General features: G+C 41.7%; 3 protein-coding genes across 3 annotated transcripts in view; 1 reads left to right on the forward strand and 2 right to left on the reverse strand.

Moving 5' to 3' along the window:
• Positions 1-15,359: 15,359 nt before the first annotated feature.
• DLEU7 (deleted in lymphocytic leukemia 7) lies at positions 15,360-23,159 on the reverse strand. The gene is made up of 2 exons (XM_088522115.1): positions 22,791-23,159; positions 15,360-15,566 (listed from the first exon to the last, which is right to left on the reverse strand). Exons 1-2 carry the CDS (start codon positions 23,157-23,159, stop codon positions 15,360-15,362), a joined length of 576 nt encoding a protein of 191 aa, XP_088378241.1.
• Positions 23,160-52,655: 29,496 nt separating this feature from the next.
• RNASEH2B (ribonuclease H2 subunit B) lies at positions 52,656-91,399 on the forward strand. Its single transcript, XM_088522303.1, has 11 exons — positions 52,656-52,766; positions 66,211-66,282; positions 69,234-69,341; positions 71,526-71,602; positions 74,136-74,253; positions 79,483-79,547; positions 80,339-80,444; positions 83,427-83,505; positions 84,441-84,483; positions 89,079-89,162; positions 91,276-91,399. The coding sequence occupies exons 1-11, from the start codon at positions 52,703-52,705 to the stop codon at positions 91,381-91,383; spliced, it is 924 nt and encodes a 307-aa protein (XP_088378429.1). The 5' UTR covers positions 52,656-52,702; the 3' UTR covers positions 91,384-91,399.
• Positions 91,400-141,955: 50,556 nt separating this feature from the next.
• Positions 141,956-144,179, reverse strand: part of CUNH13orf42 (chromosome unknown C13orf42 homolog) — a 4,902-nt gene continuing 2,678 nt past the window's right edge. The window contains exons 2-3 of the mRNA XM_088522116.1: positions 143,017-143,164; positions 141,956-142,197 (exon numbers count right to left, since the gene is read on the reverse strand). Coding sequence (XP_088378242.1) covers positions 141,956-142,197; positions 143,017-143,164 — 390 coding nt within the window. The remainder of the gene's footprint in view (positions 142,198-143,016; positions 143,165-144,179) is intronic.

Below are 144,179 nucleotides of genomic sequence, written 5' to 3' on the forward strand. Positions count from 1 at the left end.
AGAGAAGGAGCTGCTATTGGGCTGCAGGGTGAATTTAACTGCTCAGAATGTAAACTATTTATGCCATATACACAAAAGTAGAGTAAGAGTGTCGAAGGAGAAGGAGAGCTCCCTGGAAGCAATCTCATGAGTGGGACAGGCTTTCCTTGATTCCTCAAAAAAAATATACAGTTGGCTGGCTTTTATGTACATTTTGATGGTTTCTTATCTTACATTTTAATAGGAAATCTGCTGAATGTCTGAAATGCCTTCTGGCAGTCAGACCTTTTGTTGCTGATCTCTGTGATTTAAAAACAGTTTAAACTTATCACGCAGCTTTGGTGGAGACCTGGTGCAGTGGGTAGGTTCATTTGGGTTTTAAATGCTTTCTTTTGGATCATTTTTAATCATCACTTACGCTGCATACGACCATTTACGCATTGACAGGTTGATGGGGACTTCAATGTACATAAAACTTTCTCTTTCAGAACTTATGCCTCTCTGTCAGATTTTATCCTGCAGTAGAGAGAGTTCATGTATAGTTGCTGACAGATAAAATAAGCTCCTCCAGCAGCTGCAGTTCTACCTCCCACAGATTTTTTCTGCTGCGATCCTGTGTCCCCAGTTAAGTGTTCAGAAAACACAGGCGGTAGCAGATGAGGAGAAAAGCACGAGGACCTGGACGATGGTAAATCTCATAGAGGATTTTGGAAGTCACTGGGTGAAAGGGGTGCACAGACACTTTTTTGACATTTGAGGATGAGTTAGTCCCTCCAGGGCCAACTCCTGTACTCTGGCGGTCTGATACTCAGTGTCTGTCTTCAACCCCAGCCGCAGGAGAAAGGCAGTGACAAGAAAAACCTTGGGTTCTATTTTAAACAAAACTGACTTTCCAACTCTGATTCCTGCAGAGAAAACCAGAAAGGCAAGAAACCTGTTGAAAAAAAAAAGTTTTAAATCCCAAATCACAGAAAAACTGAAAAAGCTTGTAATTTTTATGTCAGTTCCCAGATTTTAAGAACTGGAATCATAAATGTGAAATGCTTGGGTTTGAGAATAGCGGGACTTGCACTGTGCGGTCTGGAGGGCAAGTGCTATGGATTTTATGTCTGGTACAATCAGCACTGAGATAGGCCGATATTATATCTAATGCTAAAAGGTGCCCAGCATCTGCCATTTCCACAGAAGCCAATGGAAACAGCAGACGCTCAGCTCATAAGGATCAGGACTTTAATCATTAATATGCTTCCAGATCTATAAAAAAAATGTTTCCTAAGATACTTTATTTCTGCAAGAAATTCCCTGTTGGCAAGGGAATTTTCATAGCTCCTTAAAGACCTATAAGGAACTGTGGAAGAAATAAAGTGGGGCTTTACTTATGGAAATCAGACCTACTGGAGAGCAACTGGAAAAGTTTTTTATGAGACTTTATAATGGAACTACAGTAGCAGCTCCATGTTGATTTTCATTCTAAGACTTTATTTTTTTTCTTCTTTTTAAGCCAATTTTTTCCCACCTGAAACTTCACGTGTGGTCTCTTGGCAAAGAGGAATATTTTTGGAAAGTTAAAGGCTGATCTGATAAGCCTTTTTTAAATAAGGAGATTTGAAAACATAGAGATATTTTGCCTTTTTTTTTAATCTTCAAACCTCTCATTTAGAAGTTGAAATCTGCTTACACAAAAAAACTTCCATTTTGCTTTTATATTTGGTCTTAATGAGATTCCGCTCATGAACGTATTTTTAGTAATTCTAGTCATACCAAAATTTGGGGCTTTGATTAAATTTTTTGCAAAGTTAACTTTAAAAAGTGGAATAAAACTGGCATTAAAAATCAGAGAGAAATACTATAGTGATAGAAAAGTAACATATTACACACAGATGTTTGAATCAGCACAAGGATATATACCAGAATCTCTCAAATGATTAAGAGGAATATTAATTTTTATTAAATGTGAGCTCTGCTCATGGCTACTTGCTCCATGCTTTCTTCTATAACCCTGGCTGTGTCTGTGCAACCCTCAGGCAAGCCAGCCTTGAGCATGCTGCATTGCTGGCTTCTCCTCTGCCTTTTCGAGATCCCTGATAGGCACTTGTTTTTCAGCCTACAGAGTTTTCAGCTCAGTTTCTGCAATGGTGACTTTCTGAGAAGTGTGCCTTTTTTGCTACTTTGTTTTGTTCGAGAAATGCTTGCCCTGATAAGAAATCTTTATTGGAGATAGAATGATCCCTTTCATCTCTGGGAAAACAGCTTTAAAACAATTTCCTTCCAGAATATAAGCAGCACCTTTTCGTTCTGCACACTCCTTTCCTTCTTCCTGCCTATACTCCCTTCCTATTCCTCCCCTCACACTGGTAAATCCATGCCTGTCCTGGTTTGCTTAATTGACTTTCTTCAGTAAAAAGTTGTTTTCTTTCTTTTGCTGATACTTTCTAATGCCTTCCCATTTTTAGAACAATTACTATCCAGAAAGGAGGGTAAAATGGAGTCAATTCTGATTCTCTATGCCAATACACCTATGATAAACACAGTAGAGGTGCATTTGGGTTTTCCTTTCATTACAGCAAAATATGAATCCACCTAATTCTTAACCGTGTACAAATACATCACGCTAAGTAGCAAAGAGCTTGCTTCAATGGTAAACCTCTGGCTAATGTGCATGCATGCTTGTGTTGGTAAGGTTTCCCTACCAGCTTTTTCATGAGTCTGATGACAGAATTTCCCTCTTCTTCTGCCTCCCTACTCTACGTTGCTCAAGGGTCAAAGGGATGTGTTTACTAAAATTTGGCTGGTAATAAATTTTGTCAGTTCCAAAATATCATTTCAGTGAGGTCTCAATGTGACTAGTGTAGGGTAAAATGCTATATCCATGATAACAGTGACTTCAGTAGTTTACATTTCTGTTCAGGGAAAGACACTATCCACCGAAAGTAGAGAATACATTAAGCAAGCAAAATATAATGTAGTCAGATGGCTTCTGATTATGGGTCAACTTGAACTCCTAATCTGAGCTGCATATGCAAACTGGACAACCATAAATGCAAAGGGGACATCCATAAATCTATGTGCTTGAATGCACCCAAGAGTGCTGAGGGAACTGGTAGGGATTATTGCTCAGTCGCTCTCCATCATCTTTGAGAAGGAGGGCAGTGGAGGTGCCGAAGGACTGGAGAAACCAGCGTCACTCCTGTCTTCAAAAACGGCAAGAGGGAGGACCCGAGAAACTACAGGCCTGTCAGCCTCACCTCTGTCCTTGGAGAGGTGATGGAGCAGCTCATCCCAGAGACCATTTCCAGGCATGTGATGGAAAAGAAGGTCATTAAGGATGGTCATGGGATGACAGGCTGGATGGATGATGGGAAAGCTGTGGATGTTGTCTACCTTGACTTCAGCAAGGCTTTCAACACTCTCTCCTATAACATCCCCATTGGGAAGCTCAGGAATTGTGCGTTAGATGAGTGGACAGTGAGGTGGATTGAGATCTGGTTGGATGGCAGAGCTCAGAGGGTCGTGATAAATATGGCCGAGTCTAGTTGGAGGCCTGTGGCCAGTAGTGTCGCTCCAGGGATCAGTACTGGGCCCGGTACTGTTCAGCTTGTTCATCAATGACTTGGACGAGGACACGGAGTGAACCCTCAGCAAGTTCGTGGACAATACCAAACCAGATGGAGTGGTTAACAACTCCCGAGGGCTGTGCTGCCATTCAGAGAGACCTAGACAGGATGGAGAGTTGGGCAGAGAGGAACCTCATGAGGTTCAACAAGGACAAGTGCAGGATCCTGCACCTGGGGAGGAATAACCCCAGGCACCAGGACAGATTAGGGGTTGACCTGCTGGAAAGCAGCTCTGCGGAGAGGGATTTGGGAGTCCTGGTTGACAAGTTAACCACGAGTCAGCAATGTGCCCTCGTGGCCAAGAAGGCCAATGGGATCCTGGCCTGCATCAGGAGAAGCGTTGTCAGCAGGTCGAGGGAGGGGATCCTGCCCCTCTGCTCAGCTTTGGTGAGGCCGCACCTGGAGTATTGGGTGCAGTTCTGGGCTCCCCAGGACAAGAAGGACATTGAGCTTCTAGAGAGGGTCCAGTGTAGAGCCACAAAGATGATCAAGGGAATGGAGCGTCTATTGTATGAGGAAAGACTAAGCGAGCTGGGCCTGTTTAGCCTAGAGAAGAGAAGACAGAGAGGAGATTTGATTTGTAAGTACCTGAGGGGAGAATGTAGTGAGGATGGGGTCAAACTCTTCTCGGTGATAGGACAAGGGGTAATGAGTACAAGCTGAAACACAGGAAGTTCCACCTCCATATGAGGAAGAACAATTTTCCTGTGGGACTGACGGAGCCCTTGAACAGGCTGCCCAGAGAGGTTGTGGAGTCTCCTTCTCTGGAGATCTTCCAAACCCTCCTGGATGCCACCCTGGGCCACATGCTCTAGGTGTCCCTGCTAGAGCAGGAGGTTGGACTGAATGATCTCGAGAGGTCCCTTCCAACTTTAACCCTCCTGTGATTCTGTGATATATTTAAATTCTTAAAAAAGTGAACATCAGGATTTCTGCCTTCTTGGGTATTTTTGAATTTCTCATTTTAATGAGTACCTGTGGCAGAAGATCCAGCATCTCATACAAAACATTTTTTTCAGCATTTCTGGTGTAACTAACAGTGAAAAGCAAGAGTAATCTCATTGAATTCTATTTATTCGGGGTTAGATGGATTGGTTACATCTCTTTATCTATCATTGTGGCTGGAACTTCACCTGCACAGCTTGTCATGGACTAAGATGGCTATTTCATGCCATAGTGGTTATGGTGAGGTAACGCCATGCAATGCATTCCACATAACATTTCTTATAATACTCTCCAAGTTCATATTGCACCGATTTCAGTGAACTTTGTATCAAATCTTGGACTGAGGATTTGGTAGGCAGCACTAAATTTACAGGTAAATTTTAGCATAAAGGGGAAAATGTTTAGTGGTTTCCTATGTGAGTTGTAGGGTGTGATGGTATTTAGTAATCAGAGATACAACATGAGTGCAAATTGTCTCTTGGCACAAGAGTAAATCAGTATGTGTTGTTTGGAAGACTCCTTTAAAAAACATGTTAGCATCCTGTCAGAGCTGCCTAATTTGCAGATCTTGTAAAAGAGGATGAATGGGAGACGTGGGCTCAGGTTGTATGCCTGTCTTTGCAGATGTTTGAAAAATAACTTGAGGTTATCTCTGAACTAAAAGGAAGATCAGTTTCTTACTTGACTTTCCTCCAGTAAGTAGCAGCAAACATTTGTCTATTGACTTTATTGCTATATGCAATTAGTAAGATTTAGGATTACTCTATCTTTTACTTAGAGTTTTGGCTGAACCATTAGTAAGCTAGATGGGAGAATCCATCAGACTGCCTTCTGTTTATGAGAAAAATAGGGATTCTGATAATAACTTTTTAGGTACGTGGAATGATGTTCATCTCTCCAACTTGAGTCATCAGAGTTTGATTTCTACCATTCCAAAACATCTGCCTAAAGCACATGGGACCTTACTTTAGTACTGCCTAAAGTAAGTGGGATCATTCCCCTACTGTGAGTGCCTGTTTCTCTCTGTTAACTCCAGAGAGAATCTAGAAAAACAGTTGGAATTGCTCTTTGAAAGAGGAAAGGGAACACCATCACGTCCTTCAGGGTATGGATATGATAAACTCTCCATTTATTGTGGTTTAGCAATTTATTCACCATCAGCTGAGCCAAAGTAACTGATTGTGTGCATGTTCCTATCCCATCCCAGTTAAGTGCTTTCTTTAATCATTCTCCTGAGACACTCATTAGGCTATGGTAACTTGATTGCTTGTGAAGGTCTATCTAGATCATAATTTCTCAAAGTGCATGGTCATATTCATCAACTTTGTTCTAGAAAGCTCATAGTTAAAACTATACATATAGATGGAGACATACAAGGTTAAAACAATGAGATAAGTAATAGGTATACAGTTTTTCTTCTTACTCCCATTAAACCTTCCAAACAAGTAACAATGGAAATATAAAAATGTAACAGTACCTAATATTCCTTTCAGTGAAAAGTTGACTTTCTTGAGAAAGAGAAACAATAAAGCTATTAATATATTTTTTTTAAATTGTAACAGTCACATTATATTTTCATTTGTTTTCAAACAGGAGCTGTGTGGCTCAGGGAAGGGATACACTGACCTTTCACTTCTGCACTCTCCAGCTCCAATGCTGCTGCAGGTCTTAAGTGAAAATGAGCCTATTGGCCTCATCCAAACCCCGGCGCATGTTAGCCCACATTACAAAACACCAGAGAATTTGGCACGATCAGCAGTTTCTGCTCAAGAGAGGCCCAGGACTGCAATAGCAGAGGTGTTAGAGATCAGGACTCAGGAACACTGGTTGAGTTATGTGGGAAAGCAAAATACTCAGTCTCTCACTTTCATTGGGACTGCATTCACTTGCACAATATAAACATACCATGTACAATGCAAGAAAATATTTATATCACACTAAATGATACTTATGAATAAGGCAAACAGCTCATTACCACCATTCATCCAAAGGTCACAGACTGCTTTTTTAAGCAAAGATTTAGCCGTGCAGCATGCTGGTGAAGCACTGTAACATCATTCTTATTTTACAGATGGAAAAACTGAGGCACACAGACACCTTCCTATCCAAGACCGCACAGGAAATCTGTGGCAAGACCAGCAAAGACTCCTGCTCACCAGGGTCTGCATCTGTCAGGGTCTGAAGAGGACAAGTGAACTCATTTCCACTTGAGGCCTGTGGCAGAATTTCAGCTGAAGAATACACAAGTGAAAGGTCAGTATATCCATTCCCTGAGCTACATAGCTCCAGTTTGAAAATAAGCATGAAAACAGTATGACTTTCATGACTTCGTTTAATTTTTGTAGTTTCATTGTTCCTTTCCCCCAGAAGTCAGCTTTACACCAAAAATAATTACATGTTAAATCATGTTATTTTCATTCTGCCTCATTTCGAAGTTGAGAATAAGAAGAAATAATGACGATAAGAAGAAAAGCTGTAGATTCCTGGAGTCGCAGACTGATGTTGTCCACTTAGCACCACATAATTACAAAATGTTCTAGTTGAAATGGCTGAATGTCCTCTTACCCCTCCTTTTCCATATTATTTTTTTCTCCCTGAACTGATATCCATGTTACTTCCTCCCTACACCCTCTGAGTTGTAAACTAAATTAGTCATGGTTCTGGGTCCTGGGCTTTTGGCTGTAAATCCAGTTGTGCAGAAGAAAAGCAAGCGTCTAGGAGAAGTTAACCCGAGGGAAGCAGTGCTAGTGGACTGCAAAAGAGGTGGCTTGCACAGGCAGTGAGGTCAAAAGACAATGTTGCTCCACATCCAGGCCCCTTCCCGATCCTTCTGAAGGGGCTAGCGATCCTTGGCAGGTGTCCCAGGCTGTGGCTCCTACAAACTGCTCTCGCTGCTGGATCCTGGTTGCCAGATCAAACCTTGGATGACTTTCATGGATGTGCATGCTCGCCCTCCTCCTCCACGCCAGGCGTGCTTTGAAGACTGTCTCCTAACATGCCGCCTGCTCCCTGCAGGAACAATGTGAGGTGAGTCATTAGATCCCATGTGAACTTCTCTGTGGATTCCTTAATTAAGAAGAATGACTTGGATGCTTGCCACCCAGTTACACTGCATTACAGTGAGCCCCCATTAAGTGGGATTACTGGCTGAGGGTGCAGCTACGCTCAGTAAGCGCTAATCTGATGTTTGCTGTGCTGTGGAGCTGCAGGAGTTCTCAGATTTTCCATGTAACTCCAGGCTCACCAACAGTCTTAGGCCAAAGGGGCCTTCTGCTAGGGGCCAGAGAGATGGGCTTTTTCATTAAAAATTGCATTGGACATCATATTAAACAGTGTCACTCATTTCAACTTTGGTCACAAGGAATGGGAAGTGAAGGAAAATGGTCACAGGGGACGGAGCACAGCAAAAATGTGGCTGCCTATGGAGAAGGCTGCTGTCTCCAGTGCTCCCAGCTCACAGAAGTACTGCTGGCCTCCAGCGGGAAGCCCCAGCAGAAAAATACTACAGGGAGGCCACCAGGAAGAGAAATAAATCAGTGAAAAGTCACTCGGCATGAAAGTTTCTTAGTGCTGAAACATATTATTAACTTTTAAAGCCGAAGGGCAGTGGTAGCATTAACGCTGTTCGAGGTGATGTTAACCATCTCACCCTCTTAAGACAACTCTGGAAGAGTGAAACTCAGACTGAAATAAGAAAAGTTTCCCAAAGGTGAGTTCACAGATCACACAATGTGGTGATGGAAAGAATCTATTCAATCATCTACCCCATCTCCCTGCCAGTTCAGAATTACTCCCCATGATGTTTTTAACATAACTGTTTTTCTCATTTAAAAAAAAGGGGGGGGGGGGAGGAAAAAAATACCTAGAAAAGATCTATTAAAATTTCTATCAAAAAAGTGTCAGATCCTTGACTATTTCTAGTGTCTGTTGCTGCTCTGCTCAGATTAGTTGAGCATATGCCAAGATGAAGGATGAAACAACATTTTCTGAAGGGACTCTTCCACCATCTGCACCACTCAGCATTGGAAAAATCCTCCTGATATTTGGGTTGCATCTGCATTTTCTTAACTATTCACTTTTTCCTCACTTTGCATGAGACTGAGGAGTCATTCTTTCATGATACTGTTCTATGTGGTTATGGACTAGCCAACCTGGAAGTGTTACAAGTCCTCCTATTTAAAATATTACATGCAAACCGAGACACACCTTTGCAGCCATGAATCTGAGAAGTGGTTTGGACGGTGTGCTTATGAAAGAAATCATGCTATTTTAGCATGGAGAAGAAGAAGAAAAAGCCTTTTTTCAACTCTAAGTGAGGATTCCATGACTGTAAACCTTTTTTATTATTATTTTATCTCCTTTTTCTTTGTCTTTTTTCTTTTCCTTTTTTTCCCCCTTTTCTTCCTCCTTTTCTTTTTCTTCCTCCTTTTCTTTCTTTTTCTTTTTCTTTTTCTTTTTCTTTTTCTTTTTCTTTTTCTTTTTCTTTTTCTTTTTCTTTTTCTTTTTCTTTTTCTGGATTAATTTAGCTCCTTGTGTTGCAGCATCTGGATGCCTTTTTCATGTCTGGTTAGACACAGAAGCCTGTCTCACCCTGAGTTGAAGTTCCGGTGCAAGTTCCAGTTGAAGTCCACACAGGCCAGGTTTTGGGATGTTCTTGAAGGGCTCTCTGGTGCTGCAGTTATTTGGGACAGGAATGTCCACATGAAATGTTCATGAAACCAAAGGCAACCCCACGTTTCTCCGATCATCCTGACGGCTCTATTAACGCAGGAGTAAGAGTCATCCTCGCTGACTAAAGCCTTGACGTTGCAGTGGGCTCTGTGGCAGTGGGTACCATATGGAGTCCACTGATTTTGGCCTCAGGCACCTCAGGCTGCGCCAGGGACTTTGCAGGTAGTTGCACATTGCTGAGGCTTGAAACCCTGGTCCAGAAGCAGCTAATTCCATCAGCGCCTTATCAGTAGCTCTCAAAAGGAACAAAAATATTCCTGCAACAATATGCCATGCTATAAAGACTCAACGATTTTGTACCATCTGAGCTGACAAAGCTGTATTTTGTCAACTTATACTAACAAAAATAAAAGCTTCTTGCTCTGCTCATCTCTTTAATTTCTCCCAGTGAATGGGAAACGCATGTAGAGAGAAGAGTTATGCAACAAGCTGCCTCCGCAGCCCTTATGGCCCACATGAGCAAATTCCCCTTTTTTTTACAGCCTCGGTATTTAAGATTTCTTAAAGATAGGAGAAAGTGAGGCAAGATTTTTTCCTAAAGGGAGCACTCCAGCCACTTTCAGAATGGGCTTGAGTTTTGACAGCAGTGTCTACCCACAGACACAAGGAATGAATTGCTTAATTATCTGTGAAGATTAAGAGAGTCGTGTCATGCTTGAATCACCAGTAGTTATTTACAAAGGAAAAACAAAAATGATCAGCGGCTCCTTCTGGAAAGCGGCTTTCCCTGGCTTTCCTTCGCGTGCACGTTGCTACAGCCTCGTGTCTCCTACCGGGACTCTTGCCCTGGGCCACAGCTCTGCTAGGGCTGCACTGGGGCTCAGGGACCAAACACAACACTAGGCTTGGGCAAAAGGAAAAGCTTGGTGATAAAAAATACTATATTTAGCAACTTTCCTGCCTCTGATTTTATGTAGAAAGCTTTCGGCATTCCTGGAACCGGCACTAAAATGAGCAAGACTAATAATACTACATTCTGCATAGCTTCATATTACAGATAAGGACTGATCCCACTCATATGAGTATGACCATAGAACGTACCTGTTTTTAGACATCATGATATAGTTTAACATGTCAGAGTCTTGCTCAGGCTTATAGCATGGCCATAGCTCAGATTTTGGGCCGGAAGTCTCACAGAACACCCTCTGGAGACTTTCAGGGCTGCTGGAGTTGGAAATATTATTTTTGAAAATAGCCTTCCTGTAGTATTTGAGTTTATCCAACTTGCAGTCTTAGCAGAAAATGTGGAAGTGAGTGAAAAATTAAACAAAACGACAACAAAAAAGAAATAGTTGACTTTATTTTGAACTTCTAGAGAAGTTGAGCTAAAAAACACAGTTTGTTTGTTTGTTCTTTCTTTTTTCTTTCTCTTGTATCCCTTCTCATCTCCTTCCTTCCTCCCTCTGTCACAATCAAAACCTGCCTTCCCACCAAATACCACATCCTTTTCCACCCTAAAGGCGACATCCCAATTCCCATTTCTCATCCAACCCCGATCTTAATCTGTCCCATTCGTCCTGACTTTTGATCAATTTTATAATTCGCCCCCATTTTTAACCCGCCCCAATTTTTGGTCCAGTTTTTAACCTCCCCGGCTCCTTCGTCGCTCTTTAGCCTCCCACCGCGGCACCATCGCGAGCGGCCCCGCGCCGCGCAGCCCCGCGCAGCTCCGCGTCGCGACAGCGACACCCGCTGGGCGCGGCGGGGAGTGCGCAGGGGGCGGCGCAACGCGGGGCGCAGCGGAGGCCGCTAGACCTGTCTCAGAAACGGGGCACTCGGCTTAAACGTGCTAAAAACACCCCGTTTCTGGCCGTGTTGGTCCAGCAGATACTGCGCGCAGAGGCTGGCACGGATCTGGGAGCAAGTACTTGGAGCTGGTTGTGAAGGAAACTCTTTAGCGTTTGACAAACAAACAGCCCTGAAGCTAGAGCGGTTTGAGGCCTCTCAGCACTCCGGAATGCTAAAGCAGCCTCAGAAACGCAGGTTCATGAGCGCAGGTGTGCGGCTCCGAGGTGCCTGGCAGGCGGAATTTATTGCAGGGATATTAAAAAGTTACCTGGATGATGGTAGGACTGGCCAGCCCCCAAAATAGCACCTTCTGGAGAAATGGTCCAGATTTCTGTTTTAATTTTCATGTTCAAGCAGCAAAAATGAAACATGGTGTCATCTGGTCCAAGGTTTATTTAGAAAAGAAAAAAATAAAAGTGAAAATCATTAACAGTTTTTCTAATTGAATTTTTTAGTCTTGAGTTTTCGGTAATATCTATATTTAGGAAATAAAATTCAAGTAGTTCTACATATGTAGTAAAAGGTGGTGTATGGTAAAAGAGCTTTTATTGCCATGTTATGTACATTTTCTCTTTTCCCCAAACACCTTGCTACGTTGGTTAGCCTGAGCCTCCCTTGCAAAGAGTAATAGGAAGATACATTTATCAGATAGGTACCCTCCCTATCAGCGTTTCTTTGCTGGTTCAGATTCTTCTACCCTATCTTCTTGATGTAGCCAGTGTCTCTTGTAGGTTAAACCTGGTTTACTGGTGGGGAACATCCTTATCCTTTAGACATTACTGTGGCTCTGTATACTGGAAGCAAAGGGGTACGTGTTCAAGCAAGGGCTGCTCGCCTGAGTAAGGATGTGACTCATCAGAGCCCATAAACACTGTTAAAGAGGAGGAGACCATTTCATCAGAAGCCCTGGTAGATCCCGGTATGGGTCTAAGTCCATAACCCAGCCAAATGGGCTGTTTTTTTGTGGCTCTTGGTCACCACAGGACAGATGCTATTTGGAGATGCTCTTTTGGGCAGGCAGTTCCTTTGCACGTCAGGCAACCCTTCTTTCCCGTATTGGAGACAGGAAAGAGCATTCTGAGTCATCTCTCTGGTGCTCTGAATTTCATCCATTGGGTGGCAAATGTGATGCACCCAAAACAGAGGCTACCCCCCTGCTTGAGCACTGTTCACCGTGATGAATGTCCATCAGCACATAAGGGCCACAACACAAGGTGAGCTGCAGGTCCCCACAGCAGGGGCATGTCGGGTGCCAACATCTTCCACTAACCTCATCAACCTCATCTCAAATAAGGTCTAAGCAAGACCTTGAGCCTCAAACATCCTAGTGGATAACTGGATATCCAGCAAGGGCTCTGGTGTCCTGGAAGCGGGTGAGTTGCACGTTTTGCAATTAGGGCAAGCTAATTGTACACGCGCGGGCAGTTGTCACAGCTCAGCTGTTGGGTGGTAACTTATTAAACCACAGTAATGCGAGCACATTGAGTCATGAAACCATGCCCAAACTGCTTGCAGGTTCGGGGGCTGAGAAACCATTGCCCTCTGATTCAGTGGCACAGTCATCTTGAAGTCAAGAAAAAGAATTAGAAACTGGTGCTATATAGCCAAAGGTTGGATGCAGTTTCCCAAGGGATTCTTAATTTGCTAGCCAGAATTTCAACGAATTTAATAATGTTTTCTTTTTAAATGACCTTGACTCAAAATATTCATTTTAAGTGGAAATGTTTGGGAAGGAGAGAGTTCTGGAAAATTTCAATATAAACAGTAATTCTTGTAAAAAGACAGGAAGGGTCATGTTCAGAAGGTCTAAATTTCCCCTGTGTCCCTGGGCCTTGCATTTTTTACCTGCTAGGGATCTCCACACAGGCCTAAAGCCGTCCAGCAGGGAACATTTCTAGTTTGATGGAACTGTGGCTGGAGTAATTTTTTAGATATAATGTACATTTAATCTGTAGCACTTGGTAGTTTCTTAGAAGCTTCAGGGGAAAACTACCTGCCAAATGCTTTCATTCCGCTGTACTCGGCCATTAATTTTGTGTAAACATGCGTGTGACTGGGCAAAGAGAGTTGAAATGTTGTTGTTGTTAGATGTTCTTTTTTAGAGCCTTCCTGATGCCAACCCTGTTAGCAATACCGATGAAGTGATATTTGACCTTGGGAGCATAGATCAAATTCCAGCGCTAGTGAAGACAATGGGAATTTGACGATTATTTTCCTGAGAGCAGGATTTCAATGCATTGAACTGGAGGAAAGTGAGGGGCGTAGAGTCCTTGGGGAAGCTTTAGTTTTAAATGACTTTTTAATCATATTGGAGATGAAAACATTTGTGTTCAGGGCTAATGTCCTGCTGAAGTAACTATAACACAAACGCTGAAATATTGACCTCGAATGTGAGAGTGGCTTGAGCGGCACTGGAGAAACGACTGTGAAAAACCAGCAAATGAACTGCTGAAATGATGGAGAATAAAGAAAAGTTGCCCTCACAGCCAGACAGCATCTTTGGCAACCGAGGAGGGGACACGATGGCATCACTTTGCAGAGTGCAAAGCAATGGGACTGTGCCCCTTCCCCCACCATCCAGTGCCCTCGCTCCAGCTGCCCTCAGCCACGTTTCATTCCCTGGCGTCTCTGCTGCCCACATGCCCTTCCTTTGGGGGGACTGCATTAAAAAAACCACCTAAGGCCACACTTTTGTCCCTCTGCTATGAAAGGGGGTGCCAATGGCGGTAGGTATACGCTCCTGACTACCTACAGAGGGATGTATATAACTCCTTTGTGTGAATCCAGCTGAGAGGACCCTTGGTTGCTCTCTGCCTTTCAGCTCAGCATTGCCCTGCAGAGCACATCATTTGGCAAACACCGCTGTAGTCTGCCCTCAGGGGAGCTCTTCTCCCCACCATCCTTTATGGTTACCATTAAAACATAACAAACAAGGAGATATCTGGTTTTGGCTAAATCTTGGTGGGTTTTCTTCTCATTTCTACATGAATTCTAACCTGAACATCCCAGGAAAAAATTCCACCTAGGACAGCTGTCTGCAATCACAGTAAGAATATGTATTTTGAGGTAGCCTTAATTACAGCTGTGAGAATGACACCAGTGTAACATTTGAAGTGTGAACATAAAATATGGCAAATCAATCAGAGTATGGAGCCACACTCGGAAAGTATTCAGCTGATGATGTTCATGATCACACATAAAAAATGAGAAAAAAAAAACACATGTGGAAATTCACTCCTCCAGCCAATGGAAAGAGAGCCTTTTCTATCTCATAGTCTACAAAATTCCCTCACCTACTACCTGAATCACAGTTAAAAAAAAAAAAAGAAAAAAAAAACGAAAAAGAAAAAGTTAACAAGCCGTTATTCCTGCTCAGCAATCACACAGACATTAAATCTTATTGCAAAAAAAAAAAAAAAAAAAAGAGGGGAGGGAATGCCTCTTTTCAGTATTACAGCTGCAGCTGTTTGACAGAAGTGAGTGACTTCATAAACTCTCCTGATTTGGCAGCAGGAGAGCAGGATTTTATGCTGTCTGCTACCCAGTCACAGAGGCTGAGAAAGCTCTGCAAAGCAATCTTCACAAATGTTTCACCACAGTTTATAAATACCTTTGCTTCACCGCGTTAATGCCCTTTTTGCTTTGCTTTCCATTCCCCTCCACTGGATCATCTACCAAGACCTTTTATTGCTTTAAAGCAATTGATCCCACTGGTCCCACATATTTCTTTTTTTTTTTCTTTCCTGAACAGAAGATCCTGCACCTTCACCTTTCCATTGATTGATTTGCTTGCTATAGCACAATGTGGTGCAGATTTAGAAGGCTATCTTGATTTGTGCTGTAGTCAGTCCATATGCCTGGTGTGTCTTCTCATGAAAGGGCCCGCACTTAAGTGCTATATTCTTTCTGTCTCTCTCAAGCATGCACTCCATAAAGAATTACTTAAAAACACATTTTCCCAAGCTGTGATGAAAGTAGACCAGTTTCTGATGGTTATCTTCTTGGTCTCCCCCTTTCTGTTTCCATTTTGAAACCTTATTATTTAAGAGTGTATTCCCATTCTTCCAGAGCAACTTCTGAAGATGTTTCCATTAATATGGCTTTGATAGGTAGGATATGAGAAGGTTATTCTGTACTCTGTAAGAATGTCATCTCCATTAGAAAGTCTTCACTGATGTAAAGTCAGTAGGACTCTTGCTACAGTAAAATCTTCAGGATTCACCTTTCAAGTTATTTATTATTTTTATAGGACCATTACACCTCATATGGATTCCTAGCCCCTTGGCCAAAGATCCTTCTGTTTTAAATTGTCAGGAGATTTTGTAGGATTTGCCTCAGAGAAGCTCGGACTGGGATATAAGATTCTGAGGGAAAAGCTGCCAGTGAACAAATGAGTTTCTCAATGATGGTCTTCAGACGCTGATGGGCTTCATACAAGTCTCTGTCAAATTGCAGTCCCTCTTTTTGTAAAGCCATGTGGATACAGATATTTCTAAACTCAATGCTATCCTAAAAACAAAAGCAGAAAGAAATTAGTGAAAAATAATATTTCCCAAGCATTCTAAGATCAGTTTTCTAGGCAGAAATTTCCTAGCCCTGAAAGTTCATCTCTGCTTTACCATGAAACAGCTTTGGTTTTAAGATGCATGGGGTGCAACTGTTAAATACTGTTGCAGGCCGTCTTGGCAGGAATTCTTGGGTGGCAGTTTTACCTTCTCACTTTTAAGGATCACCTGCCTTGCCCGGACAACAGCATTTTTTTTTAATCCTGTTTTTATCAGACAGAGATTTTGTGGCCTTCCACAACAATTTAATGACCCTAACCCTGACATGCAAGGATGGGACCTCAGGCGAATGGTCTATTTCCGATGTCCTAGAAGAGCTCTCAGTGGCTTCTAAGGTGACTTCATCTGTGACAGTGACCCCTGCCAAAACATCACGTCCGTGTCAGGTCCCCCACCTGTGAGCTGACCAAAATCAGCAGTGAGACAGGTGACCTCAATAACTCTTATCACTGCACAACATGACAAAGGAAGAAGGCTCCCCAGTCCTTGGATGTGGCATAGGCTGCAGCATGTGAGAAGTGCTGCCCTGATTGCTATGTGTGCTATGGAGTAAAGCAAATGTGCTCATATCACCCATTCCAACCAATGTCACACTTTGCAATTTGTGGAAACAAACAGTATTTGGAAAAAAGCTAAGTGAAGCCCATACCCCTGCTGGCTATAGGACCTTGCCTACAGCAGGGACAACTTTCTGCCTGCCTTTGAGCTGGGCCAGCAGATTTTCATGAGCCCTGTAAGGTGATGCATGTTGACACATCTACTAAAAGAAAAATGTCTCTCTACCTCATCTGCGCCTACCCTAGCCTAAAAAAAGTGTAGGAGTAGATGGTAGGAGCAGAATATTAACTCCTGAGGGTCCCCCAAACTGGGTTGCTCTACAAAAGGGCTATTTCAGCACAAAGGGAGGTTCATCTCAGTGGTGGTCATGAACATCTGGAGATGAAGAAGACAGAACATCTTGTTCTGGCAGCAGGATCATCATCCACCTGCCTAAAATTAATGTGCAAGGGTGGTCTCAGTGGCAAGATGTGTCTTCATGTACTTCCCTGTGCAATGAGTGCTCTGGACAAGCTGTAGGAGATGAGGGAACCCTGTCCCACAGCACACGTCACACACAAAATTTTGGCATCTGTTACCTCCTCCAGGTGATGTGTTTACTCTTTTAGTAGCAGCCTGTGCTTTTGACTGAGAGGAAATTGAGTTCCAATGTTATTCTTAAAAGAAGGCAAGGTCAGACTTCTTAGGGGTTTTATCCTTGTTATTAAAGCAAACAAAGAAACCAGTTTTAAAACCTCCATTACACCCAGACAATTCGAACTCCAAAACAGAAACAGCAAAAAAGATTTGGATTTGGGGTTCTAGAATGCGGACTAACATTGAGTCTTGTTCCAAATGCCTGTCTCAGCCAGCAAATTGAAGACATTCAGCATCCAGTGCCGTTCTTGGGCCCTTAGGTATTGTGTGCTAGCAGCTGTGGGTCTGCTGTGTGCAAGGCAAACTCATCACTCTGGTACTCCCTGGCGCTAAAAAGCCAGGGAGTCCCAAGTCAGGAGGTTCACTGAAAAGCAGCTTTTTTTTCACATACATTTCAAAAGTTTCCTTTTTCAGAACGATTTTGATGTTTCCTTTGAAGGTCACCTTTCAAATCTCTTCTGTAAAGTTGCCTTAGGTATAAAATCCTTACTCAAATATATTAAAAGGTCAAATAAATTGCACTAAGTAAACAAGCTAGTTTTGTTAGCTTTCGCAGGTGTCCAGCACATGGGAGCTTTAGGATACGACAGAGAATAAAAACTTGACTTATCTCTCTCCTTTCAGTAAAACTGAGCGGTAACTTACGTAAGCAAAAGAAAAAGTTTCAGGCTAAAAATTCTTTCCGTTTTAACCTCAGGAAATAGGGCCCTTGTGAGCTGAGCTGATAGAGAACCACAGTTCATGTCGTATTTTGCCATTTATGAGAAGCTAACAGGAATATCTGCATATATTTGATTTTAAGGATTTTCAATTGCAGGACAGGAGTATATCCTCCCTACAGCTTTCATTTGTCAAGATCCATATGTTTGGACAGAGGAGTTAATAAAGAACCTCCCCCAGAATAAAAACAGCATGGCCTACTAGTTTCAAGGCTCTCTAATTTATGGCTTAAAATTTTCCACTGCTCTGGGTCTATTTCATGCAGTTGTCACTCAGTGGTAGGCTGAAATTTCAGGATGTTTCTGATGGCTCAGCCTTTATTTTTCAACCTTAACATAAAATTGATATTATCCACCAAGGTGCTTTGAGCTTATGAAGAGGGCACTTTCATAAAGACTCCCTCTGAGAAGATGCAAACCACCCTCTTCCATCTTCTATTTTACTCTGAAATGCCATCCTGCCCCATCGAACAGATTCCTACAGCTGGTTCTTACAGACAGCTGCCTTTTTCTTCAGCCTGCTCAAATTTTAGACCCCGGCCCACTGCCAACCCTCAACATTTTTTCTTAATCTCCCTGTGCCCTGGTAGACAAAATTTCCACTGAAGACAGAGTGGCAGTGGTGGTGCCTTGGCTCAGAGGCTGGCTCTTCCTGCAGCCGACAGGCCAAAATTTGGGAGTCATGGCTGGAGTGCCAAAGTTCCTAATGTCCATTCCTGGTAACTCAGCGCCTCCATCATCCTGACTTATTTTATATTAAAAATAAAAATTTATTAATTTTATAAGAAATTTAATTTTTTTACATTTTTATATATTTTTCATTTTTTATGTATATTTTCCTCCAAGAAATTCTCGGGATGACTAAACTACTTCTGGAGGAATAAAAGGCCGATTTAGAAATAGATTCCTGTGGCATCACCTCACACACGGTAGTTCAAACCTTACCTTCCTCCCTGAGTCTTTCAGTGCGGTCAGTAGGGAGGAATAGGGGTAGTTGATTTGACCCATCCAGAAACCTGTTTTAGGGAGAACTGATTCTGAACGTGCCTCCTTCTCTCTGATTACTCTAAAAGGAGCCTGGCTAAAGTTGCATGGACCTCTCTAACGCCAGAAAACCTCCACAGGGCAGACGAGCCCCACCTCAAGTCTGTAACCATCTCTCATCCCTTGGCTTCCGAAATAGTTGTGTTTGGAAGACTCCTCCTAAGAGTCGCATCTCCAGGAATGGTGGAATTATTAATAATTCCTTGCAAAGTCAGTATTTCGGTGGAAAAAAAATAAACCCAACCCCCTACTGTAGTTCATTCTGCGGTTTTCTGTTGTAAAGCCTCTTTCTAACACAGCAGGTGTGGATACATGCAGAGCGCAGCGCTAGAATATTATTAAAATGGAACCGCCTAAGCATATTTCCTCCATGCTTCCATAAAGCATAAATATCTTGGAGGCAATTCCTCACTTGAAGAACTTCAAATTGTCCGTTTGTCAGTGTTTTAAAAATATCCACACAAACTACTATTAATGCCTACAGCTTGCAAATGACTTTATGGAGGGTGACACAATTTTTTCCAGGATCACTCTTCATATTAATTACTTCAAAAAATGAACATTCAAAGCTATTAGGTCCAGGAATAACTTCATAATATCAGTGGCTGCAAAATGAAGAACATGCATGCTGGCACATTTGTTTAATCTGCGGTGGCAAGCAAGGATTCTGCTGCTGTTTTATGCGAATTTTAATGAAAGCAATTTATCTCATTTCCATCACCCTCTATGCCATTATTTATGAATCAGCCTTCAGATCTCTTGCACAAGGAAGAATGCTGGTGGTGCGAGCCGATCTCCGATTTGTGTCAGGAAATCAGCAACCAGAAAACAAGCTTATTAAGTACCATTAGAAATGTCATCTAGCAGCAGCCAGCGGCTGCATATTCCTCCCCTAAAATATGCAAATCCCAGGGGCTCAGAGCTCTGCGCTTGTGCTGTGCTGAGCAGCTGGCGGGGACGCCTGGCTGCAGGAGCCCGCGCTGGATCCGCCGCGGAGAAGGAGCTCTCCGGGTCTCCGGTTTGCGCGCAGTCTAAGCCGGCGATGCCCAGCCTTGGGGTGCCGCTTCCTTGGCTGTTGTTTGGCTCGCGTGAACTTGAGGATTTGGCTTCGGCTTCGTTCCTCGGGGATCAGTCTCAACAGAACAGGAAAACAAAACCTCCAGCTGGCATCTCTGTGGGGAAATTAAGTGCCCAGGGCTGATTTCACAGGAGCTGCACTGTTACCCCGAAGCCAGCTCTAGTCCAAGACGACTACAGGTCAATAAAGGGGCCTTTCTGTTAGGAGTACAGAACCTGCCACCCTGACCTTCCCCTTTCCCATGCCGAAGTGAGCAGGGCCACTGCAGCACAGGGGCAGGGGAAACCTGCACAGGCAGAAGTTTTTTTTGTTATTATTATTATTATCCCACCCTGCCAATCTGGCACCTTTTACAAACACTGTTTTCTTTTCCCCTTTAAAGAAAATACCATGACTTTTTGTTTTGTTTTGTTTTGTTTTCAATTGCGATGGCTATTTTAACTTCTTGGCACGATTTATATTCCATCCCCTGCTGGCTGCCATCAAGGTTGGCCCAGTCCAATCTGCTACACATTTCTGATTTAGTACCATTCCAGCAACCCCACAGTAACTCCAGTGAAGGAGACAGGATGTTATCAAAAAGCTGGAGTAACGCATAGCTGCACCTGAGCACAGCCAGGGCAAGCCACACACTGCTATTTCGGGAAGCTTTTATACCTTTTATTTTTCCTTTTCAAATGCACTCAAGCTGCTGCTTAAAATACAGAATCTCTTTTTTTTTTTAAAGGCCATTTTGTTCACCTCAGCAGTGCGTAATTATGGGAGAGAGAAATGGGGACATTATTACAGGGTGTCTTCATGGAGGCAGAAGGCACTGGGAGTTTGCTTGTGGGTGCGAATGCCGGTAAATAGTTGGTTAGCAATGGGGCAATGCGGCCCCTTGCTTTTCTCCATCTTCTCGTGGACCCTTTGGCGAAGGAGTTATACTGCCCACAAAATCAATGGCATTCTTGCTATCGTTTAAAAAGGATTCACTCCAAGTTCTTGCTAGGATGCCACTTTTCATTAGAAAAGAATATCCTCCTTTTAGTTGCCATGGGCCATCATTGTCTATTGCACTGGGACATTGTCTAGTGCACTGGGACTTAGCAAAAAAATACTCTTTCCAGACCCCAGTCCAGGGGCTAGACTGCATGTTTTGCCCTTCCAGTTCTTTGAATCTATTTGTTTCATCAGGCCTGCATATGTCTACTTTGGACCATCGCAGATTGTTTTTTCGAACCAGCTCAGCCTATAAACTAATAAAAAGAAAACAAAGAACAAACCCTAAACAAATCAGAAACAGGAAAGCCAGAATTGTAGAGACAGACTAAAAAGTGACTGTACTGTAGCAAGAAATCAGAATGAAGTTCAACTACTGACTACCAGCACCTGCGAGTGTCTCATACATAAAACCAGCCAGAACCTTTCTTCAAAACTGGTGACCAGAGGGAAATGCTACCAGGGGCTGCCATTTTGAAGGGGGTTTTGCCAAAGTCATTGGCTTAGTGCTTATTTTTAGAGGCTTGTTCATCTGTGGCTTAGTGCTTATTTTTAAAGGCTTGTTCATCTGAACTTCCCAATGGGGTATAATATAAATGGAACCCTTGGGATCCAAATTACTTAAAAATCATATCTGCAGCAGTGAAATTACTCGCAGCTAAAGGGGCTGCTTAGCAGTGATGCAGATTCTGCAGAAACCTCGTGCAGAATTTATGTAACCTCGCTGTAAAACCGAAAGTTTAAAAGTCCCAGAGCTCCACTGGTCATGATAATGGGTTTCCAGTGAAAAAGGATCTAACTTTTCTTCATGTGGAATAGGAAAATCAGAATCCAAAGTAAACTGTATTCCCAATGGCATCTAAACACATACTTTCACACACACAGATATTAAAGCAGTTCTGGGAAAGAGGGAGGAGAAAATAAAACCTGGTTGCATTTCATTGAGCTAGCATTTGTTTGTATAAAAAACAAATGCCATTAGCCTTGTTTATTTTAAATTATGAGCAATGAAGAAGTCTTACTGGAAAATTGGTTTTACGGATGTTCAACCCATCGCAGTACCCTCATTTTTCAAAAGTAATGTTTAAAAATTTTAGCTGATTTTGAACATGTGTTTTTTATATGCACAGCGTCCAACGCTGCCCCTTCCATCTCCAGCTTAATTTATTCTTAGTAAATTCTTTGACTACTATTCCTGGAGACTAAATCTGGACCCAAATTTTCATAGGTCACTTCTGATTTTTGGTGACTGAGTTTCTGAGAGAGTTTTGTCTTGACTAGAGATAACCCGGATTTGTTTCTTCAGAGACTATGAAGAAATACAAAACATTGCAATATCTCAGATTCATCTTTCAGGTACCGAGAAACCTAAAATCAATTTAAATTTTGTTCTGAAGTTTTAGGTCAGCCAGTATGGCAATTGATGTTTCTGTGACATACCCTTTTGCAGCTAAAAATTGGATAAGGACTGTTGTCTTGTTCTACATTGTGCACTCTCCAGATTCATGCTAAGGTAGCAGCTTTGGTCAATGCTAAAGTAATCTAACTTGGCATGAGAGCTGTTGGATGCCTTAACCAATGGCAAAACTCAAGAGTTGCAAGTCCGTGACTAGACTTGTCCTTGTTTACAAAAGGGGCAACAAGAGTTCTTCCTGGGGTACAACACATAGTTGTTATATATAACAGAAAATGGAAGATTTTGTTATTATCTATTCATTTGGACTTGCATGTTGGATGCTGTAGTGTGTCATTACAGAACAGCCCTGGGCTCTGCTGGTCGCTCATGTCTCATGAGTTACCAGCCATCTCTGTGCTTTGTCTCATCTTTGACTTTTTTGGAGCTGCAGAAGAGTAGTTTAAGACTTCATATATATATAAAAAAAATCATGGAAACTAGAGATAGCTTCTTAAAAGAGGCTCTAAATAATCTTTGAAAGCCACTCAGCATGTGAGCAAACATATGTTCTGCCAAAAGCTCTTTTATCTCCCAAGCCCTGGTGATGCCATCTTTTGCAGACCATGCACAGTTTCTTAATGAAATTTAGATTTGGCAGAAAGTGAGCACAAGCAAAGCTTGCCACGTCACGTGGCAACACCCAGCACATGTGCCTTCTGCAGGAAGCCTGAGCTGGAGCCCTTCTCTCTGACTTACCTTCAAGTGGACAGGGAAGGGGCGCTCCGTTAGCAGTGGGAGCAGGAGCGTTTGCTCTGCCTCTACGAGGCGGGTGGCTGCTGTGGCCACACGGGCCAGCCTGCTGCACGCCGCAACCTCCCTCAGCGTCCCCGGCCTCTCACGCTGCCCAAGAGCTCGCCCTGCGCTTGCTGCTTCTACCTGTGGCACTTCTCTCTCCATCCTCGGGGACCCACACGCCTCTCCAAGGCCATGTTGAGACCCTCCAGACATCCAGGCTGGGGCAGCGTGGCAGTGGGATGACCCATGGGACTCCTGGAGGAGCCGCAGGGTCCGGAGGCCCCCGAGCTGGTGACTGACAGAGGCCAGCAGAGCTGCTGGGCCTGCCATGGCCCCAGCGCCGGTGCTCGCCGCAGCCAGTCCTCAGACGGTCTTTTAAGCCTCTTCCATGTCTCTCCTGACCCAAAGTGGGTGGCCGCCGGCCCCAGCCCCAACCCAGCCCACCTCGGCGCTCCCTTCAGCACGCAAACTGGCCCCGCTCCGCTGTGTTTCTTGGCTCCTAGTGCACTGATGGGTCATTTAAACGGAGATCATTCACTTCAAACTCTTCTGAGCCTCGACATAGGTCGGGGCTGGGCTCCACTGCCCCATGTCACCAACCTGGGTGCCCCTTCTCGGGTGCAGAAAAATCCCACCAGACCCTAGCAGAGGTGGCCCATAGGCTTCCGCCAACAAGCTACGACCACTGCCAAGTTAAAACTTCCCCAAGTTGCAACTTCCCCCCATACCCTTGCTTTTCTTACTGTAATTATTAACGATCCCCCAAAATGCATCAAATACACCCGGAGCTGTCAGTGCAACAGTAAGGCATTTGGAGCATGGAAAGGGGAAAAAAAAAAAAAAGGCTCAAGTAGGAAAACAGTGGGTTGGAAATGGGAAGGTTGAATGAGCCCCACCTGAAATAACTCCAAAAAAAGGCATTTCTGGCTTTGGCAAGGCAGCCAGAAGGATCCTATATGTTTTTGTATACGCTTCCCAGAGGACTTAAAACTGTAAGATTTGATGCTAAACCTATTTCTGTGCTGTGAAACCAGGGACAGCTGTACAAATATTTGCTGTTTTTAATTAAACCTAACATTGCTACTTCCTTGATTTAAGTTAGGTCAAAGGACTGGCAATTTTATGCTTTGATAGATGAAGAAAAACAGTCGTGGGTGTTGTGTTTTAGAAATATGTTATAAAATAAGAAGTCTGAGGGAAAAGGCCTCAAAGGCCATAATAGCTCTCCCCTTGTGCTTTCTTCTCGGAGATGTTTTCCTTGTCAAATATTTAGCTTTATCCATAGAGCAACTGTTTCTGCTGTAATTCTGATCATTATTTTTCCTAGAAAGACTTTTATCTAAACTTTCCATTTGCTGTGCTGTTAAACTTAAGGTACATTTTCTCAGTTCTGCGCTCTTTATGAGTTTAAATAAATTTGCTTTGTTAAGATCAAGTGAGGAGGGCAGTGCCCAGTCCCATCTCCTTGATCCTCCAGACGTGATCAAAACTATTCAGTAAGATATCTCATGGAAATTTTCTCAGGAGAATTGTCAGTCTTCCATTCCTCAGGACACGGCTTTACTACCACAATCTCTTCCAAAATTAGATATACCTCTTCTATCCCAGTGAACTAAACTATCATATTGAAGGTCCATTATTTTGTAACTCAGCAAAGAAGTCAGAGCACCAATGCAGGACTCAGCAGAGCAAAGACTCTGTGGCTCATTTGCTGCGTGTCCTGAGGCAAGTGCCTTCCACTGTGGGAAATGAGGATGACTGACTCCAACAGCAAGGTGATTTGGGACCTGTACAGGAAAAGAGTCATATACTGGAGTTTCTGAGGCTTTCAGAGGTCAAAGATGACTTTGGGTTAAGCAGAAATTTCACCCAAAGCTGTCTTTTTGTCAGAAAATCTGACATCTATACTCATTGTTGGAAAAAGGCATTTTAAAGAACTTTTGTTTAAAAAAAAATGAGGAAAATGTTTCTAGAGAGTCAGAATAATGCATTTAAAAATCTAAAATTATATTTACAAAGTATTTTAAAATACATTTAATACTTTTTTTCAGTCTATATTTAAGCCAAGGTGAAGACAAAATACTCCAAGGATGAGTCAGGTAAATATTTTGCTTGCCTTTACTCTTTTTTTGGGGGGGTAAAGTGTGATCTCTTTTAGATTTTGATTTATGAAGATTTCTGAGATTTCCACTTTTCATCCCCACCTCTCTTTTTTTTTTCTATGGAAAAAAAGTAATATGTTCCTTCCCCTTTGCTCCATGTAGCAGAAAGACTGGTGGGATTATCCCTTCTACGTGGTATAATATTATTTCTACTTTATTATTCACATACCCTACTATACTAAGTTTTCAGTTAAGTCAAAACTAAGTTTCACATAGTGTTGTAGAACTTAAAGATACTTCAATATAATTTAAGTTCTCTGTTATTTTTTGAGGATATTACTACTACTACCACTAGTTTTATTGCTGCTGCTCAATGTTAGTATTGTTTTTTAAAAATATGTAATAAAAAACGTGAACTTTATCTACCAAATAAGAAGCTTCTATAGATCTCTATAGATAGACAGATCTTTCTTCCTATAGAGACTCAGACTACACTAGTACTAGTGCAGGACCCACACCCGACTCCCAATATACTGCAACCAAGGTTAAAAATAAAACAGAGTAAGAGTGTGAAGGACTGGTGCACTTGCTTAGTTTATCAATCATCAGCTTGCTCACTTCCTCAGTACTAGCAATATGGTCTCCATAGTGGTGCATGGGGCTGAAATAATATATATATATATATTTTATAAAAACATAAAAAACCTCAAAACTCTCTAGTAAGCCCTTATCAGGAAATTTGTTAGAGAAACATCATATTGAGACTGTAGTAAAAATGAAGACTGTAAAAGAATCTTTATTTCCAGCATCTGCCTCCCTATCTGTTCACTCTTTACTTATGTACCATGAGGAGTCCTGAAGACATTGAGCCATCAATCAAGTAGAGGGTAAACCAAGAGGAGATATATCATGAATTAATGCTAAGGAAATCATATGGTGTGACGGTTACTTTCATTACTGCTAGTACCTGCTATGTCAAAACTAAACTCATGGCAGAATGTGTCTGTTACCTGCTTTTAGCAAGGTTCTTGTTTGTATTCACAAATCCAGAGGATCTCTGACTGGCACTGATGCTGACCTATCTGCTTTGCAGTTTATGTGCAAAGAGACAGAAATGAATGTAGGAAATCCTGCCCCTTAATCCAGGGTGTATAAGGAAATGCCAGGTTTGTCCCTACTGTGCTTGAATGTATTTCTTATAGTCAATTACTTTTTCTCAATGAGTTAACCATCCTTTCAAAAGAATAAGATGAATAGCTGCTTATTTTAATCTGGCAGTACTTTGAGCAAATATAGCATTTCTTCTGTCTCAAATAACTCAAGGATAAAAACCCAAGGAGCAAGAAAGCTGCTCTTTCTCCCCCTCTTTCAAAATGAAAGTCAAGGTTTTGTGGGATTCGGCACAATCCATGGGATTTATGCTGCACCTGTTGAATTCTCGTAAGAAAAATCAATTATAGTATTGTGACTTTGGAAGAAACATAGGAAATCTGCTGGGAGGCTCCAGCCCCGTGGATTTTCTGCACCTGCAGCTCTCTGCAGTCCCAGCTCGGTGCCTCTCGGGCGAGGAGGGGCTCTTGGGCCAGTGCCACATGCCGCTCGCTTTCCCCCGGCACACAGGGAGAAGCCCACTTCTCTCATCTGCTCCTTGTTCGCTCTCCTTTGTTTGAGTTGGCATCTGCTGATGGCTTATGGATGAGGAGGCCTTCCAGATGCAGTGCTAGAACATTTGGTTGTACAGCTCTGGGACTCTCTGTAGTGAATGTGGCTGGCAGCTGTAAGAGGGTTTCACTGCTCTTGAGTGTCTGGACACGCAAGCAGGAGCCAGGGGGCCTTCTAGGCCTTGTAGGACTAAGGTCCAAAACCCAGCTAAACTTGATAATAATTTTTGTAAAATCTTGAATGGCCATGAACCTGTAAGTCTTCCTTCCCAGCTGACCACACTGGGATTGACCAGGAGTGCCTGGGGCATTGCCATTGATTGCCACGAGTTAGAACGCTCATGGGGCAGCAAAGGGAGAGCAGGGACGCAGGGAACACACAGTTTTGGAACAGAGTGTATGTCCAGGAAATGTACTTCATATATTCCTGGAATACCCTGATCCATTTTGTACATAAACACTAAGAGGCAAACAGGAATATATGTCCTAATCATGTCTTTTTTTTTTCCTAATGTGAATATTACTAAGGAAATATCACTGTTATTACTGATGAGATCTCGCTGTTACGGAGATAAAATAAACTTTCATAAAAGACATAAATCCGCTAGCTTCAACACAAAATCCAACCAAGAACTGATGAGGATTAGGAAGAACTTTGTCTCTCTGAAGAAGAAAAAAATTCATGTTATCTCTTTATAGTATGTCTTGCACTTTTGTTTCCTAGGTCTCTTATCACTCGTGGTCAAGGAAAGAGGCATAGTCTCAGCCAGGGTGGCTCAGGCTAGACTTGCTAAAGGATCCTTCTTTATAAAGCTCATTGCTACAGTGAATAGCTTTTAGGACAAGCAAGAGAGACCCCTTTAAAACGCTCAGCGATAGCAAGTAGAGGTTTTCAGGAGTGCAGTTTGGAGCACAGGCATGCGAATTCTGCTGTTTAATTGCCAATAATTGTGGCTGGATGTCGAACCTCAGAACGGTTTAGTATACACATTCTTTATATTCTCTCTCCAAAAGTAGCAGGAGATGCCCCTATGGTTTTTCCTGTATGACGCTCATCCTTTCCACTCCAGATGGACTAGCTGAACACCTGCCTCCAAAACTGGCAATGTGTCTGTCCAAACTGAGACAGTGCAGGACCACGTTCACACTCCCTCGTGGAGAAAGAGAAACCAATGAACACAGCTGGATCCCTGATGATGAAGATGATGATGGAAAACCTTGGCCTAGTCAATCATGGAAGACTCTTCATAGTTTTGATCACCCTGGTTGCTCTTCTTCGAAGTCTTTCTGAGTCAAGAACACTCAAAGAACAGGCAGGATTCAAGGAGTAGGTGAACCCTGGATTTGAACACATTCACTGCCAAAACAGCCCTTGAGGTGCTCCAGCTCCTTCCTGGCCTCTTCCCATTTTCCTGCTAGAGGTTATTGTCCCCACTGAGGGCCAGATGGGAATATCGCTTGTCCTGGAATCATGAAGTCCGCCCAGTTGAACACAAAAATGTTTTCATGCTTGTACATGTTCAAGGGAGACATTTTGCCCTTAGAGGTGACCTTTTTACATAACAGCAACTAAACACACAGTTCACCTAAGTGGAGATACTTTGTTAGAAACAAGTATGCTTATAAGCATTTGGAAGCATAAAGGTGATATTTATAAAGCAACTAGAACACCCACCATGCGATGCATAAGCCAGTGAAAATAACAGCTGCTGAGTTTTATCAGCTTTAGAGCACCCCAGGAGCAGCACACAGAGCAGCTAATCTGTGATGTGCCGGTGCTGAGCCCAGCTGACTAATGTACTGCTGCGGCTAAAGACAGGCTGATCATATAGGGCCTATAAGGAGATGATAAAATGAGAGGCAGTTTTATGGCTTTCCAAATGCTTCCCCCTAATATCCACATCTGTACTGTGTTTGCAAGAGTAAAAGCAATGAAAAATCCTGCAGGTCAAAATAACTTTATTCTCTTAAGAGTAAACCTAGGGTGTTGTCTTTCCTCCACCCCGTGGTAAACATGTTGATGTTGGAGTAAAGAAAGGGCTGGTATTTTTCCTAGACGACTGAAATACAGCTTTATCATTCTGCATTAACTCTTCCAGGCGCTGTATATGCTTTTTTAATTAGTGAACTGTCCTCTGACTGTTTAAATTCATAAAAAGACTTTTTTGTTTGTTTGTTTTTTTCTGAAACCTGTGAGATCAGGGTACCATCTGACAGTAGGAAAGTATACCTACCCGAAGTGAAAGTTTTATTTTCAGAACAGATTCCGCCATGGAATGTCTCTTCTCTGTTTTTGTTCTTTTTAATTAATTATTTTACTTTCTGGGTCTTTGGAAGAGATGGGACTTATTTTTCCTTTATGGGCAAATTAATCGTCTATAGTTTAATTGACACTGCAAGTCAGTATACAGTGCAGAGATAGATAGTCCCACCTTTGCCTGATCCCTCATTTATTCCTAGTTCTGCAGTGCCTCCTTACTTGTAGGTGCACAGTGAACTGGAGTGAGAAGTAGATCTGGGTTAAAACTTACCCAGAAAAAAAAATATATCTTCAGAAGGATCCCTTCCCCAAAGTAGCTCATTTTACAGGTATGAAGACTGCGAGGCTGACTAAAGGGAAAGATGCTGTGAGGCAGCGAGAAGTGAGTCAGGAGACTGGGGAAATGTGGGGATTCATCAGGCTGCCACTACAGCTAACCTAACAGTAACAAAATCAATTTTAGCCAGGAATAGCAAGGAGTCATTATTTATTGGTAAAAAAAAAAAAAAAAAGAATAAATACAATCCTCTACATCTAAAGCAGGAATAAGAGGATGTTTTTAAGTTCATCTAGAAATCTAAATACACATTGTTTGGCATGAAGTGGTTTGCTACAGGCTTGATCTCACCTGTGTTAGCTACAGTTCACTTTGCAGATGTGCTGAAGGATGGTTCACGTGTTAAGAGCAAGTGACTCATAATTGGACCTTCTGGGAAACATTATGGGTCACCTAAATTCAGCATGGAGCTCAGGGAGAGGAAGTCGAGCTTAAAAGAGCCAAGAGACTTGAGCTTGCGCCGCACACGGGATATCAAGTGGCAGGAGGGGACCAGAGAGGGTTGAAAACTAGTTGTCTTGGTAGGGACAGGCCTGAGAACCTCCCAGTAAGCGTGTGAGCTGGCTAGGGAGGTGGGAGGGAGGCTCTGGGTAATTTTGAGCTTTACATTAATAAACCTGGTTTCCAAAGGGGGAACGTTCTTGGGAAAACAGGAAGAAAAAGAGGTTGAGGCAGGGCCAAAAATCAGACTGAATGAACAACAGGTTTCATAAATCTGCGTTGCAGTTTTCACCTGCTCTTAAAGAATCTCAGCCATGGAAGAAAATCAAAATTTCACATTTGCAAACTGCAGAGCAGCATGTGAGCAGTTTATATGGGTGAATGCTCAGCTGAGCTTTCAAGTAAGGGACTGAATATTGGTCAAAGTTATGGAATTGTTTACGTAATTGAGGAAAAATGGCATATAAATGTCTTGTTAAAGAAAAAAAGGTCAAATCGGACCTTGAATCAGATGGATAAAACATACTGTTCAGCTAATAAAAGATGCTGAGTCAGGTCTTCAGGTAAAGATAGAAATGCAGATACATACAGACATTAACCCTGGCTTGTTGTTTTTGCATGTGGGTTGGATAAGTGGCCTACTAAGTGCAAGCTTAGTGGTAGATTGATATTTGCTTATCTTAGCTGTCTAAAACTTTAGTGTCCCTATCTAAAGGAGTCCTCTATATTTCCCCTTCTGCCAGTGGAGAGAGAGAAGCAATCCCAGAGGGAGACTCACTACATCGCAGGATGGACATGAAGCTCTCTTTAAATGATGTTCCTGAGTGAATGGCTTAGACCAGGAACCTATTTTCTACGTAGCTGAAGTCAGGTAAAAGAATCCTAGCTGTAAAAACTCATTTTCACTTCAGAGTCATTGTGAAGGTCTTCAAAACGCAAAACTCTTGTATCTGAAAAGCCGAATGGAACGTGCAATCGCTAATATTGATCTGTAAGTACATTTCCATCTTCCCCAAATTACTTATTCCTGGATCCACACGTCTTCTGCATTTATGATGGCAGCTCCCTCCCCCTAGACTTGACCAAAGAAGTATTGTTTTGCCATTGAGGCTCCCATGATACATGAGTTTGTCAGTGGGCTGTTTGAAACAAGCATACAAGGGGCCACTTCATGGAGCACAATTTATTCCAGATCTTAGCAGAAATATACAATGCCCTTGAGTCCATACAGATGTGTAGCCAATAGGGAGCTGTCTGGCTACACAAGTTATATATATATGTATATGTATTTTTCAACTAAATCAGAAATCCAAATGCAAAAGTCAGCACTCGGGGATGTCTGCATGGATTTGTGACTCTCCTGCCTTAGTTCTAAGGCCATAAAGGGATTAAATTTGTACGTACACTTTTTTTCTTTATGTGACAGACCTAACATGAATAATATTGCTCAATTACAGATTCAGAAAACATTTAGATGGGAAAGACTTCTTCAGGCAGTCAAGGTAAAATTCTGGCCCTATTGAAGCAGTTTTGAGACTGGTTTTGACAGCATTCGGTGTCACCATTTTTCATAGGACAGCCCTTCTGCCAAATTTGTTCTTTTCCTTGTGCATGTTATAGGGCCTGGTTCACTCCAGCTGAAAAATGCCCAGAACTGAGGCAGATATGGTAGGAAATCCTCAGACATTTGCTAACATAAAATAAATGTAATAAGAACATAATATAATTCATTTTATTTAGTCCTTTCCAAAAACACATGAAGAAAAAACAGAACGCAGTGGGAAAATGATGCTGTAGCGAGTGCACGGTTTGCCTGCTTGAAACCACAGCGACAGGAAGGGTTCAAGGGGGATTATAGCTCTGTGAACATGCACATCATGCACTTGAATCCTGTCCTGCCCATCCGTGTGACGCCAGTGCTGCCTTCACCAGAGGTGAAAATCAAAGCCACCAACAGCTAACCAGGTGCTAAGCCAAATACCTGCGGGTCACGTCACACCTGCTGCAGAGCCCCCGTGCCAGAAAGGGGAGCTCCCAACTCACGGCGGGTGTATCCTGTGGAGCGGGAGCGTGAGCACGCAGGGAGCCCTAACGTCTGCCTTAGGGGAGCACTGAGCAGTGTGTTTGCTTGCATAACTGCCCCTATTACAATCCTATGGAGGCAAGTGCAAAGTTACTGTGTTCTCTTCCACCCCTGCCCCTGCTGCTGGGGAGCTGCTCTGAGCTGGAGTGGTGCAGGGCACTGCTCTCTGCAAGGCGCTATAGCCAGGTATAGCTTTGGATAAGCCTGTGCCAGGTGCACGTCTCTCCATCTTCCAGAGTTCCCTACTGCTACTCCAGCAGACTTTGCGACCCCCAGACATCCCTATATACCTTTATATCACAGCCCCTGGCATGAAACGTGGACTCGTGTTGTAAAACACGACTCTGGTATGTTGCAGCTTTATCCATGCTTTACTTTAGAAATTTTGAGCTGAAAAGGATATGCAGAATAATAACGACATCTGAGGACAAGGGATACCACATGAGGCCCGTAGGAGATCCTAAGCCAAGTACGAGATGGTGCAGACGCCGTCTGCTCCAGAAGATTGTCCTACGCAATTTAGATGAAAGGCAGTTGGTGTCTCTTGCCCTTTACAGTTGTTTTTTAGGACCTTTCAGGACTTTAATGCCTGAGCTGATTGTAGCTAGATGCTAGGAGGAAGCCAGGAAAGGAATATAAGCTCCAGTCATGGGGTTCAGACTGACCTTGGTCTTCTGGAAATGGCAGCCTTGTTCTGCCTCTATCATTGCAGTTGTGAGCTCTGAAGTGAAGCAAGTGATCAGCTCATAACAGAGTGCAATAACTACACACAGGAAAAGTCAATACAGGCAGGTGCTTCTAAGCTGATGCCATGAATCCAGTTAGACCTTGTGCTGGAGCCCAGATTGGCAGAGGCTGAAAAAAAATCCAACTTTCAAATCATATATTAACTTTCCTTTCATCTAGGCTGCATTTCAAGCAAATCCCAGGTTTTTCTGGGGTTTTGGTTGAGGTAATTGCTGGGGAAATGTCACAGACCCTAGAGATTTGGCATGCTGGTGACTTGAAATTAGGGCCAGGTAGGTCAACTGGTCCCCACCCAGGAAGCTCTAGGAGAGACAGTGCCTGAATTCTGTCATCTCACAGATGCCTAATCACAGAAAAAAATAAGATTTTATCTTTTATAAATAGCTGTGAGAAGCCAGCATGAGGATGTGAAACAAAAATAAGGTCAGCTTGGGAGAAAAGTCTTATTTTTTGTAGTTAGTTACTCAGTGTAGGAACAAGTGATGACAGCCAGTTCACTTGCGTCCAAAACCCTCTCTCATCCAGTCCTGGGAGACGACTGGGCTCTCTACATGGGACATACTATATTTTTAATTTAATTATAACATGGCTCAGTCCTTTTCCTGCAACTCAGGCTGAAGTATGAACACAATTAGGCGTCAACCAAGTCTAACAGCCATAACCATACACTTGATGGTTTGCTTAATTTAGATGGGGAATTCCTCGGAGATTTGCAGGAAATACTGAAGCTCAGGTTTTGCTCTTTTGCTCTTCTTCTTTTTTTTTTTTTTTTTTTTTTTTTTAACTTCCAAATACCAAAACAAAGACTCTATAAAAAACAAGAACCTGTGAGACCCAGTCTTACTTTGCAAACACCATTGTAATTGCTGCTATCAATTACAGTGTGGTATTTGGTCTTAGGTAAGAGTTCGTAGGATTGGTATCAGATCCATGGGAATGTATGCAAACCTTCCCCACGTATATAGTTACCTGCTTTCATAGAGCACGTTTCGATCAAATCTCTAACTCAATGCATAGTTTGTACAGGTAGATTGAAGTCTATGAATATGAAAAAAAAAAAACCCACCACCAACAACAAAAAAAACACCAAACTGTCAAACTCCTTGATCGTAGAAGTCAGGTGTGTGTTTAAAAGGAAGGGTAAAAATGCTGTGGGTCTCCTGTTCTCATTAGCACTGTCCAGAGCACCAGCAGACCATGTGTGTAGCTGTGTAGCTACACTGCTGGCCTCCACCTACATTGCAGAAATATCTGACTCTGAAAGTGCCTCACACTGTAGCCCTTGAAATGGAAAAGAAACGTCAATTACTGACAACTTCCTCGTGCTTGCTGTAACTTATTTTGCTTTTAATGTCATTACAACCTAACATCACATTACTATAATAGGAAAATTAGCCCACATTTAATTTTTATTTGTTTATGTATTTATTTATTTTGCTGGCTTGTTAATTTAGTGTAATATATTTTGGCCATGTAAGCATTTAAAAAGAAAAACGTGATATAAAGAAATTGCTAGAGTTACTCTGTGTCCAGGACCAAAGAGCAGCAACTTTCTTAACGCAGACCTTTAGACGAAACACAGTGTCTTATTATTAAGGCAATGTGCCTTAAAAAGAAACAGGTTCTATTAGATGTGGTAACAAGGTTGGAAAACATATACACATGTCTTGGTCTTGTTCATGTAGACAAGATGTTATCATATTCTAAATAGTTGGGGGAAGTGGTTAGTTTTCCGATGTAGATCTTTATTCGCATGTGTTTGAAGTTGTAATGGGCTATTAGACCCTTCACAATGAATCCTCTGCATCTTCACTCACCCAAATACCCTGTGGTCAAACTGAAAGTTGGTTAGAAGAAGTAAAAAGCCCAAAGGTGTAATTTTCTACTTTCCACTATAGGGGGAAAGGGAAATTTTAGATTCTGGCAGACTTGATTTGAACCAGTTCTAATTTTACTTACCTATATATTCATACCATGTGGTGGTTTATTTGGAGTCAGTATTATGGATATTTACACTCAGTGCAAGTATAACCAAAAGGCATGTGCATTGGATACAATGCCCAGTCTATCTCTTCCCAAGAAGAAAAAGAAAAAAAAACTTACAGAAATCTTCTTCCCTCCTGTCTCCAAAGATCTGGGCCTCTGTCCAGGTATCTGCCTGCTAATTTTCCACCCAGAGCTTGTGAGATATATGGAAAGCTAATCCTGGGGGCCGTTTTCATGGCAGAGCTGCAGCTAGTTACACCGGGCTCCCAAAGCAGACAGAGCAGCTAGCTCTGCAGGTGACTTGGAAACCAGACATGTGCTGTAGCAGAACGGGCCAACACACGCCAGGTTTCTGCGACATCACCTTTGACTTCCACTGGAGGTAGGTTGATGAATGAGTTCCAGCTTGGGGCCTCGAAGAGAGATGGGGAGGAGTTGGCGCGGGGTCAGCTGTACGTGCAAGGACGATGGCACGCTGTGAGGTATTTGAGCATGTTCACGTAGGGCTGACAGATGAGACACAGGTCTGTGGCAGAGCAGTGCCCTGCAGCAACAGCAGCTGCAGACCAGGTGAGGTTATATTTAGGCAGTGGCCTGGATTTCCTAGAATTTTCTTTCAATTTATAATCAACATTTCTGTGTGAGTTAGGAAAGAAAAAAGATGACTAGCTAAATGCATAGCCTCAAATACCATATTTAATTGCAATTTTCCAAAATGAGATATTTTATTTTTTACAAAATCAGCATTTTCCAGTGGAAAAGTGTTGATTTTGCAGTAACTACCTTTTCATTTATGGAGGGTCATTCCAAACAGAAAATTTCCAATGAGCTCTAGGTCTACAGCATTTTTTTTCAGTTTCTACAATCCTGAAAAGCACAGACTGAGACGACCATGGCTTTTCATAGCATTTCATACTGGTTCGTTGGTGTCATTATTTGTGTAGGTAGGGGGCTGCTAAGAAGTCTTTTCTGGAACTTCCTATCTCAGATGTCTGGGACACTTTTTACTCCTTCATTTTGAAATCAGAATGAAAGGTTCTTTTCTGCTCTCTTTTCAGTTCTTATCATCATGCCAAAAGCTGTCTTAAATTATGCAGCTTTTGTAAAATGCCTTGAAATGTGTTTATATAAGAACAAACCGTAGAAATTGAAGTGAAAGGACCAAATCCTGGGCTGCGCTTGCAGTCCATTGATGAGGTCCTTGGGGAAAGCCTGAATGGCAGCATGTGAATACGCATAGAACAGAGATTAAATTATTCTTGAGGCGAGTAGAGGCACCATCGGCAGGCAACGCATATCCTTATGGAACCGATACATAATGATAGAATGAAAGTTCATTTGCAAGACCAACACAAAACAAAGATCAAACTTCTTACCCACTTTGCATGACAGACTCCTGAGGTAGCTTGCAGCCACTTCTGCAGCAGACACACTTTGTGGATTCAAATACTGGTAAACAAAACACAGTTAGCCTTCTCTTTAACACCTGTTTTTCTCCATGGATGGTGCTGTAGCCCTGCCCAGTATGTGGTGCGTGCTGTGTCATGCCTGGGAAGCAGACTACGAGAGAGCAACTTCCCTAACGGGGGACTACATCCAGCTGGGACAAAGACATCCAGGTCTGTAAATATCCTCCAAAACTAGAAGTCTTGAAGATCACTGGAGTTCTTTTCCTCTCATGCCCTTTGACATAATCATTGCTGCCAATGAGGTTATTGTCATATTTTAGTATGTATATTTTTTAACTAAAATCACTAGAATCTCTTTATTGTAAGCACTGCCTTTAGAGCTCAGCCACTGAGCTCCCCCTTCCCTTTTTCCAGGGCATGGGCAACAAATAATCTCTAGATGTGGAAAATGTATAAAATCCAGCGACTCAGGTACTCCCCAGAGAGGATAGATATACTGGCTGCTCCAAAATTAAAATTTATCTTTTAAAACCTCAGGGCCTGATCAACAATTTATGAAACCAGACATGCTTGCATAAGCATGCAGGGAGATCCGCACCGAGAAGGGACAAGGTCTGGAATCTGAGCTGTTTGGAAGGTGACCTTAGTAACACAGATCTTAGATTCTGCTTTCATGCGTTAAGAACCACGGTCCCTTACCATGGGGAAAAATCTCACTCAGTTCCCTGAACACAGTAGAAGTAGCATTTTCTTCTCCTTCTAGAGTTTACTGTGAAGCCAATATCAGAGACTTTAAATATTCATTTTGTCAAACAATTTATTATCATACCTGATAACTTGTTGTGGTTTGTTTGTTTGTTTGCTTTTTTTTTTCCCCCATTTGATGTTCTATTTGGTCCAAAGTAACTGTGAGGTCATCCTAAATTCACAAAAATATAGTTTACCTTCTATACTCAAACATTTCTTTTTTTGTGCTAAGTATCATTGCTCCTCTTCACCTCACTTCACCCCACCTTTACAGGAGACACTCTGATTAATGGAAAGCATAGATACGCAACTGTGGCTTGTCTACCCCATCCTCTGAATTCCCCCATGAAATGACAGCTCAGCCATACCATTTGCATAGCTCCCAAAACACCCAGACAAATTTAAGTTGAACTGTAACCCCAAGAGAGTTTATACCATGAAAGCAATTGGCACTAGCCACGTCTCTACGCTCCAGCTTCACGTGAGGGATAGGGATTCCTCCAGAGGGAATCGTAGCCCTTTTGGTCTTGAATGGCCTCTCAGGTGGGATCCATGAAGGTTTGTCTTCAGCAAAAATGGTCTGGAAGCCACGGCTCTCCCCAGCCACTGCTGCTCCAGGGTGACCCCTTGTTCCTTCAAACCTGGCTGGCCTCAGCTCCCCCTCTGCTCTCACTCCAGGGCACATCACGGAAATCATTAGGGACCCCACACTCCTGCAGGACTGGGAGACGGAGGCTGCAAAGTGTTGCATGACCTCTGCGTCCTCCCCCGTAGCTGCTCATTCCCACTGTGTCAGTGCAGGAAAACATCAGAGCAGGGCTGAGCCTCTCTCGTGCCTCTTGCCCCCATGCAGAGCTGCTCTGGAGAGCCGTGAGGAGTTTCCCTGCTTCTTGCCGTCTTATAAACAAAGGATGCAGTTTGGCCTTATGAAAAGAGTGTCCCTGATTTTTAAGATACCAACACAATGTATATTTGCAAAGACTGTTCCTTCCTCTGGCCATCCAAGTACAGTGTTTAAGAGAATATTTATATTTGGTTATGTGAGATCAAAGAATTGGGTGAACAAAGGCTTCAACAGAAAAATAATAAATATAATGCACATGTAAGAGCTAAACAGAGTTGAAAGCACAATGGATATGAGGACAAATACAGGTTCCTGTGTCGCTGCATACGTGAAGGAAGACAGCAGGCATAGGTACAACACGTTAGCCCAAAGGCTGCATGCTGCAGACTCCAAAAACATTGCAATCCCATGTCCATCAGTGAATGCATGGAACAGGATCTGAACTGAGTAGTATGGAAAGCAATTTATAGAGGGTCTTATCTAACACTCAGAAAAGGCAATGAAGGTCCCCACAGAGCTTTGGAAAGGCCTAGAACAAACCCCAGAAATGCAAAACTGTATTTTCCCAACCTGTCAGGACCTGCGTGGTGTTGCCACATGAGATGTGCCAACCTGCTAGCCCAGCACAGCCTATTTGCTCTGGCACTGAGAGATTACTGACCTGTCAACCCAGCTTTCACTGAGAGCAAAGAGGCTTCAGCGGTTTGCTTTTCTGCAAGGCAAGAGAGCACATGGGATTACCAAGATAGAGTAAGTCAGTGGATTTGCAGCAAATATTTGTGTGTTGCTCCTGCCCCTGGTACTTCATCTCCGTCTCAGCAGAGTCTAGCAGCAATACAAAGCTGCAGTGCAATTAAACATAAAATCCCTTGGGAGGAACATCCCTCCCAAACTGCTACACATACTGCATTATCCCTCAGCTAGCTCTTAACTTTCTTTCTGAAACAAATAGCATAGCTGCTTGATTCTCACATTTTGTTTCCTACTAACTCTTCTAAATTCATTTAACCCAGAAGGGACAAGTGCCTTTGCCCCAGCTGTAAATAAATATTTTGAATGCACATGAACCTTAAAACAGTTCTCTGAAGATCTCTACTGCCATACCCAGTAAGTTACAGGGAATAGCTTAATTTGGCATTAAAATAGAATAAGAGGTACAGGAATGCCTGAATTCATGCACTGTTTAGCTGATAAAGGACAAGGATGAACAACGCTACCAGGATTCACACCATGAACATCAGTAATAACATTCAGAAAGCAAAATAAACTAAGTGTGCATGGAAGCAGGCCGAGAAATGATTGCTCAAACTAACGCAGAGTAACAGCAAATAAGGCACCTTGAAGCTATATATGTATATATATATATATGTATATCCAAAAATCAGTTGACCAAAACACAGAGCAACTGACAAAGCGCAGGAGTTGTATGTTTTCCAGTGCTGAATTCCATACAGGACATGTACGCAGGGACTACGTGCTTTATAGGACGTGACAGAGGTGGGCCTTATCTCCATACTGCTGCATGTCTGGTGGTTCTGGTTTGCGGTTCATAACAGCAGTAATTCTGAGAGCCTCCTTTTATTTGTCATTTCCATTTTCCCACCAAAAAAAAAAAAGCCTAAAAAATGTGCTGTTTTAATTGGGGAATTGTGATTTCCCATTCTTTTAAGTACTTTCATTATCTTTTTCTAACTGTATCTCTCACTTCTCTTAGGTGAAATATTATGAAACATAACAGCAAAAGACTGTTTAACAAATACTATGAAATTCAAATAAAAATACAGTGAGTAGAGAGCTAACTGTTAGTTAAATAGGACACAAACCATGAAAAAAAATGTATGTGAGAAGCTTAAATTTATATGGCTTTGACTGAGTAAGGCCAATACAGACCCAAGTCCAGGCTCAAGCAGCATGGCCTCCTCATCCTTTCTCTGAAACTAAGGAATAAGGTCTAAGGATATGGCCTACAAACCTTCACAGTAAAGGTGGGCGATGAACCTTGAGTCCTTTATGTCAGTGTTGAAAACTCATTTCTTCAGGAAGCTTCCTGATCTGGATCAAGGTAGGTTTTGACTCCTATGGGCATCTATATGCAGGTGTTTGTTTGTGAGCTCCTGGCATAGTCAATAAAATCTGTTTGTTACAGTCACTGGAGCCCAACTGAGGTGCCTAAACATTGGTGCCCAGTGGAGATTCTCTAGTACCATATGGAAACATCTCTGCAGGGAATATCTGAGGCATCTCTACAGCTGCTTGGCCGACTTGACACAGGACACCTGCCAAACCAGCAGCAGCAGCTGGATGTTACAGGAACACCCTTGACCATCTAAACTGTCACTTACATGTCAGCTGCTGGGGCAGCTGAATGAAGCCCAGTGGCTTCTGGTTTTGGGTTTAATCTCATTTTAATAGTAGCACTTTTAAGTGTATGATTGCTTTATTTAGTCAGCTGGACATAATCTTGAAATTCAGGGGAATTCTGGAGAAGCTGTAAATAAGTTTTTAGAGTCATGATGCTCCATGACACAGAGCAGTGAACACAAAGAGACTTACAGCCGCCTTAAAAAGATGTTCAACATTCCTTTGAATGAAAAGCCGCTCTAGAGTTGATCGTGGTCCTGCTTCGAGAGGGAGCTTGGCCTGGGCGGCCTGATGAGATCTTCTCCAACCCCAGTTTCTGTGATTCTGTGAGCCTGGCTCACTCGGGTCGACACTACAGAGCATCTTCCTAATTCCTTCATGAGGTCTGTTCTGCACTTGAGCTGAAGCAGAAGCCAGTATTTATTTCTATTTTGAGACATTTCTATGTGAGTCTGAGTCAGCTCATCAGCTCCCTCGGACATGTGCTGTGTCTCTATTGACATTTGTGAAGGGTCTCACACACCCTCCCAGACAAACGAAATCTGCATCATGAGTCTGCAACTGCTCTTCAGCTATGTCTGATTATACAGAGGCCTTAGAGTGAAAGATCGCTGCACTTGCATCAACTTAAGGAAGAGTTAAATGCGAACTTAGAGTTGAGCCACCAAAACTGCATCACAGCTCCTGAAGGCACAGCTAGAACAGACCCATCGGCATTAGCACAAGAGAAGAGCATAGAATATTGGATTTACATGCTGATTGTCCTTTCTTTATCTGAGAAATAAATTGCAGAATGGAATTAAATCACTGGATGCAATTGAACAGATATCCAGCTTAATAATACGCCTTATAATATCTGATAACTATATATTTTTGGAGAACACGGTGTTGGATTCTCAGTTGACTCATTCATTGTACAAGTATCTATTAGATTTCCAACCACTGAGATTTATTTCTTTTCATTAAAAGTCCACATTATTATTTATATAGTCAAGAGCATAAGTAATGTTGGAAAAAAAATAAGTATAAAAGTTGAAGAAAAAATAACCAAGTCAATAATAACAGAAAAAGAAAAATATGAAGTACATATTAAAAATGAAAACAATTGTTATAAATATAATGGCCTTAAATGATTGCTTTTATGTGACAGATGTTTTTAACAAAATGTCTGTGTTGGCAGTTTGAGTACACTTATGATTTTAATTTGTGTAATATTCCCTTTTAGTATTGATGTCTATTTACAACATCTGTGAAGGGTCTGTAACCTGAATGTGACAGGGAAAAACTAACAGACTGCTATTGGAATCTTTCCACTGGGCCCATGTAACAGACTATTAACAAAAATCTTAAATAGCTATTCTAATCATCAACAGCAATCTTACGCAAATTATATCAGACCCAAAGGACCCGATTAACTTTAAAATGCCTAGCAGACCTGGAGCATAAGCTCTGCTCCTCCTGCCTTCCTCTGTGGAGGCAGAGTCAGATCGTGTCTCCTGCGCCAGCTTCACACACAACCCGCATGCAGGGCCAGCTGCAGGCACGCGGGTAGGGCTCCATTTCCATGCCAAGGAGAGCACATTTCTGAGCATTGAAATTAAATGTAGTCCTCCTTTTTTTTCCCTCTGTTGCTCATCTATAAATCTCCGTCTGGAATTCCCATTCCATAACAATTCTTTTAAGCAGCTGGAACTTGGACAAAATCCTGGCACGAGGAGGCATTAATATGTCAATGCAGCGCTGCTGTTAAAGTGATAGCACTGATAGAGGTAGATAGAGGATTTCTCCTTGATCAAAGCCAAACCGTGGTGATGGAGACACAGTGGCAGAGCCTGCAGGCTGCTCTGCTCTTGGAAACGTGCGAGTGAGAGAACATGGGCTGTCCTTAGCTATTAATTGCTTAATAGTTGCACCAAACTTAGAAATGTGAAGGGTTATCATGCTTGGTCCCAGAGGTCTTATCCAGAGAGCTCTTCCTTGCTCGCTCCTTCTAAATCAGGAGCCAAGATTCCCCCCACCTTTTGCCACATCGGCCTTCTCTTCCCCTCCCTCCCACACATACCCTTTGTTTGACCCCATCTATACTACAATAACTATTTAATTAACAACAGTTGTTAAATTTGTTTATGGCCTGACCTTATAATGCAGTTGGGCTGGCCAGTTTCGATGGAGCCACGCTGTTTTATATCTAGGCTAAGAAAAATGCCTAGGTAGAGACCTAAGTTAAAGCACTCTTCTATAAGAAATTAAAAGCAAAACACAACAAAAATTATAATTCCATTTATATCACCCTTCGGCCTCATCGACCCTGGCTGTCCAAGCTGAATTATAGCCAAATCTTTGATGAAGGAGTCCTATACGCATTGCTAAAGTTTGCTATTTTTCATGCACTGGAGGAGAGGGGGGGACAGGCTTTTGAGAGCTTTTATTATGGAGCTTCCTTTTGTAGCAACAAGGCAAAATCTCCCTTCATCCTCTTGCTTGTCACTTCTAAGTTCTTTGAATGTGGAAATTCTGAGGGTATCACTAGAAGCCACAGACTCACAGAAGGGTTGAGGTTGGAAGGGACTTTCAGAGATCATCTACTCCAACCTCCTTCCTAAAGACAGACGCTGTTCTAGTGTATTCTATGTAATTCACAAATTATATATTAGACAGACAGAGCTAAGAGTGTTTTCTATATAATTTAGGCTTTCTTCTTTTTTAGAAGAGGCTGGAACAAGGCTGGAAGTTTTGTTTCATTTCACTCTGTGAAGCAAAAAAAAAAAAAAAAAAAAAAGTGACCTCAGATGTATCTATATCCAGACCACCGCAGAATGAGAGGGTATTTGCACACCTCATGGAAGGAAACAACCAAGGCCTCACAATGTGTGAACAGGAGAAGTCTAACGAACACACCTTTTTGCCCTCTGAAGGGAGGCTGGTTATTTAGTGAGGAGAATGTTCTTGGTTGTGCAAATGTCACAGAGAATAGATGGGCATTCAGCACTGCTACACAGGTTGTCTCTAGGACAAAACAAGCCCAGGCAATTGGAGATTCCTCAGTATGTTTCCTGAATGCATGCTCTTGCCAAACTGGCACTCAAATACAGAAAGAAGGAAAGAAGGCAGGCAGGGAGGGAGAGAGGGAGGGAGAAAGGAAGGAAGGGAGGGAGGGAGGGAGGGAGGGAGGAAGGAAGGAGTATGCTAATAGGTAGCAAAATAGACAAATATTCCATGTTGCAAATGTCATTTTTCTATAGGAGAGTCTTCAAAGATTTAATAAAGAAAACTGTGCATTCACCCCCAAACACCCGCACTCCTTTTGTCTGCATGGCTGAACTGGAAAGGACTTTCTGTGAGATTTTATCCATTTCACATTTGGGTTCAGGTTAGAGCTAGCACAGTAGTGGAAATACTGTTGAAGTATTTCTTAATTCCTGCTTCCTCAACAGAGCAAGAAGGTGCAAATCAGAATTTTAGAATGTACTTTTTTGTTTAGCTGAATGAAAAAAAAAAAGATTTCATCTTGAAATTGGTCAGATTTTTGGATACTGGCTCAGGCTCTTTTTTTATTTATTTTATCCAAACTGATCTATTTGAAATTCTGCTAATGTCCTTTTGAACTAGTTCATGTCCTCCTGCTCTCTTTGTGTAATGAACTGTATACGTTCCAAAACAGTTGAGTGCAGTTAAATAATAAAATCATGGATCTCTGCTGAATCTGAGTGTCAAGCAAAAATTAAAAACATATTTCTGAGAAAGGTTAAGGAATCATATCAAGCACCATTCTGGGCAGATTCAGCAGACTTAAGAATATTAATAAGCTGCCTGAGTTCAACTGTAAATGCATAGCTTTTCTACAGAAGTTTCTATTCAAAAAATATTTTAGTCTTCCGTTCAGTTCACTTATGATGTATGTATAGCAGAATTAGTTCCCATACCTAAACATCTTGGACCGAACTGTTTTATATTTCTTGAATTAAATTGTTCCAGGTAGACATAAGTTTTGGACTGGTATTCACCTATTCATAAAAAGCTTTAATGATACTAAATGAGAATTTATTGTATTCTTTGCAATACTTTTTCTACATTATCTATAACGATCTTAAAGCAGATAAATCACTATATTAAATACACATGTTTCCTAATTGCTAGTATTTTTAGCTTCGTTTCCCATAATTCCTGCAACTGGGCAGTCTCTTCTGAACTTAGTGGTGAGTTTCAACCAAATTGGAAAGAAGAGTAAGGCCCAAAGATAGCTACAACTGGAATCTTACCTTAGGGTCCTATCATGAACCAAAATTTCAGCAACTGGAGAAGAAGCCCCCTTAGAGCAAGGATTCTCTTTACAGTCAGTAGAGACAGTGGAGGTTTTGGAAGCTTCCAGAGGCAAATCTCGTCTGTCAGGTTGGGGTGTTGGGAGATGCATTGAATTTCGCTTTGCCACGATCTGTTTGGCAGTGCCAAGGGGCCTACCAGCGTATGCTGAATTTTGGCAGACCGAAATGCTGAAGAGGAATTGAGCAGGAGCTCTGGGGTTACTGTGGCAGGGAAGCTGGAGAACAAAGGCTAGAATCCATAAGAAACAATTTGTTCCTGTTAGTATTTAATCCTATTCAAAACAACTTATTTAAGTATGTCATCTACTTTTGTTTACTCTTTTAATCTCTAAATGCATTCCAAACTCAGCTGCGCTGGAGTAACTGGTAAGGCTGTCTTTATCCTACCAATTGCTTTTCCAGGACATCAAATGCAAGCCCTGTACTGTAGGAATATATATTTTGTGGGAGGATTTGCTGATATTGCAGTCCAAATGCCTAAGTCTTGCACGAACAACCATTGCACTGACTCTTGCTTATATTTTTAATCTTTCTTTGGCTCCTGGCCATTTTCTAAATAAATGAAACATGCCTGTATTGTTCTGTCCAGCAGACAGATGATAAAAAGTCTGTTTCAGACTATAGACAAGTCAGTTTTCAGCCAGTCACTTCTAAAGATATGGAACAAGTACAGCAGTCTTTAAGTTTAATACTGCTCTTTCACATTTTAAATCAATTTACAATCTTTCTTTGTAATCAGCTTGGTTCCTTCCCAAAACCAGTATGAGGTATGATTTATTGCCAATTTTTCATTTCTGGAATGATGTTCTTGATAAGGGTTATGTCAAAGACAACACTTCTTGATCCATACAGAACTTTTGATACAGCATCTCACACAGACCCTTTGTTTAAATAAAACTATAGATAGTGCATATACCTTAACAAGTCATTTTTTCTAATGATCTGCTTTGGAGGTCAAAAAATACTGTTAATGATGTTTCAAATAACAAGGACCCTTTGCCTTCTAAAATTCCCCTTGAGTACATAACTTGGCTGAAATCTTTTTTTTTATGCATATTAACAATACAAGCTCTTTGCAGTGTTCACAAAATAATAGACTTACTTGCATTAATGAAGACACAACACTACATAAGCCAACATATAATTCAACTGAGTTTTCTCATTTTCAGTCAGATTTAGAGGTAACCTTCAAATGGAGCTTGTTGCAGTATGATTAACACATGCAGCAAGCTCAGAATTCACCAAACATCTGATTACCAGTAAGATTTATTTTGCACATGAATTCAGAATACTTTTAAAAGAAAAATGAAAAGCTGTTGCAAAGTTAAAATTTTATATAACACAAGAGCCATTAACTCAGAATCAATTCAATTGAAAATTTTAAATACGCAAGTTAGGTAACACCTGCATATTTCCACAGGCAAGTCTCTTTTCCATCTAGAAAATTCATAGTATTGGAAAAAAAAGGGAAAAAAGTGATTAATCAAGAATTTCTGCATGTCTGTCAGTTTATTTGGAGTGGTGGCGATAGCTCTGGCTGTCAGTTCTGGGCAAACGGCCACTGTGCATGCACCAGCACCCACACTGCTGTGCAGTTGTTATACAGCCTATTTGCACACATTATAGATGCAGATGTACAGTGAGTTTTCTGCATATGCAATAAGCCCAGATCTCCAGAAATGTCAGGCTTACTGTGCATGAGCTGGCCACCTCCACACGCTATTCATCCCCAACTCCTATGAATAGAAGAACCTTGGAAAGTTTATTTGAATATCGACCTCTTGTTCTTGCTTGCAGTAGGCCTTTTTTGGCAAAAAAAATCTCACTGGCCACATTGTGACACAAACACTGAAGCTGGGCTGTGTCTGTACCAGGAAATCAAACAGACCTGGGCCCCCTCGCTGGCCCTAAGGGAAGAAGCAGGCATGTGTCCATGCTGCTGTACTCTCCTTCTCCCCAAAACAGAGTGGCCCTGTTCAGGCAGCTCGCTGGGGACAGGCATGTTGTCCCTCAGATTGTGGTGGGACACTGGTCCAGGAGCAAGTCAGCTGGCACAGGGCACAGCTTTGCCAGGAGCTGCTGACAATTAGGCAATACAGGCAGCCCCCGTGCACTGCCTGAGTCCGTGTTTTCACCGTGTTTATTTTACCTCTCCTGATGTCACCCATGGTTACAGTAAAACAGCCAGGAGCAGCCTGTGTTGGAGGAGACTGTGCCACAACGGTCTGCTTCACAGCAGAAATGCTCGGTCCTGTTCCTCTCAGAACTGTGTGGAAGCAAACAAGGAACAAATAACTTCTATTAGATATATTTGTGTTAAATGTATTTCACTGCCTGTCAAGGCAGTGTTTGTGTCCTGCTCTAGCTTAGGTTTCTTGGGTTCAACAACCAGATGCCGTCATCTGCTCTAGACCCAGTTGTTCTTTCTAACTACCCTAAAACTAGCGACCTTCAGCATATGGCTCACCCTAGTTACGGGATTTTAGGAAATAAAAATAAGAAAATAATGGAAAGTTCCAAATTGACCAGAACAAGTGAAGCCTGATTTATAGGTAATTTGTGTCCCATGTCTGATTGGACTTTCTTTTGCATTGCAGCATGAGCTCAGCCTCTTATTAAATGTAGATAAACCACACAAAGTATAGCCACTATATGAACAATGTCATTTATAGCTGGAAATTCTTCAGTAATATTCAAGCCTAGTTTGACAAGAAATAATTCTTAAAAGAGCAAAATCTTGGCTATGATGTTAATATTCCACTGCCTTTCAGGGCTAAATGTCAAAATACTCATGATTATGGCATTTATAATCTTTATTTCTCCAACTCATAATCCTCACCTCCCCCAGAAGGACAATAATGTCACCTAAGATACCTTAGGATATATGAAACACCTGTATGGAGATAGAAGATGTAACAAATGATCTCTTGGAGACCAAAGGACTGCTGGATAAGAAATGGGTGTCCAGGCATTACCCCTCAGTCACCAAATCAAGCCTGCAGTCAATAAATGCCATGGATTCCAGAGAGCTGTTGGCTTGTGCAGAAACAGGCACGTAGGAGGAGCTGAATGTCACCTGAAGTGTTTCCCTCCTCTGCTTAGCTCTTGTTTTAATAAAATATGTAGGAACTTGTGTCAAAAATATATCTGCATACATGTGTGTGTAGGTGAACTGTGATAGCAATGCATTGTTTTGCAGTTTTTTTCTTTAAGATCACTACATTTCTGTTGATGTTATGGAGGAAAGATGTAGCGTCAAGACAGCCCAAGTACTGTTGGCCTGTAATAATAGTTCCACTGCATCACACTTGTAAGACCAACCATATCACATTCACACCCAAGAACTGTCGTCTTTCTTACCAACACGGATGTCTTTTGTTTTCTGTTTGGGCACAATTTCTTTTCATAATCTGCTTACTAAATGAGCACTTGTTTTCAGAGCATCTCCTGCTGGTGCTGAGAGACCCCTTGAAATCCACAGTAGAGGCAGACAGGGATAATGTGACCATGGTAACACTTTTGAGGTAACATCTTTTAATCTGGAAATGTTCAGGAAAAAAAAAAAAAAAAAAAAGACTGCATATGTTTTTTGAAATATATCTTAGTGATTTTTTTTTCTTTTGTCAATGTCTGAGTCATGTTCTGGAGGGCATTTTGCAATTACTTGCTGCTATGGATGAATATATCATGCACATTAAACAAATGTTGCTACCGTTCACTTCAAGCCAGCTCACAATCTGTAAGCTCATTCAACTCTTTTCTCCAAACAGTATACATCACACTAAGCAGTTTCTATAAACAGACCAAGTCCTACTTGCTATAGCAACACGCCCCCAACAAGTGAATTTTCTGGCTGTTTAAACAGAGAGAAAAGAATATCTCAGGTGTTCGGAAAGAAAATTGTGACGCTGCTGCATTCAACAGCTGTCTGTCTTTGCTAATGTCACAGTAAAGTCCTCTCCATGCTTAGAGTGTGAAGGATGTGCAAAGACGTAAAAAGAGATAACGAGAACAAATATGTGTAAAACGGAGCCTAGTAAAGAAAAAAAAGGTCAGGGGAGAGGAGTTTATATCTGCCACTATGGGACATTTTGGGTATCTATCTCCAGCTATTTAGCTACCTCTGAGATAAAATAGTAAAGCAGGTCTGATGAGCGGCCTTTGGTTTCTTTGTACTCCACAAGGAGACATTAACTGGCAAGTGTGAAGGTAGTGTTTACAGTATAGATGCCTAAAATTAGGCAACACGGATACCTTGGTTTCCGTGGCTGTGCCTATCTTTTCCCCTTCTAATTATGATTTCCTCTGTTTACATCTCTTAGCCCTATTAAACCCAACACACAGGCAAAATTTGGACTGCAGTGGGTTATTTCCACTAAGGAAAAAAAATAAAAAGGTGATAATCACCTATAGATGTGACACAACCTTGATTAGTACAAAGAACAAAGCAATTATAGCTCAGAGCCGATTAGATTTTTCTTTCATTGCTGTTATTTAAATGCTTCTATATAACCACTGCTTTTTTTATTCAACACGGAATAACTTCAACAAGAAAAGTATGTTTAGATTAATACTATGAAAACAAACTATTTTAAATGACTATTTTCTCAACTTGAAAAATTGACTTAACATTTCAGTTAGAAATGAAACATAGTTTTCTACATTTAGAATAATTTTCTAAATTCCTTCTGTTTATATTAATGCCTCCTTTAGGCCTATACATGTTCTTCTGAGTTGCAGCTCATCATTCTAAGATCACTAGGGTTTAAATGGAGGGATTAACGAGCTCTTATGTGTTTCTGAAGTTACAAACCTGAGACTGGGAAACTGTTACCTGAGTCAAGCAAGCCTATCGTGGAGGACAGGAGTACCGCACAGCTTGATCTCTTCCCTCTTCTGTTCTATGATGCGTTTCATGAGACCAAAATGGTTTTTTTTTTTTTTTTTTTGCTGCTACAGGAGGAGACTGTGCTGAGGCCTGTAAGAAGAGATGATCCTGTTACTTGGACTGAGGGAGATGGATGTTGCATTTTGGTCACTTCAGAAGGTACTTTTGGTCACAAGATGAGGCGGAACTGTGATTTATTCTGGTGGATCAGAACAGATACATCATCACTGTTTCATGCTCTGTTAAAATATGCTTTATAAGAATATCCCATTTGTCATTTAAATGAGCTTATTTTAATGTATAATGAAGCATGATTCATGTTTCTAGATACATTTTTTGTATGTATCTGTCATTAATCATGAGCGTGAAGGGGTGGAATTCCTGTCTTATACAAAGAAAATAATGAAAATAAAGATCGAATAAAATATTTTCAAATATTTTCAACACCACAGGTATTTTGTTTTCAGTAAAGCCAAACAAAACAATAATTTGACTTGTAATGAACAGAGAGCAGTATTTCAAACTAGACAATTTTAAATGAATCATAATTACTTTTATATTCTAGTACATCAGCTAAAGTTACATGTAGCAATAGGCGTCCTACTGGGATGAAATGTAATGCTGTTGCATGCATACAGCTGACCCTTAAACGTGCACCTCAATAGATTTAAAGTTATGCATACAAATGTTTGAAGCACCAAAGCGTGAAATAGCTGAACTTGGCTCATTCTTGTAATTTGTTTGTTGAAACATTGTAGAGCGAAACACAATCGTAAGTGGAAACATTTTTGTCTTTTAAATGACGAGTTTGGCTTAAAAAAAGAATCACACTTCCCTTTGAACAATATTTCAACCCAGGCTCCAAGTGATGTTTAAACATTACTTGTGAAGCTGGGGAGGAAGGGATAAATTCCACAGCTGAAGGTGGGCAAAAGTAGCATTTCTTTGGCAGCAGAGAGCAAGTAATTTTGGTTTGGCAAAAGGGGATGCTTGCATTTGCACAGACATTTGGATTATTAGAAGCAGCCCTAGCGACGAGGAGGGAAGGGACAGAGTGCAGGTGATGTATGAATGCATGTCAAATGGTTCTGAAATGTGTAAAACGATTGTCCTCAGATAGGATGCAGTCCCATCTTGCTTGCATTTAGCTCTCTGCACGTGGTGAGTCACACTGGCCCAAACGAGAATACCCATGTGTGCAAAATTAAGATTTGAATATTTACAATGATATCACCACAGCAGTTCCATCTAAAGTTTTAAACTTCAGCATTCTCTTTGCAGTAGATATTACTAGCTTATAAATGTTGGTGAGTCTAAAGAGCAAATACTTAATTCTGGTGCAAATAAGACATTTTTAAAATGTATTTAGTATTTTAGTATCATCAAGTCCTGAGAAAAATCGTTAATAACTCCCTTTTAATATTTGTCTATAAGGGCATACAGTATATCTCTAACTTCTATGATTAGCATCAGGAAGTTTCACTGCACTATTTTTGTTCCAGAGCTGATTTCATTTTAAAACTTTATTCAGGCTCATTTGAGAATTGCAGTTTGGGGCATTTTGGAGTACCTGAGAAAAAACGTTCTAAATGCAAGTTCTTGAAAAAGTACACCATAGGTCTCAGGGTCAATATACACCTAGAAATTCTGGGAGATGTTTCTGGGAAATGAACAACTGGAGCACCAATTAATTTCAATTGATTTTAGGAGTGCTCAGCACTTCTACAAATGTGTTTGCTTAACAGGTAAGTAAGGATGGATTGCTTCTTTGAAAAATATGAGCCTAATAACTTGATTTTGCAAATGTGCAGCAATGTTTGCTGCAACATTTCCATCATACATGGTCTAGCACACACTGGAGTCACGGAGGAAATCGGATCTCTGTGAAGGCAACCACTGCAGACACCCCTGCAAGCCTGACCCTGACACACACAGTATATCTGGAGGATGTAGTGTTGGATTCCTGGCTTTTTTCAGAGCTTTATTAAACTCAGAAGTGTACGACAATTAGCTATGCATTGTAGTTTGCATGATGGATGTCTTTGGATGGATGGATTTACTAAAAGCTTTTTATCTATACAGAAAACCTTCCATACAGAAAGGTTTCAGACACAGAAACCAGTTCTGTTCTTCTCTTGCGCTGCTCTTGTACAGATTTCGGTAAAGCAGTTGGGAGTGTCTTTTTCTCTTTGCTGATGCAAGAATCGAAGAGGGTTTTACAAGATCTGTCAGGGAATGTTGCAATCTAGGCATATGCTACAGCAACTTGCAATCACTTTGAAAGCAGAACTTCCCTGTGATTTCAGTGGGGACTTCTTCAAAACACATGGTGTGATGTGGTCTTTGGCACCTATATCCTGTCCCACTTCAAGCAGAAAAAAAAAAAAAAAGGGAAAATTAAAATAAAACAAATTTAGATTAATGTAATCTCAGAGTTATGAATGTATATTATCAAACTTCAGGAAATTATTTTTTTCAGCCTTACATCAACTCAGCTGTTTTGCATATGTTGGCCTTGGTTAGCTCTGTTCTGTTTGGGGGCATAACTCTTAGTATGTTTCCAATATTTGCTTCATATCTCTGTGCTTTGCAATTGATATGTATACAGTAACATTTTTGATATTGTGCAATATTTGTCTCCTAAATTCCTGGGACAGTGGCCATCAAATCAGTCTTTTGTTGGTGAAGCTATGCATGTCTACTCATATATATATACATATATATATATATGGATCTATGAAGATATATACATGCACAGATCTTATGTGATGCCTGGGACTCCTGGGTGCTATCCATAGGCATAGTGCATGCTTAACAGGATTGTATTATACACCATGGAGGTGACAGCTGCAAGGAAGCTCTTGGTGTCCCCATGCCCAGCTCTGGAGGACTGAAGTTTTGCAGTAGTTTTGCTGCGGTCGGAAGGGACCTTTGGCAAAGGCCTGTTCCAAACCTCTGCTAAAAGCAAGGCCAGTGCGGCAGGTTGCTCGGGACTGCATCCAGATGGGTTTTGAACATCTCCCGGATGGACTCACCACAGCCTCTCTGGGCAAATTCTCCCCCGTTTGGCCACCCTCACAGTAAAAGCGTTGTTATTTTCACCCTGCGTTTCAATTAGTGCCCGTTTCCCTCTTGCCCTGTCCCTGAGCACCGCTGAGGACGTGCGCCCTCCCTCCAGGTGTTTACACACACCGACAAGATCCCCCCTGAGCCGCCTCCTCCTGGCTCAGCCGCCCCATTTCTCTTCACCTCTCCCTATCCGCGCTCCCACCCCTTATCCTTCTCCAAGGCCCCGAATCGCTGCCGTTGGCTCCCAATTCGCCCGCGCTGGTGCCGTTGGCTCCAAAGCCGCCGCCTCGACCCGGCGCGGCGGCTCCTCCCCGCTCCCCTCCCGCCCAACGGACACACGGGGGGGGCGGGGCCTCGGCGGCCTCCCTCCCGCCCGCAGCGGATCGTACCATTCCGCGGAGCGGGGCGGGGGGGATGCACAGCGCATCCGCGGCGCTCTAAGCGCGCTGCTGCCGCCCGCCGCCCTGTCCCCCCCTCCCCGCCGGGACGTAGAGGCGCCCTGCGGCGGGCGCGAGGCTCGGTGTGCACGGCGGCCGCCGCCACCTCCCGCCCGCCGCGCCGCGCCCCGCCCCGCCCCGGCCGCCATGTTGCGGCGGCGGCGGCGGGAGCGCGGAGGATGGAGGGCGCGGTGCGGGGTCCCGCGGACGCGCACCCCGGCCAGTGGGTGCTCATAGCGCCAGGTAACCCGCGGGGCCGGCGGTCCCCGCCTGCGCGCCCCGCCGCCTGGCCCCGCTGCGCGGCAGGAGGCCCGGGGCCGCTGCCCGGTGTGCGCAGCATCCCTGGTGTGTGTGACACGGACGCTTGGTGACACAGCCCACACATGTGCCCCGCACCGCTCCATTCGCCCCCGATTCTCTCGCAGCCGCTGCGCGTTTCCTCGGGGCTGGCCCTGGGTCTGTGAGCGGCGCTGGGGGCCCTGGAGGAGAGCGGTCTGGTCGCCCAGGGCCCTGGGGGAGCCTCGCCCGGTCTCCCTGCTGCCTCTGCTCACATCCCCCCTCCTTATCCCTTCCCCAAAGGAAACAGTTCCGTGCCCGAAGCACCCGCTGGAAGACAGGCTCCTTGGGAATCATAATTCCGCATCCAGCCTGGGATCTGCCCTGCTCTTTGTGGGCTCGGCAAGCAGGGCTGCCTGCACAGCAGCTCTGGCGGGCGCTGTGGGCACGAGGCCTCGAGGAGGCTGCGTTTCTCTTGCTTAGCGTTGAATGAAGTGGCCTTTCCTCCTCTGTCCTTGTTTCTGCCCGCTGTCAGCTTTTAAAATGCTAAATTCACAGATCGCGAAAGGGTTTTGTGTTGAAGAGAATGAGTGGAACAGGATGTGCCCAAACTCTGAGGCAGCACGAGGAGAGAGGCAAGTCAAAGGAGGGCGTTTTTAGCTTAGTGTCCTAAGGAAATGAGACTTCCCAGATGCCTTCTTTGTGGGTCAGCTTTGTACAGTGCTTTTTTTTTTTTTTTTTTTTTTTTTTTTTTTTTTAATCCTGCTTAAAACCTTTGAGCCTTTTGGTTAATTTCAACCAAATTTGTTAAGGAGCAGGTGCTGTTAGGGGGTATTTTAGAGCTTTGTGAAAATGGCAGCTATGAAAAAGGGGTTTTTCATAGGATAGCATGAGGTTAGTTCAGTAAGGGGTTTAAAATGAAGCAGGAGTTCAGGCGGGAGACATGCATCCTTCAGAAACCAACTTCTTTAGCTGCACTAACAGCAGAACCAATTGTTACAATTTACTGATTCCTCTGCTCCTCTGCTTTTAACTTTTCTATTTCACCCTTTTGGTATCTTACATGTTTAATGCTTAAGAAAGGAATTTATAAGTGAGGAATTCACTCTTTTTTTTTTTTTTTTTTTTTTCCAATATCGATTCTGTGCTCCAGGATTTAAAGCTCAGTCTTGTATCAGATGACTGGCTATATGAACAGATGTCCCTACTGTGCAAATATTTGCAAATATGCTTAACTTATGCACAAGTAGTCAGTTCTGTGCAGTAAGTTAAATTCTTAAGTAAGTGTTTGCAGGATTGGAGCCAGAGCTTGTAACTTTCTTGAAGCCAGACAGTTTGTATTACCAATTATGCCAGCACAGCTCTGAGAAATTTATATAGTACTCCAGACCTGTAACAAAGTTTATTAAGCTTTAGTAGAACCTCAAAGCACATGGTGATTAAAAACAAAAAATCTGCAGACAGTAACTTTGTAGCTCTACTGCTGATGAAAATGCCTATCAAATGAATGACATTACAGAACTCAAAGAGGTTGAATTATTTTATTTTATTTTATTTTATTTTATTTTATTTTATTTTATTTTATTTTATTTCAGAAAGGAAATTTTTAAAGTTATCACTTTGCAAAGTTTTGCATTTCTGAACTGAATTTTCTGATGGATCTCAGAAGTTCTCTATTGTTTAGCAGAATTTGTAACAGGGAGACCTGATTGCTTTTAGGAAATAAGATGGGCAAAGTTGCTTTTATATATATTTTTACATTTTTGCAAAAGGCCTTTTTTTGTTTGATGTTAGTTCTAATTTATACAGCAATCCATATTAATCATAATATCTGCATGCTATTATGGTACATGCATGCATAAGATTGACTTGTGTAAATAATTGCTGCTAATTGAGATCTGATTCTGGACGTGAGTTTAGAACCATGTGTTTCGTAGATCTACCAACTGTGGATGTAAATAGCATATTTATGATCTTGTGTCTGTGACTATGGTTCTGAGCATACTGGGAAGAAGGGGGAAGATAGAGACCTAATTGATACTAATTGATCAAGTCCTTAAGTTGTCTTGTAACTACTCACCTCCTTAGTCTGCTTGCCAGGAGGCAAGCTCGTGAGGGTAACAATGTTGTGTACCATGCTACACAACCTGATGGCCTCTCCACTTAGATATCTGTCATTTGTGCTGCTCTGACTATGACATCTTAAAAGTTTCTCTATGGCTGTAGACAATGATTAGTTTTGCTGAGAGACTAGAAATCTCAGTCTAGAGCAGAATGAGGTCTGTCAGTGTAAAATCGAAGAAATGAGAACTGAAACTTGTTTCCTTTATTTTCTTTTTCTCAAACCCCTGACCCTTCAGGCACAACAGCGACTCCCTAGCACATGGCAAGGGTATGACTGGAGATCTGAACAGTGTCACCTGTTGTTCTAATCCCATAGTTATGTCACTGGACCAAAAATGGATCTCTTGACTTTACAGAAATCTCTGGCCAGCATTTTGCTGCTAATGTTTACATCCCAACTAGATGTAAAAAGCATATGTAAGAGGAAGGTATGGTCCTTTTTTTCTTTAGATAACTGACAACATTGGATTAATATTTGCAACACAGCAGCTCCAAACGAGCAGATTCCATTTTCTAACCTTCCATACAAAGTAAGCAAAGTGTATTTATGTGCTTTAGGATTGTGTTGTTTCACTACACATATATACAGTACATCATAGTGTGTAGACAATAAATTGCTGTTGTTCTGATTGGAGCATGATTGATGATTTAAAAGGTGAATCTTAGGTGTGATTTTTTTGTTATTTATTTTTATATTGATTTCAGTGTTCTAGAATCAGTTCAAGATCAAGGATCTCCTATGCCATGTAGAATTGCCCATGGTATTTGTCAGAATCTTGACCGTAACTAGAGGAGTAATGCAGATGAGGTGATGGTTCGATATATGCAATTCTATTTCCGATACTGTAAAACTTTGATCGCTGGTGTTCAGCTCATGGCACACATAGGACAGGGCTGCAAAACTCACAGCTCAGGGTATTTTGTGTGGATTATAGAGGTGAATGGTGATGGGAATGGAGAGTGAAGGTGCCGGAGCTGGGAGATGAAGCACAAGGCAACAGACTTGCTGACTGAACATCAGCTCCATCTCAGTCTGCCTTTGCCTACTCTAATTCCTTCCTATGGCAAGGAAAGAACCTCCTTCACTGTTCTTATCAGTAGCAGCCTGAGGACAGTCTTTCTCACCAAAGGACAAAGATCCTTGAACACATATGTGGGCTGGCAGATAAGCAATTTTAAAGGAAGTAGCATCTTTTAGAATTGGTAGCTTCCCTTGGTGTGAGATCTGGTGGTAGTGGTTTTACTGATATGATGCTGTTTTTTTTTTTTTTTCTTTTCTTTTCTTTCCATGGAGGCAGGATAATTTGCTGTATCGATGCAAACATCTTTTTATTTTGTTTTTATAGCTATAGTTGTTCCCATGCTAGGAATTTAAAGGGCAGGGCAAAGGCCTTGTCTTGAGTTTTGGGAACAGAGGAATTAGAAAGCATCAGTTTGATGGAGAGGATGGGACAAGGAGGAAAAGGTTGGTAGTCATCACAATCACTCCTGAAAGACTGGGAGTCACCAGTGTACATTGTGCAGCCCTATCACGGACATTTAGAAGAAGGTTGAGAAATGGATGTCAAAAATCAAGAGATATAAGGGTGATCAACTAGGGAGAGAGTGGCTGTGGTAGAAAGAGTGAGCTGATGGGAAAAAAAACCTTAGGCATAAGGGTAGGAGCAGAGATGTGTGTGCTGAGCCAGAGCTAGAGTCAACTCTTTCAGCAGTTGTAGATTAACTACTCTGTGGATATACAGGCATCAGATTTGGCCTAGAGCAAACTCAGCTCAGCACTAACAGGGTTTATTAGTTCAAGTGCTGTGCCATGTTAACACATCTCTGCTGTTTCCAGGACCAGCTCTGCAGTGCAGCTGCTTTCAGACAGTGTCTGAGCTAATAAGCCCTGATGGACCCAAGCTGGCTCTGTGCAGACCCGCTTGGGTGTTTCTGCACTGTGCTCCATGTTCCAGGGGGTTTTATTAGCTTGGCTGGAAGACTGGATCTGAACTTGCTTTGTCCAGGCTAGTTGGCGTCGGCAGCTAAAAAGACCTCCTGAATCTGGAGCTCTAGGAGAGTCATGGTACCGAGGCATCAAAGTGCTAATATGTCCTGAAGGATCCACATGGACTTCACTAGTGGATGTCCTGAGTTTCCAGATTGTGCTCTTCTGCATTTCTTCTAGGAGTTAGATAACTAGGGTTGTTAAATGATCCATGTTTCTGAGATCCCTTTACCGTGGATAAGGAGAAGTTTTTGTTGTATTGGTCTAGATACTGAATACAGGGGAATATAAGGGGGAAAAGTGACCCTTGAGGATTAGAACCTGGCCATCTCATAGCTAGACAAGTGCTAATGCTGTACTTTAATAGAAGATGTTCTGTGCGTGTTTACTTAGTATTCATGTTGTTGTTGCTTTTTAAAATGATCAGTGATTTTACCAAAAGTGCATTTGGGTACTTCTACTTGTTTTGTGGTGTTGGACCCATGAAAGGCCCATGGAACTGCCATTTCCGATCTTTTTTTGTTATTATTGTTTTGAAACAATAAGGACCAGACATTTTTCCTCAGAAAAAGAATTACTATTTAGATCCCACCTAGTCATATAGATCTGGTCTGTGTTCTGTATAACAAATGCACCTTCTTATGTAGTGACTCCAAACTAGTATTACCAATAGCAACTAAAATCAGACACTGGCTGCTTTATAGGATGCGTGTGAAGCACAGTCTCTTTGCAGTAAAGTTTTTCAGGGATAGGTATTGTGTCAGAAATGGAACTGCTTATGTCCTTTGCAAGTTTTAGCAAAGAGGTCAGGGATTGCAGACAGTTTTCTAAGTCTGTTCCATTCGACACCTAAGGTTAAGACTGTTGTACTTAATTTGTTCCATGTTTATCTGTATTAATAAAAGAAGCAGGAGTTAGCTGCAAGCCGAAAATTAATTTCAACCTTTAGTTTCCTAAACTAGACAAATGTAGATTTTCCAGCCTGCTATTTTCTTACACAGTAAATTGATTAGCTTTTTTAGTGTTTTACGGTAACTGCCGTATGAAAAGCACTGGAAGGATAGCAAGGGAGGGGGGAAATTTAACAATCCTATTATTTTTAGGAATTACCTATTTAAAAATAAAAAGAGCAGTTTCACATGGAACTTGGCAAGTTTTCTGAGCAAATCTCATATATGCCAAAAGTCAGATGGAGGCAGAAATAAATGGACTGTGTTGCCAAACCATAGGGCATCAGCATGCATTAAATTAATCCTTAGTGCTTTTAAATGAGACTAAGGAACTTTTGTCTCCATGCAACAACAAAGGAAGCATTTGACTTAAGAGTTTTGGGAGAAAATGTCCTATTAAAAGAAGCTGTAGAATACATAATGCTTAAAATGTAGTTTTCTTCAAAATCCTAGGTCAGCAGGTTTTATTTTTATTCTTTTCCATTCTTGCATTTTGCATTCAAAAACATTTTGATACATGCTTTTATTTAATGTTTAAAAATGAGTTCAAATTACCTCTTAAAAATAGACCACATTGCTGGGCTGTTGGAAGTTTGATTCAGAAATCTTAATCAACATCAAAATATAGCTGGGCACTTGAACCATAATATTTCCAGAATAAATTAGGTAAAGATCTTTGAAATAATGTTTACAACAAAGTAATATATATTTAACAGCTGACTTAAAACAAAGATTGTATGAATGCATGTGCGCATATTTATACACCTTATTACTAAAGTGACTGCAAATACACTTGTTTTAGAAGGTAGCACTCGCTTGGTGTATTTTACTTAACCTTCCGCTAAACTGGCATTTGTATCCCTGAACAAAGCCTTTTGCCTGCAGGTAATTTGCACCATTTCTTTTATGTCATCTCTTAAAAGGGTGTACTGAGCTCAGCTGCATATAAAGCAGATCTAACTGGCAAGCTAAGGAGCCAGAAGGAAGCCTAGCAAATAAAAATAACTGAAAAGAGATGTTTTAATGTGTAACACCATCTCCTACTTCTGCTTTCTGCCATCTGGCTTGGAAGAGACCAGGTTATGCCAACTAAGGCCTCTCTGCACATGGGAATAGGGCTGAATCAGCCAGTAATACAGCTGCACCAGTTCTGACCCCATAAATACTGAGAAGGGAAGTCTGAAGTATTTATCCTTCAAATGATAACTTGTTCTTGAACTTCTCAAGACTGACCTCTCTTTTAGTCTGTACAAACCCCTGCATGACCTGCCTAGCATCTTGATTTCAATAATTGCTGAATTATTACTGCACATTGCTGTTAGTGAGTCCATGTGCGTTATTTTTTGTGCTAAGTGAACTGTGCCAGCATAAAGGGAAGCCCAAGGGTGCTCTCATAGAATCACAGAATCCTTTAGGTTGGAAGGGACCTTTAGAGATAATCTAGTCCAACCACCCTGCACACACAGGATCATCTAGAGCACGTGGCACAGGGTGGTGTCCAAGCGGGTTTTGAAGATCTTCAGAGAAGGAGATTTCACAGCCTGTTCAGGTGCTCTGTCACCCTCACTGTCAAGAAATTATTGCCTCGCTGTATGCAGGGGCAAAAGACTACTCTAACAATCTCATAGCTTTTTTGTGTGAATTTTTGCTTAAGATAGAGATCTTAGTGCTGTTTTTAGATAGCAATGTGTTGTATGTTAGGAATTCCAGGTGAAGTGGGAGGTGTTACGGATGTAAGGGTGTAAATTGAACCACATTAAACATGATTTGTTTTAGGGCATCTAATCTGCCATCATTCTAGCTTTGACAAGAGGCACTGGAGAAGTCCTCTTTCACTGAAGCTAGCACTGTGTATGGTCAAGGCAAGGTGAGATAACATCAATTGAGTAATGACTGAGAAGACAGCATTTCCAAAATTCAAGGGGGTGCAAGGGCATTTCTATGTAAGCACCCGAACTCGCCTTCTCTCCCTGCTGCTGTTTGCATCAAGCAGCCTGCTCTTTATATTATGGAAGTGTTGTAAGCCAAAGAAGCAACACCAGTCTTGATAGCTCTGTGTGCTGAGTTGCTTTCCCATTGCTGTAAAGTCAGGTGAGATCTACCTGTCTAATTGCCTTAAGCAGAAAGACACCACTGTCACACGAAGAGTAATTACTTTTGGTTTACTGGTTTATTTTTTGTTTTTCTGGAGATCATGTAACCATATTGGTGAGTCAGAATAGCTTACTGAGCTTACTGACCTAACTGAAAATTAATATTTCTGTGTTTTTTTCATTCCTGGCTAATTCTTTACTGGATCAGCTTGAAAGAAAGCAGCAGAGATGTGTAATGGGAAGGGAGAAAAGGTGGGGACCTCAGGACTACAATTTTAATGGGATATGGTCTTGGTAAGTTGAAGTCAGTTGTGAAACTGCATCGTGAATCTATGCATATCTGAATTTATTCATTATGCTAATATGAAATTACCTTGTAATTTAAAAAAAAATTGTTAGAAGTTTGAATGATAAAAAGTACTAGATTTATCAATTCATTTTCATTGGACATTTTACAGGGCATGATGCAGGGTAGAGGACACCTTGCTCATATACCATTAGCACAGGCACAGAATTAAAACCATTTACTTAAGAGTTCACTGAATCTGCAAAGAACATAAATAAAGTGAAGTTATTAGATCTAATATATCTGCAGCTTTAGACTATATACTTTAAAGTCTTCCATAAAATGTCCATTAAATGAGGTCTATCATAATGTCTCTAACTGACACACCTTTTGTGCTCAGCAAGAAGCTCAGGAGGGAATGGAAAAGACTTACGTAGGTGACATATGGTTTAATATCTGTTTTTAAATGAAATCTTAACTTTATATTTCCAGACTGCTAAATGATTCCGTTTTTTTTCCAGGGTGATGGTGGTGGGGAAATTTGTACTCTCAGAGGGTTTTTTTCCTTTTACGCAATTGACAGTTATTTACAGCCTTTTTTTGCTTCCATATCTGGCAGCTTTTTGCATGGGAATTCCATATAACATGATATTAGTCTGTTATATAGAGTATTCTGTAAGCAGTTAAAGGTGAATAGACTTTGCATCATCCATAAGTTTCATAGACCTAGGGGGGAATTTTATGTTCTTGTCGTGTTTAGTCACATAGCAATACCAGCTAACAGCTTTTTTTCTTTTTTTTTTTTTTTTACAATAGGCAGATTCATGAATGTATCTGTCTATTGGGGAAGAAATAATTGTCAGAAATCCTTTGACAACTGGTTTGTTTTCACTTTGTTCTGTTTATATATTTTATGGAGTTTGCCTAGTTGTGTGCCTGACCTCCATGAAATATGATAACCTTTCCTCCTTTTTTTTTTTTTGTAGTGGAAAAATGTTTTTTAAGCTTTTGTGGTCTTTTAACTCAACTCCAGGATCCCGAGGTTCCCTTTGTAGACTCTATTACAACTGATAAATTTGTCACCCATGTCTTTAAGTGGCCTTAGTGTTATTTGATTAATAAAGAATAAATAACTTATATATGTTATATACATGTAATATATAACTTATATATAATTTATATAACTTTATCTATATATATAAATATAAAACTATAACTTAAGCAAAGTATACCTGCATATCAGCCCAGGGATGTTTTAATTGTCTTGCACCTGCTCTTCAGGTGTAGCTCTGGCAGGACTGCGGCCCAGATTCATTTTGCTTTATCGAGGGTGTCTCTCAGTAAAGGGAGGAGAGTTCAGCTGCCTCCTTGGCAGCTTAAAGAGCACCTGCTAACTGAGTTGCCTCCTTGGGACATGATTAATTGGACCTTTCTGTACCTTTGTATCGATTTTGGATCCTATATGTGGATGTTGTCCCAGAAGAAAAGGCATCCTATCTGTTAGTAAGCTAACCTGTATGTTCCCTGCTGCAAGGCTGTTGCTAGAGGGTTTAACCTTTAGTAAGAAAGATCTTACCCAGCCTCACGTATTATGCCTTTGCTTGAAGCCAACTTCCCATGGCTGAGCAGTGGTAACTCTTGTGGTGAGTATAATGGCAGTCATCTGATGTTTTCCTTTAGGAATTAGTGAGAGATGTCAGGGGCAACAGGAAGGGCTTCTACAAATACATCAGCAGCAAGAGAAAGACTAGGGAAACTGTTAGTCCGCTGCTGAATAGGGAGGGTGCCTTGGTGGCAGAGGATGCAGGGTTACTAAATGCCTTCTTTGCCTCAGTCTTTACTGCTAGGGCCAGTCCCCATGAACTACAGAGCCCGGAGACGAGAGAGGTAACCAGGAGAGAGGAGGACTTTCCGCTGGTCGAGGAGGACTGGGTTAGGGATTACTTAGGCAAACTGGACACCCATAAATCTATGGGTCCGGATGGGCTGCTCCCAAGAGCGCTGAGGGAACTGGTGGGGGTCATAGCTCAGCTGCTCTCCATCGTCTTCAAGAGGTCATGGAGGACGGGGAAAGTGCTGGAGCACTGGAAGAAACCAACGTTGCTCCAGTCTTCAAAACGGGCAAGAGAGAGGAGCTGGGAAACTACAGGCAGGTCAGCCTCACCTCCATCCCTGTAAAGGTGATGGAGCACTCATCCTAGAGACCGTCTCTAGGTATGTGAAGGAAAAGAAGGTGATTAGGAGTAGTCAGCATGGATTCACCAAGGGGAAGTCATGTCTGATGAACCTGATGGCCTTCTACGATGAGGTGACCGGCTGGATGGACGATGGGAGATCCATGGATTTTGGCACAGTCTCCCATAACATCCTCATAGGAAAGCTTTGGAAGTGTGAACTGGATGAGTGGACAGTGAAGTGGATTGAGAACTGGCTGGATGGCAGAGCCCAGAGGGTAGTGATAAATGGGGCCGAGTCTGGTTCGAGGCCTGTGGCCAGTGGTGTCTCGCAGAGGTCACTAGTTGGCCTGGTGCTCTTCAACTTGTTCATCAATGACTTGAACGAGGGCACAGAGTGCACTCTCAACAAGTTTGCAGATGACACCAAATTGGGAGGAGTGGCCAACACTCCCAAGGGCTGTGCTGCCATTCAGAGGGACCTAGACAGGATGGAGAGTTGGGCAGAGAGGAACCTCATGAGGTTCAACAAGGACAAGTGCAGGATCCTACACCTGGGGAGGGCACCTGGGATTACCAGGCACCAGGACAGATTAGGGGTTGACCTTCTGGAAAGCAGCTCTGCAGAGGGGGATTTGGGAGTCCTGGTTGACAACAAGTTAACCATGAGGCAGCAGTGTGCCCTCGTGGCCAAGAAGGCCAATGGGATCCTGGCTGCATCAGGAGGAGCGTTGCCAGCAGGTCAAGGGAGGGGATCCTGCCCCTCTGCTCAGCTCTGGTGAGGCTGCAGCTGGAGTATTGGGTGCAGTTCTGGGCTCCCCAGGACAAGAAGGACGTTGAGCTTCTAGAGAGGGTCCAACTGAGAGCAACAAAGATGCTTAAGGGACTGGAGTATTTGTCATGTAAGGAAAGACTAGGCGAGCTGGGCCTGTTTAGCCTGGAGAAGAGAAGGCTGAGGAGATTTGATCAACATGTTCAAGTACCTGAGGGGTGGTTATAGGGAGGATGGGGCCAGGCTCTTCTCCATGGTGGCCACAGACAGGACAAGGGCTAATGGGTGTAAGTTGAAACACAGGAAGTTCCATCTCCATATGAGGAAGAACTTCTTTCCTGTGAGGGTGACAGAGCCCTGGAACAGGCTGCCCAGAGAGGCTGTGGAGTCTCCTTCTCTGGAGATCTTCCAAACCCACCTGGATGCCACCCTGTGCCACGTGCTCTAGGTGTCCCTGCTGGAACAGAGGGTTGGACTAGATGATCCCTAGAGGCCCCTTCCACCCTCAACCATTCTGTGATTTAACGAAAGAGCTTTTCCTGTAATGTCCCTTTGGTATACTTGTTTTCTCTAGGGTTGTTTCTTATCTGGTTGTGAATCTGAAAACAAAACAAAACAGAAAAAAGACCTTCTTTAACTCATCGTTTTGCTTTTTAAGATTGCTTTTTTAAACTGCTTTTTGAGGAGTCTTTGTTTATCTATATCTAATATGTCCTTGCCTAATTACAAGGGCTGATAAGTATAATGACATTAAATAAATCCACTTACCTTTCCTGGCTTAAGGGCAGAATATGCACAGGAAAGGGTTTGGGCACCTAACACCAACAATCTTTTGATCAGCATTTTCCTAATCGTGGAAAATTTAAATTCATGTATGCATAGGGCCTTCTTCAGCCACGAAGCTGAGTTGGCATTACGTGTTAATAGAACATGAGGAAAAGGACAGATCAGCTAAATGAAGATGTGAACTCTATTAAAACAGCTACGTTAGGAAGGGCTGTCCACTTAATTGCTCACGTTCAACAAGATGCAACTTAGACTCAGCTGGACTCCTTCCCAGTGTTCATAAATCTATGCATGAAGAAAGCAGAGCAAGTGAGTGCTAAAAGTTCCTTTGGGGTTTGCTTTTGTTTTGCTTTTTGTTTTAAATTTTAAATCTCACATTTAGTATGTATATTTTAACATGTTCATGCGAAACACATCAAAGTAAACACATGCGGTATGTTACTTTCACTATCATTAATCACTGCAGTGATTTAAAAAATAACAAAAAATACACTGATGTTAAACTGTGGTCAAGAATCGAAATATACACAGCTTCAGAAATGTGAAGTTCTCCTTTGCCAGGACAAATGTACCTTGACAACTGCGTGTGTGTTTATATATCAGCATATGAAGCAAGTCTGGTTAGAAAATGTGGACATTTTTTCCATTTACAAACCAAGTTGCATTGAAACATTTTCAAGCACTTTTTCAAGCCACCTGTAGACTTGACTAAAAATTTGACGAAGGAAAACGGCTGTAAATTCTCCAGCATTGAGAGCTGTTATCCTCTGATATTACCACAAAGGGTACTTGCTTTTTAAGACCTTTAACCCCTGTCTTTATCCAGGCAATCTCTATTTGTGGCACAACTGACTATCCAGGAGTGGATGTGTAAGACAAGGGTTATTTGGGGCTTTTTTGACCCTGAGGTCCCAGTGAGCAGGCTGAGAAGTCCGCCTTTCCTGTTTCTCTGGGTTGGGAAAGGGCTTTCAGCCAGAGGGGACTATGTCCTTGGTTGTATTTAGGGTTCCTGCTTCCCTGTTGCCCTTAGAGAGACCCCGTGTTGTTCTCACCATCCTACCAAACCTCCTAAATGACACTAGGAGGAAAAGGAGGAAGATGTGGCACTTGTGTTCCTTCCAACAGCCCCCCTTGTACAGCCCACGTTTTCTGCTCCTCCTCTGCTCCCTGCAGTGGCACCGTGGCCAGACCACGGCCTGGTCCCTGTCAGCTCTTTCTCTCTCTGCAGGGCTGGATGCTGCTTATGTATGTGAAATGCTTTAGTAATTTTCCTTGCTCTGATGAATGCCTTTGTGAGAGGAAGTGGGACAGAACTGGCAGTCCGCAGGCTAAGAAAGATGATGCTGTCATGTTGATCTTCATTCAGATGAGAGAAGTTGTTTTCATAAATATAAGTTGGACTTTCCCTACAAATACTCCCTTGGATGGAATAAAATTAACTAGGGATCCTTATAGAATCTTTTTTTTTCGGGTTTGAATCAACATTCTTATGGGAGCTGTTTCCGTTAATTTTTTTCTTTCTATTTTCATGGAGTAGTAGTACTTTTCTGTCTCTGCTTTTTGTTTGACTTTTTTTTTTTTTTTTCCTCCAAGACATAGAAAAGAGAACTGTCGGGGCCTAAGCCAGAGATGCTGTACTCCCTCAGCTTCTTTTTCTGCAGAGAGAATTAGATCCACTCTTTATTTTCCAGGATTATGCATAACAGATACACACGCTTGTTTATTTTCACCGAAATAACAGCCACTCAGATAATTTCTGACCCATATATTGCTGCATAGGCTGCGTCCTAAAAGCCAGGCTTTAAAGGACCACTGTTTCCTCCTACAAATATTCTACCTTCTTTAACTTCTAAGTGCCACATGTTATGCTTAGGCTAATTTACAAAGTGTTTTCATCATCTTTCAGACTAATCAGTGCAAAAACCTCCAGTAATCTCACTTAACTGAGATATCAAACTTAAGAGCTCCATCACCTGAGGCTCTTTTTGGAGGAGCTGTTTTCAAAATTCAAGTCATCCCCAGGTACATGTCTCTCCTGTGGCAATCAGAGGTGTCTGGAATCATAGTTTAGATGCTTTGGTCAGGTTGGATGAATCTGGCCATTACCTATATAGCTTTTAGCAAAAAATATGTATGTTTCCAGAAAGTGTAATCTAATTCTGAGTGTCTTGGAGAATCATAGCAGAACATGAAATATTTCTTTATTTACAAGTTCATAACTTTTTCCTTCCCCCAACAGAGGCTGCTATTGACCCCCCTAACACACCTGACAGTGAAGCTCTGTTTACGAGACTGCGCAATCCAAGCACAGGCAAGTTTGGGAATTGTGACATGGGTCTGTTAATGTTCTGGCTGATTCCTTCCATCACCAAAATATTCATGTTTTGCAAGCTGAAATAATGATGATAGTGTAAGTCCTGTGTGCCAAAGATATTGCTGGTGTTGCCAGATAGTTAATACTATGCAAACATTTAGGATTTCTTTTATAATTTTAATTGGTTGAACTGTTTATTCATCAGGATTATTGGCAGCACAAAAAAAAAGAAGTGTAATTTGAGTTTTGTTTTTAAGTTGATTAGTTTGGGGGAATTTTCAGTGTAGGGAGTTGAACTTGGGCACTTTTTTTTTAAATCCAAATTTAGGGTTTAGCTATTCAACTCGGGCTATAAAATAAATAATCAGAGTTAGGAAAAGGTGACTCAATTATAGTTACCAAACTTTCTGAGTCTTTATTATTTTTAAATCTAATTTTCTTCTTTCCTTGGTCCAGATAGTATATCTCTTTTCTTATTAATAGATGATGAGACACTTTGAATTAGAAACACATTGGAAGGACCAACTAATGCTGGCAGTTTAATGACCCTCTCTCCATCCCACAAACAATCACTTTCTTTAGTCAGATTACCCTTTTTGTCAAGCGATGTAGTAATTGCAGTATTACATACAGCAACAAAAACTTGCAGTAAACCTAGGTTAGGTTTAACATATTTTGTTTGAAAAATCTGGTTTGTGTTTTTTTCATGCTATTTTGTGTTATTATCTGGTTCTTGTTATTATCTCTTTTCATAAGCTTATTTGTTTTGTATAGAATTAAGCTGTATGTTTTGTTTTAAAATTCACTGTTCATATTCACTTATGTTTGTAACAGAAGTCTTTGCATACTTTTTAATATCACAGTATATTAATTTCTACTTGTTCTTGAAAGAGGTTAATAATTTAAAACACTAGATGCAAAATATGAGATCATCTATTGTCATGGTACCTTTTTTTAGATTGTTCAGAAATTACAGAAAAATATATGACCACAGGTATTTTCTACTTGCTGTATTATACTCGTTTTGTGATTTATGTTTGCAAAAGCATTGCTATTAATTTGTGTTTTGCTGTGGAGGAAAAGATCTGTTTAGTTCATAGAATCAGAGATCTTGGGAAAGGTTTCTAGGGAAAACCTGAAGTGCAGTGATTTGACCAAAAGCCTGGGTGTGTTCCTTTAGAATTTACAGAAGTTTACTTATGGATTTGCCTAAACCTTCAGTTATGTAGCCTATTAGAAGAAGAGGGTTTAAAAATGGAAGGATTGAAAATACCCTCTTAATGTCTTTTCCTTACATTTGGGTTTAGTAGATGAATTGTTGATGCCAGATATGGTATAATAACCCACTGAAGGACTCAGCACTATAGAATTCATGCTATATACTTTCTTAAACAAAAGTACTCATGGTCCTTTTTATAGACAGGAAAAAAGGACAAGGACCCTTTTCTATCCTTTACAGAGAAGGCAGAGTAGGGTTTCAGCCTGCACTTCAGAAGTAAGACAAGAACCAGCAAAGTGCTGAACTAAAGGAAGGGGAAATCAAGCCCACACCGCTTGGGTTGGGCAGCCAACAGAAGCTGTCAAGTTGGGAGCAAAGCTGCCCTAGGTTCGCCCTCTGGCCCCTGGAGTTTCTCTCTAGTGACACTGGTGGGAAGCCTGTGCTGACCTTTTAAAATAAGAGAATAAATTCAGGAGCTAAAATTAGTAGGGATGCTCCCTTTCCCAGCATTCCCCATCTCTCCACTGCATTTGGCCAGTGTGCGCGCTGGTGGGAGTCTTAAATTGTGCGGTGAGCACTTCGGGGAGCAGCTGGACATCCAGCACTGATGAGACCATGGAGTTGCCTCTCCATTGAGAAGCACGTGGTAATGATGGAAACCTCTGCTCTCCCTTCCATCTACTCTTCACTCCTCCTCCCCTCCCCAAAAGAAAAATGATGATCAGAGAATTGAAACTGTACCCTTAGGTGAGGTTAAACATCTGGACAGCCTTTTGGATAAAGAGGGAGAAAAAGCATAATCAGTCTTTCCTGTGATGAGAGGTGTCTGCCTTTTTTATCTGGCCTTCCTCGGCATCTGGGGTCTCCAGAGCCCGCAAGCAGCACTGCCAACATCAGCTTGCAGGGGCCTGCACAGAGACTTTTTTTTGAGCCAGCCCATGATCTGCAGGTGAGTGCTGCTTTTATGAGCAGGACTGCCATGTTGCAGTTGCTCACGTCTTACCCCATCTTCTTCATTTTTCTCAGTGGAGATGAGTCAAGCCAACAGACTTAACACGCCAATTTATAGTGATGTCTTCTGTAGTTCTGGTGTCTTCCTGTTTTAGATATGGATAATGCCAATCCTGTTTGCAGCATCTCCATTGTCTCCAGAACTCGTGTGAAATACCACACAGGTGGCCTAAAACAAAGCTTCTCCCCCCACCCCCAATAATGACACAGATGGACACTTTGAAGCAACTTCTTTCAGCTACTTTCTTCTCCCCAGACTAAAACATCTGCAGTGCATTTCAGTGGATATTCAAAAATTATTTCAAATTGTCACTTGAAGGTTTGAGGATTTTGTTTCCCCTACTGCTGAGTTTGGTATCTCGAGACTGGCCTGAGGAAGGGAGGAGAAGTTTTCTTGTTATCCACCTCCCCTTTAGTACAGACAAAAGCTAATTCCGTGTGTGATTTTGATTTGGGTTTGGATCAAAGGCTTTGTGTTGTAAGATGCACTATTCACACATCTTATTTATTGATTCAAATTCAGTTTGGTTTATAGAGCTGGTAAACGAACATCTGTATATAATAGTTTTCTTTGTCTGAGCTTTCTTTGTAGTGAGTTTATGTAGAATGCGTGTATGATTTTGTGTGTGTGTGTATAAGGCACATTCTCCCGACGTATTGGGTATTCTTTTGATTTTTCTGAAAGCTTACAAACACAAACCAGATTTCTTTTCAACAGGGGAAGCAACTCTTTACTTATTCAATAGTGGTGCACAGCAGCTGTTTGAAGTAAAATGTTTTCAAGAGGAGTATCATTCCTGGTTTATAGGTCAGACGGTTGAACAAGGTGAGCAATATAACGTATCCTTTCCCCAACTGTAACTAATGTTCAAGCTCAGACTTTCTCCCTGTCTTATAATAAATTTACAGGTGTTTCTCCTACTTGTTGAGGCATGTTGCATCACTTCCCCACCTTCTGACACACTCATTTACCATCTGGACTTAACCAAGGCTGGGGGCTTTGTGGTCTCCCTTTAAAAGGCTGCCTTTGGCAGTGTCAATTAGACAGATGTTCATTTGTCTTTTTTGGTGGGGGGAAGAGTCACTCAATTGAATTTAAACTGAAATGCCATAAAGTACTTAGCTTGCCTTGTCAATCAAACCAGCAAATTCTTCATGTAAGTATAATATATTTTATTCTAGGGGAAAGAAAAGAGACTGCATGGCCTGAGCCATGTAAGCAGAGCAGTATGTTAGAGCTCCAAGCATTACAATGTGTGTCCTTGCTTTTGACTACTCTAGTGTCTTGTGTGAGTTTTGGGATCTTAAGATGGGGCTGTTGTCTGAAGGTGCCATTTCAGAGTTTAGGTACATAGAGCAAGCGATAGGTATTCATTCAGGAGGCAAAACTTGATTTGTTTTGTCCTTTTGTTGACTAGAAAAGACCTTTTATAATAACAAATAAAATCAACTCCACCAGAGGTGTGCCTCCTTTAATGGCAATATCCCAAAGCGTGTGTTAACTTTTCAATGTCCTTTGCAGGTGCATTTAGCAATGCAAGTGGTATGTCTGCGAGCTTTGCCTTGCTCCATCTGGGGGTGAGCCAAGAGACTGGCTCTGCTCTCTGCTCCCAATTATGACCACATTATACTCTCCCTCTCCCTCTATTTTGGCCTTGGGAAATAGTTGCCCTCAGGAGTCATCACCGTAACTTTTCTTTAAGAGATACAGGGGAAAAATTGTTCCTGAATGTTAGGGCTGTTGCATCTCAGAAATGCTCAGGGGAAGAACAGAATGCTAAAGCTGCGTGTTTGCAGTTAAAGCAAATGATCTACATACCTGCAAGGAAGGGCAGAAGGCTTTGTAACCTACAGTGTGTCTGTGCACTGGAGGTGCCATGGAGAGCGTTTACGCAGGAGCTTTGGGAAAGGGGCTCGTGCCTTTTTCTTCCAGTTTTATTAGCAAAACCTTCAGGTTTGTGAGTAAGAAATTTGGGTGCTTTCTTTGCGAATGGATGTGTAGTTGAGTTTGAGAACATGCTTTGCCTGATCCTTGTCCAGGGACTATATCATCTTGTGGTCATGGACTTCATACATGCGAGTATAAGTGAGTTCACAAACTCACAGCTGGAGAAAAACTTCAGCCCGAATGCCCTAGACTCTCTTGATTTTGCTTGTATGTGCTCATGTGTATCAGCTCATCCCACACGCTCCGTGCCATATGTTCTTCTGTTTAAACTAGGCGTTAGACCCACTTTGGGAGGGTCAGCATCACTGTTTTTGCTTTTGGTTTCATGTCAACTTGTCATCAATTGTTGGGTCTCATTAGTGCCCTTCCTTCATGTTGTATCATTTGCAATTTTGTGCATTTATATGAAAAGCCAGGCTAAGCCACTGTCCTGCATTGAGCTCCGTATGGGCAGAGGTGTCTGTTTCAATGGGAGACCAGGGCCTTTCCTGTCTGCAGTTTTGAACACACAAAGCTGCAATTTCTGATCTATTTCAGTTTGTTTTGTTCTGTTGTGAAACCGCATGGACATTCTGCACTCGCAGATGATATCTCTTGCCTTTGTAAAGCAGGCAGAGGCAGCTCTAACTGAGCAAACTCTCGGAATTATTTTTTCTATTATGTCTTCTGCCAGAACAGCATTGGTTGCCCAGTATTTGGGGTGGAGTATACAGGGCAGGATGGATGTCCCAAAGCAAGGGGCTGTTATGCCCAGTTCTGCCAAGAGAGGGCAGCTTTAATTTTGCAGTTTTTAATATAGCCCAGGCAAAACTGAGTAAGTATGTTTGAAGCCAGAAAACCCGCAGCAGAGCTGACAATTTGAGCTCTCTCTGCATTTTTAATATCAAGTCACAATTACTCTTTTCCCTTCTATTTTCTTGATATATTGAAATGTTTTATGTTTAAAAAATTCCTCCTACCCACACCCCTGAGAAACATCCTTTCAAAAAAAGAAAAAAAGAGAGATTAAACAAAATACTTGTGCTTCATGCTGCTAAATGTTCCTTTACGTGTCTCACTTAGATGGGCGTCTACTGTTTGTGACACCGATGGATCCCTTGTTTCTGATACTTTATTATCTTATAAAGGCATACAAAGAGGTAAGCATGCTTTATTTTTTCACTGGAATTCTTAGGTGAAAATGTTATTTCTGACTTCATTTTCTGCAGAAGGTAATTTAGTTTTATAAAGAGGAAAGAGGTACTTCGTGTTATGGGAAGTTTAGTTTGTGTTTAGAACAGAGGTCCACCACAGAGTTATTTTTGTTTCCACCAACTTTTCTTAATCAGTAAATTATGTGCAAGGAGTCGCCTCACAGTCTGAACAAATATTAATCCTCCCTGTAAGAGAAGGATGTCTCTTTTGTCCTTTTGTGAGAGCCTATCCAACAGAATATTGGATTTAAAGTGATCAGATGTGATCAAAAAGGAAAACCCAAAACTGCTGCTACTTCTGCTGCCTCAGTAGATGATTCATTTTGGGGAAGAGAGAAAGAAAGGATGCTCTGGGTACCAAAAGAAAGATTTGGATGTTATGGGGAAGGAAGAAGTAACATTTCTGTGGCAGATTGATCCTCGAAGGAAAAGTTGCCTTTTTAGAAACCGTATTTGTAGAGATCATTTATCACGGAATGCCAAAGCAATGATCAAGTATCCAGAAGATAGATAATTGATAAGTTGCTTTATCATGAATGTTGCAAAACCTCATGTAAATTTAAGAAGTATCTCAAAAGTCATAGGCAATGCTTTTGATTTACTGATTATAATCTTCTGCCTTTGAACAAAAGGGCATAAAAGAAAATGTCAATGTCGATCCTTGTTTCCTATTTGATGAAGGCAGTAGTTTCACTTTATGCATCCTAAGAGCTTTTTTTTCTAAGAACATTTCTTATAAGGTTGCTTGCTATTTTCTGCTTTCAGTTGCAAGTAGAGAATGCAGGAAAATATTTTTTATATGCTGGACAAATAGAGTCCTGTTACAGACTTGTAATAGTAATCTATTGCTCTATAATTATTTTAAATCTTTTTATGACATAGGGTATGCAAATGTGTTCTGTATTTCTGTGCTCTATTCAGAGTGGCCCATGAGAAGTAATTTCATAGCGGTAGTTTAGCTGTTTCTCTGCATACTATATTCTACCAAACTTAAGTTATGGAAATAGTAAATCCCCTCTGTCTCTAAGATAGAGTGCTGAGGAACACTAAGGAAGGACAAGGAAGAGCGTTGCTGCTCTTTCTGTGCCTGGAAAGAGTCTTGTGTGGCTCATTGCTTCCTAAGTACCAGGTTCTGGAAGGGTTTTCACAGAATCACAGACTGGTTGAGGTTGGAAGGGACCTCTAGTCTCAGCCCCCTGCTCAAGCAGGGACACCTAGAGCATGTAAGGCCAGGCATAGTGCCAGATAAGGGCACAGAGCTGCTCTGGGTACCAAACCAGGACAAACAGTTTCCTGCAGTGCTGTGCACAAAGTATCATGTTCTGCAGTAAAAGGAAGTCGCCAGTAGAAATGTTGCCTGCTTGTCCCTGTGCAGAGCCAGCTTCTGTCCCGCAGGCTTTCTTGGCTTATGCTCTGTGCACAGCGTGAGCGTTGGCTGCATTGCCTCAGGACACAAGTGCAGGTAAGTTTTCCACAGGTTACAAGAGTTGATTACAGCTTTACTGCTGCCTCTTACAACCGTCCTTTTGCCTCTCTAATTTTGTCTTTTCTTCTTCCTCAGGAAAAAGATAAAATCCTTTTTGTTTTGCTTTTTACCTGATTTAACTGTGAATGGTTGTTTTTATTAGGCCTCTGACTGTCTAGTAGAAGGATTGATTAATGATGAAAGCAATTTACCCACGTGGTTTTTTTCATGCTCATCGGCGTAGTGGTTTCACCCTTGGCTCGCTGAAGCCGGGTGCTCTGTCAGAATGGAGAGCTCACTGGGTCTCTACTGATGAGCTAAAGGGTCTTTGCAAGAGGAGGGCTGCTCGTGGTGCCAAACGGTCCTCAATGATTATGCATTATTTGGCAACAGCAGGATTTGTTTGATGGTTCTGTCATGTATGGGACTATTTAGGTTCTGCCAGAATCACTTTATATCCATACTCTGGCCAAACTGGAATTGACTTTGCAGAGGTGAAAGGTTAATACTGTGTTCCAGAAGGTGCCCTTCTGCTTTGAGATTTATCTTTATGGAGGGAAAAGCAAGATTTGCATGGAAGTTATAATGCTGGGTTTAATCCAGCAGGTTTTGGTCTAAAACACTATTGGCACACGCCAACTACTGTGTCTTCTGTCATCTTCCAAAAAAATCCCCTGTGCTTCACATTAGTTTTTCCACATATTGTTTTAAATTTGAGCTTTTAAGTGCATTAATTGGAGAGTTCAGCATTTTACAGGTATTTACTGGTTTGAAATAAATATTTATAGTTGCTTTGTAATCATTTTCTGAATGTGTCATGTGGTACCATTTGAAATATGACCTTCTCTAAATACTTTACTTTAAAGCTATGACTACTGCATACATCTATATGCACACACACATATATATTTATATACATATGGCTTAACAGCCATAGTCTTAGCTTAGTCTTAGTCTGTTGTTATTTATGATAATGCTTTTAGAATCCTTTTGATGTTTTTTTTTTTTTTTCAGAATGGAAAGTTTCAGCCTCTGGATCAAGTTGTGCTAGACTCTGAGTATCCCTACTGCTCATGGTTGCTGAAGTGTACAGATGTTAAACAGTACATACATCATGTAACAGAAGAAAAAGGTAAAAAAATAAAAATAAAAAGGAAAAAAATGAGTTTATTAGTTCCACTAACTCCTGGTGGAGAAGAAGTACTTCTGGAAGATGGTTAATTCATCTATCTTAATCAGCTTTCTCAGATTCGGAAGGATCATCATTTGAAGGGTATCTTTCCCTCAGATGATTATGGGCAGAGCAACCACTGCTATGGTTAGGTGGGGTGAATCTCCTGCTGTTGTCATGTACACAGCGCCATTTTTCAGGATGGAACAGTACTGTAAAAACAGAAGCTTTTGCTTAAACCTGTTCATTGTAAATGAGATACGTGAATCTCAGATTATCTGCTGTAGCTCTAAATTAGTTCTGCAGTCCCGTTGCATGGTGTGGTATAAAAATGATAAACTGGCCAGAGTTGACTTCTTAGGCCTTAATGTATATGCTGTGAATTTTCCTTGCCTTGTGCTGAAAGTTGCACCACTGTGAATTCTTTCTTTAGGATAGGATGATCTAATGAGGAAGAAGTGAAGAGAAGGGTGAATATGCTGCTGAGAAAGGCAAGCAGTTTTCTAGCTTAGCATAATTCAGCATTGTGGACATAATTCAGCATTGTGTAATTTGGTATGTGTTCAAGGACTTAGTTTTCTTAAAATAAGAACCTTGCTTGGGATATATAAATGTGTATGAAAGAACCTAGGTGTAAGAAGGTAGTTAGGTATCAATTCTATACTTTTTGCCCTCAACCTTTGTCCAGAGTTCCCTTTGCTGTAGAGTTTTTTATGTTATTTGAGCACAATGTATGTATGACCTTTAGGGAAGAGAAAAGAGCGTTACGTGGTTTTTGCAGCTTGGCAGACCTGTATAAGATGGAAGACTTCAGTTTTTATAGAGCATTGTCTGTCTTGTACCGGCTTCCCAATAGTGAATGGAAATCTAGCTGTACAGGAAGGGGTACAGGAGTCTGAGAACATGGAATCTCTGTGGCGTTTCCTTTTACTCCTCTACCACCAAGTGAAAACAAGACAACTCTCTGACCCTTTCATTTGTAGGGCTGCTGTAAGGGGTTGAGGTGAACAGACTAGAAGCCAGAGATGTTAGGGATTTGCATTCACAAAGTGCTCAGCCCTTGTCACTGCTATCTACGAGAAGAAATGCTTAGGTGTTCTCCTACAGCTAACTGGAAAGTGACTGAGTCAGGCTGTTGGAAGAACAAACACCCTGATAAGAAGTAAAAGACCGTTTATTGCTGCATAAAACGTTAACATGGAGAGATGTGAGTTTTCCCTGAAGGATTTAGATGCATGCATTTATTCTTTTCCTGTATTAAGTGGTTCATATGGGGTAATGTGAAACAGAATAGAACATGTTCCCGTATTAATGATCATGTTTATGTTTATATTTAAAGCTGAGTAGGACATTTGTGCAGCAAAACAGTTATTATATTTTGCTGGGGCTGGGTTAGCTGGCATGGTGTGCTGCTGGGCTATGCCGGGATTTCCAAAGGATCTTCAGAAAGCATTAAGTTGTGGTCAGTATCACTGGGAGGAAGCAACCCTTTTCTTAACATGACTTATTTATGACTTTTGAGAAGGTTTATCTGAGATGCATCTGTAGCCTCTTTCTGCTTTTGCCTTCCTGTAAAGTGCTAAATGTTTCCATTAGAAATGAATAGTAAAGTTGTAGGCAATTGCTGTCCCTGCAACTTGTCTGATATTACCTAAGGAGCTAAGGGTTGGGGCTGGGCTACTAATGTTGTGCTCACCAACCTGAGAAGGTGAAAAACCTTCCTGTTGAGTTGAGGAGCTCAAACAGGGCAAGGCCAGAAATTTCCTTCTGGAGGGGCATTTCCTATGAACAAGGGGCCTGTCTTTGGGCAATGTTTAAATTTTCCTCTTGATACCAAAGGAAAAATGTTTTAAATAGCAGTCTTTGCCATAGAGAAGGTCTTGCATCCTGTTCTAACTTCTGTATCCATTCTGGATATCACATTGGCAGCTGTAATCCACCAGAGCATCCTGTAAAAGTGCACTCCGCTAGACAACTGCAAATGCCTCGCCTCTTGATTTTATTTTTTGCTTGTTGTTTTTAAAAACACTTATAAGCCTGGGTTGTCATTTCGACCACTGATACTAACCATTCAATAAATTATTTTTACTTCCTGTTCTTTGTTTTGAGGTGTAATATAAAAAGTGCTATTGACATTAATATTATACACACTTATAAACTCTGTCTGTATACAATGTTCCTCAATGCTCCTGAACATGTACCTGGTATTTTTTGTCTTGCTTGGGTTTGGTTTGGGATGAAGTACCAGAAATGTATCTTGTTCTTTAGATTTTTTTTTCAAATATTTTAAAACACCAGGATTATTGTTACGCAGCAACCTTGTTGAAACTTGGCTATCGTGCATAAATCACCCTTCTGTTCAATCAACATCCCTCTGATATTCTCTTGTCTGTTGTTACCTGTAAAAAATATCCACTTTTTCAAGAATACTTGCACTTTTCTAGCTGTATGACCTGTTGTCTGTCTTGTAAGTTTGTTTAAGGCTTGCAGTTCCAGGGCAAGCAGTGTCTGTTGGGCTGGGTCTTCCGCAGCTCTGATCTGTTTGGCAGAACCTAACAACATAATTACCTAACTCTTAATTTAATCTCAGGACATTTGACATCTGTATAACAAATGCTTGCCCTAGAGCACTCAAGAGTTTACACTTAGTAGATCAGCAGAAAGTCCACCTTCTCTGACCTCTGTGTTGAAGAATCTTGAAAATTCATTTTGCTGGATAAAATTCCCATCTACCTGCGGTAGTAGTTGGGGAAAGGGTGTGTTCCAGCTGGCTAAAGCTGGGTGAAGCAGGTTGTTTGCTAATAAATTCAAATTCAGGGTAGTGAGTAGAACGGAGAAGGTTTAAGAAAAGGGTTATGAACTCCGGTTCGAGAGTGTTATTCTTTGTTTCATTTTGCAAGGCAAAAATTGTGCTATGATCTTGTCTGATGTGATTAACATGAAGAGCCAAGAAAACTTACCTGATTAGAATAACTAAGTAATATTGCCAAGCTTGTATTCCCAGAAGGTAGGAAAAAAGGGGCCATATGAGTTTCTGGGTTATGGAAAACACTGAGAAAATGGATGTTAAAATGTGCTTTAGGCAGTTTGCTAAACAATACATCAGGGAAACTTTCAAGTCTACATAGCGATTACCCGATCGCTGAACATATTATTTAATTGTAGAACCACTTATATTCCATCTGTATTTCTCAAACCCAATCTTTCCAGATGTCTCAGACCAGTTTTATAGGCACCAGACACATTAGGGAACAAAAGGCTTTCCAATATATACTTGTATTATCAAACATAGTCGCTAACTCTCACCAATATCAAATGTGCATCACATGTTAAATCCACGTTCCAATATTGAATCCTTTTGTCAGCAGTTTGTGACTTTCATAACTCACTTTAATTCTTCAGAGGTCTCAAATATTGTCAGTTTCTAGAGTTTAATAGTCAAAACTGTCAAGCACACAAAATATTTTCAAACAAAGTGATCTCCGAAGGGTTTGGTGTAATTATTTTTCACATGTTTTAATGAAAATGGCTTCACAGTTCTGCATTTCCTTTCCCTAACCGAGTCACTCTGAATCATGCCGTTGTGGGGGAGTCTGCCTGGGAATCTGGACTAGAGCTGCTTTTCAGCACGGCCTGGGGGATGGTGGCAGGAGGATGTCCCTTTCTCGAACTTTCTCAGATAAGGGAGGAATCCGTGAATCGTACTCACTGTTCTTGGACAGCATTAGCTCTTTGAGAAGCAGGTTCACGTATCCAGAGTCTCTCCCCCGTTTTCTCTGCTGCGTTTCTTTCAGAACTGTGGCTGCAGCCAGCTGTGTCACAGCTAATTACTTTACCTGCAACTCATCAGCTTCATGAAGCAAAGTTTATTAATATTTTTTTTCCTTTTTTTGCTCTGAAGAATTTTTGCTTTTTACTCTCCTACAACCATTGAGATGGATTTGAACTTTATCTTGTGTGCAGCCTTTCCCAGCCTCTTCATTCCCCCTGTCATGCGTACACAAAGAGTGCATAATAGTTAGATATTTGTATGCAATTTGAAAGAGCCAAAATAAAACCCAAAGAAGGAAATGCTGAAGGAATCATAAATAATGTGTTGTTGATTGTTTGCAAAAGAAAGAAACTTTGTGAACCCAGTGCTGGAATATGAAATTGGATCAGTAAATGACGTGAAACAGATGTAGGTATTTATGGGAATAGTGTACAAGAGATTAAAACTTACTGAAATACCTGTTTGAAGAACAAGATTGAATCACAGTGGGCTCTAAAATCTCCTAGGTAGTCTTATTAACATTCCATTCCATTTCCAAAATGTAGCAGTCTATGAATTCATACTTAATATTTTTATCATGAATTTTCTATGAGCCTTTGTATTTTTTTTCTCCTTTGCCTCAGCATCCTGAGCTCACATACCTCCAAATAACTGATCACATGTGAACAGCCAATGTTTGTGGTACCCTGGTTATCACAGGGGAAACACTTTCTGAAATTCTTATATCATCACATTAATTTACGTTGCTCAATAAATCATAAATGAATCCTCTACTTCCTCCCACAAGGAATGTGTTTCACTATTTTGAATTCTGGGTTTTCTTCTGACATTTTATTAAACCATGTAAAGGAGGTTGGAAGTGAATGCTTTGCTGTAGTCACCCTGTGAAGTGAGTTGGGGGAGTTGATAGGAAAGGGGATTATTGAAAGGGCAGGTGGTTTATCTTCACTAACCATCTCTGTCTTGGCCCCATTACCAAGGGCCTGGAATTCATAAAGTAAAGATTTAAGACTTTTATTTTGTTTCTTTTTATTATTTTTAAGCAGTCATGGACTCAGCCTTTTATGCAACAAACTGGATAGCTAAAATGACCAGTCTGGTGATACAAGGCAGCAAGGTCTGACAAACGACAAAATCTTGAGAAGAGTCTTTATGCAGCCTAGGATTGCATTTGTATATAAAAAGTATGTACTTCGATGGATTAGAGCTTAGTAAGAGAATTTTTAAGTTGTTCTAACTTGTGAATATCAGCTCAGTCTCAGTCACAATATTTTTGAAACTTATTACCCTGATATCAAACAGGTGCCAGCCACAATTTAACTTCCATGCTATATTTGCATCTTACAAGGTTTTAAATGCATTGAAAATGCAAAATAACCCACTTATTACTTTTCTTCCTTCTATTTGTTTTATCTCAGAGATTGGCAGTCAGAAATTTCACAGATACAGTCAAGAGAAGACATTGAAGTGGTTAAAGAAAAAGGTATTGTGATTTTCTTTTGCTTTAAAATTAGCTTTTTGTTCAAAATGAAAATGCTTATTAAGTTGTCCATGCTGTATATGAGTCACGTAGCATGTCTCAGGTCAAGGTCCAGGCCCCATCCATGGACAGACACTGCATTAAAGCTGTTGAGCTTGGGAATGTGAATCCTGGTGCAGTCTGTGCTTTGACATAAAGGAGATGAATTTAATATATTGCCTTTTATGGACTTATAGGAATACGTCATAGCTGTGATAAGGGACAAATAATAAGAATCAAACTGAGGCATTGAGATATCTTCTTTTGCAACGAAAACTTTAGTATTTGTATTTGAACAGGCAACTGTTTGCCTTGTTGACAACCCCTTGTTCTGCCGGTAGTTTGTGGTCAGATCCAGTAGAGCGGTGCCATTGAGTGTCCCGAAGCTCAGGTTGTCCTCAGGACCACCTTGGTGACCCACCTGAACACGAGCATTCCCAAGAGAAGCCCCTGCCCTCCTCGCAGGTGAATCTCTCACCTGGGTGATCATGGCTATGGCCCCCGAATCTCTCCACTCATCCCAGGGGGCTGCACAACTGGTGCTGTGTTGCCAAGGCAGCACGTTCAAAGACATGCTGGTTTCTTGGGGGTTTTTGAAGTCATATGCTAGTCATTACAAATGTATATTAAATTTCACCACAGTCCATAACTTGAGTGTTTTATGTGCTTGAAACAAAATTACAAGAGCTTTGTCACTGCATTAACATGTGCATAACAACACTGATACAGACGTTTCCTTCTGTGGTTTCCTATAGGTCAATCAAACAGTGAAAGCACTTAAAAGCAACAATATAACTGTGGGTCAAAGGGTACAGTCAGCTACATTTATCAGCGGTAACCCAAACCCGGATTCTGAGGAAGGTAAGAAAACTAGGCATTGTAATGAATTGCACTTTGAATAGCATACCTTGAGATTAAATGAGATTTAGAACCTAAAGCTTACTGCAAGTGGCCTTTGCTGTAAAGATATTCCTTGCACAGAAGAAGCCCCGCATATTGTGGCTGTGTGCCCTGAGTTCTTTGACATCTTTGTCAGCTAAAGCTGTAATTAACACTGCATCTTTGCTGGGGTTTTTTAGCTTCTCCTTAGTTCAGGGAAGGGATATATGTTGCTAGCAAAGTATATGCAGAAGTGCTTTGCTGAACTGAGACGGTTTTGGAAGGTATGGCACATGCATATAACACAGATAAATATTTACACAGTAAGTGTGACTGTATTAGAACAAACATTACTATTAGCATGCATTCCACAAAGAAAAGAAAAATTAGGAAATTATAGACTGCGTGCTTATGGCCCAAATACGATGATTTTATATGACAAATTTATAGAATTACGCAGGAGTTTACTTGTTAAGGATAAAATGCATAATTATGTATATATTAAGTTTCCCTGAAAGTGATAGTGCTGGTACCAAAAAGTCTAAAGTAATCCTGTATACTTCTAGTCACCTTTTTCCTGGGGGAAAAATATCCTGAATGTCTCTGGGTTATGACGTTAGCTAAAAGAATTTAACTGCAAATGGACTCTACTAAGAAAATACTGCGACATGTTATGAAAATTACGACAGTTTAGAACAAGATGAGCAAAGGCAAATTATTTCTGATTACTAAGACATGCAGAGAAGTGCGGCTGCAACTGAAAAGTAAGAAACAAAGCAACTTGCTGACAAAGTGGAAAATGAGTTACCAAGTAATGATATCAAAGGAAACAACATAAATGAGATTTAAGAGGCAGCTAGACAGTTTTATAGAGTTGAGATTATAATATATCGCTTTTGAAAACAGGCAAAGCTGCAAAACTTGTAAGTGTCTTTATCTTTACAGTAGCTTTTTATCCTTTTCTCAAACCCCTCTTTATAGAGGGGGAAAATGACCTGTCCTGACGGTGACTATCTTGATTGTACTTAAATATTTATCTCTGAAATTTGTAATTAAATAGCTAAACTGCAGTGTTTTTTTCCTGCCTTCTCCCTTGCTTATGCTACCATATATATTTGTCTTCTTAAGAAGTTTTAGAATAGAAAGAAAAGCCCTGACCTGGGGAATATAGGGGGCTGATTTTTGGAGGCAGTCCCACTGCTTATAGCAAGGTGAATGACAAGAAGTCAAATGGATCTTACCCACACTTATTTTTAATAAACCTAATTTTCTTGTCTGGTCCTTTCATTACCATGACAGTACAATTTAATTCTGTTCAGAATTTCTTGCAGATGGTTTTTATGAAATTTCAACGCCCTGTAAATGTGTGGGTATTTATAGGTAGTAACTGTAGATATAGTAGGACAAAAACTTGGGAGGAGATAATGAGTGCCAAGGGGGAAGAAGAGAAGGTTTGGTATTCGGGACTGGAGTGTTTCACTGGGAAGACAAAGAAGGGAGGAGTGCAAATATTCCTTGTGCTTGACAGAAGGTTAATATTGAAGCAAGGCTGGGATGAGGGTGTAAAGTCCTTGGAAGGCAAACAGTGATATTTTAAAATGCATAAGGGAAGTCAGTGAAGATTGCTTCATGGCAAGAAGGAAAAAGGAGAAAAAAAAAAAGGACAAAGTAAATAGATTTTGTGTTTGAATTAAAACTTTAGTTGACTTGGCATCACCATTCAGTATCATAAAGTGTGTGATGATGAGAATATTTTTCTTAAGAGATATATTGGACACAGTAAGTGCTGAGGTGAATTTGTCTTGGTTTGGAATCATTTCTCATTCTCTCCTGCCTTTAAAGTGGACTTTGGGAGTGACAAATAGTTGATGAATGTAGGCAGTGGAGGGAGAAGCAGAGCAGATAGGGGATGCTGAATTTGATGCCAGTCTACCTGGGGTGAGAGTTCATCAATTCAGTTTATTAATGCTTTCACTGGCTTTCAGTGCCAACTTACATTGGGCTTCTTAGAGAAAAACAGAAGAAATTATCTCTGACATAGAAGAAATAGTTCTTTACTGCTCTGAGATCAGTTTACCATGTTCTTCTGAACTTGCGGAGCATGTAGGAGTATGAACAGCTAGAGCTGTTGGAACGGAATGGAATTCAGAGGTGAGATTTTAGCTCAGTGTCTGTCTGGCAAATACTTCTTGTATATGAGTAACGTTACTTGCAGGCAGCCCCCAAAACTGCAACTTTAAAAAATCCAGCCATGATTAGTAAGTGCTTGTGTAGAACGGTACCAGAAAGTATGTTTCAGGACTTTATGTTGTAAAAGGGTCACTTTTTCTTCCCCTCTTTCAGAGAGGAAAAAAAAAGAACACTTATCGCATGAGTGCCCTATACTGAAAACAGTTTCTAGTAGTTCATATTTCCACAGATAATTATCCTGTCTTGCCAGTGATGTTTAGATAGGCCTTGGCATTTTCCATAAAGTACTGAAATTAACTACAAGACTTTGAAATAGACTCATTGTCTCATCTAATTGTTTTCAGTTGAAGCCAGAAAATGTACTTTAGTACTAAAGCCCTTGCCAAATAATTGTAAGATCCAGATGCTTTAAAATTAATGATTGCGTGTTCTGTTGAGTCAGCTTTTTACTTCTGCAGGTTTTTAAAATTTAATTTCTTCGGAAAAATACATGATATCTACTATTCTCCCAAAGTGAACAGCTTTTGTAAAGTACATACAACAGAGATTAATAACATGTGTTGACAAAGTGAGTGTAGTAAGTCTTCACTTTTTAAATAAACTGACAAGTGTCATATAACATAAACTGCTCAACACAGAGAAGCATCACAGTGTATCCATTAGAAGTCCCTTACTATTAGCTGAACCTTATGATTTATGGACACATGCAGCATGACTATGTAACGTGAATATTCTTCTTCTCTTCCTTTCCATTGCCCCGCCTGGTTCCCGAAGACTATGTACGGTATGCCCATGGGTTAATATCGGAATATATTCCTGAGGATCTGAGTAAGGAGTTGTCAAAGTTCTTAGAGTAAGTATTGTTCCAGCTTTAGATTTATGTGGTAGGGATTAATGATCTTCTGGTCATTCCTTTTGAATACTGAAATGTAGTCATCAAGGCTACAGTGAGAATATATTTGCCACACTTTAAAAGTGTTTTGTTTTCAGATGTGAGTGGTAGATGTATTGTTTCTGTAATGTTTCTGTGATGCTAAAAAGCATGGGCTGAAGGAAAGAGTTAATAATAGCTGGTTCTCTTGTGTCCGTTATCATAGCTTCACCATAAAACCCCAAGCAATTTATCCCCATTTCAAGGAGAAGAAATGGAAATCCAAAGAATTAAATTGAATTGTCCAGAATTGTCAAGCCTGGGAAGCAGAGGCAGCAGCAGGATCCCCGTCCCCTGTCCCGCTCTGTCCTCATGCATTCTCCCTCAACGCTGCTGGGGTTTGAGTTCACGTATCTAACCTGGGCTCATTCGTACCTAGTTCTGGAGGGGCAGCCAGGATCCTCATGGATCCTGTTCTCTGGCCTGCTCTCTGCCAGCAGACATTCTTTGTGGCATCGCTGCCACCCTGTATCTGCCCCTGCGCTCAGCTGTGTTATTGTGGCCTAGGGAAGAAATTGTGCGGTTTGCACCTCAGAAGTCTCACAGAGTAAGGGAGATGCTGTATATCATCTTAGTAATATTGGCCAAGGTTATCAGGAGTAATGTGGGGTTCTCCTGTTTTGGCTGCTAAATGTAACTTTTAAAGGAGCCCATGGGCTTTTTTGATGCTTGGCTCTGTTTTAGTCAGCCATACAATGTCCATGAGCCACTTTTTTTTTTTTTTTTTTTGCAACACATACTATGTGTGAGCAGTTGGTATCCAAATCCTTTATGGGAAAGGAATTAAGCTTCACATTGTGTCATTCAGAAGTTTTATTCAGTTGTCTTAAGTTACACTGTAATCTTCTGTTCTGCAGGCTTCCAGAACTCAAAAGCCCAGTACTGGAGCCACAACCGAAGGTAGGAGGATACCAAGAAGAAAGATATTGACACATATATATGTTGTAGGCTAGTTTCTCTGTGTTATTTTTGAAATTAGACTAGGCCAAGCACTGGGTACAATACAATGAGGAAATTGGCCTCGTAAAAACAAAGTCTGAAATAACACAAGAAAGTTAATAGATATTTTTATGTTTATATTAAGCAATATTTTGGTTGGTTTTCCTATTTAAAAAGGGTGAAAGAAAGAAAGAAAGAAGGAAAGAGACATACTTTATGTTTTTGATCAGCAGTCTTTTCTTACATGGTTTGCTCATTTAGTTTTATTGAGGTTGATGGGACAATATGACCTCATAGTTTTTCTTTCATTTGTAATTTATGAGGACCTTGGAAAGGTCCACCAACCGTGGTGGATAATCTCTCATACACTGACCATTCTCTACTGTAAGTCTCATTAGAATTTTTATTTCCATTACTTCTTGGAAGGCTGTTCTATAACCTCATTCCTCTGATGCTCAGAAACCTTTCTGTAAATTCCACCTTGAATTTATTCATGGCCAGTTTATTCCCTTGCATTTTTGTGCTAGTTTTATCTTTTTTTTTTATTGTAATGACTCTTTGCCTTCCTTAACACTAGTTCTCTCAGTATGTAAAGAGAAAACACATATTGTCCCTGTTTTCATTTTGTGAAGCCAAACATGGTTATGTAGAGTGGGTTTTCCATTCTCTCATCATCATAGGCACATTTCTCTGTCTTTTACAAGATGATAAAATTCCTTGAAAGCAGGTGACCAGAATTATGTGTAACAATTCAGAATAAATTTTTTACCCATGCAGTGTGGTAGCATTCATCCCTTCTCATCCTTCTTGTCCTAACTGCCTTTCTTGTCGTGGGGTGTAGCAGGTAGCTCGTAGTGAGGCTATGAACAGCTAAGACATAGAGGTCTCTTTATTCCACTGCAATTTCTTGTTGATCAGCATTCAGGAGATACCAGAAATGTATGCAGTTAGTTGTTATGTATATGACCTTATACAGCTGTGTGTTATATCCATTTGTAATGTGCCCAGGCTCCAAGGTTCTCCAGCTTTTCCTTCACAGTGTTACAAGCTCTTTATGTACTGATAATGCTTATCAGTGACATATACTCAGCAAATGTTAGCATTCTGCTCTCTTTAATAAACGTTTAATGAACATTTTGAATAATTATTTCTCAAGGAACCCCAGTAGCCAGTACCCTCCACCCAGCCCAGTGCCTTTCCTTCCTGCTTTACCTGCTTTTGTTTCCCTTTCACCCTGCCTTCACATTTTGATGCATTCTTCATTCTCTCTAATATCAGTTTCTCAGCTGGCAACATGTCAAGTGCTCTGGTAATCCCTTACACATTCACCAAACGTATTATCTATGAGAGATACAGCTTTACCTACATTTAGTTTTTCATTTACTCTCTATCTTTAATTATTCTTTTTCCCCTTCAGTTGTGACACCAATTAAAGAGTCTATTAATGCCAGAATCACTTTTTCCTCCTCCTTATGTGTAGATGAGTGTTTTGCTACTCTGCAGCAATAGAGCCCCTATGTTTGCCAGCTCTTGGTCCTCAGCTTAGATATCTGAGGCAGTCTCCCACCAGCCTTCTACCTTAAATAGAGTGTTTTCCATTCTCTTTTCTGCCCCAATGTTTAACCTCTTCATCTTTATTAGAAACATGTTATTGAGGTAAAGGATTTGCTTCATTTTTCAGCTCTACCTAGATTAGGTTTAATACCTGACCAATCTTTTACTGCATAGCTGCCTTGCTTTGCTTTTTTTGATTCCTTTTTTGCTTCTACGGCTAAACAATGTTTTACTATTTGTTTTAATTTCCCTTCCAAGGTCTAACTCAGCTTGGCTTTTTGGCAGCTTCCACTTTATCCCTGTATTACCTGATCCTGGAAACAAGTTTATTTTTTATCAGACTTTTTTCCATTCATTGTGGGCTTTCTGCTTACTTCTGAAATCTTTTTTTTTTTCTTGGAGAGGATGTGTTTGTATCTTTGTGAGTGTGTATGAGGGGAGGATTCATCCAGTTTTGTCTGCGACACCCTTTCATAAAGGACTTTTCACCTTGTTTGAAGTAAAAGATCCAAAACCACTTTTTTTCCTGTCTTTTTCTTTTCCAAGTGTCTTCTTGACACATCTTGACAAAAAAAAAAAAAAAAAAAGCCTTTACTGTGGCTTTGAGAAGTAAGGAGAAGGGTTTGCAAAGTTTGGCCTCCTGGAATCTGCAGTGTTACTTTCGATTATCATTTTCATTTAATTTAAACTGAGGCACCCTGTTTCTGCCGAAACTAGGTTACTTACTGAATGACCTTTTCTGCAATGTCCCTGCTACTTAACAAACCCAGGTTTAAAATAACATCATTTCTGGCTGTTTCAGTGACTGTTTTGTTAAGCAGTATGTCAGCTAGCACATGCAGGAATAATTGGGCCTTACTGTTATTAATAGCATTTGTTCTCCAATGTATATCCATGGATATAAGTTATTTCCATGTGGTTGGACAGTTGTTCTGGCTGCACAGTTACTTGGCCCTTTGATTCTGTTAAGAATTATCTTTATGTATTGTAAGAAATATTAAACACACATCAGGAGCCAACTGATATTCATTAGCCATATAGCATGTTAAAACAACTATATTAAAGTACATGTGATGTGCATTACATATTATGCAGGAATAGCTTTTATACCGTTGGGACAGTTCTGAGAATCTATTTTTAAAAATAGCTTTATTTCAGCAGTTTGGTTACAGAGGAAATGAGGCTTAGAACTGTGTTCAGTTGTTGGGCAGTGAAATATTTCTAAGGATCCCATTAATTTCCAGAGGACTGACCAGGGTGTGCATGATGCAGTGAAGTCTTTGCAGCTCCAGAGCTTAAAACACTCCTTGATTTCACAGCCTCAGAGGAGCAAGGCAGGCTCATACTCTGAAATCTGTAATCTCCTTTAGACCCTTTCTTATTCACTTGCATTTAAATTTCCCTTAATGAAGGCAAGATTTATTCACAGACACAGTATATGATTATTACCAATGAAGAAGGATCCACCATGTATTTCTTATTGTAGGAAAGAAGCTGCATGTTCACAGATAATGTTAAAATAAATTTTGAAGAGAGGAGAGATTTATGAACTTTGATGCTTGACAGAAAAGCTACAACAGATTCTCTCTAATATGCTAGAATGGAAAACTGAGTACAGTCTGGACTTTGTGATTTAATGATTAAACCAAAATTACATGTTATAGTTAATCCTGGTATTAATTGTAAGCCGCTGATCTTGTGTTGTAATCGTTGCACTGTCCAGCTTCTCAGCATAGGGAACCTGACCACTAAGAGATCTGCTGCAAGCAGACAGTCCACTGAAATGCAAGTGCTTTATAGTAAGATTTAAAAACTTGTTTATCAGTTTCCAATGAGAAGAGAATAGTCATTATTTTTTTAGGTCGTCTTTTGAAAATGTAATCGCAATGCAGTAAACAGCCTCCCAAAGAGACTGATCCAGATCCCATTGAAATCGAAAGAAAAGGCTGCTGCTGGATCTGGTTCTAAGAGCTGAGAAATCTAAGCTGCAGGCCTGGCTTCTGTGCCAAGGAGAGAGAGAGCAATAGAGGGAGGGAAAGTGAGAGATCAGAAGTGCCATAAACAAAATGAATATAACAGGAGCTTAAAATGGTAATGTACCATCCAAATTGCTTTCAAAATCACTCTCTTTGGCACAAAAACTAGGAAGGCCACAGCTTCGATTTCACAGGATATTAAGGACAGGGTTGTAATATCAGATCTATAATAATAACATGGTGTTGTAAAATACTATGTACTTTTTTCACCCTTTTGGCAACATACCAGAATTTTTTTACCTTTAAACTGAACACATGCTCACAGTTTATGGAAAGAAATATTCATTCTTATGGCCTGACCATGTAAAGTGCAGAGAGCTCTTAACTTCCATTACTGCTGAATATAGAAGACACCCAATATACATACAGTCAAGCTTCTTAATATACTGTTGGATTCAAGTGATAAAGCAGTCAGCAGGTCTGTGTCAGCATTTTCACTGGTGTGAAACTGTAGAAACTAATTACTCTGAGAGGTTGTGCATGAATGGATAGATAGATGATGGTCCACTGGTGTTGCAGACAGCAAGAACACTGCAGCTTCTGGTCCTTCATGGTTCCATGAGACCATGGGCACCCGGCTGTGGCTTCCCTGGCTGTTGGACAGTAGCTTCCAGTAGCTGCTGCACGAAGTTCTCTACATAGAGTTGGACACCAAAGTCAAAACCATGGAAGGTGACAACCAGATTGAATTAATTTCTGTAAGTTGTTCCACAGAAGGCTAAAAGAAGAAAATGCCTCCCGTGACATTAAATAATGTCTTCTAAATACTGCAGAATTGCTATATATTCATGCCTAAAGAAGACCATGATGAGAAGAGTTCTACCAATGTTACTGCATGCTCCTCAGATGCTTTCAAGGCCTGTTTTGGTGCTATGGTTACATTATAAAACCAAAGCTTTAAACTTCCATGTGTGTACGTCATAACAGTGGTTGACAGAGCAACTTCATCACTTTTTAACATTTCAGAAAAGGAAATTATCAGATGTCCCCGTGGAAGCAGAAGAAGACTATACTAAGTTTAACAGCAGCAGCAATCCAAAAAACAAAAAGGTAAGCAAGCCTTGCACAAGGTCCCTTCTTTTCTCCTCCAAACACATCAGAAAAACAAATAGAGAATGACAGATGTCTGCAGCTGTGTTCTGCTTGGCTCTGACTCAGGATGATGAACTTCACTTTTGAAATGGCTTCACCTCAGCAAAGCCAACTCTTCTGAACCAGAGTTTTGAAATGTTTGGTGGTGGCCAATTAAAGTAGGAGATATCTGAAAATGGGAAAGTGGTAACACTTTCCTACCTCTTTTCAAGCAATGGTCAGTGATACTGGTTCAGAGAACTGGCAGAAACACAGAAGTGGCAATATAACCTCCCTGAACTTTTCTTTCAGTTTTAGTTTGATACTTTTAAGGTCCCACTCTGAACTCCTCTATATTCTCACTGTTTGACTACACTTTTTCTGTGAAACTTGAAGTGACCTTCACAGACTTTAACAAATATGCTGAGGTGATTAGCTAATGCTTGCAAAACTCTGGAGTTCTTTAGGTGAGAAATCCTGTGGCTTAGTGCTAGCAACTGTTAAAATTCAGCTATCTGAAAAATAAAGATGACAGCGTTCACATAAATTAACAGGGATTTTAAGACAGGCCTTATTTTTACCAGAAATGTTGCTTGTGCCTTATTTATGTCAATTTAATGAAGCTAAATCAACACTAAACTTGCTGATTGCCAACTTCCATGCAAGTTTTGAGGCCAATTCAAGTCCGAGTCCAGTAGTGTCTGCCACTGTCTCATTCCTTGGGGAGCAGCAGAGATGTGAAAAGAAATAGATTCTGCCTGCGTGTGCCAAGCTTGTTGAGGCTTGCTTGGGTTGTTTCTGTGGACACTGAAAGAAAAGGAATCCTTCTGCAGTCCATTGGGAACCTCTGTGCTGTTCTTGCGACCATCAGACAGACACTGACTACTCTTTATTCCTTTGCAAGCAGCAGCAGCTGGTGACAGATGCATTCCTCCCCTTCCTTCCCCAGCCTCAAACTTTTCTGTGTTTCGGGCACACGCTAGTGTGGGAGAAAAGGGTTGTCCCCTAAGTGAAGGTGATAAATAGTTCAAAAAATGCATGGGTTTCCTCTCTTCTTCCCATTAGGTACTATAGCTTTTGAACTCAGCATAGACTTAGAGAAAGACTGATGAGAGATAATTCACTTTAAATATGATTTACTTCCAAAATAATGAAGCACATTGATGAGAGAATCTGGGAAAGAAAAGATAGCTCTTGGATTCTGTACAGTATACCACTCTTTTTAAACACTTTGGCAGTGTTTTTGTTTGCACAGAAGTAACACAGACAATTATACTCTAGTTGCATATCTCTATCTTATCCAGAACCTTCTAGCTGATCCGAAGTAGTGGAACTGCGAAGTCCCACAGTCTGAGATATATCACAGGAAAAGGTCAAGGCAGAGATTTCTTAATAGGGAAAGCAGCTAGAGATTTAAAACGTAATATTTCAAAACGTAAGAAAGAAAAGAGGTCAGCTCTATAAAATCTGGCTCATAAAATGTGTGTTAGGTGTAAAAGTCCGGGAAGTTTTCCCAATGGCCTCAAAGTGTTTGCAAGTGTTGGTTGCCTTCTTCAGTCCTAGTTCTTCCATCCTTTTTCCCTTTATTTCACTGTACTGCGAGACTTTCATAATAATTCAGTGTGAATTATTCATCATCTCTAAAGCAAGGCTGTAATTCAGCCTGCTGACAACATAATCATGAGATTGAGTTGGAGGGTACAGCATGCATCTGTTATATTGCATGCATTATTCCTCTTAATGTACACTCAGGGATTATTCCAAAGTAAACGTTTGAGTTGGGATGCCTCGTTCTGCAGAAGAGAAAAATGTTTCACCTCCTTGTCCTTGTAATTGATTCCTGTCTTTGTCTGAGGTTAAGTAATTCATGACAAGTATTTTTTCTGTTTGAATTTCTGTCTCAGATTTGTTTTGTAAGGTTCTTTCCTTACAATTTGTATCCTGCATAACATTATCTCTACTGCTGCTTACTGGAAAAAAAATCATCTTGCTTGACTTCTGTACATAAGAGTTTATAGCATACACTCCCCTCCTCCCATACACTCCCATAGAGATGCTGCTTAACGTTTTCTGTTTCTCATTTCACTAACAGGCGAACAGCAAGATGTCTGCAGCTCAGAAGGCTCTGGCCAAAGTTGATAAGAGTGGAATGAAATCCATTTCTGCGTTTTTTAGCTCCAAAACTAAGGCGTCAAAATAAACACTTGCTCCTGAAACAGTTTTATACAGTGATGTTTTTTTTTTTTTTACACAAAGCTAAAGATGCCCCTTGGGGCTTCTCCTGGTTGGTGTGTTGAGGATGTGTCCGCATGCAGAGCGCAGTGCCCCGGGGAAGCCCGCGGCTCGGCCCAGAGCCGGCTCCGGCGCAGCGGGAGACCTGCCCTTCCCCGCGACACCTTTTAGGCAAAACCTGTTGGATTCGTTGGGAGCATCATTTTTTGAGGCTGTTCTGCCGAGTGTAACGCCAGAGTGGGATGGCGTCTTCGGATTTCTATGTTGCCCCAAATCTGAATCTGATTGTGAGCATTGCTGTTGGTGGCAATTTATCTGGGCAAAGAGAGGGCCTGTGTTGAGGTTTTGATTTTGATTTTGCAAGAAACAAATTGCAATAAATGTCATTGTGAATGTAATACAATAAACTGCTTTGTGTAACAAATTTGGGCATGTTGTGTTTGCTCTATGTTTCAAGAGTTCAATTGGGCGTCAGGACGTAAGTTATGAGCTTTTGGTATTTCCCTGTGCATAAATCTTTAATCTGTAAAGGCTTACAGTATCACTGTGGCCTTACAAGATAAATCTCTTAACACATAGCAATCTAGAGGTATTTTTATGTTTAGTTCCAAGGTCCATAGGTCCATACGAAAAATAATTAGAAGGTTTATGTAAAGATGAAGCTGAGAGTTTTGAAGAAGTCTGTTTGGAGCTGGATGCATAGTTCAAAAGCTTAAATATGGATTAGATCAGGTTTGGCTTTAGCAAGAAATGCACAAGGTAGGACTGTTATTTAGAAAGCATTCCTCGCTCTTGGCCATGTTCTTCCCTCGTGAAGTATTCCTATATAGGCATGAGGATAGCTGTTTGCTATGTTATAACTTCCATGGTTCACATAAACGAAATGGAGTCACTGGAATCGTTTGTAAAGATCTACCAAGCACTGCACAAAACCGGTGCTTAGTTTCATGCAGTAATTCTTCCACTGAGCCGAAACTGTGGATGAGCTTCAAGGTGTGTTTTAGAAGGACAGCCAGTCTTTAAATACTTCATTATTTGCTGCTTCAGCTCTGTAGAGCATCTGCTTGTATCATTTGACAGGGAGGGCTTCGGAGAAACTAAGAGTTTCTTCATTCTTAATAGTTACCCTGTTTGCACAGCAAGCTTGTTGGTCTGCAGTTGCACCCGCCGCGTTGCAGTGTTTTCCTGCTAGGCTAAAGAGCTCTGTGGCATTTTCTTCCAACTGCAAATGAATGAAAACCCTTGCTGAGCACTGTGCACAGTGTTGCTGGGGTTTGCATGCCTTCCAAACGAGCGTTTTTCCAAAGTTTCGTGTGTGGTTTCTAAATGGGGAAGTCGCTATGGGTGGAATCTCAGGCAGAGGAAAATATATGGAAATCTGCAGTGAAACAGTTATCTTTGATGACAGGAAGATTTATCTCACAATTGTGGATACCCTCTTAAAGGTGTTGGGTCATGTATTCCCCGTGAAATTAGACTGAACAGAGAATAAGTGTATAATGAATGCTCCTAGTTTTAAAATGTTTTTCTGGAGTGGATTATCAGGGTCCCAAAATGCAGTTCCTTTAGTAAAATGCTTTTCAGTCATTCTGAGGAATCTTTAATATAAGTCTTCATTATCTCTGATAACCAGCCCATACTATGAAAATACGTGAAGGTAGATCAAAAAGTCTTTGACTTAGATGCAGAGATTTTATTGATGCCTCAATTAAAATCATTGTCCCAAGTCATCTGGTGCTTTTAAAAAATTCTACTCATTCATGATTATTTTTTAAAGTAATACAAGAGGTAGGAGCAAAAGGGGACAGAATGTGGGAATGTGGGAAATGCTGCATAGAGCCTTAGGGAAGTTCTTGTGATACCTGGCTGCCTTGGTCTTCAGCTTTCTTAATGAGTAGAGTTTCCTATTCTGATGTTAGCTGTCAGATAAGTTTAAAAGTTATGGTAGATGTTATTGCATGTGACATTTCTCTACATGTTGTCTCGCTTTTTTCTGACTTACCTGTAGGCTGTAAGTGAAGGCCTGCTCTGTAGCAGCCTGTATTGCAGTAACAAAAGGGTTCTTGATGTGATTCGGAAAGCAGAGCTAGTTTGGTGAGCCCAGAATAAGCAAGTGTGATCATAACCCAGAAGAGTGAGATTTGGAAAAGCATTCGGCCTCATCCAGCAGTTCTCTTGGAAGGCATCTCCTCCCTTGCCCCAGTTCATATCAGTAGGAGAAGATGCACCAAGGGTGACGGTTTTGAAAACAACCACTCAAAGTGCAAGAAAATATGAAAAAAAAAAGTACATACTGTCGTGTTTATAGAGAAGTGTTGAGCAGTAAACAACGTCTGAGGGTGCTTTTTTGGTAAATGGGAGGAAAGAAACTGTGTGTGTCTGTTAATGAGAGAGCAATTGCGAGCACTGGAAGATGATGAGAAAGCAGCGAGCCCGGGGAGGCGCTTGGCCGGAACCCAGGGAGAGCTGCCCTAGAAGCAAAGCGCTGTGGGACCAGGCAGGCGCGCGGCGGCACCTCTTGCTCTGCATATCCAGTTCAGCTAACTTAAGGCTTTCTGGTTTTAACGGCTCAGCTATCTAGTGAAATTTTAGCAACATGCCACAGACTGAAGAGTTTGAGAGCATTTCTTCTAATGAGAAAGACCCAGTTCCTCTGGTGAGAAGTTAGGGCGGGAGGAGGACAATCCTGCTGCAGATGGAAGGTCGTTATTCCGACTTCTGAGCTGCTCTTCGCTTGTTTTCATTGCGTGGCTTTCACATCCCTCTCTGCAGACGAGCACTGCCGTAGAGATCTCCCCCATGCATCGATGCAACGTGCTCCATGGGTCGCATCTCCGCTTCCCGCTGCCAGCCGTGCCGGCGCTTCCCACAACAGTCATTTCATTAGTGACCGCGTCTCCGTTGCAGCAGAGATTTGTGAATGACAAAAAAACACAAGCTGTTTCCAAGAGCTTTCGCATGAAAACAAGAACTCTTTTCCCTTTAGGAAAGAATGAAATGCATGTAGTAACTTTGAAACTTCCTTAACATGTAGCTGTAAGAAGTTATGAAGAGCCTGTGGTGCCAAGTACATAAAACAATATTTCCTGCCACAATGAGGACTTAAATATAGTTACTATGACTGGCCAGCAGTAGCAGTAGGTCATTATGAAGTGCTGCTTTGCTATTTCTTGCTTGGTTAGCTTAGCATGACACAACGTGCCAGCACCATTGTAGAAATGCAGTCTTATTTTATTTCTTTTCCAGGATTAACATGTCGTCTCTGCATGTTTATGCGAATATCTGATGAGTTGTGTTGCTTTTATAGTTCATAGAATCATAGAATCATAGAATGCTTAGGGTTGGAAGGGACCTCTAGAGATCATCTAGTCCAACCCCCCTGCACACGCAGGGTCACCTAGAGCACGTGGCACAGGACTGCGTCCAAGCGGGTTTGGAAGATCTCCAGAGAAGGAGACTCTACAACCTCTCTGGGCAGCCTGTTCCAGTGCTCTGTCACCCTCACTGTTAAGAAATTTTTCCTTAAGTTCCTATGGAATTTTTGATGTTTCAGTTTCCGGCCATTTCCTCTAGTCCTATTAGTTGCCGTTTGGAGATTACAGAGCTCTTGTATTTGCACTTTCTTAGACTTCTCATTACAAAAGAATTCACATCACCGTGCATGGAAAACTTCATGTGGAAATACCAATACCGACTTGGGGATATTTTGGAGCTGGATGTGTACATCATTTTCGATCTTAAGTAATAAATTTAAGTGAGCTTTATTTGCAGAAATGACACCTGGTGATTTGAATATTTTAGTGCAAAGGGTGGTACAATCGGCAAAATTTGGATTCAGATCTGGAAATTAGGAGAGTTCAGTGATTTTTGTTTTCAGGTGTTCAATCGTATCTGTTTTTAAGCTTTTTAGAGGAAAGCTAAGTGCATGGATGCGTATTTGAACAGACTGGTGTTTATGCCTAGTTTTTTTTCTTCTTCTCTTCTAGATGCCTGTGCAAAGACATTCAAAGAAGAAATGAAAGGAATATAAGGAGACTTGCTAATATCATTTTAACTCGCCATAATCTCGAAGCAGCTTTTAAAGGCTTTTTTTTTTAAACGCACTTTCTGAAAATAAATGCTTAAAGTTAGGCCTGCCGGGTTCCAAGAAAAAGCAAATCTCAGCAGATTAACATTGTTAAATATGCACTGCGTTAAGCATACACTGCTTCAAATTTTATAGCTCATACACTATTGGTCTATCGGGCCCTTCCAGGAAAGCACTTACGAGCATGCCTAATGTTAAGCACATGAGCAGTGATCTTAAAGTCAGCAGCGCTGCTCGGGTGGGTAAGTGCTTTGCTGGACCAGCGCCTGAAGCCCTGTTAGGTGCTGAGCATCCTGATCTATATCCAGCAAAGCACTTACGTCCACGCTTATCTTGAAGTGGAAGAGCCGGCCTAACTAATATTTGTGCATTAGTGTTCTCCATAAAATCTCTCTTGGCACAATGGCTCACGTGCTTAAAATTAAGCACCTGCCTAAGTGTTTTGCAAGGTCAGACCAACAGCACCCTGAAGTCTTAAATAATTACTTGATTTTGTTTGAATTTTCTTTGTTGTTTTATTTTAGAAGGGCATATGATTTTAGTGGCCATAATTTCAAGTTTTGGAAGATACATGATGAAATATGTTCTATGCATTTTTTTTTCAAAATTTTCAAAATTTAGTCAAATTCAGCAAAATGCCCCTTTGGACTAAAAAGTCCAAGTGTTCGTTCTTAGCATAATCAAAAATATATATTTTTAGGATATTTCAAATTTTCTGACCACTAGCTCACCGAATTTTGTCTGAATAGCTTGGGCCAACCCTGACCTGTTTTCCAGAAAATGTCACCTAGCTCTGACTCCATGAGCAGTCTCTTTCTTGAGCATGAGCTAGGACATGTGTTGGTAAGAACAGAAAAGATGGAGAAGTTTTGCTTCTATTTTATTTTATTTTTAAGAGATTAGTATCTAAACATTCAAAGAATACTTGTACATTTTATGTTGAGAACTGGAAAGCTTGAATTTTCTTTTTGAGGACACTAGTGCATTTCTCAGGGTTCTCCTTGTCCTGTGTCATCCTCCAGATGAAAAAAAAAGGGACTTAATTTTACTTTTTTATTTCATTTAGGAGCCTCATTCAATGGAGTGTACTTTGACCAAAATGTCAACCCAAAACTACATAAAATAGGTAATAGATGTTTATGAGATGCTTACCTGCTCTGTGTCAGATGCACAGTCTTCATATTTTTAACTGAAATACCTGGTTATCAAACTACCATTACTACATAAATCTTTGCTCAAGGACTTTATTTTAAAGTGATATTTCATAGGATTTTGAAGATAAGCAATGTGAATTTCTCTGAACTTTAACTGTGACCCTGCATTCACAGAATTCACAGACAACTACAGCAAATGACCAAAATGCTAATGTAAAACCTAATTATAGCTGAAGCATTCCAGATAATAAATAAAAATATATTTTGCTTCCACTCTGGCAAATGCTGCCTAACTTCATTCAAGTCACATGAGAGTTCAGAGTGGAAATTATTAGGATATTTTTGAAAACTAAATCCCAAGAGGAAGAGGCAATAGCCTATTCAACTTTCTTTTCATTTTCTGATCAACCCCAGTTTGGAATATGAAAGAACTGAGCTGCTGACCGTGTAGAAATCATGTATGAAAATAACTGTAATATGAATGCTCACTTTAAAAATCAGGACTGAATTTTCTGTGTTGTGATTGCACTTTTCTAGTTAAGCAATGTGCACTATCTATTTTCAAGGAAAAAAACATTCAATGTAGATTTCTAGGCACTGTTACAGGAATATTAAATGGGTCTAAGCTGAAATTTATTTTTAGCCTATATTCAAAAATATAGCCTTGAGATATGAAAATAAGGTAATATATGGTGGTTCAATTGTTTATTGTTCAATTTTTATTGCAGACTTCCTTTTTAAACAAATAAATACCTTTGGAATAACTTTATTGATTAACTTCATTAATGTTGATTAACTTCATTAATGTCACAGTGAAATACACAAATCAAACTACTAATAAGGAGAGAAATTCACAATCAAACTACTAATACTGCTAGCCCCCACAAGCTAATGGGTAAAATATTCTTGGTCCAAACTGAGGGGAGAAAATGAATCGTGAAATGAAGAGATATAAATCCAAGAGTTCACTAAGGCAGATTCAGTGGGGCAGCGAGGCTGATCCTTGGGGCCTCACTGCACAGATGTTCCAGTGCAAACCTGTTTGTACGGGCGTATAACGCAGTTGTTGGCCTGGTACTTTGGCCATGTTGGGTTTTTTTATGAACATGCCAATATATCTCAGGGTCGATGGGATGAGAAGAGTGGACACGGGGAGAATAACATGGCATTTGGGTCAATGTTTGCATGTTTCAGGTTCTTCACTGTCACTTGTGTAGCACATGGGTGCTTAGCCGCAGGACTAGGCAGATCTGATAGCTGTCTCTCCCCCATGGTCTTTGTAGCAGACGGTTAATCAGACACAGAGGACAAGCTGTTCTTTTGCCAAAACATTTTGGTGTCTACATGATGCTGTGTGAGGTGCTGACATGAGGAATCAAGACCCTAGGAGACTGGATTTATTGCCATCCCATCTGCAAAATCCAGAAAAGAAGGAGGAAAACAAAAGTGATGGTGGTTTTTACTTGGGGATCAGGTGTGCTTACTGATACTAGTGGGAAGCAAGCAGGAAAGGCAGCAAGATTTGTACCCTCCACAAATCATCACTCGCCTGCATTTGTCTGTAGAAACAGAATTACCAGCGCTGAGGACAAAGCACCAAGGCAGCTTCTAGTTTAGCTTAAAAGAAATTACACTGCTTAGCTCAATGAAGTCAACTCTCTAAGGCAAAGACTAAAGAAAACGGTACATTGCTTTCACATCTTTAAAGAACTGCCGTGGCTTGAGTCTCTGAGCTTAGCTCTCCGGTATCCTCTCAGTGCACAACAGTTCAGTCTCTTTGGGTCGCTTACATTGCAAATTGACTTACTATTTCCCAAAGCTGCCTTTTAAAATGCACTTTTAAATGTGCCTTGAGCAAAGGTACCAAATGGTTGGTACCTTGATGACTGCAAAGCAAAGCAAACAACCAACTGAATCAATTCCAGCTGAATCAATGCGCTGGTGAGGCTCGTTCATTTCAAAAAGGGAAGCTAATAGAAAAGTGAAAAGCTCTGCTTTCAAATCTGAATTCTAATTTGGGAGTGTGTTCGCTCTTGTGTTGATGCTGACTTGGGGCAGCCCCACCTCCCTTTGACTTCAGGCAAGCCGAGCAGACATACTTAAAACAGGCAATCAAATTTGTCAAAATAACCAAAATGAAGCCTGCAAATGAGTGGAACTGGTCCCGGCTGTGAACGGAACCGCAGCCACTTCATTTAACCTCACTTTCGGAAGTCCCTATTTGCAATTGCCTCTTCACAAGCTGTTTAAGCTTGATTTAGTAGCAGCTGAACCAGCACAAAACAGTTGATGTACTTTCTGGTCTCGTAGTGTGCAAAGCTGAACCAGGAGTCTACAGAGACTGGTAGCTAATGAGAACTGAGCTTCATCCTTGGAGGTTTTGGTACTGACAGGCAGAGGATACGCAGGACACACACACATCTCCATGGCTTAGGAACAGGCAAACACTAAAAAGATACTGGCAGTGGGTCGGACTGTTGCCTCCGTTCCTTACGTTACAAAACACATCACTACATTACCAGTGTCTTTGCTTTTCTCAGATGCAGTGTATAGGTAAAGTGCAGCTCCTTTGACAAAGAGAGGAAGGCTGGTGCTTTGATAAAGGGATGTAATAGATTCCAGGCCTTAATCTTCCAAAGATCACCTACCTGGCACCGGGATAAGTCATTCAGGAGTCATTCCACCTCGTTTTAACCATCAAAAGGTCAGATATCTGCTCACGACATCATTTCTCTGTTATTAATAGAGAACATCCTGAAAAGGTGACTTTTGTTATTCCTGAAAGCATCATCCTTTGGAACTATGGCTTTTTTCCACTTACTATAAGATGAACCTAGAAAACTATATGTGTGCCTATATACAAAATAAGCAGATGTTTGTCTTCAGTATCACTGCACTGTCTTCAAAATTTGGCAGTCCTGTCTCCGAGGAACTGAATTTACCTCCAAGCTGGACAGACTGCATAGGACAGGAAAGGCACTCACAATCTCTCTAGTTTGTCATTAAATAATCTCTCTATCAATTTTTAACCTATTCTGTTGCGAGGGGAAACCTCCACCTTCTACTCTCCAGATCTTGTCCAGTTTTGCCATGTGCTTTTCTTTTACATGAGAAACAATCATTGAACTTTGCCCTATTACTTTTGGCCCCCCAGTGTCAGAGGGCAAAATTTGTAATAATTTTGCGCTCTAATTTCAAATGCCTAAAATGCTCCCGTCTGCCCACAAGCACTGAGAAACTGGATTAAACTGTCTTAATTTACAAGTGGTGAGGTTAGGCAAATAGGTCTGGACCCTCTTTTCCAGATGTGCTCTTGTGCCTGATTTTAAGGAGTTTTAGCTCCTTAATTTCCAGTTATTGTTTCTCAGCTGTTAACTGCCCCCTGCCCCTTTGGCTGAGATGCTGTGACTTACAGTGTGAGGTACAGTCAGCCTTTTAGTGTGAATTGAAATAGCACCAACAGCCAAAGGGCTGGAACTGTTTAAGCCGTTAAGGCTCAACTGAAAGAGTATATCCAAGTGCACCCTTAAACTCCTTGTCCCTCAGCCTTCCATCTATAAACTGAATTACATCTCCCTGCCTCGTCACAGTAAGTTGTGACAGTTGCTAGCTCACAGGATTACAGCTTAAATGAAAGTACATTTAAAATGAATCCAGTGAACTCAACCTGAACTTTTTTGAATTCCCACATGCCTCCCAAAAGGAAAAATGCCTCTTTAGAGAACAGAGCTGCACAGACACATCAGTGTGCTCTAATTTCAGGCAAGGCCATGTAGGATTTCCACTTCGTTCATAACACTGTGCGAGGGAGACAACCAGGTGCAGAGTAACTGGGTCCTGACCCAGGCCCCCAAATATGGATGGAGGGCAGTTTTTGTCTAGAGTTATTGGTTTAGGCTGGGCTCTACAGAATATAAGAGCTTCCAAAATCTCTGAAGAGAGAGAGGGATTTTCTTTGCAAGTCCTCCCAGGCAGGACAGGATTTTAACCTTAGCAATGGATTCGCACCCAGCGCAGGTGTAAGCATGTGCTCTCATCCAGCCTAAAGAGCCGTCAGGTGGTGAACTGGGGTTAAATTAAAATGGAGAAGCAGAAGTTGAATGTGGTGGGATGGATCTGTAATGAAGGTGCCACAGTAGTGATGTGCTGAGTTTGCTGCCCTTTCTCTCCAACAGTTTAGCTGAAAAGTGCAGCTGAGGCAGAGAAATGCTTTCAAGGAGGGTTATCTGTTGAGTTTTTATTTCCAAACTAAGTTGTCCCTGTCTGCTTATGGGGAGATTGAAGAGACTGAGTTTTCCCTTTCAGGCATATTTTGCGGCCAGCAGCATGGAAGAAATAGTCCTACAGGGATCAGGGCATTCTTTGTAGGACGTTAAGGGAGAAAAAAAGCTTAAGATGCAGAACGAAGAGGCAGGAACAGCAGATGAAACAGAGAGAACTTGGACAGTGCAGGGCAGAGACAAGGAACTTGGTTTAGCACCTTTCCATCCTCTGATTTTTGTATAGAAGTTGTGCAGTAAATCATAGAATCATTCAGGTTGGAAGGGACCTCTAGAGATCATCTAGTCCAACCCCCCTGCACACGCAGGGTCACCTAGAGCACGTGGCACAGGACTGCGTCACCAGTGCCAAGGGGGTATGAAAAACACTAGATAGCAGACAAATGCTAACAGACAGTAACTTGCTAGAATGGACAGGCTATCCCATGGCAGGAAGAAAATGTTAGTGGACCTTTTTAAGAGAAAACCAACACAAGAATGAGTTTTGCAGACCAAAGAAGATGAGATATATGTCCCAAAGAAACTGAAGAATAAATTCAAACAGTGACTTTCTCAATGTCCTCATAGTTGTCTCCATGTGTTTTGCTCTACATTTGTCTCATAATATTTTCAACTTTAGCTAAGCTTAGCCACACAAATCTTACTGAAGGGAATGGGAGTTGTGTGGCTGAATTCTGTCCTGCGGTTGGAAGTTTTTAATTTAAATGAACAGTCTGTGCCAAAGTATAAACATACTTCTTGTGTGTTTATAGTTTAAGCCATTATACTTAATCTACTTACTACATTAACTATGCCTATACTCATCAACAGAGGTTGGGATGAGCAGAGGGATCCTGTAGGTCAACACTCAGTGATGTACCTGGCATTACCAACAGGGATCTGACATTTACAGCTATGGGACCCACTCTGAGGACTGAAGACTGCTGAGGAGAGGTGTAATCCACCTGACGAAGGGTACCAAAGTGTCCTTGCCAGCAGGCTACCCAACAGGTGAGAAGAGTTTTGAACCAGAAAGGATGGGGGAGGGAATTGATGACCTGCAGGCAAGTGAGGTAGCAGTGTATAGGGCTCAAAATCAAAGAGTCCAGGCTCTGGACAAGAAAGACCTCAGAAGACCTCAGGGCAAAGAGACGCAAGGGTACGTACAAGCAGGAGGAACTAGAGCTCTTGAGTCAGCTGATAAAAGCTCTTCAGGAAAAATACCAGGGAAGATGAGGAGGGCGACTGTCCTGTCTGTGTTCTCTTATGCATAGAACTCCTCTATGGGACAGGACCAGAGCAGAGACAAGTAAGTGTGACATGGTGGTGGGAATGTTTGCAGCCACCTGATGCATGAAAGGGACCTATGAAGTGTTTGAACAATTAGAGGAAAGCCCTGAGTCATGGACCTAGTTCTCATGAGGGACTTTAAACTCCCTGACATCTGCTGGCAGGGCAACTTAGCTAGATGCAAGCATTCAAGATTTCTAGATTCCGTTGAGGATAACTCTTTGATACAGGTGTTGGATGGGCCAGCCTGGGGTGATGCACAGTTGGGTCTGCTAATCTCTAACAGAGAAGACCTGCCTGTAATCAGTGGCAGTCTTGAGTGTAATGACCATGAAACAGTGGAGTTCAAGGTCCTTTTGAGACCAGGGAAAGAGAGCAGCAGAACACAGGCCCTGCACTTCAGAGGGGCAGAATTTGGTTTATCCAGAGAACTGGTAGGTGAGATCCCACGGGAGCTGCCCTGAAGGGCAATAGAGTTCTGGAAAACTGTCTGCTTCAAGGAGAGCATCTTCCAAGCACAGGAACAGATCATACCCCGTTCTTGAAAACATCTAGACTTGTGAGGAGACTGGCCTGGCTAATCAGAGGACTCCTGACAGAGCTCCAATGCAGAAAGACAGGAAGTGGAAGCAGGGCCAGACACCAAGGTGAAATTCAGAAACATTGCCCACGCATGGAGGGATAGTGTCAGAAAAGACAAAGCACAACTAGAATTGACACTTGCAAGAAACATAAAAGGCAGCAAAAGCTTCTACCATAGCATTAGTAGTAAAAGGCTGAAAAAAATGCTGAATGGGGCAGATGATTTAATGCTGATTTAATTACAGCAGACACCAACAAGACTGGTGTTCTCTATGGTCTCTTTGCTCCAGCCTTTACCAAAAAAGGTGTCCCAGATCCCTGCACTTAATGAAAAGGAAGGAGGAAAAAAAAAAAAAAAACGCACCCAGAGCAGGTCAAGCCATGAGTTGAGTGAACCCAACCTGCACAAGTCCATGGGGCCAACAAGTTGTATCCAAGGATGCCGAGAGATTTGGCTGATGTCCTTGCAAGACCTCTATCAATTTTGGAAGACAGTGGGGACTCAGAGAGGTCTCCTGGAAAAAGGCAAATGCCACCCTGATTTTCAAAAATAGCCAAAACAGCAATCCAAGGAATCCAGTGAGTCCAGGTGGCCTCACTGCAGTCACAGGAAAAAAAATATGGAGCAAGTCCTGAAGCACCTTTCTAGGCACATGATTATGGGACGCAGTCATCGTGATTTTACCAGCAGTAACTCTCACCTGACCTACCTGATTGCTTTCTATGATAAAATTATTGGATTTGTGGTTAGGGGAGAGCAGTAGAACTCATTTACCTTCATGTTAGCAAGGATTTTGACACAATCTTCTATCGTATGGTTATATCCAGTTGGAGCAGTATGGTCTGGATAGGGAGGCAACCAGCCAGTTAAAAGCCTCTGAGCCAAGGCTCAGAGAGTTGTGGTTAATGGGTTGCACCCTACCTGCACGCTTGTGACAAGAGGGGTACCTCTGGGGTCTATTCTGGGACCTGTCCTGTTTAGCAGTTTTCTGGAGGAGGTGAAGGAATATGTTCTCACAAAGTTTGCAGATGATGCCAAAATGGGAGGATGAGTCAATACGGTTGATGGGGCCATTCAAGGGACCAAGGCATTCTGGAGGAATGGACTGACAGGAACCTTTTCAAATCCATCGATTACAAATGCAAAGGCCTGCCCCTTGGAAGGAAGAGTCCCCTACAATGACATAGTGGGGATGGCCTGGCTGGGAACCAGCAGAAGGAACCAGCAGAAAGAAACAGGGACAGCTTTAAGGGACATCTTTAAGCAGCAATCATTAGACTGTGTCTAGACACTGTGTCCAGTTTGGGTCCCTCAGGACAAGAAATGCATCAACAAACTGGAGCAAGTCCAGCAGAGGCCACCAAGTTGTTTGGGGACAGGAGCACTTACCGTCTGAGGAAAGAACAAGGGGGCTGGACTTGTTCAGCCTGGAGAAGAAACAGCTTCACCGGTACTCAACTGCAGCCTCGTGCCTACAGGGAGCTCACTGAGAGGATGGAGCCAGTCTCTTCACTGTGGTAAAGAAAAACAGAAAACAAAAGTTAGAGGAAACAAGAGAGGTTCCAACTGGATTTCAGGAAAATCTCTTTTTCCCCGTGAGGACAGTCCTGCACTAGAACAAGAAAGAAGTTGTTCAGTCTCTACCCTTGAAGGTTTCAAGACCAGACTGAACAAACCCTGAGCAACCTGCTCTGATCTCATAGCTGGCCCTGCTTTAAGCAGGTCGTTGGGCTAGAAATGTCCTGATATTCCTCCATCCCAACCTGAATTCTCCCATGGTCCCATGATTTAGGACCCAGCTGAACTTCTATAAAAATTAAGCTACTGCTACTAGGAGAATAAGAAGCATCCCACCTTGATTTGCTCATACAGAGCTCAGCAAGGTAGTCTCATGCTTAAAGATTTTCCCAGTTTAAAGTATCTATTTTATTTTTAACTTAAATACTTAAATACTTTACCTTCCAGTCACTGGATTTCTTCCTTCTTTGTCTGAAATATAGTACCGCGCTTCTGTTTCCTGTGTTGTCATCCTTCAGTTTCCTTCAGGGAAGTTGACAGATTGCAGACTTTCATCATTAAAACCTATTTTTTACTTCTCTTGGTTTGGGCCTGAACTCTATATTATTTTCAGATCCTACTTGGGAATCTCCTGTTCTATATTCAAGATCCTATTCTCCCTTCTGACCAAAATGTTTCATGTGCAATGGATGGTACATCAGCAGTCCACTTGGACCCATACCGTGCATTTTTCTCAGATTCTCTGCTGCCCAGGATGCCATATGCTCTTTATCCCTAAATATAACCACTTGCAGAGGCAGGGCTGCCACACATATTGTTTGTGGCCTGTTGTCCCGCCAGTCAGTGTCACTAACTTGTTTTTCTTTTCTAGCACTCCATGAGTCATTGTATCAGCTGCGAATATTCCTAGGAAGGACTGTGTGCATTTTGCCACGTTGTTGGTAAAATACGTATTTGCAGAGGATAAAAAGGGTCCTTTTGCTTCCCTCCTACCTCACTGGAAAGCAGCCCAGCTGATGCCGACGGTCCCTCTGCGCTTGCAGCGAGCTCTGCCGTTTGGGTTTGTTATTTCATCCACCTAGTCTGTGGGGCATTGATTTTTATTTCTTTTTGAAGGAGCCATGTGGTGTTAATCCAGCTGTGCTGTTTTCTTCCTCTGGTGATCTTGTAACCTCTTTATGGAGCGCTTTCTGGCTTGATGGAGTTTATCTTCCATCAAGGGGCTGAGATTGAAATAAATGCAAGGGAAGCGAGGATCAGGGGAGAGGCTTCTTAATGAACAGGGGTGTGCTGGCCCAAAGGAGGAGACACCTTCCCTGGGGGGCCTGGATAAGAAGAAAAAACAAGATCTGAGGCCAAAGTATCTCGGTAGGTAGGAGAATGGAGTTGGAAGGAGGAGAAGACAAGGTCAGAAATGTTAATATCATACATCTAGTGATATCCATGCTGGCTGCCAGCCAGACGGTTTTCGGGTTCACAGAGTTTACTAATGAGGCTCATGGCACTGACGGGGTTCTGTTCTTGGCTTGCTCCGAATTTCCTTTGTGACCTGGGATGAGGAACGCATCTTTTTTTTTGCCTCATAAGGTGGGCAGGATAGAAATCTCTGCTTTTGGTCCTGTGCAAGTTTGTGATCCCTTGTATTTTCCATGTGAACTCCTTGAGGCATGGTGTATTTCTTCAATCACATTTATGCAGCTCTTTGCTTACAGGAGCCCTGAAGTCCAGGTGGCCTTTCATAATCTCAATCATAAGAATTTTGCTTTAGCAAAGGCTACACGATTTGCCGATCAAAAATATCCATTAAACAAATAAATTCTCCCTGAACACTGCTAAGTGCTTTTTGATCTAGTCTAGAAATCCATTTAATGGGATGCTTAGTTTTCTATTTACACCGCTTTACTGCCCGTGCTGTATAACATGTGTGTTTACTGGCGAACATTTGATTGAAACATTAAAAAAAAAAAAAAAAGATTTTATTTTTCAACATGCTCTATTCCTTGGGCCCCAGTTCCTGTTGATTCCAGCTGGGCATGAGTACAGCTGCTTGTCTGCATCCACTGGCCGCCGGCTCCATACTGCTGTTGGTCTATTAGGCCCCGGGGAGTAGTATGAAGATAATAACCACGGGCAGAAGAGAGCTACACAAAAGACTGTTGAAGAAAGCCTGCAAAAGAGAGAAGAAGCGGGGATGAGTAGGGGAAGGAGAGGAGGAGGACGGGCAGGCTGTGCAGCACGCGGTTCTGCACTGGCATCACAGGTTGCATGGCAATGCCACATGCCACGGGGGCAAGCAGAGAGCACCCACCACGGCTTCACGGGTGGCACCAGCACGGCAGCACGCGGTTCTTACCAGGCGAGTGGTGCTGAGCACCCTGCCCCAAGGAAGATAGATACAGAACTAGCAGGTCTGGAGAGCTGATTTTCCATATGCTGGGGTGCAGCACGGCTCCTAGCTCTTACAGCACCTGCCCCAGCGGCTGCTTAAACAACTGCTTAAACAACTCCCTAACAAAACGATGCAAAGAGTAAACATACAGTAGCATCCTGGTTTAACCCGGGGTAGAGGTGGAGATAGGGTCAAAAGCATTTATTTGTGTTTTCAAAGGCTACTCAAAACTTCATCCTTTCCGAGGATGAGTCAAGTAGTCTCGTTGTCAGGTCATTAGTGCATTTTGAAGTTAAACAGCGCTGTGATCTATGAACCCAATCACACAGTTAATTACCCCTGCTTTCCCCCGCCTCGCCACCTCCCGCTCGACTCTTGAAATACATTATATTTCTGTGACAGTCCGCTGAGAACAATGTCTGCTTTTGTGACAGCGACATTGCCAGTGGTGTAAAAATCTATGCGTCTGTCAGGTTTCCCCATGTGAAACATAATTGCTTAATTTCCATTTGAAAGTACATCCCTGACATTAGAACAACGTAGACACACCAAGGATAACAATGATTTCCTGACACCTACAATGGGGCATAATGCGGTAATAAATATGTGTGCAAAATGAATGCTCCGCACACAGAGGGAGCAGGTCTGAATTTACAGCTGCAGATGAAGTGTTCCTCAGGAAAAAAAAATAATAAAGAGAAAGAAACCAACAGATTAGCATCAGTGTGAGTCTATGTCAACCAGATGGCTTGCTATGGAAAAAGAGCTTCCCTGCTTTATTCCAGTAACCCTGGCTAGCAGGCTGAATGTCTGAGATGAGAAGAGAAAAATGATCTCATTCAGCTATTTTTTTCCTCTTGCATGCATGCAGCTTGGGCTGGAGCAGAGAAAAAGGTCTGAACAGAACACAGAAGTCCCTTAGTGGTGGTGTGAGATGAGATGGACCAGGAGAGTCCGCAGGAAAGGTTTCAAACGTGCAGAACGCATAGTGTAAAAGCTGAGAGACTACGAGGGGCAAGCTGGGGGTGTCTGGGGCAGAGAGCACTCATGTTGCTGCTGCTGCTGTGTCTTTAGCACTGCCTGGGACTCCTCTGAGCAGCTCACCCAAGACGTAGCAGGACATGCAGCACCTTGGGGAAACATTTGAAGACAAACTCAGGAGACGCAGCAGTGACAGTGCCCTGGCTAGGTGTCCATGCTCATAGTTGGAGGAGAAGCCTTGTTGAAGCACGGAACCTGAGCCTTGGACAACCTGAGGTAAGTCCCAGACCTTGGCACAGCCATCAGGTGTGGATACCGTGACTCCTATCTACACCACACCTTGAAATGATGATGTGCTTTTCCTCTTTCTTCTCTCACATTTGTGTAGCCCTAGACCATTCAGAGGTGAGGCCACCTTCCCAGGCCCTAGTTGCACTCCTTAGATGCTAACAGGATGGCAGAGGCACCTGGGCATGTTTATAGTTGGTCCTGAATTGCCATGGTGGCAATGCAATATGAGGACAGTTCAGGTGGAGGCAGTCACGTCAGGGTAGTGTCTGGTCTAGGGTTATCCCGCCTTGTCCTAGGCATTTAACTAGAATGTTTCCCTTAGGAGCTCAACTCCCTCTTGCAGTCACTGGAGACAGAAACCTGTCTTCAGTTGAGTGCTGATGGGAGCTTTGGTAGTACATCTTTCAGTTGATTGTGGGGGAAAATAAGAACACTGTAATAACACTCTCATTTTTTTCTGAAGTCAAACAGGATGAATCCATGCTCAAATATCTACCTTCAGGGCAGTGATGTCTCCCCTTTGCAGGTCAGGACGGCCTCACTAGCAGACCCTCTAAATTTCACATCACTTCTCACTAAAGACACCACAAGTTTGACAGATAAGTGAGGAGCCTGTAATTGACAGCGAGAAGAAAGCCAACTGTTTTTGTTTTTACAGTCTTTTGAGACCCGATACCAGATTTATGGCAATGACTTGCTGCTAAACTATCATTTCAAGACAACTCCGATACAGTGGTTTCTGGGTCAGTCATCTTCTTTGGACAACGTGCTTTACAGAGCAGGCAATTTGGCTTGGAGTTTCTGGATTCCAGTGAGAACCAAATGCATTTACTGATGATGTGATGAGCACCATTCTACAGAGAGGTTGTAAAAGTAATCAGGGTGATTTGACCTGTCTTATCTGCAGTAAAGGATCAGATATGAGAATGCACCAAGAAACAGGAGTTGAGTCCTCATCTCCTGGGAGAAAGTGTAACATAATTTGTCAAAACCTGCATCAAGGCTAGAGCATGATTCACAGAGCAAGAGCTGAATAGTTTCCTTTTTTCCTTCATTAAATTCTGTGCCCAGTGGAAACTTCTCTCTGTAAGAAGGGAGGATGTTTAACTTCGATTGGGTGCATGGAATATCCAGTCCTTGATTCTTTGCTTGTCTTTGGCAGTGACTCTATGTCTGTCATTGCAAATGTCTACAAAATTACTATTTTAATGACCTGTTTGCTTCAATTAAGGCCTGGCTATTATCTTTCCAAGAGGCAGAGGCTTGGGGAGGGGGAGACAGAGTGGGAGAGAAAGAGTTGATCACTAGGACGTGTGAGCAGAACATTTAAGAGGCCAGCTGAAACAGAGAGTAGATTTGGAAGGGCTGTGTGATGAATCTGTGACATTGCAATATTTCAATCATCACATTTCAGATTCTGGTTCATGCATCATTTGCTATGAAAGTTTTAAGATTTTAATCAGTGTTTCAAGAGTAAATTGATACAGCCTAATCATTTAGAATCTCTGGCATGAGACCAAAGTGTATTATGTTAAGTGTATGTTATGTATTATAAAAGCTGCTTGCTGAAAATTAATTGAGTATTCCCGTGCTAGATAATGTTTCTCCATTCCCCAGAGCCCATCCCTTTGCGTGCGAGTGTTTTCCCAAGTGCAATGCAGATGCCAGAGAAAAGGTGAATATATAACATATGTAAAAGACTGGCTCAGTTAGACACAGTGCAGTATCAAGCCTGCTAACCTCCCTGGCTAGAATGTGTGGCTGTTTATTTGTCTGCACAATGAGTAGGAGGAAAACTGCCGGGTACAAAATAAAAAATAAGTATTTTCCACAGAGGCAAAGTGTAAAAGAGACTATGCAATGACTATACTTCACATAAAAAGAATGGGAAATGTGTGTGCATTTCTCCTGATGACTTATGTGAACTTGGCAGAATGAGCAACTGAAGTAAATGACACAGTCAGCATTCAGTCTAGGTAATAAACGAACACGCCATCAGACTGTGCTTTCAAAGATGCACTGACACTTCACATCTTAGCTTGTCCTTTATTTTATACCTGAGATAATGCTGGCAAAAAGAGTGTGTAAGGAGCTGGGCACATGTTTAATTTGCCAAAAGCCTGCAGGAGAAGGCCACCAGCATTACCAATTGCTGACATTTCCACGATGACCTATTTCCACCTGAAGGGGCATCTTTCTCAGGGGCACTTGGACCTCCTTTGCAATGGCAGGCGGAAGGTGTTGTTGGAGCTCCCCACAGCTACCTGGTGTGAAGGCAATGGGCCCGCATACTTTTGACCTGAGCTAAAATACTTCTGCCTCCTGATTCAGATTAGGGCTCTGAGCAGAGGCCCCCCCCAGCTGAATCCTCTCACCACCAGCGTATTTGTCCCAGGGTCCTGCATGAAGCCATTGGGATTCACTCTGGTTTTCAGTCATTCTCAGTGGCAGGTGCCAGAACGTGGGTTCACCTTCTACACTGGAGCTCACTCCCTTCAGCCGCAGCCTCAGGTTATCCACATGGACTTGCTTCTTCCTGCCCTTCAATTTCTTGCATCCTCCTACCTCAAACTATTTTTAGAAATTGTAAAAAACATCAAACCCTAGAGTATGCGTCCACCCTCTCATAAGATACCAGCGCTGGTCCCTTAGTTTGAGCAGAGCAGACCAAAGGTTTGAAGGCTGTTCATCCACAGTCTACAGACAAGACCCCCAGTCACTGCTGTTTAAGACTCCTAAGCACGAAGTGGGGAGAAAGGCAGCATTTCTTTCAATGGCTTTGCCTGGGACACAAAACCATTCTGAGTGACTGTCTTTTTTCTGCCTTATTTCAAAGCTTCAAACAATAGAAGAAAAACATTCATTTGGAGTCACTTGAAAAGCTTTAGTCAGTCAGAATTAATTGTTTCAATTTGCTAAATATTTGAAAAAAAAATATTTCTGTTTTGGTTCCATCCACATTCCTCCCCACCAAATGGAAAATCAGTTATTCTCCGTAGTCTTCATCACAGAATGGTCATTGCCAGGCTCTGAAGGTCTGATGTGCTCCACAAGGTGGAGGGGCAGATGGCAGGAAGGCGTCTTCCTGCTTTGCTGAGTTCCATGGCACTCGAGCGATTCCTTTCTAGGTAGAAGATATCTGGTCCCTTGGCTCCAAGGGGACTCCAAGGGCCCAAGCTCATTGAGGCCATCACAGAAAGATTGTGTTGGGTGCAAACAAAATGTATCCAAGCAGGAAAATCCCACAGTCATCTTCCCCTTCAGGACCTAGTCGTTTTGCAGCCTTGGCCGTAAGTCATACATTTGCAGTGCTGCTTTTTGATACTTTCCCATTCTCTGATCTCCCTTTCCAAGGACAAGATATGAGCAGCTTATCTTCATCCTGTGGCCACAGAACAACTGAGGTTTATCCTGTTAGCAGCCCCTTGGCTTCTGAAGTCCTCCTGCAAGCTATGGCTGCAGCCTTTGCTCTAGCACCTGACTAGTCAATGTGACATCTTTTGTCACTAAAGAAGGTATTTATGTGCAATGAGAAAGGTTTCACACTCATGGTGATTAATACTGCAACAAAGTGCAGCCTAGCTATCATCAGCTCTGTCATAATAAACAATAAAAGCACAATAAACAATAAATAGCAGAAACAATCCAAGCTTTTAATTGTTAATCTCTACTCATATTGGCACCTTCTGGCAGGACATTGAGGAGAAAATAGAAAAGGGCTGTCCTCAAATGCAAAATATTCTTAAGGTTCACAGATAATATTCTGCTTTAACACTGAGGCGGAGACGAGCTCTTCTTTAGGAAGTGCTTGCTTTAGTGACCATGCAAGCCTTTTCTTCTTTTCTTGTGTCATTTGGATGTAACTAGCATCTCTTCACATAGGCTTGTGGAACCCCTTGAGGAACTTCCTTGGAATATTCTTCCAAGGAAGGTGTTGTGGTCTTTACACTAGGTGATAGAAGATGCAGATGCTTCAGCTTCATTTAGCGTACATATAAAATGACTTAAGCAAACATGAAAGCCCAACAAAAAGCTGGAAATTCTAGGCTGCTGGAGGTGAATCTCTTGATCTCCTGCCTAAAGCATAGGGTCCATTGCTTGCTTCCTGTTACTGGCTGTTACGAAAGTGCATGGCTACCCAAACACACTTGGTCTTACTTACTGTAATTCTCCATAGTTAGCCTGTGACTTGTGATAAGACTGAGTAGCCACAAGGAATCCAGACAAACTGGCAAAATGTCAGCGTGAGCCTGATGTGCCCTCACAAGGAGCCTCCTACCAGAATCCCTCCTCCTGCCTCCCCTTTCCCATTGAGTTAGTCTCTAGCATGGGAGTTGCTATGATCCACTCTAATGTGACTGATAGGCCTAGTTATGCTTGTGAACCCTTTTCTGCAGATTACCACACTAAAATAGAAGGCTTTGTGAGTGTTGAGAGTCCCAGCTCTTTCCCTTGTTCAGGTCCTGACCTTTGCCAGGTCATTCTGTCTTTCTTTGTCTGCTTCCTCTGGCCTTAAATCAAGCAGTGCTTATGCAACTTGGTGAGGTAGTGAGGCATCTGGGCTAAACTGTATGAAGGGATAATCAATCTACCAAGAGCAGTTTAGGAGGACTGACATTAAGGAAGGGGGGAGGGAGGGAATGAGGGAGGGAATGAGGGAGGGAGGGAATGAGGGAGGGAATGAGGGAGGGAATGAGGGAGGGAATGAGGGAATGAGGGAGGGAATGAGGGAGGGAATGAGGGAATGAGGGAGGGAGGGAGGGAGGGAGGGAGGGAGGGAGGGAGGAAGGAAGGAAGGAAGGAAGGAAGGAAGGAAGGAAGGAAGGAAGGAAGGAAGGAAGGAAGGAAGGAAGGAAGGAAGGAAGGAAGGAAGGAAGGAAGGAAGGAAGGAAGGAAGGAAGGAAGGAAGGAAGGAAGGACTTACATATATACGTACACACATACATACATACATAAATCACAGGCAAAATACTCAAATGGGTTGCCCAATTATAAATTGGGACAGAGACCCCATCATCAGCGAAGCCACAAGGGCCAGAAATCCTAGCCTTACTCAATTTTGTAAATTTGTGTGTTCCAATCTTTTTCTTCCCTGTTCGCAGACCCCCTACAAGTTTTTCTAAAGGAAGGACATAGTGCTGTTTAGAGGACTGACAAAAGACTTTCCTTGCCTCCATAAGTCACAGAGAACCCAGGTTGAAAACATCTCCTGTAGCTGTAATAAGTCTTGGGTATTCGCCGTTCCCGACCTCAGAGGACGACACAATCGTGGATTCTTAGCCAAAATATTACATGGGCCGTCTACTACCGGATCTCTGGCTCCCCATGCTTAGCTTCATGCTGTGCTTCACTTGTGAATGAAATCAAGCATAAGGTGCCAAAGTCCTTGGTCAATGTTACCTCCGAATCTTCTGTATAATGCAGAGGCCTTGAATTATGGAGCCAGATCAAGCTTGTAGATACCTGCCCTCATTCTGTATGTTTTTTATTAACATTGTCTCTCAGTGAAAGTCATGCTGGCAAACCAAGGCTGGGGTCTCTTTTCTCATTTAAAGAGCAATTGCTGTGTCATTACATTATATCTCATCATCTTTATATTAACAGCCAAAGAGAAAGTCTCCAGACTGTATTTGATTTAAAAAAAAACAAGTAATAAAACATCATTTTATATTTTTCATTCTGAGACTCTATAGCAAAAGTACTGAACATTGCTGTTTACCTTTTTTATTACATAGTATTGGCATTATTAAAGCTTGGACTGAAAATCCATTATCTTTTTTCATTAAAGTTCTCAATAACAGGCTTTCTGCATTTTACAGTTCCTTATTTGCCATGTACTACGGCAAAGCACAGAGCCTCGGCTATCTGCTGCCATCGCGAAAACGCTGTGTGCTTGTCTGATTGGAAAGGCGCTCGGCATTGTTCCCTTTTCCACGCTCTCCATTAAGCCAACTGGCTTCGGCTTCTGCCAGATAACAAGTGAGAACAAAAAGAGGTGCAAAAACAAAAAGAGCCAGGAAACTCTCCAGGCAGTTCTCAGTGTGAACAGTTCTAGCTTGTTAACCGTCCCAGGAGAAACCTCTAGCAAAGTTGACAATCCCCTTTTGTAGATGCCTACGCCGTCCTGTGAGGATCGCTTAGTCTCCTGGTCACGGCTGGTGCTCTGAGCACAGCTTTATCTGTCAGGGCTCTTACTGCGCTTCTGATTTCAATTGTCAGATCCTGTAGCAAGAAAAGCAAAGACAAAACCAAAGCCTGAGAGCAAAAGTGTGGTAGAAACATGTCTATGGAACAAGGAGGAAGGCAAGAAGGCGGGAACACAAGCGAGGACAGAGAGTGAGTGTGTGGGGAATTGAAGAAAGGTGCTGGAATAAAAAGGCCGAGGGCAAAGTCCTGAGGATAGTTCCCCTCCCGCTTAGCAATGGTTCCCAGCAGACCAGAGGTGAGATGAAGGGCCGACAAGTAACATTAAAAAAAACAGAGGGCATCTCCATGTTTACATCACTTTCTCTTTTTTAAATTTGTACCAACTCATCTATCTCTCTTTCTGAAGCCACTAGTGAGGTAGGATGTTCCTAGCAGATTCTAAAGTGAGGAAGGCAAATGTGGAACAAGGAGAAAAACTCCCTAAAATTCAGTGATGAAGGTGACTAGATTTTGAAATGGGGATACTGTTTGGGAGGCAGATGACTTGACGTGAGCAGGACTAGCTGCTGCTGCAGCCTGGGAGATCATCTCAGGCTTTTTCTATACAAACATTAAATGACTCTTATGGTAACTCACCACCAACTCATAAAAGTCTGAGCTCTGCTGTGACCAGACCAGACTCCTGCTCTCAGCGTTCAGAGTGAATAAGGCCAAATCAGCTTACAAAGCTGCTTTAGCTTGTGTTTGAGAGTCCCACCCAGAGCAAGGTCTGAAATCTGGCTTTTAGCACAGCTTGCTATGTGCGGAACCTTGTAGTGATACCCTTTAACTACAGCTGGGTTTGAAAAAAATCCCCACTGCCAAACCCCGTGCTGTTGCACAAGCCCATCAGGCTGAAGCACCAGTTTTGACTGCCATCACAGCCATCGTTATTTGCCCTGGGAACAGCCAAGGCCCAGGTGCAAACTCAAAGTCAGCAACCCAAGCCACAGCTTCTGCCAGCCACGTGCTGCGATAGATCTGCTGGGATGCAGGCCCTCCAGGAGCAAAGCCTAGGGGACAGATTTCTAAAAGGACTTAACTGCCTTGCTCCCAGGTAGTCAGGCAGAGTGGAGCACATAAACGCTCTGGAAAAAAAGAAGTCTAGCCCTGGGGCTGCTATTTGCCATGGTAAACAGATGAGTTATGACCCAGCTCCCACTCGGCTCATCTGGATCATCTTCAGCCCACCTCCCCTCGTGTGAAGCAAAGTGTCAGGACCATTTTGCAGCGAGACTTTGACGTAGCGGCCGCCGGCAGCGCAGCTTGCGGTGAGCAGCTGGTCACGTCAGCGCTCTTCATAACGGTGACCACCTCGGTGCCGCGGCTTCCCACCGCATCCGCCTCCAGGAGCCAGGGGAGGAAGAAAGCGGAGGTGACAACCACGGCCTGAGAAGAGGTGGGAGAGGGAAGGAAGGCTCTTCAGGACCAGACCTTTTCCCATTTTTATTTTATTTTAACAAGCACAGGCTTGCTTGGATTCTTACACACACACTAGGGTGTGTGTGCAGTTGCCAAGTTGTGTTTGTGTGTGCAGCTATTGCAGAGTTACAAAAGTAATGGGTCCAAAAAGGGATTAGACAAATTCAGAGAGGGTAAGTCCATGGTGGCTGTTAAACTTGGTGGTCTGGACAAAACCCCAGGCCTAGGGAGTCTTTAAGTTGCTGCTTGCCGAAAGCCAGGAGAGTATGCCAAGTGGAGCCTCAAACTCTGCATTTCCCATTCTTAAGGATCTTCCCTAAGGATTTTCTACTGGCCCCTATTAGATACTCACTTAGATGGACCTTTGATCTGACCATGTTTCTCTACCCTCATATTATTATTTTCTTTTGTAACTTGGGCACACTCATGGGACATAAGCTTAGCTGTCCTCCATTTTCTGAGCATCAATCCCAGCACTATTGCCAGCATGCCCAGGCGCCGCGGGCTTAGCATGTGCTGGTTAAAGGTTAATAGCTACATGCTCTGAGGAGGAATTCATAAATCTGTTACTGTTTTCACACTCTTGAGGCTCAAAACATAGTCTTAGCCAGAAACAATAGTCTTTCCGTCTCGCTAGATAGGAACTGGGATCCCACTGACTTGCTTTCTGCCATGGATGTTCCCGCTCTGCCAGTATTTCACTCCTTTGGTGTGGCAAGGCCCCATGTCTGCATGGAGCCGTGTATGAGCCAACAGAGAGGCGAAGCATTTTTATCTGCACAGAGGTTCACAGGACACCTCATGGCATGTTGCTGATGCTCTGTTTTCTCTGTGCTAGCAACACCCCATTGATAGTCATTTCAAAGACAAGCAGCTGGGCTCATTTTGAAGTGACATCCCCTCCTCTCCATGACAGAGGTGGGTTAGCCGTGAATTTTGCATCCCTTTTGTGTTGTGTCCTCGAGTGCCAAGTGGAGGCCTCTGCCTGGCCCTGTCTGTTTTGGGCCAGGACAGCATTTCCATGTTTTATGTGAATGCTTTCCCAAACACAGGGAGGTATAGAGCTGATTCCATGTCCGTTGCTTACATGTTCTTTTCCATCTGCTTTCAAAACATATCCTGCTGCCTGCATCCGAAGTGCACACTGACAGCCAAAGGGGAAGGGAAAAAAAAGGGGCTATCTGGCCACTAGAATATAAACTGAATTTCTCGAAGGATTTTCTTTGGGCTTTAAATGAAGAATGGCTGAATTACCTGACACTTTAAAATAAAATGAGCTTGTTGCTATTTCCTAGAATTCAGGACAATGTTGTTTTACTGGTGGTGTGCTGTGCCATCAGGCTGCTTCTGTGTCCTGTTCTCAATAGCCTGTCTGTGGCGAGGCTCTTTCTTTCTCTGCAGCATTTCTTCCTCAGAAAGTATATACTTCTTTTCCTTTCCCTTTCCCTTCGGTTTCTTCTCTTGCATCTATTTTGGATGCTTGATTCTGCACTGATCTGCACCAAAAAAAAAAAAAATAAATAAAGAACAGCAATTAGGACAAGGAGGCCTATAGTGACTCTGGGACCAAGAATTATCAAAAGGGAGTTAAAAAAGTAATAATTATCAGTGTCATGAGTACTGTGTTCTTTTTGATGGCCAGAACAATGATACCCAAAACAATAGCTTCTTGTTCTAAGTTGGCTGCCGGTGCTGCAATTGGTTCTGGGTATAAATAGCTCTCTCTGTACTATATCCCTTTTTTGTAGTGTTATATAAAAGCATCCAACAGTATGTAACAGCCCTGCTCCCCCAAGCCCTCAATTTGCCACAGATTCCTACTTTCAATAAGGGCCCAGCTAGATTGGAAGAGGTGTCAGAAGTTTGTTTACTTTGAGAAGGAAGACAATTTTTGAAATGTTGGAGGTGGGGTAAGGTCTCTTGATATTAAACAGCTACGTGAATGAATTCAAGCCATGATCCAAGTAGAAAGCCCCAAAGCCTAGTTCATCATGAACAGAACATGGGTAGACAGCTAGACAACATGGAGCCTCCTACTTTCCTCCCTATGCATGGGGTAGTACTCTACCCCAAGCATGACATGTTGCAGTATAGGGGTTCAGTGAATCCTCTGCAATGGCATATTTGATTAAAGAATCCAAAATCCACACATAAAAATCAAATCAAATCAAATGCATGTAATAAAAGAGTGTGAGGGTGCACTTTGGTGGCTTCTGATGTGATTTTCCCTTTTTTTTAAGCAACAAATCTTTTTCAGGAATGCCAGCTCTGCAATCATTCAGCCTCTGCTCTTTTCTGGCTCATGCATCATCACCAGTAATAAAAAATGTTGCAACTGGAACTTAACAATTCCACTGTGAGGCATGAATCAGAAAAGGAACCCAGAGTTCTCTCCTAGAGATCCATTAGCTCTGCAGCACTAATAAAAATTATTTCTTGCTAGCAAAATTTTCTGAGCAGAGAAGAGCTTTGCAAGACTTCTCAGAGAGGGACCTGGTCTGAACATTTAAGACCCTATTTGCACACTTCTTTTCCTCTTTGACATTGCTCTTTACAGAAGTTGTTGCTGGTGTGAAATATGTGAAGTTGTTATATGTATAGCACTTAGCTTGCAGAGTTTCTTGCTTCTATATTTTATGAGTATTTCTATATTTCCATGGGAGCCTGGGGCTGTAATGCACAATGCAAATCAAAGAGGTTCTATGGTGCTGAACTCGCAAATTGCATTGTAATAGCATTTTCTCCTGTTTTATATAGCACCATGTAAATGTTTTGATCCAATACACTGTGCATTGTTTTTCCTGCATTGTTTTAAAGCGAGCAACAATCATTCTGTGCTGTACAATGTGAAGTGATGCTTGAAGTGACTGCAATGTAAGATAGTGGTCGAGAAGGGAGCTGAGCAGACTAGCTTCAATAAGCAGTGTCACCTCTATGATAACTGCTGAGCACGTTTTGGTCTAATTAGGCAAAAGTCCCATTAACTCCAGCAGAAATTTTGCCTGAGCATGGAATACAAAGTAGGACTCTTTATTTGTTCACTAGGATAGGAAGTAATGTCACAGGAAGAAAACTGTTTGTGTAGGTTATTTATTGCTGAGTTTGGGGTTGGTTAGGACTGGTGCCAGGTACTAAATCACTGCAGGTCATGGAACTTTTATTTTTAAGCATTGCTGTTTTGGATGCCCGAAAAAATTTCTTTCACTGTGAATTATTTTGAAAGACCATAACCAATAAAAATGTGTGAACCATAAATCAGAGCCAGCATGTCCTTATTGGAGAACCTGAGTATAAATTAGGAAATCAAAATCAGGGTATTAGAAAGTAAGCAGGAAGGAAGGGTTCCTTTTTCTTCTGCACAGGGAAGTGTAAATCCTTGGGGTAAGTTTTCCAAGGAGTCACCTTGATTATTTCACGTGCTTGCAAAAAATGCAAGGTTATGTGTCCGAGGAACTTCATTGCATCCTCTGTATATTTTGCACTTTCTTCTGTTATTCTGTGCTCTCAGTTTACTGCGTGTACACAGAAAACTTGATTCCAGCTTATCTGCCCTACATTTAGCACTTCTGTAATGCAACTAACCTCCTTCTGCCTTGTCTTAGAGAGGACAAGGCCAAGTTGTTCAAGGACTCTCTACATCTTCTGCAGCTTGACTTTCTCCAGATATAAACCTGAACAGAAACAGAAGGGGAGTGAGTCCAAACACAGAAGGCCATGGATGTTATACCCTTTCCAAGTTATTACTTCACTCAGTACAGCCTGTTGCTCCGAGAGGCTTTGAGCTCAAGGAAACCTATCCAGGCAGGGAAGCTCACTACTGCACGGGCGTCTGGATGTGTCTGCCAACAACTCACTATAATGTGAGCAAAAAGCATTTGCTAGAACTTTTGCAAGGTGAGCATTAGGAGAATCTTGCTCTTCCATTTCAACATCTGTATTTTAGGTGGTGGATGGAGATATTAAGCAATGTGAATATGATGCTGTTCATATGCATGTGTGTCTTCGGGGGCAGCATTCACACTTCATCTTAAAGATTCTCTTGAGATCTCTCTCAGACAAGCTGCATCATCCCTGAGAAGCACAATTCAAGGATTGATTTGATGTTCTAAACCATCCTAAATAAGCTAATCTCCAAAGTAGCATGTTGTAGGTAGTACCAAATCCTCCCTTGTCTAGATTGCACAGAAGGGAGGAAGAAGGAAACACTTGGGTTGGTTTTGTTCCATCAATACTTTTTTACCCTACATAAACGCTGCCAAGCTGAGACAGATGTTGCTGGGCTGTGACACTCCACCCATGCAGCTGTGTTGACAGTGTCTCTACACAAGCAGTACCTTGGCATTATCTCACTAACTGCTCCAGTCAGGACTCTCATGAATGAAATGAGAACAAAACAAGAAAATTGATCAGTGAAAATGGCTTCTCACGGTCACCTAGAATGTTTTAACAGCTCTTCTTGGACCACCATGCCATGCACAGCCTTGAGCAGACTCTTCCATACCTCTCCTTCTGGGAACTAACGAAATAGCCTACTCAGCCACACGAACCCATGCCCTTGCTCTCAGAAACAGGACTATCACCTTGGGCTCTTGGTAGGGAGTGCATTGATAGGTAACTGGTAGGCAGTAGAAGAAGCTGAGGAAGTGCAGGAGTTCAATTGCTTCCCGATCTTGTGACAGTCTGTATTGCATGACTGTCACACTGGTGGCAGTATCTGGCAGAGAGAGGAAAAAAAAGAGATTACAGCCTCACTGAATCCATGGTAAACACCACTTTGGCCACACTGGACTGTTCCTTCCTGCCTATTATCTATCGCTCCAAAGTCTGTACTCTGTGTAATACACAGTTAAAGTTATGCTTTTATATCTGGTCAATAAAGTGTGGTAAAAAATGTCTATTGTCAACAATTTAATGCCTACCCTGTTCAAGCAGCTCTTTCAAGAGAGAAGCAAGTTCAGGATAAATTGTCAAGCCGATTATTTTTTTCGACATAGAAGTTACTAAGTGACTTTCTAATTATCTCTGAACATAAATTCCAATGAACGTAGATACAGTCTGTTTTTGAGTACTCACTTCTCTAAGATGTGAATTAACTGACTCCTCAGCTGCTCTTACATGTGTGTTAATGTGTTTTACTGGATTCTGGATTACAAAGTTTTCCTTGCTGTAAAATTAAAGCATCATAATTTGAATACCGCAAAGAATTTATGGAATATTGACCTGAAGAGCAATTTCATTGACTTTCGATGGAACTTGAGGTCTTCCTTAAAGCTTCTGCTGACATACAGCAAGAAACTACACAGTCATAAAATGCCTGATACCTACAACCCACCGAAGTCAATGGAAAAGCTCCCATAGATCTAAGAATGACTTGGATACAGGCCAAAGGCCTCCATCTTGCTTTGATGGCGCCAGTGTTCACTCACTGAAAGAAAGCAGAGTGATCTTTATCTAGGAGATAAAAGGACTTTTTCTTTGTGCTTCAATTCCCCAGTGACAAATATTTAGTTTGTTATATTTTATGTGCTCTGTGGCCATAAGAAAGATTCCCATCTTCCCCTGTCTGTGTTGGTACCTGGATTACACTGACTTGGGGTGTGGACACCTCATATTTCAAATTTCTTTTGGCATCCTATACTGAATGTTTTAATATACTGAAATATATTGAGTAGAATTAGAGTCATTTCTATTTTGCATCTGTTTACAAAGTTATCTCTTCAGATTGCATTTCTTTTAAAAGTGCTGGTGGCCAGAGATACAGATAAGACTTCACGTTGAACAGCAGGGTGAGACCAAGGGAAACTTCTAAGTTGTGCTGTAGAGGTGTGCTGTGGAGTCAGGAACGAAGTTGCTACAGATCATCTAACAGATATCTCAGCTCTTTTCTCAGTCCGTGATTTTTCCTCTTTGTGGAAAACAGTAAGTAGGGGCCAGAGGATGGTGGTGGGGAAGGGGGATAAGGAAGGTGGTTTATGCCCACTGTGCAGTTGGGAAGAATCAGGACACAGAGGTGGACCCAGAAATTACAAGCACTCTTGCACCTCCCAGTTTACCCAAATCAAAGAATCTCTGAACCTCTATTTTTAGTGAAGATTAAAGAAACTAATTTGCAGAAGCAACTCCAAATTCACGGTCACCATTTTGCGTATTCAAGCTTTGAAAGTTAGAGTTCCAGATGCAAACATGTGCTAAGGAGCAGGCATCTCTCTGGAGTGACTAGAAAAGCATTTGCTTAGCAAGTGTTCGATAGGACTTCGCTGAGCTAATAGATTCCAGATTGAAGACAAAGCAGCACGTACTCTAAAAATGCCCTCCTTTCTCACTACAAAATAGGCTTCTAATTCTTCACAACAGGGTTCTCTCTCTAAAGCGCTGTGTCAGTGATGCTCAAGCATGAATTCATGAAGGGCCCTTCCCCATAGTTCCCAGACAAGGCACACTCTTCATATGTTCAATCATCATAGCTATAAATGTCCCTGATGATGCTCATATTCTCTCTGCATTGTAAAACATCACCTAGGAAAAGAGACTAATCTGGTACTACAGTGTTATAAATGGAGCTGCAGATGTCAGATCAGAAACACTAGAAGAACCATAAGAGAGGAATAGAAAGAAAACCCTAGTACTGGCATCCACCTCTTTCCCTTCCTTACACTGATTGTGAAGGTATTTTGGCAGCATGGCATATAGTAAATTCTCTACTGCCTTCTTTTCTATTTCCAAACTCTTGGAACAAATCCTGAGCTCTTCCTTCTTCTCTCCAGCTATTCTCTGCCAGATGCTGGTAGTTATGAGGTACATCATAAAGATGTGTCTCATATCATGAGGTGCTATGTCAGAGAGGTGCATCTTCGGTTCCTCCAGTTCCTCCAAACTGTGGAGCACAAGTAAATAATGTCTGGGCCATTGACATTACCAACACATATATTTCCTCTTTTACACCTTCCTAACCTGGGAATTAGTCTGTGATCGATAGAAAAAATACACACAATCTAGCAAAGTTTAATATTTTTCAGACAAACCTCATATTGCTTCTCTCAACATACTGAGGCAACTGGAAAGGAAAGCTGCAGTAAGAGGCTAGTATAAATAATCCAGTCAAGCCTCCTGCACAGACTGAGGCACAACCTTGTATCACACTCCCCCACAGACAGAGCTGTAGCTCATCCACTGACAACACAAGGCTCTCTCCCATTTTCCATGCCAAGGATGCAGTTGATAAGCTCCCTTCTGTGTTTGGCTGCTTCCTCTGGACATGAAGTAGGAGAAGACCAGGACCAGCCATTTAGGAGGTGCTCCACACGCACACAAAAAGCCTTGCTAGGAAACCTCTCTTCCCTCAGTGCAATGTACTACTTTCAGTCCCTGCACTATCACCTAACTAATGCAGGATCTGCTTCATGGAGTAGAGAGAAAAGACACTCGGAAGGTTTTCCAGATATTTTAACAAGCATCTATTATCTTCATGGAAAGAAGGACCAGGTGTTATTTAAAAGAAACTATCAGGAACAAAATGAGAGCTAAAACCACTGTAGCATGCATTAATGAAAAGCTTTTCCTGCACGCTCATGGGTGAGTTACCTTTATTCCCTCTGAAGTCAGCACTGAACTACTCATTAGGAGAGCTATGCCAATGCAAAGAGAACGTGAACGCACCAGAAAATTTTATTTGGGATTTTGAGTGCTTGGGAATGTAGGCGGCTAACAAGAATAACATCTCCAGAAAATCTGATAGGCTGTGTCAGGCTTCTTTTTCCATAAGACATATAATCACAAAAGCTCAATTTGGTCCATGTTTTTGGTTTTTATTTTGACTTTTTTCCTCTCCCCACTTCCAGTCCACAAAGGGATCAGTACAAAGGTACTCGTGAACTTCAGCACATACCAGTTTCTCCACAATGTAGATGAATCACCGAGTTCCATATTCCTGATATGGAATGCTTGCACACATGCTTGAGTAAGCACAGCTAAGGTAAAGAAAGAAAACTATGATCGGAGTTTAAAATGTCCTCTTTCAGAAGAATCACAAGATAATATAACACAATGTGTGTCTGAAGATGTGTATAGAAAGAGAAGAAGAAACTGGAAGACGAGGATGAGAGGGGGAAAAAAGAAAGACTCTGAATGGTGTGCAACTCTGTTCATCCCCACTTTGGAAGAAGGGTCTGGTGTTATTATTGCCTCAAGCAAAATCTCAGGGGCCAGATATTTGTATCAGGACTGCTCATACCAAACTAAGGCACTTAATGTAGGGATACAATCTCTCTAAGTTCCCTCTACAGTCAAGAGGTAAAGACAGGCACCTTAAGAGAATGCCTCAACTGACCTGTTCTCTGAACCTCTGAGTGGGGTATTCTGGAGATCTCTTTCTCCCTCGAGTATAGCAAAGCTGATGAAACAACTTTTGCCCTTCAACTTTTGACAGACTTGTGATTTCACAGATGCCATAGCCCTGCTTGGGCCTCAGCTGCTTTGTTTGGGAGTTACAATCGCACCATTTAACAGTGAAGATCACAAAGCACCAGTCGAGAAGCAGATCTCAATCTGGGACACACTGCCTCAGCTGGTTTTCATTTCCCAGTTTAATTATACAAATGCAAACATCAAGTCAATAGTGTGACATTACTTGATTTCCAGCATAAGGTAAGAAAGAGTCTGCAAAAAATCAGTCTCTCATCTACATTATTTTCAGGGCAGCCTGGGGCAATTTATGCTGGCAAAGGAGTCAGTCCATAGGCTCATTTCTCCACAGTAAAGTTCTAGATGTTAAGTTCAGACCAAGAAAGCTGCTTCACTGATTCATCAGGCACCAGAAGGAAAGGGAAAGTCCAGCAGAATGTTCTTTCTTAAACCCAAACCCTGTCTGGATAAACAGGATCAAAACTAAGTAACAAGTTCTCTGTTAAGGAACAAAACAAGACAAAATTGTCACTGTTTGGACAAGGAGAGGATTTTAATGGGCATAAATGATGCCAAGGCAAAAAACTCTTGATGAATTTGAATAGATATATTTGAATAGACTCTTTTGTCTTCAGAAACTTTTTTTTTACCTATAATAACTAGTCACCAGACTAGAGAATAAGCTAGAGAATCAGACAATTAATCAAAAAATATTTTTATTTTCCCAAAAGAACAAAAAATCTTAACTACAAATTTTCCATGGGTGATCTTTATGGGACAATAAAAAATATTTTTGATTTCAGATAGTCCAGATTGTAGTGTATCTTCATTTTACTTCGCCTGCAGAAATATTTTTGTTACACCTTTCATTACAGGAAAACATGGCTAGCTGCTTTATTCTGATAAGGAAAGGAATACAAGCTAATGCAGTAATTTAAAATATTTGCATTTGGGAGGCTGTATGTGTGTGTTGTTGTTGTTGTTGTTTCAAAATCTTGTGACAAGGGCAAGTACATTGTGTTATTTTTGATGAATGCAGACTTAAAGTGTCAGGTTCATATTGGTGCTCCAGAAAGAACCATAAAAACACCACAGGTAAGATGAAGCCTGTGCCTGCTTGAAGCCAGGCACAGTCACATGCAAATTAGCAATGTCCAAATTAACTAATTTCTCAAAGTAAACGTAAAAACAAAACACCAGAGAGCCTTAGTTATCATGTTGAAACTGCTCCTCTGATGCCAAATTTCTGCTGATGTCGTGGTTTTATGGAAAATGTACTAAGTTCAGAACATAAGTTTTGTGGAAATGTCAGAAAAAGATCCTGTCCACAACAATACAAATAAGGTTACTATTGCTAGACAGAACTGCTCTGTGTAACACTGGAGCCTACCTCAGTGACTTCTGAGGTGATGTTTTGGTCATTACAATTGTTCTGGAGAGCTCAGAAAAGCATAAATAACAGTTCCTATAGCTAGGTAGGAATAGCAGTAACTTGGCACCCTGTTGACATCCTTGTCTCCTATTAAAATCCTGTGGCTGACCAAGAGTGGGGTTATTTTCTAATTGCCAGTAGAGGAGTTCAAAGAGAAGCCAAAGACAGTCCCAGGAAAACACGGAAGTGGAGCACATCTGGGATGAAGTGTTCGGGGAGTGAATTAGTCCATTAGCTTTTCACCTCCTGGCATCCTGTCCTCCACTGCTAAGGAGAGCAATGTGATTGTTTCCTCCTGGTTAGGGCTCACATACCTGCAGGGCAGCCCACTGCCTTCATTATGAATGTTCTTTGACTCAGATTTATTCCAATTTAAGAGGCGAATAGGGAGATGCCCGCAGAAAGCAGACATGAAGACTTATCCTACTGTACCATGCCTTCATGGTACTACAGCATCAGTGTTAACAACTGCGCATATACATTTTGTTTTTATTGCACATGAAATCAGCCATGCTCTAAATCCAGGCTCCACAAAACCGAGATCGCCTCTCTAGCCAGCACACACCTACTCATGTATACTGACAGTGGTGGTAGACAATGCATCAGTAGTTCAAATTCACTATCTGAGGGATTATCAGAACTGGTTCTTCATCAGCTTTCCAAACATCAGCATCTCATCTGAGACTACTATCAAAGATGCTGTGTTCCATCTCCTTTTTTTTTTTTTTTTTCTCGCTTCAGACACTTCTCTAGAAAGCTGAATGAGAACAGTTCTTGTGTGCCCTGGTTGTATAAGCAACCCGAGCTATTATATAACCGCTGAAAATCCAAGCCCCCTTTCAGGACAAAATGTACATAAAATTAGTGAAAGAAACAAAAGGAGATCTAGAAAACACATATTTTTTCGCAGTGACTGACTCAATGCATCCAGCTATAGAATTAAAAACGAAGCAAAAGATCTACTACAAGCAGGATAAAATAAACTCACTGCATATCATGGTCTGGCTGTGTTCAGACAAGAAAACCTCTTCCACCAAATCCAAACTGCAGTCCCTGCATAAATCAATGACATCATCTTTGGTGACTCACTGCCTGCAATACTTATATTCTGCAGGCTGGTTCCCTCGTGGGAAAGTGTCTGTACAGCTGAGACCCATATCTCATTCTGATCCCTTTAGAAGAGGTAAAGAGGATGTGCTCTCACCTTGTCTTAATTTCACAACACTTTGCACAATATCCCAGTGGGATTTCTTCTCTCCATTTCCTTACATTGTGGAACGGTTTTTCGTCTGCTGAAAAGCTTCATCTTGTGCTGCTTAAGCACTAGCATAGAGAAGAACATATGCAAGTGTGCTCATGTTCTTGACATGAATCATCTTGGTGGACCTTTCTAACAAGATGCACTAAGATAACATAAAGGCTGAAAGATAAGCACTTACTAAGCATGATATGGCAGCAGTACATGCCTCAGTCTGAAAGAGTGATGATGCACTCTTTCATTGCAGGCTCATACACTCTTTCTCAAATATTTTCTCACATTTTTTGTTATGCTTTCCTATCATGTGAGCTGGTCACCCCAGGCACTCTTTGCAGTCCATAAGCAGAAACAGGCACTTTTACAGTGCAATTCGTCTTATCTGAAAACAGACATCTAAAATATGACAGCTGACTCTCACTGGAGAAGCACTCTTCAGTCATTTACACCTGCATCAAATACTACCATTTGGTCTCATTTAGCTCATAGGCAATTGTCCGGTATGAATAGCAAGATAAAGGACCATCCAAATTGTCTATCTCCTTCCCTCTTGAAACTTCAAGTCTGTAACATATGTACTATCTCTAAAATATTTCTGGTAAATGAAAAAAAGACCAAACTGGCACAGAAAATTGTAAGTAATTTTCCTCATTTCTGTAAATCGTTGAATGCACCTCATCTTTATGAAAGGCTCCATTTTCTGTATTTGTATCCCTTCTTGTTTTGTTCTCTGGACTATTAAACTTCTGCAGCACAAGAAATATCACGTGCTCCTTTTTTTCTTTATGAGCCTTTTCTTCTCCTTGATTAAGAATTCCTATTGTCATTCACCGTTGAAGAATTCTCTGGCAACAGGCTAGGATACCTGATTGAAAACGAAACACAGCTTTGTATTGTGGCCTAATAATTTAAGAAACACTATTCTACATGAAAACCTTCATTTTTTTTAACATTTATTTATGAAATATTTTTTCTCCTCTCTCTCTGGCTTAACCTTCATTTCTCAGTAATCTCTGCTGTTATCTAACTCAGCAACAGCACTACTTGGTATGAAATATGCCATATAAAGAAAAATTATAACTAGATTCAATAATGATTTACATTCCTGCAACTTTGTAAATCTCGAAGAATTTTAGCCAAGGCAGAGCGATTCCAGATTTACACCAGAAGAACTGAGGTCAACATCTGGCTCAGGATTTCATGCAGAGTAGGAATGGTTCAAACTGTGAAGCTTCTGTGTGCATGTGTTGATGGGGGGTGGAAAGAGCAAGGAAACGGGTGTCTTTTTGGAAAGGAATCACCAGGCAATTTTATAATTATGTTATTAAAGGCTGGAGAGTCTGTTGTCTCTCTCACACCAAATATAAAATTACAACCTCCAAACACAATGTTCTCCTGACCCTTTAAAGGCTATTTCAATTACATTTTATCTAACTATGATATTTGTTGAGTATCTGTCACCGCAAACAGGCAGCTGCTGCATAACCACAACATTTTGGATATGACCAAGTTAAAAGCCATAGCACTAAGAGTAGCAGTCATTAGTTTCTGTTGCAATTACCAATGCCCACAGCAATGGAATGCTCACAGTAACATATATACGTGTACAGAAACTAAATCTTGACCTTCAGATGAACAACCATATTGCATGATAGTCCTATCTCCTTGCAGGTGAATAGGTCTTAAGCACCAAAAAAGATCTAGGACCTCATGCACATTCAGAGGAACAGAAGCATGTGTTGTCTAGACACAAAACGGCTTAGGGATGGATCATATAGTCCCTTCCAGTTGCAATTCTGCTCATAAAGGGATTAGCATCCCTAGTCGGCCCAAAAAGTGTGTAGCCATCCCGCCTGTTGGTTAGATGTGCTGGCTGTGCTGCTTGTGTGATTGCTATTTCACCCAAAACCAGGCCTGTAGAAACAGCTTGCCAAGTGAGAGGAAAAAAAAATGAAAGACAGAACAGTAGTAGTAGTCTGAATGGTGAAAGAACTAAGTATTTTAGCATTATGGATCTCTGCATGTGACTGCACCAACTCTCCAAAAATATCCTGAATTCACAAATTTCCTTGAAGCCAGGGCACCGCTGACAAGATGCAGTGCCAGTGAGATAGCCCTTCTGGCTACCTGGCATGATAGGACAGAGGTTTCCTCTGTCAGAGTGGTTGTAAAGCCTTGTTCTGTCTGTGCCTTTTCCACATGAAATGATGGTGCATTCATTTCCTAGTGCAGAGAGGTAAGAAGACCCATATTTTTTTCACAGCAAAACTTCTTAGCCTTTCCAAAGGACTACAGGCACTAAAATATCTTAGGCACGTGATCTGATGGTGAAGCAGATGTTTAACCTACAAAGACATGACACCTTGACGAAGGGTTATGAAAATTGCCTAACCTGGTGGAAGAAGGATCCTATTTTGTTTAATTTATGGACTTTATCTGTATTTTGAGATACTGGTAATGAAATTCAAGGCTATTTCAGGGTGGACCATGCAGAACCACTGCTTTTCTGTTGCAAGTTTCAACTGTTTGCAGGGATACACAGAGAAGACTGACCATTGAACTAGGGAAAGTGCAAATTGAGTGAGGCACTGCCTCTTCATGCAGAGGAGCTGCCCTGCCTGCTGCCCTGGCTGGGCCATGTTGTCCTTTTCTCCATCATGCATCAGGGTGGTCTCTAGAATGGGCTCCAAAGGAGACTCACTGTCCTCCCTTGAGTGAGGTAGCTGTGAAGGGCATCTAGTTTCTCAGTGAATTCTTCCAGGTTCTCTGGCAGTGTCTGCAGCATTCAGTCATCTTTGGAGGCCTTACAGAAGCATTCTCAAAAAAAAAGTTTCAGAATCTCTTCTTTGGACACACCTGGTAAAGCAGATACAAAGCTCTGCCTCAGCTACCCAAATCCTGTTTCATTGAAGTACTTTTGGGGGCTAAATGAGATATGGACAAAAATGGGTTAGGTGCCAAATATGATCTGCAGCCTTTCCAGGAACATCTTTCCCAACTGTTAATGTAGGTGACTTTTCTGAAGGTGGTCAGGAAGCGCTGTGAGCAATGGAAAATGCTGAGATCTATTTTATACCTGCAGGAATACCATGGTGTTTGGTGAAGTCAAATATTGTTTACATCCATGTAAATACAATCAGAATTAGACCTAAGAAACATTTATCTTTAGTTTATGCCTCTTTTTTTTTTCCCCAGACAAACTGATTATGGGTAGGATTAACTCCAGGTTGGAAATACCTACATTCAGTTCTTCACATACATGCTTGTGACTGAAATGTATAAGCTAAACACCCATGAGAGTCAACAGAGAGCTCAGACATTTTTCCATTGCCTAAATGTGTAAGCTAAACTCCCATGAGAGTCAACCAAAAGCTCAGACACTTTCCCATTGCCTAAGCATAGGTGTCTAGTACTATTTAAGATCTCTTCGGGTCCCATGTGCCCTGCCACTGCTGCTCTTGAATGTGACTATCTCATAGGTTGTCTGCTATAGTCACCAGTGTGTGTGGATGCCTTGAATACCAAGAAAATCTCAAATGAAAGAAGGTGACTAATTGAACTGAGCTCCTAGTCAATGAGTAGACAGAGGAATTTAACAGCAGTAGTCTAGAGAGCTATTCAGTTAACACAGAGGCAGATGTGAACCTCCAGTCAGCTGAATAACTGCAGACTCCATTAGCTCAATTGACTAAATCTCTGTTGTCTTTCATGGAAGCTTTGCATTCCAAGTTATGCATGGACAGCCTCATATAGAGACATAGACACACAAACTTCAGCGGGTACAATCTGGAGCTGAATCCCACACTTTGGATTCAGTTCAGAATCCTAAGTGTGGGATTTAGTGTCTCGTGCCATTTTAGCTGCTGCACATCCACATATTGTGGGCAGTTACGACCAGGCTGTGGAAGCTGGCCTTTTAGAACAGCAGCTGGAGGTTAGGCAGTGCACACCAGGGGACCTGAAATGTCCACCTTGAGGTGGACAACTATAAAGAGTCCTTTGGATCCATAGTGATCATTATGCCCTTGTCTAGAACCTGATATAGCAGCTCTGTGTAAGCTCTAGAAACAAAGCATAAGGGTTGATTGAAATGAGTTCCACAGAAGATGCTTCAAAGGAAGCAGGTGTAGACCAAGTAACCTGCAGCTGGAATGAGCAACAGTTAGCATAATAGTCCATCTTTTTTTTATAATTTGTTGTCCATTATGTGTTATCCATAAATCTCCCCCAACAAGCAAGAAGAAAAGCTACCATTATAGGAATCCTTAAGCAGAAGGCAATGAGCTAAGGAAAGCTGACAAAGAGGTCTTTGGAGCATTAAAGAAGGAAATGTTGTTGAAGTGGGAAAAGCACCTGATGAGGTAATCAGAGAAAATACAGACCTCAGGCAGAGAACTGGAATGATAGGTATGACAGGAATAAAGAATCTATGAACACTTTTGGATTGGGAACACTGAGAAATCAGGACAGAGCTCTGAAGAATATTATTTTTAGGACAAGATTCCAAGGATGTTTGGCCAAAAAATAGGAAAGATCTTCTGAATGGGATCTTATGAAAGATCCTATTTCACTGCCTAGTTTTGCTCAGTAGTGATGATGCCCTGAAGTTTATCTGTAAGAGCACTAACTACTTAGCTGCTGGCCATCTAGCTGCATCACTTCGGCGGCGGAGAGAAAGTCCTGGGACACAGCCTAGTGCAAAGGCTCCCTTGCAAAGGAGCAAAAGGAGAGTATATATCCTACCTTTACAAGCCATGTCCTTTGCATATCCTTTTACAGTAATGAAGCGAAAGACCCTGTATTCTGGAGTATAAATCTTTACAGGGCTTGCCCTGGAGTGAAAAATGATTCCTCTTTCCCTCAGAGAGAGGCTGTGAAAGATATACCACAATCTTGGCACAACACTAGGGCTTACCAGGAGGCACTGTGCTGGATCCCAGCGTTCTTTAAGCTGTAGAGAAGCAGTGAACAGTCTTTACTTAGCAACCAACGGTCTTCTTGAATCAGTCAAAATGTTACACAGCCTCATTACACACACTACGAGTCATGAAGGTGTTTTGATTTCTGCCAGAGTTCTGAAAAATGCAGAAAGGCAGCATAGAGCACAAATCATCCAGCCTAGTTTCCTCCTGAAAATCATCCAGTCATTGCTAGGACTGAACAGAGAAGAACCAGAAAGGGAGTCCGACATGCTTCCATCTTTTGATTTTCTAAAAGCAAATCCTGTATTTTATGTCTGTTCATCCTAGCTATTCTCTCCTCTGTACAGAGCTCTTTACTCCTTCCGTGTTAACAAGAACTTCCCTAGATACCCTCATTAAGAATACTAGGAAGAAAACCACAAACAATAATTTCTCAAAACATTTGGGCAGCCTGCATTCCTTTTCATCTCCTGTGCTTAAGTAACTCCTAGAGGGTCCAAGTGAGACACTGACACTGGTGTGTCAGATGTTGCATGAGAGTGTTTATGCTACACACATGCAGCAGGGACAGGCAAACGCTGAGAAGGGAAAACAGGTATGCATGAGTTTAAAGGAGCAATTACCACTAAGGTTTCAAAACTGGATTTCTGAACTAGTCTGAAATATTTCAAAGGCCCTGATCACCAAGTGTCTTAAACTGAATACCCAGAATCACTGGAAGTTTTGACAAACCTTGACCTATGCCACTGCATCAAGATCGAACATTCATATTCCCTCTACACAAGGGGCATTCGGGATCAAATGCTCATGTGCTCTACTCTACACTAGATGTTACTCATGTCTTCCTACTGAAGCACCTGATGCAGCTTCATGACCACTGTCTATGTCTGAGCAAATAATGGCATAAAGCAGTCAGCAGTTAACTCAAATCGCTTCCCAGGAAAGCTACTGAGATTAATCTAAATTTCCGCCCTTTACTGCTGGCCCTGTAAGCATCATCAAAGCAACATGAAAGCTACAGAGGAGGAGACAGAGTTATGCTCAGACCACCCACAGCAGACTTCTACTTTAAGCATATGACTTCTTTTGACTTATAATCAAGAGGCTGTTGCAAAGACAAATTTACAATTCATTTCACGTAACTGTAGCTAGCTAAAGCTTATACACGTGGGCTAATTGGCCAGATCCTTTGTGATCTGGCTGTAAGAGGGAGGAGTTTTCAGAAGGTGATTTGTCCTGCGCTAAGACGGGTACCTCGGAGCAGCAGGACGAATAGCCCATGAAAAGAGCTGTCAGCGCCAGGGACTGTGCAGGGAGCCTAAGCAAGGCTTAGACTAGATGCACAGGACATTAGATGGCAAGAGTCACCCCAGCCAGAGCTGAATGGCTTGAATCCCATCTAGCTCTGAATCTGAAGAAGGTTCATGTACCCTGTGCAGAAGAGTTCGGGCATAAGCATTTTATATTTATCAGAGAATGTTCATACCAATCAGTCCTTTTTCTCTCCAGGCTATTTTATTTTGGCTATATCTGTCATTCCATTTCTCCTCCCACTCTGCAGACCTCAATGCAGTAACAGAAACTGAAAAATACAGTGGTACTGGGAGAAGGAGAAAGAATAGAACAGAATCATATACAGGCATCAGTGTGCAAAGCCATTTCAGAGCCTGAGAGCAGAAAATCAGAGCTCAACAGCCTGTGTGTTTCTGGCATGCTTGCAGGCACAACACCAGTAAATATCTGAAAGACAAAACTACTATCAGATCAGCAGAGAAAGAGAGTTGCCAGATTCAGACAAAAATGAGTGCGAGGCCCAACCTAAACATGTGTGTGCGTGCTGAAGGGAGCCAGGAAATCTCTACAAATGTCACCATCCACTCTGTTTTGATATACAGTCCCCAGAGGCCAAGAACTTCATTCTCAGATCTTTTTGTGCAAACTATGACAACTCAGGCTTGCATCAAGAGCTCTCTATATGTTTTGGCTCAATATGTGCTCCCAGTTACGTTGGTGGAAGGAACTCCAGATTCACACCAACCCAACAGAGTTTATTTTGCCAACTGTCTGTGTTTAGTCTTCATATTAATAATTAAGGCAAGCAATGTAGAATGGGATGGAAAATCTTTCCTGGGGAACAGAGCTATGTGCCATGCAAAGTGCCTAGGAGCCACCGAAACTGTTGTTTCAGAAATTATTAATGATAAATCTCACTGCTCATTTTCTCACGTTTCTGCACTTCTGGGATGCCCATTGCCATGGCTCTGTTATTTGGCATTTCTGCTGAACAAAGGAATGTCCAAAGAGGAAGGAATTTTTCCTAGTCCGTTCCACGGAGGGTGCCAGATCCATCCTCCTCGCCTTACACGTGCACACACGCACGCGCAGAGCCTCCACGCTGCCAGCAGCTGCATGGGCCATAGGAGACCTGCCAGAGGCACAGGGTAGGGTTGCTTGCACAGAGGCCCTGCCCATTCACCAATTCAGAAAATCCTTCTCATCAATGTCCACATCATTCCAAACGAAACGCCGATTTTAGCACAGCCTTGGCTTACCGTTTTCCGTCACCCAAGCCCAGAGGTGGAAGGTCACTACGGAGCTAAGGGGATCTCCGTCAGCTGCGCACCGCTTTCCAGCACAGGTTGCAAAGAAGCAGGTTTGAAGAAACATGTCTGTTTTATGATATATAATTAATGTAATCCCAGAGGGGAAAAGCAAACGTGGCAAAAGGTAAAGGCATTATTAATCTCATGGAAAAAAATGCATCTGTCACCACTGATGTGGGATGTCTTTGCTTCTTCTGGCTCTTTCTTGATTTATGCTCAGCACAACCCGCTCAGCTTCTGTGGGGATATGACTCAGCACTGAATTTTGGCACAGGCTGCTCATAATTAATTATAATAGTGAAGTGCAGAGCTGTGGGGGCCCCAGTTCTTTTGATAAACCTTTTCACACCGTAATCAGATTTTAACCCCACTTGGTCGTATTACGAAAGTCCTCATCCAGAACCAGTACTTTGCCTCTGATAGCTCCATAAGTTTTTCCCCAGATCTCGTTACTAAATTTCTCTATAGTAAGTGATTTCCGAAAGAAATTGATAAATCCATACTAAAAGAGGTAAAACAGAATATTACACTTATGGTATAGAAGGCAAAAAAAAAAAAAAAACCCAGCTTTTGAAGCACTAGTTAAAGAAAACGTAATGGCAACCCTTTAAAGGAAATAATAACGCCCTCATTTTGTATGCATTTGTGGATTTTTTTAATGGTTCTGCTCATTTTGACCTGCAATCCTGAATTCTTCACATCACTAATTACAGTTTCTGTAGAGGAAATATATTAAATTTTGAAGCCAGAGTGTAATTAAGGATAGTTACAAGAAATTATCCCTGGGCAATTTGAATCCTTTTTGAACCAATATGGCTAAACTTTTGACAGAATAAAAAGGGGAAATTAATGGATCTCATATCAGACTTGAGTGAAAGGCAACTGCTTTGTTTGGGAAAACCGTACTGTAATTGGCATTTAAATCTGACTTACAAGGCTTGCTTTTGATTTTTTTTTGTAAAGTGTTCTCTCACCGCATATTTTCATCTTAAGCAGTGATGTTGAAAGAAGCTCACCATGGTTTGCCTGTCTGCTCTTGGCTTCCACAGCAACTGAGTTGCTCCTGTTTGTTGCTGTTCTGCTACACCAACTGTGAGTCTCTTTTCTTCTTCATTCTTCATTGAAGTATTTCAATTTTGAATGTCTAGAACCCACAGACTGAAAGATTCATAGGGAAATAAAACTCCCAGCATTTGCCTTTCCCAGCAGAGAATATAGGTCTGATGAAAACAGAGAAAAGGGCATTTTTGTTTGCCTGAGTTTGAACTAAGTTTTTCAAGGTGAAAACCTAAAGTTGCTCAGGAGATATTTGTGCAGGTGGGGCCTGTGAGAAGCCGCGGTTTTGAGTGGGGTCGGGGAATATGCTGCTCACGCTTCTATACGCGCTGCCGTTAAGCTGGACCAAACGCTGTCCCTCTGTGCCTGCCTCTGGGTATGTCTGTCCAGATAAGCTCTGGCCACGGCCTCCCCAGACTCTCAACTGACCAGAAGCTCTCCAGAAGCAACGTGCAAGCACGTACCAAATGTGTCTGGTAAGTTCGGCTGATGCTTTCCTATATAAGGCCTCATACCAGAAGAGAAGTCTGGTTTGTGTTTAAAAATACAATATTTGTAATGCATCTCTTCAGTTTTGGATCTTTTTTGGATCTTTCCCTAGGTGATCTGTCAGCCTCCTGAAGACAGCAGTAGAGATTCAGATCTACCATAGTAACAGTGACAAGAATCTAGTCCTTAACTTGTGACTTCAGTAGAATAACAAGTCTGAAATCTTCCCCTGAGGAAAGGAATGTGTGCTGAGGTGTTGCCCTAATGGAACAGCAGGTCTGTGGAAAATGCCATGCTGTCACACACTAATACCCCTCAGAAGAGCAGGTCTATTTTTGCAGGTGAACCTGGACATACTAAGGCAAATACAAGAGCAGCAACAGCCCTCATATTCACTGGAACTTACTAAAGTTCTGGTTTTGAGAGTGATATCACTCCGTGAATATTATCAGCAAGTTCTGTAAGGTCTAAGTTGCATGGGAGCATCAGTAACAAATAATGATGCCACAGAAAAAGAGTGATGAAGGCTGAGGAAGTCTAACAAAGCTGTGGGATAATATCTTCTTTCAGAATTACACCATTCCAGAATTTACATCAGCAGTCCTAGAAACAGCCAGACTGGGCTAATTCTGGACTTCTTGTGAGTCCAATCTCATTGCTAGAAGTGGAGCTGTGTCTGTTGAAACTTGGCTGCAGACCATCTTTTCCAAAAGAAATCAGGCACCACTGCAATTGTCAGAGTCACCTAACTCCCACTGATGTTGGTTATGTGCCTTTTGAAAAATCCCACTAAGGACCACTGAAAATCTGGCCCAGAACATACTCACTTCAGTTTACTCAGCTGTAATTATGGGTCAGTTCTACTCACACTGGAGTCCTTCCATTGAACTGCTCACTTTCCTGGCACAGCAAAGATTTATATCATTGTGGTGAGGGGGCAAAAATTAATTCTGCATATTGGAAACTGAAAAGTGAAGCTATTGAAGGGTAAGAATGTGATGAATCAGTTCTGTACTGTGAAGTGATACTAAAGCTAGCTCTAACTTATGAATAGCACAAAGTATTTTATTGTTTATCAATCCCCTTTTCCCCTTGCTGTTCCCCATGCAAATATCTGGAGACAACGGTACTGTGTTTGTTAGTTAACAAGGACACAGTGTCATACATCAAACCAGAAGCAAGCCCAGGCTGAGAGCCTGCATGTGAGCAGTCCCAGAGCTGAGGTCATACCTGGGCCTTATTAATGCAGAGAACCTCATTAATCTGAACACTTTGGGACCACAGAACCATCTGAATTAATGAAAGTTCCTGTTGCCGGTGTGTAGTCATAACTAGCGCAAGGATATATTCCTTTTTTTCCTGTAAATGAGTATTTTGGCATAAAACAAAGAGAAAAAAAAAATCAAGAAGTTTAGAGGGAGTGCACTAGCTATAAACATCCTCCTGGAAGCCACAGCAGCAGCTGACTCAGGAGCAGGTTAGCTTTTGACTAATTGAGCTGCTTGGATTAGCAAATTCTGCAATAATGTTGTTGCAGGCTCTGAGAAGCTGGAAACCTCAGATATTGATTCTCATGGGCTTTGGAAGGAACTTCAGAATCAGGTCAGAAACTCTTAGCTAAGGCCTTTTTCAAGACTGAACTTTTGAATATTCAAATCATCTGCTCATTATTTTTAATCTATCTTCATATTTTCTGTGCCTAAAAGTGTACTGGTTTTGGCAGTGATGACGCTTTGTCCATTGGCTGCCAGACACAGTCAGAGGCAAGTGGTCAGCATCTCCGAAATGATTTACTGAGGTCTCAGTGTCTCCTGTGATGTCATGGTTATTTGTTTCCTATGGAAATCATCTCCCTGGAAGAATAAATTAATTTAAAGAGTGAATGTAAACTGGAAACTGCCAAATAAACACTTATGAGGAACTGAATAACAGATATACACATTGACCTTCTGTTGGTGAAGCAGGACAAAACACTTCCAGTTCCCTTTCATTCTCAGTGCTCTTGCTGATCATGGAAATAGGAGGGCTACAGAATAGCTAGGAATGAAGTGCCACCATGTGGCCAAGCAACAGCTCTCACTGTTTACTAGAAATCTTCAAGAGCTCTTCCTCTATGGTCAGCAACAATCCACAACCCTTCGTAGTGAGAGATTTCTGCTCATTCATACGCTTTGCTTCAGTGGTACTTGCTGTGTGGTGGCTCACTAGTCGCACACTGGCCACAGCCTTCGTGAGGTTCTGCTCCATTCTTATTCTCACTGTAAGAAGATGAAAGAATACTTTTATTCCATAAATTTTTATATTTTCTGGAATGGGTCCTCTCATCTCTTGTCAGGTTTCAGAATATCGTAATCACTAAGCCATTTAAGTGGTGATGCCTCGCCTTCCTTAGGAAGAGTAATTCCTAAGTCAAGAGTAATTCTACTGATTGGCTGCAACGTGGTTCCACTTTACTGCGGGCTACTCAGAGCTAGTGGCCCAAAAGGGGGCAAAGGCCCCTAAGTGTAGACTGCTGTGGATGTCCAGCTTTGCGTTGCCTACCCGCCTCTGTGGACTTTCTCCAGCATGGAAACAGAACTGTCACACTCCTGCATTTGCACAAGAAGACCTAGGAATCAATCTCACAGTGAGAGAATTTTAAAGACAGCTGCTAGGTGCTAATCTAATATTTTTCATGCAACCCATTCAATCCTGAGCAGCAGATAACCATATATCTTTATTATGCATTACCTAGGAGGACTTCCTGCATTACTTAATGCAGTGCTGACACCTTCTGCCTTCGTTATAGCTTTACGGCACTGAAAGATTCAAACCAGAGTGCACATCTTGTCCAGTTGCCAAATTTCCATTAACTGCCTATATTTCTTCTGTTTCTGTCAAAGACACTCATGATTTCAGCTCACTTATGTGCTTACACTATCATGGTTACAGCAAGATGCTGGACACAGAAGGACATTATAAATAAAATTATTTTGAATCCCCCAGGATATGATTTCTTCAACAGACTTCATCTTTCTTTAAATTACTGGTTTCTTGTCTACAGTGTCTTTCGTTTCTCACAGAGAGTTGTAGATGTGGCATGAGAGAAATTCAGACTCAGCGTCCCTGTGGTGTTACTAGAAATACGCCAGTGCTTCAGCTGAGCTAGACTTTAAAACAACCATGTAAGAGATGCTCTCCTTAAGATTTTGCCTATTTCGCCAGTGCATTATGGGAAGCAGCGTTTAGAAATTAGTGCTACAAGGAATGCTCACACACAGCAGCCTTGATCAATAGAGCTCCTGGTTTACGTACTTCATTATTGGAGCCCAAGGATACGACCGAAAAAGCTCACTAATAATCTCTGCAAGGGATCTAGGTCACACACAGCTCTGCTGGTCATGAATAATTCTGCTGTATGATTTGCATAGCCAGAGCACCTACACTAGGTGCTTAATTTCAACACTGCAATGCCTGAAAACAACTGCATGTTGCCACAAGGTGATTTAGAAGGCAGAGAAACTCTTTGGTCTTCAAAGGCCACATGGAAACAATTCAGAGTAGGGAATGAGGCACCTTTTGTAAGGCCAACTGACTGCTCCTGGACACGTGGCTGGAACTGCCTAGAGCATGTGAGGCAGCGGCATGTCTCTGCCCCAGGGTAAGACAACCACAGCAAACTCGTCTCTGAGGAGGCAGATAGCATCATCCTGGAGATGAGAGAAACGTCCCCTTTCCTGTTTTGAACCCTCAGTTCCCACTCCCTAGCAAGTGCCCTGAAGAACAGGCTAGGGCCCCTCTCCATAGCTCTGCCCTTCTAGGAGAACAACAGAGGTTCAGAAACCAGAGAGAAAGCAGAGAGGGTAGACTTTATGGGCAGCTGAGGATGTCCTCACAAGCATCTTTGTTTTCCTTGCTTGAATTATATTACCTAAAACAATAATAGGTTTGAAATGAGCTTCAAGAAAAGACGAAAATCAAGAAAACACAGCATCCAAAATAAAGTTATAAATCTTTTTATTTTTTCTCTCTGTGTCTTATTCATAAAAGCAAACATATATTTCACACTGGAGTTTGTGTGCTGGACAGCAGAGGACACTTCCTCTCTGCCACAGCAAGAGTGACCAGAGATACCTCCGTTTACAAGGCCAGACAAGGAGCTCCAGGGCAGGTGCAAGCGCTGGAGTGGCCCAGTTTTGCACATCATAGTGCATCCTTTAAACAACAAAAGATTGGTCACTCCAATGAGTAGAATCTTGGCACTATGAATAAGAAGCACAGCCCAGGGCATTTTTTCTTCTTTTCTGAGTATTTTCTTTTTATCTTCTTCTTTTCATCGGTGTTAGACATATGTGCCTAATTCTGCTGTAGTTCTTCAAAAAGATGGTGATTTTTGTTTTGTTTTGTTTTCTGCCAGGATCCCTGTTGCAAGTTCAAGTACCAGCAAAGATGGCCAGAGATGCATCAAAAATGTTCCTTGAAAAGTTCAGCATGAGGTTCTGAGAGAGATTTCAGGGTGAGAGTTTCCAAAATAATGTGGTTTTAAGCACTCTCCCCCTTTCACACACACAGAGCTGCAGCCTTCAGGTGCCCCAGGGAAGATGAGGGTTTTCAGAGCATGTTGTGCCTTTCCCACCCAACTCAAAGGTCTTGAACAGACACGTGCCAAATCTTTAAGGTTAGTTAGGATGTTGAGTTCAGGGCAATAAGGACAGGACTGAGGAAGTACAAAGGCAGCAACACCAAGTGCATAGAGAATACTGATTAGCTGTGAGAAGCACCAATGGTGGGGATGTAAAAACAAAACCTAGACCTTCATTTAAACTGTTCACCGTGATGTATCAATGATGTTAAACTGGTCTTTTTGAGAAGGGTATAGGCTAGACTGAGAATAGCAAGAGCATTTCTAGAACTGAAGTATTATGGAAACAATTTCTTCCTTTCATGAACACCACTAGAAAAAGAACAAAAAGTTTTATTCAGTCAGGAGATGCCAGTTCTAAATAGATGAAAACATATTGTCTTGGCACTTTCCTATCCCATGACAGAAAGTGTCCTAAATCTGCAAGATTTGAGAGTGGTATTTCCATCTAATGGCAGAAACATTGTTTGAATAACTCAGACTTCCATGGAATGGTAGGTCCTTGTCACCGTCCATACATTTTTAAACTGCTGAACATCAGTGAAATAGGCAGAGAATGGGACATAACAATTCCCAGTATCACACAGAAGACATCTCACCTCTAAGGTGAAGGAGTCCAAAGTCAGGAACGCCTCCTGACTGTGTTCTTCCAAAAGTTAAGTCTGTAATGATGAACTGTGCAGAAATCCACTTCTGGGTATAAACTAATGCTGATGTAATGGGATTTGTTTGCGAATTGCCTCCCGCCCTTGTGAACAATCTATGTTCCAATTTGCTCAAACTGTTCTGCTCCAAGACATTAATAAGCTTTTCTAGTGTATACCGGGTTGTTTTAGATTCCCAGCATTTAAATAAGGTTAATTCTGCATGTGAGTGTTGAAATAGATGAAAACTAAGAGAGGGTGTAGCCACATTAAAAAAAAATGCTGTATAAATTTTTACATGCAATGAATGAATGTTGATGATGTATCCAAGAGCAGAACCTTTAATGCTAGCAAGCAGAGTACAAGATACCTTGTTTTTTTCAAAAAATGCTGGAGAAATTCCTCAAAAACATTCCTCAGGGGTGGTTCCTTCTCTGCAGCTGTTTCTGCTTGCACCACAGCCTCTTGTCAGTGCCACTGGATACTCTCAGATCACAGAGTCAATGATGGCTGATGGCACGTTCTAATTTTCACATGTGCAAAAAAAAAAAAAGGAAAACTCTGCTTTGCTGCTCTGAAGTTGGAGCCATTGGTGCAAAAGCTCACAGTGTGTTAGCTGAATTGCTTTGCACTGCTGGAATCAGAAGAAAAAAAGTACTGTACCAGGCAATCTTTGAATCATTGCTTTCAATAATAGCACTAGAAACAGACTCGTCAAGCTGGAGTTTGCCCCAAGATCAATAATAAAGAAATGTTGTTAGGCACAATGAACTCGATGAGTTAAACACTCGTATGAGTCCAGCGCTCAAATAGCCATGGCTTAGAATGTATCCCACACAGAGAGTCTTCAGTGGCTGCACATCTCTCTTCTACAGGATAAGATATAGTGGTAAAGAAGAAGAAAAGGAAGCACACGCACAGTCCCATATATATCTTCAGCTGAAGATGGAATATACTTTCAAAAATCTTTCTTGTGTGTTTTGGGCTTAAATTTTAAAGTGTTATATGCTCCTTCCACAGCTTTGGGCAAGTACATGGGATGTCTTTCCAACCTCTTCCTGGAGCCAGTGGTTCTCCGCTGGCTGTTTCCTTGAGATTGGTTTTCTGCCTTTGCTATTTGGGCAGTATCCTCTGAGTATCTCCGGGGAGCGCGAAGGATCCAGTTTGAATGTAAACTGTGTTCGCTTGTGCTAGTAGCAACTGAAAGACAGAAGATAATCTGGAGTTAGCAGAGTTCAGAGTGATATTTTTACATGCACCACAGAATGGGGTGTCTGCCATGACCTTCTTGGAGGTAACAGTGAGTAACCAAACACTTACTAAAAGCTTTCAACTTGTTTTCAATAGGGATAGGATTCACCTTATCTAAGATTTTGCTGCTTGAAGTATAAATGTATATACCAGAACTAGTTTCTTTATAGGCAATTTAAGGGCACAGTTAATCTGACCTGTTTCAGATATCTACTTTAGACAAAGCATTTACAAATGCCTAATTGTCTGGATGAAGAGCTCAGATGGGCACATCTTCATTTGGTCAGGCAAATCCCTTTTTTTCTAGTGGAAACGTACTAGTATTTAGCTTAATCTCTAAATGACTTGTATTTTGCTGTTTGGAGAAAAAATTCTCAGACATTTCTCAATGAGAAAGATAAAAAACAGACATCTTTACATTCCCTATAGCTCTCCTCCCAACATGGCTGAGGGTACAGATGCAAGGGTGCAATTCAGCCCTGGGCAGAAGGCGAGTACTACTCCAGTGTTCTGCATGCTACATTTCCTCATGTAATGGCCACACACAACATAGTGCACCCTTTCAGCAGGGAACAAGCAGTGTTATACTGTAGTTTCACATAGATGCACATAATGACTCCAGATGCACTTAGTGACTCCAGAGCTGTAAAGTAAAATCAGGACAGAAATTGTGTCCAATAATTAATCAAACATGGTCTCACATTGCCCCTCCTTGCTCCTCTCTCTGCCCAGAAAGAATTATCGTATTTCGGCTGTTTTATACTGTACCATCAAAATCAACATCCACATTTGGCCGATCCATGTCAGGAACTCTTCGCCATCTCTCTGAATCCAGGTCTGCAATAACCGAGTCGAAGAAAGCTATTGCTTCTCTTACATCTGCACCGGACTGCGGGCCTTTTCTTTCCATAGGTGTCTGTTGAACAGAGAGGTAAGAGCAAAAATTGTATCTCATTCAATATTTCAAGCTGTCAGAAAAAGAAGACATAGATCGAGTCTACTCCAGTTTGCAGTCATCAAAGAAAGGAGGATAGCAGTCTAACAAATGTCTATCTTGTCACATGCTCGACACCAAACATTTTCCATTTGGACATTGATGGCCAGGTTTTCTACTGTTCCTCAGACTTCCAGTACCAGGCCACTTAATTGGATGCCCAAGTGACAGCTGAGCTTCATGGTCAAATTTATTCTACCTAGCAGTTGGCATCTAATGAGGCAGACACATTAGAACTGCAGTCACAGGGTTTCCTCTAATTAATGCAAGGCTCCAGTACCCTCGGCAGATGAGTCAGGCCTTAGCAGGCTGAATTCCCCTCTGCGGGCAGCTCTTTCTGTTAACTGCAGAGAATCATAGGGTAACTTGGTTGCTAATTTAAGCACCTCATTAAAATGCCTGCGTTAGGTGAAAGGAATCCAGATCTAAATTGCCGAAATCTTTTTGAAATGGAAAAGGATTGTGTGTATGAGTCATCCCACTCTGTGATGGCAATTCCCACAGGACAGCCATGAGGTTTAAAATTAGGAGGATGTCTTGATAAAAAAAAAAAATGGCAAATGTCTATCTCTAAGCTCTGAAACAGACATTAAGCCTTGGTTAGCAATTCTGTATGTCCATGTGGCATGAACCCTTTCTGTCATTCACAGGGGTTCTTCTTTACAAAGGGCTGTATATTTTCTCTCAGACTCCAAACCAGGAGCATTGCCAGGCAGAAATATGAAGTCAAAAAATTACTATGCTGGGTTTCAAACCTGCAAGGAAAAGGAACATGCTGTACCACATCTCAGAAGGATTAGCTTGCTCCCTGTTCTGTGAGATGATGGGGGCAGAGAGATGAACTGACTTATTGCCCTTCTACAATTATGGATTGATTAACGTCCTCAGAAGTGCTAAAAGGTAACTTAACCACACTGAGAATAGCGACTGCTATTGT

This window comes from Tinamus guttatus, unplaced genomic scaffold (assembly GCF_059628265.1).
Source record: "Tinamus guttatus ecotype Peru unplaced genomic scaffold, ASM5962826v1 Tinamus_guttatus_pri_ptg000150l, whole genome shotgun sequence".
Classification (NCBI taxonomy): Eukaryota; Metazoa; Chordata; class Aves; order Tinamiformes; family Tinamidae; genus Tinamus; species Tinamus guttatus.

Bases quoted from the DNA above. Each gene is read 5' to 3' on its own strand.
- DLEU7 (XM_088522115.1), bottom strand. From the start codon at position 23,159: ATGGCAGGCCCAGCAGCTCTGCTGGCCTCTGTCAGTCACCAGCTCGGG. The intron at 15,567-22,790 runs GTAAGTCAGAGA...TTTTGTTTTTAG, and splicing joins CCTTCCCTGTCCACTTGAAG to GATAGCATTGAGTTTAGAAA.
- RNASEH2B (XM_088522303.1), top strand. From the start codon at position 52,703: ATGGAGGGCGCGGTGCGGGGTCCCGCGGACGCGCACCCCGGCCAGTGG. The intron at 69,342-71,525 runs GTGAGCAATATA...TGTCTCACTTAG, and splicing joins AGGTCAGACGGTTGAACAAG to ATGGGCGTCTACTGTTTGTG. The intron at 80,445-83,426 runs GTAAGAAAACTA...TGGTTCCCGAAG, and splicing joins AAACCCGGATTCTGAGGAAG to ACTATGTACGGTATGCCCAT.